Here is a 144,179-nt window from a genome sequence, read left to right as displayed (position 1 = left end):
GATAGGAATGATACATATAGATTATAAACAACTTTATAATCATACCCAGAAATAATAAACATAAAAGTGAAGATGTACAAATTAAAATAAAAATAAAAAGTAATAAGCTCTTGGAAGAATTATTTCTGCTAATATTTAAAATAACCCCTTTTTACTTTGAGGGGGTATAGAATTAAGAGAATAAAATTTCATAGTGTTTAAAATTTAGTTCATATTTTACAAATGAAATTACAATGTTTTAAAAATTGTGACTTTTTTTTAATTTTTTATTGGATTTTAGGTTTTGGGGTACATGAGCAGAGCATGCAAGACAGTTGCATAGGTACACACATGACAGTGTGCTTTGCTTTGCTTCTCCCCTTCACCCACATTTGGCATTTCTCCCCAGGCTATCCCTCCCCACCTCCCCCTCCCACTGGCCCTCCCCTTTTCCCCCCAATAGACCCCAGTGTTTAGTACTCCCCTTTCTGTGTCCATGTGTTCTCATTTTTCATTTTCTAATCCAGTCTATTATCAATGGGCATTTGGGTTGATTCCAGGTCTTTGCTATTGTAAACAGTGCTGCAATGAACATTCGTGTACATGTGTCCTTATAGTAGAACGATTTATAGTCTTTTGGATATATACCCAGTAATGGGATTGCTGGGTCAAATGGAATTTCTATTTCTAAGGCCTTGAGGAATCGCCACACTGTCTTCCACAGTGGTTGAACTAATTTACACTCCCACCAACAGTGTAAAAGTGTTCCTTTTTCTCCACATCCTCTCCAGCATCTGTTGTCTCCAGATTTTTTAATGATCACCATTCTAACTGGCGTGAGATGGTATCTCAGTGTGGTTTTGATTTGCATCTCTCTGATGACCAGTGACGATGAGCATTTTTTCATGATTGTTGGCCTCATATATGTCTTCTTTCGTAAAGTGTCTGTTCATATCCTTTTCCCACTTTTCTTTAAAAAAAATTAAGAGAAAAATAACTTCAAAAGCTGGATTTTTTTTTTTCTGATAATTCATGTGCCTTAGAGATGGTACAGGTAATGCACTCAGAACAGTTTTAAGGAAGTAGCTTATTTATATCCCAAGTTAATCCACAAAGGATTTAGAATGGCTTATAAAAACACAACCAACAATATAGTAAAACATAAATAAAATATCAGGACTAGGAAAAATATAAATCAGAAGAAGTGGAACAGACCAAAGGGGAAAAGAGAATACAGATAAGTGAACATACGGTCCAAAGAGGGTACTGTAATTGACACATAAATTTGTGTCTGATATTCCTAGAAGTCAAAGAAAAAAGGGAAATGTTGTTAGTTAACATACTTCTCATTATCTATGAGGAGTAAACATACCACGTCTTTAGAAAAGCAAAGGTATTCCTAGACTATGTTTTTAAGCCAATTCTTACAATAGTAAGTAATGTGATTTTTGATTGGCAACTTAAAATTGTAAATGGGAAACAAGTCATTTGTCACACACGCAGTTGTCTCCAATATTAGCTTAAAACTTTGTTGTTTCCTTTGTAACCATGACATGGTATATTACCTCGCACATTGCTCAGTCTTGATTCTTTCTTGTTTTTGTTTATCTCTCCCAGAGGGCTAGGTACTGCCCAGCTTTACAGAGCCATAGGCTAGTAAAGGACACAGAGACCCCAAGAGATAATTCAGGCCAGAGAGGTGCTTACAGGGAGCCTGGAGTTCAAACAGAACTGGAAAAATTTACTTGCTAAATGGGATTGTAACTGAACTTCAAAGAATTAGTAAAAATTATACTGGGTGAAAAAATGGACAAAGGTCATGTTTATGCTATAAGATTATAAAATGAAGGCAGCGTTATTACACAGTGAAAGCATCCTAATTCAAATGGTTTTGTTTTACTCTGGTAGTTAGAATTAGTATATTCTGTAAGTTTTCTAATAATCTCAAATAAATTGAATTAATAACACTAGAAAATTGCAGCATATAAATCTCTATTTTTATGAAAGTTTTCTATTTTGGTTGTTCTTCCACTGTGAGATTTAGAAACTAATGGTGAAGAGATTGATGCTCCAGATCTAGAAGACCACTCCACCAGCTCTTGGCCATATTGCCAATTTCATTTTTTTCATTGCGGCTGTGACTGAAGCTCTGTTGAATTGTTGTTTGTCTCCTACATAATGCACACTTAATGAGGGCAGAAATCTACAACAGTTCTCAACCTAGTTCAATATATATGTGTTGACCAAATACATGGATTCACAGGTCCAGGATAGAAACTTAAGTAAACAATTTTAAGGGCCAGGCGTGGTGGCTCAAGCCTTAATCCCAGCACTTTGGGAGGCTGAGGCGGGTGGATCATGAGGTCAAGAGATCGAGACCATCCTGGTCAACATGGTGAAACCCTGTCTCTACTAAAAATACAAAAAATTAGCTGGGCATGGTGGCGCGTGCCTGTAATCCCAGCTGCTCTGGAGGCTAAGGCAGGAGAATTGCCTGAACCCAGGAGGCAGAGGTTGCGGTGAGCCGAGATCGTGCCATTGCACTCTAGCCTGGGTAACAGGAGCGAAACTCTGTCTCAAAAACAACAACAACAACAACAACAAAAACAATTTTAAAAAGAGAAAAGAGACAATGTCAGAACTCAGCCTAGGAATGGGAGATGCCATGTGCCCTGTCAAGCACTTACCACTGAAGTGTTATTATTATCGCTGCTTTCTATAACTCCAGTGTAAGAGATTTAAAAGATGTGAATTCTTTTGCTACCTGTTTAGATTCACTGATTATGCCTATGACCTAAGACTTGAAAGTCAGAGAGCAGCAAATTATTTTTCTGTGCTGGAGGAAAAATCAACACTGGAATACTCTTTTCTCTGGCCTCTACAGTTTCTAGGAACAGATACCAGAAAATGAAGATAAAAATGTCTTAGTTTGAGAACAACCACATATAAAAGGTAGTATGTTAATCTGATGTTTGCCAGTAGGGGGAAAAGTGAAAAACAAAATCCAAACTTAGCACCTAGAAGTAAGTTAAGTATTGATTTCAATCAACTGTTTAATAATGTAAGGAAGTTTCTATGAAGTCATGATTCATAAGTATTCAAGTAGAAATGAGACATCTGGTGTGTGGACAAGGACTTTTCTCCATTCCGAGAGTCTGTGCTGCACCTGAGCTATAGTGTGCACAGATTGGGGGTAAGTGACGAAAAGCAGATTAGCTGATTAATCTATTTGCAAATTAATTGTGGCTTAGGGTCAACCAGGCCTGGTTAATACATAGCAGCTCAGAGCACAAATTAATTAAAAACCACATGTTGTTTTTCACAAATTCATTCTTTTTATATATTGCTTAATAGTATGAAAGACACACAAGTGTCATGATTAGAAACTCATTAACTTAGTACATGCTTATATCTTTGGCTTAAGAAATCATAGGTAAGGATCTTGTAGCATCTTGCTAATTGTAGTTTTCATGCTTAACATCTCATAAGTCAGTCTATGTGGGAACAGCTCCTGGAGTCCTGGTAATTTTGAACATGTCCACATATACTGTGTAGGAAAGGCTTGAAGGCAGTGAAACCCAGTCTTTGCAGATTGCCCTATAATTTCTCTTGAGTACAGAAAGACAAGACACCCAATGAGAAGTTGTAACAAGACCATGCTGCTTCTCCTATCTTGGGGAAACACCAGGAGGCTGTTTCTAATTCATTTCACTAGTTTCACTTGAGCAACAGACTTTCTACCTTACCCTCCTTTGGGATACAACAGCAGGCTTTAAACTATTTGGCTGTACGTTAACATTGACTCTCTAGTGTTGGAGCAACCCAGCCCTCATGCTACCTGTCATGCAAGCTCTTTAATTTAGTGTGTTCATGTGAGACTTGGGATGAAGGGAGTTGACAGCACGCTGATCTTGTTGTTGCTGTCTGTGAAAGTAATAAACTGTCTGAATTCATTTGGTCTTATTTTCCCCTTACTGGCTGGATTGATGGAAGTGTGGAAAGGCACTCTAGCAGCTGTAGTCCTTGAGCCCCTGGTAGCCATCATGCAGCTGCCTCATGGTTGCTTCATTGCTTGACATTTTACGCTCAGCAAGAGAATTACCTAGGTTCAACCCCTTTCCCTTCTGCCTGCTTGGACTTGGTAACCAGTGTAATTGTGAAAATTAAACTGGATGCTCCAATATGCAATACAGACCCCTGATGCACTCCCTTTCCACCTGGATATTACAAGAAGGCTCTCTAACCTTGTGCTATACATTAGAGAAAAGATAGAAAAGCTTGTGGCAAAAAACAATCTTTCTTTGTTATCAGAGCTACTGCCTGGAATAGTGGTGCATATATGCATGGAGATAATTTATATCATTTTCCATCAGTCCGTCTTGAATTTAATAAATTTGACTGCTATTGGGTTTTGTGTACATATAAATCATAGATAATTTAGTTTCTCTTACTTTGGTATCGTAATGAAATGTATTATAATTTTCAAAGGTCTGCCTTTTCAAATGGCATAGTAGTTCTTATATAGCTTCATAATTGTTACAAGTGAAACTTACAAATTTAACATAGAGTTTAAATTATATAAAGTATGTCATATATGTAAATGCTAGAGCTTTAGGATTCTGTATTTTGATAATATTCAAACACTAACAATCTTAATATTTTATTGTTCTTTTTAATTCACTGAGTATGAAAAAAGTATGTAAAATGGCAATTTTGCAATCACTACATTTGCAGTTCATAGCAAAAGAAAAGAAAGGGCAGCATATTATGCCAAATAGGCTGTCCTGGCAGCATCTTGACAGGTGTGAAAAAAGAACGTAACAAGTACCTAAGATTGTTTATAGCTATACCAAAATCACCATAGCAACCATTCTTCAAGAATATTGTCATGTACTTTGTTAGAAAATATTTATGTATCTTCTGATTAAAATAGTTATATATGAATATATAAATACAATAGAGATAATAATTATTATATCATTAAGTATGCAATATGGTTAAGTTACATTCATGAGCTATGTATGATATTTAATCATTATATAGTGGTATATTAATTATATAAAAATATTTATACATGATAAAGCAATGTGTACTAAATACAGTATAATTTAAATATGTATTTTATCTATACATAGGTGTACATACATATACTGTAAAGGCTATGGCTATAGAAGAATTTCTAGCTATTACTAGCTCTTTTTTTTTTGAGACGGAGTTTCACTGTTGTTACCCAGACTGGAGTGCAATGGCACGATCTCGGCTTACCGCAACCTCCGCCTTCTGGGTTCAAGCAATTCTCCTGCCTCAGCCTCCTGAGTAGCTGGGACTACAGGTGTGCACCACCATGCCCAGCTAATTTTTGTATTTTTAGTAGAGATGGGGTTTCACCTCGTTGACCAGGATGGTCTTGATCTCTTGACCTCCTGATCCACCTGCCTGGGCCTCCCAAAGTGCTGGGATTATAGGCATAAGCCACCGCACCCGGCCGCTATTACTAGCTCTTAATTGTATTATCTTGGGAAGAGAATACTAAGAAGTGAGAGAGTTTTTTCATTTTTGTTTGGTTTTCTTTTCCAACTTTCTCCCAATATGCATAGTTTATGCATATTGGTCACAATTGTTTAAAAAAATTTATGTACAGATAAATAATTATTTTCTCTTCTTTGCTCCCTTTTCCTCCTTCTCTTTCTTTTTTTCTTCTTCTTCTTTTTTTTTTTTTTTTTTTTGGTATAGCATTTTACGTTTTAACAATGCATAGAATCTGGTAACCACTGTCACCAAAAGAATATAGAACAATTCCAACATCCCCCCAAATTCCCTTATTTTAACTCTTGTAGTCACATCCACTTCCTCCCTCTAATTTCTGGTAGCCACAAATCTGTTCTCTGTCCCTGTAGTTTTGCTGGAAACATATTTTTATATTAAATGTTTTCTGATTGTTTTATATTAAATGTTTTCTTATTGTTTTATCTTAAACATTTTATTTTTCCACATTAAGAAATGAGGTTTCTGAAGAATTGTCTACTAAATGATTGTTTACAAAGAAGTAATTCTAGATTCAGAATTGCTTATTCAATGTGCATGCCCTTTAATTATTTCCTATATATTTCAAATTGCTTCTCAGGAATATTGTACCAACTTTGCCACTACAGTTAGTATATAAGGTTTTTCATCTAAAAAAATAGTTTGCTATCATAGATTGAAAATATGATAGGTGAAAAATGGCATTTGTTCATTACCAAGTTGTTGGATATTTTCTAAACACATTGTTAGTCATATACGTTGTTTTCTGTGCACATCCATAACCGTTGCTCATATTTTTGGGGACAGTAATGATTCTTTATTACTTTGCAAAAATTTTTAGAAAGTCAGCATATCAACTCTTTGCCTGGTTTATTTGTAGAAAAATGCTTACCAGTTTATTTCTCTTTCTATTTTTATTTTTATTTTATTTTATTTTTTTAGAGAAGGAAAGAAAAAAAAGGAGAGAAGGAGAGGAAGATAGTAATTTTTTAAACATACTGAAGAATCATACATTTTGTTGAGCCTGTTCTGGTACTTTGTAACTTCATCTACTAATTTTTTTTTTTTTTTTAGAGAGATCTCCACTACCTCAAAGTTAGTTGAATTCTATGAGAGATTAAAAGGTAGGTTGCTGGATTTCTTTCGTTTTGCTTTCGTTTTTATCCACTTGGTTGTTTGTAGATCTGTATTTGAAGGTAGGTTGAAGTGTCTGCTTCTTATTCCTCTCTAATTCACCCTCTATGCTGTTTTAATTCCTAGAACTGACAAGGAATACCACTCAGTAGCCTCGAATAGCCATGGTTAATTGCCTTCACTTTCTCACCTGTATCTTTTTCTTGCAAAAGCATTTTGTTTTGTTTGGCTTTTTTTATTTTGGTTTTTAAACAGGCCATGTGTTCTGGCCTAAATGATGGATGATGCTTGGCTTAAGATAGTCATGACATACTAGTCGCAGCATAGCTGTGTGACCCAGTCAAGATTGCCAGATGAAGTATGTGTCCAGTTAAAATTCAATCTCAGGTAAATGATGAACAATTCCAATGTCTCAAATATTGTACTGGACATATGTACAGTATAAAATTATTCATAGTTTACCTAAAATTCAAATTTGATTGGGATCCTAATATTTTTATTTGCAAAACTGATGCAATCCTAGCCATAGTTCTGGCCAATGATAGCTAGTAGTAAGCCTGTTGCAAGGATTTCTAGGAAGGCTTTTGCTTTCCTAAGAAAAATATCTGATAGAAATAGTCCTACCTTTTGCCCATTCCCATTGAATGTGGATGCAATCCATGAAGCTTCAACAGCCATCTCAGGATGAATGAATCAAAACTACAAATTGAGAGGGTAGATTGGCAAGCTACCTGAAGCCAGGTCTCTGACATTAGTGGCACTGCAGCCTAATGCTTAAAGTTTTTCTTTTACAAAATGAAAAACTCCTATTTAGTCAACCTACTGAAAGATGGTTATATTTTAACTTTTATGCAGTCCTAATAGCTACATGGTGCTTGGAGACTCTTTCTATACCAAGACTGCTTTACTTGTAATGATAATAAATACATTCATCATACATTCTTTCTTTCAGCAATTACATTTTAAGCACTGACTTTATACTCAGGAAGCACTGATTTGCATAGTATACAACACAACTACCTATCTGCCAATTTTTTTCCAAGGTGGGGCAAAGTGTAGAAAGTTGTTGGAGTTACTGACATACTTTAAGTTCTTCAAAAATAACATTATATATAGCAGAGATTAACGCAGTATTTTCTGTGCTTGGGTCAAGGATCAGAAAATAGATAATTTATAATGCATCTTCCTATCTTCATTCAGAGAGTTAGAATAGTTTGTTGACATAAAGTAATGCATATGTGGTCTCTGGTAATTTTTTCAATCCGGTATCTTAGCTATCATAAGCAATGAAAATTCTTCATTGGTTCTGCGAATAGGCCATCAGTGATGGTTTTTGGTATTGTGAATTTTTATTACTCAACATTTTTAATGTCATCTCTCAATGTTCACAGTAACTCACAATAAGCTGTCTCAGGGGCTAATAGATAATACTATTTAAAACCTGACATTCTTATTGTTGGAACAGTTGATGTAATTGTCTTCTAGTCATTAATTGGTTGATAAATTCTGCATCTATGTTTTAGTGAACAGAAACTCTTTCTAGAAATTGGAACATTTTTCTAGTGTTGCAGGCTTTGCATTCCATTGTGCCTTGAAAGAAGAAAAATAGAAAATTATAAATCTAGCATACCCAGTTAACTTTTATCCAAACCAGAAATTTTCTTTAAAAAATTATAATTTGCTTAATAGCTTAAAATACTGTAGTTAAAATAAATTTTAGATTTACATTAAAAGTATATGTTGTCTTAGTCCTTTCATCGGCTGTAACAAAATACCATAGGTTGGGTAGCTTATAAACAATGAAAAATTACTTCTCATCATTCTAGAGACTGGGAAATCCAAAATCAAGACACCAGCAGATTTGGTGCCTGCTGAAGGCTGCTCTCCTGGCTCATGAATAGTGCCTTCTCTGTGTCTCCTCACATGGTGAGAGAAGTGAGGGGTCTCTCAGGCCTCTTTTATAAAGACACTAGTATCACTCATGAGAACTCAATCCCCACAACCTAATCAACTCCCAAAGGTTCCTTCTCTTAACATTATCACCTTGGAGGTGAGGATATCAACATATGAATTTTAGGAGGAACATCAGTATTTAGACAATACCAACTGGAGTGCCAACTGTTCTAAAAACAGTCAATAAAATCTCCAGTAACTGAAAATTAGTGGCATAGCACTAATATTTCTGATATTGCTATCATGTTGGTTACCTGAAAAATTGGTTTCTGAAGAAATGAAATACTTGTGTCATTTTGTTGGTGATGGTAAAGCTGCATTAGGCTTTCAATGCCTACTCATTAATTTTTTGAAATGAGGTGACTCAGACGTTTATAGTACTATACACGGCATAAAAGCATAACTTAGGTTTGGTAGGCTGAATCATAGCCCCCAAGATATCCAGGTTCTAATTCCTGGGACCTGTGAATATTACCTTATACAGCAACAGAGACTTGCCAGATATAGTTAAAGATCTTAAGATAGGGATAGTAGCTTGGAATATCCAGGTGGACCTGATGTAATCACAGGGACCCTGATAAGAGGAAAGTAGGGAATCAAAGGAACAGAAGGTGATTTGAAGGCAGCAACAGAGGAGATTTGAGATACTACACAGCCGGCTTTGAAGAAGAAGGAAGGTTCCATAGTCCAAGGAATGCAAGGAATGCAGCTCTAAAAGCTGAAAAAGGCCTAATGGCTTATTCTCTTCTATGGCCTCCAGATGGAGACAGTGTGATTATGCTGACACCAGAGTTTTGTCTCTGTGAAACCCATTTCAGGTTCTTCCATAACTGTTAGACAATAAATTTGTGTTGCTTTAAGCCACTAAGTGTGTGGTAATTTGTTACAGCTGCAATAGGAAACTATTATGTTAGGTGAAAATTATTTATATTGTATTAGAATGTGTCAGGAAAAAAAATGAGTGCCAAGGAACAGAAAGTCTGTGTGATAAAAATGAATTACTAAGGTGGGATATAGAAAATACATTCTAAAGGGAATTAGGTCTAGATGTTCATTTAACAAATACTGTAGAACTTAGAAGAGATAAAAAGAATGGTAGTGAGTAAAAATAGGACATTATGCATAAAACTATCTGGTATAATGCTAGTAACATAAAGTCTTTCTTATCATCTTCTTTTTCCCCAATAAACATTCCATCACCATTTTTTAGTGCCACCCCTTCGTCTTTCAGAGTGCTTAGGTATTCACTACAATACAGGTATTCAGGAAATATTAGTCTCTTTCACTCTAGTTATAGATTCTGAATTTATTCTCCTGTTATAAGTAATTTCTCTTGGTCTCAAAGTAAAGCAAGTTGCTTAGGTCACCTTGGATATACTTTACACAAATCCATTGACATTTTGCTTATCACGGGTATGGATAGTTTGCACTAGCAATTATTCCCAAGAGAAATATTATCTGGAAATTGGTGTTGTCAGTTTACTTTGTCAGAGATATTCAGGTTGTTTGCTTTTCTGTTGGATTTAAGTTCAGTAGACAGTGGGCAATGGTGCATGCCTCTACTCTTCACAACAATAAATTCTAAAAGTTCCCTAGGGGTTTTCCAAAATCTTTTTATAAATAACTCTCAAATTATAACTTTCTGTCAGACATATCAAGACCAAACGGGTGATGCCAAATTTTAACTGCAAAAGTGTATCATGCTAACATTAGAGAAATGGAAGTGTCTTAAATACAAACACAATCAGCATTGACCATCCTGTGATTTTTCTATAGTTCTCTTGGTGCAGTATTTTATGCACTAGGATGGTTTTATGACAGTAAATTTTTTAATTTTTTTTTCTGCAGAAGAATACTTTGGTTATTTCTTTTTTAATGTATTTGCCCTTGCTTTTTATGAATATGTGAAAAATAAGGACATTTATTGTCTTTATCATTTATTTTTGTTAAAACTCTAATATTTATTTTTGGTTTTGGTCATAAATAAGACTGAATATCTTTATTTCACTGAAGAAAATGGGAAGATGTTTTCCAGTTGTTTCTATTACTAACATCTCAAGAAAGCAAGATTCTGTTAGCTATAATAGTCTTATGAAGCTACTTCAGTGACAGACTATGAAACCAAAGTGGTATTAAAAATGTGCTTGGATGGGAGGCTTCAGATTGCTAGGAATATTTGTAACAGGGAGATAATTTCCTGACGGGATGAGAGTGTCCACTGAGTCCATACAATCATAAATTGAGAAAACAAGTGAACTATCTTGAATTATTTTTGTTTTCTCATAGATTGTATTTCACGTTTATTTAACTTTGAAAAGAAGTTTGGCTATGAGAAGAAGATCAAGGTATTATAACACACAATTTGTAAGATGAAATCAACAAATATTAATCCTTTCTAACATCTTGGACTTGCAGAAGAGAAACTATCACCAATAAGGCATATTTTTCATTCCTTTCTGCAAGTGTTTCTCAAATCGATTAGTTTCTCAAGCACTCAACAGAAATTGGCAAAATTATGCTGTCTAATTCAGAACAAATTACAATAGACATGAGTTGTCTCCATTTTCCAATATCCTAATGTACTTCACAGGCGTTGCTATCATCTGCTCAGTACTCCTTTCAGCCCATTCCTTCCTAACTAACCCCTTCTACCCTGATCACATGGTCAGACCACCACTACTGCTTTCAGACTCTGCCCATCCTGTAGACACGGTGCTTATGTGAGGTACAGGGTTGGACCAGTAGGTCAATTTTCCCTAGGATTTCCACAGTACGTTTGGTGGAAGAGATACATACTTTTTGTTGTTGCAAAAATGTTTGCAATTATTGTTGTCTCGACTATTATTCCTGCTTCATAGAGAAACTAAAGAGAGCTAGAGCATGGAATGAAACTACGGAAAGGAACAGAGTAGAGATCAGGAAAATCCCAATTGCATTTGAGTCTCTGGTTTAAATTGCTCTTAATTGAATGTCCTAGGCAATATTTGAAGAATTATGATGAACCATTTCCATATCTGCTTTAAAGTAATGAACATGATAGGAAGACAGAGATCAGAGCAGGATTCATGAATGAATTCAATTTTTTCATGATATTCATTGGGAAAAGAGTGAATGTGTTTTGCTTTGAATGCATGACAAATATTAACCAGGATCATGTTTGTGGTCTGTATTTGAAAATATAGACATGAGTGTGTGTGTATGCTAGACATGAGTGTGTGTGTGTGTGTGTGTGTGTGTGTGCGTGTGTGTTGCTTCCCTGGGGTAACTGTAGTGGGTATCAATTGTTGATATCTAGGGCATACCCTTCTCTTTTTCTTTGGGTAGCTTACCCCTTCAGTCGAACCTCAGGGGAAGTCTTTGGAGACAACTTGAATCAGTCATATTGCCTCATACTCTTGTGTGCAGTGACTAGCCTAGTGTTGTGATCTGAGCAAAGCCAGAATACTTGCTTAGGGATTGGGAACTGACAGGGATAAAGACAGTTTTTCTTTTGAAAAACTATAATGTATAAATACAGTGATTGTGGGGACTATTTTCCCCACCATATGAAGAGATTGAAATACAAAATAGAAAAAGTCCTAATACTTGCGCAAGGTTCTTCTCATTAACCTTAAAAACACTTTTATGACTTGCCTATGCTTTATATCTAAGAGATGATACATTCTCCATTAAGACTTATCTCATGATTGAATTTCTATCACTGTTATTCAAGATTTCTGAAAATAAAGTTGCCAACACGTGTCTTTTTATCTACTCATTTTTACATTGTTTTAAGTCTACACAGATTAATTGCTTCATATTTCTAACATCTGAGACTTGCAGCATATCACTCCTTTCATCGAAGACTCACTTCTAAAAAATACCTTCCATTTGCCTTAAAACATTGAAATATCTTAAGATAAAATTTTAGTATCAAAACAGTAAGTCTTAAATGAAGTTTTTTTTTTCTGATTCTTCTAGATCCAAACTAACTTCTCCATGTTCTCATAGTTGCCCATTTGTTTCAAACTATAACAGGCAGAATGTATACCTCATTCTTCATTTTAATTTCTCATATTCTCCCCCAGAAACCATATATTTTTTTACTTTTATTCAATTCCCTCTCAAAAATGCTTCTCAACATTTTTAAAAATGCTAAGATATGAGAAAACAAGTGATTATCAGTTACGGTAAAGTTAGTAACGGTGGTGTTCTTAGAGTAAAAGTGATCCAGTGGGGTAGGAGAAGATGGAGGGAGGTCGGCCAACAGGTAGAAAGTTGCAATTAGATGAGAGGAATAAATTAGATATTCTCTTGCGTAGCAGGAACAGTAAGGAATTGTATATTACAAAATAGCTAAAAGGGAGGTTTTATAATGTTCTCACAAAAAAATGATAAATGCATGAGGTGATGGATAGGATAACTACTCTGATTTGAACTTTATATAATATATACACATACAACTTTATATAATATATACACATACAATTATAAGGTATCAATGTTAAAAATCTGTTTAATGTAAAAAAAATCCAGCTTATATAGAGTCTGTTAAGATCTATTAGTAGTTTATTACTAACAAAAAATGGAGATAATTACATGGGATTTTTTATTGTTATACTTTAAGTTCTGGGATACATGTGCAGAATGTGCAGGTTTGCTACATAGGTATATATTTCATATGATATGATTGTTTGCTGCACCTATCAGCCTGTCATCTACGTTAAGTAATTCTTCTAATGCTATCCCTCCTATTTTCCCCCATGCCCCAACATAGCTATATATTTCATATGATATGATTGTTTGCTGCACCTATCAGCCTGTCATCTACGTTAAGTAATTCTTCTAATGCTATCCCTCCTATTTTCCCCCATGCCCCAACATAGGTATATATTTCATATGATATGATTGTTTGCTGCACCTATCAGCCTGTCATCTACGTTAAGTAATTCTTCTAATGCTATCCCTCCTATTTTCCCCCATGCCCCAACAGGCTCCGGTGTGTGATGTTCACCTCCCCGTGCCCATATGTTCTTATTGTTCAACTCCCACTTATGAGTGAGAACATGCGCTGTTTGGTTTTCTGTTCCTGTGTTAGTTTGCTGAAAATGATGGTTTCCAGCTGTCTGAAACTTGGCTGACATTGCTTATCAGCTGAAGGAGTTTTTGGGCTGAGATGATGGGGTTTCCTAAACATACAATTACGTCACCTGGAAAGAGAGACAATTTGACTTCCTCTCTTCCTATTTGAATACTTTAATTTCTTTCTCTTGCCTCATTGCCCTGGCTAGAACTTTCAATACTATGTTGAATAGGAGTGGTGAGAGAGGGCATCCTTGTCTTGTGCTGGATTTCAAAATGAATGCTTCCAGATTTTGCCCATTAAGTGTGATAGTGGCTGTGGGTTTGTCATAAATAGCTCTTATTATTTTGAGATATGTTCCATCAATACCTAGCTTATTGAGTGTTTTTAGCATGAAGGGGTGTTGAATTTTATCAAAGGCTTTTTCTGCATCTATTGAGATAATCATGTAGTTTTTGTCATTCGTTCTGTTTAAGTGACGGATTATGTTTCTTGATTTGCATACGCTGAACCAGCCTTGCATCCCAGGGATGAAATCAACTTGATTATGGTGGATAAGCTTTTTAATGTGCTGCTGAATTCAGTTTGCCAGTATTTTATTGAGGATTTTCACATTGATGTTCATCAGGGATATCGGCCTGAAATTTTCTTTTTGGTTATGTCTCTGCAAGGTTTTTGTAATAGGATGATGTTGGCCTCATAAAATGAATTAGGGAGGAGTCCCTCTTTTTCTATCATTTGGAATAGTTTCAGAAGAAATGGTACCAGATCCTCTTTGTACCTCTGGTAGAATTTGGCTGTGAATTTGTCTGGTCCTGGGTTTTTTTTTTTCTTTTCTGATTGGTAGTCTTTTAATTACTGCCTCAATTTCAGAACTTGTTATTGGTCTATTCAGATATTCGACTTCTTCCTGGTTTAGTCCTGGGAGGGTGTATGTGTCCAGGAATTTATCCATTTCTTCTAGATTTTCTAGTGTTTTTGCATAGAGATGTTTATAATATTCCCTGATGGCTGTTTGTATTTCTGTGAGATCAGTGATGATCTCCCCTTTATTATTTTTTATTGAGTCTATCTGATTAGTCTCTCTTTTATTCTTTATTAGTCTGGCTAGTGGTGTATTTTATTAATCTTTTCAAAAAACCAGCTCCTGGATTTATTGATTTGTTGAAGGGTTTTGGTTTTTTTTTTTTTTTTTTTTTTTGCATCTTGATTGCCTTCAGTTCTGCTCTGTTCTTAGTTGTTTCTTGTCTTCTGCTGGCTTTTGATTTCATTTGCTCATGCTTCTCTAGTTCTTTTAATTGTGATGGTAGCATGTTGCTTTTAGATCTTTTCCACTTTCTTCTGTGGGCATTTAGTGCAATAAATTTCCCTCTGAACAATGCTTTAGCTGTTCCCTGAGATTCTGGTATGTTGTGTCTTTGTTCTCATTGGTTTCAAAGAACTTAATTATTTCTGCCTTAATTTCATTATTTACCCAGCAGTCATTTTGGAGCAGGTCGTTCAGTTTCCATGCAGTTATAAGGTTTTGAGTGAGTTTCTTTATCCTGAGTTCTAACTTGATTGCACTGTGGTATGAGAGACTGTTTGTTACTATTTCCATTCTTTTGCATTTGCTAAGGAGTGTTTTGCTTCCAATTATGTGGTGAATTTTAGAATAAGTGCTGTGTGGGGCTGAGAAGATTGTATATTCTGCTGATTTGGGGTGGAGAGTTCTGTAGATGTCTATTAGGTCTGCTTGGTCCAGACCTGAGTTTAAGTCCTGAATATTCTTGTTAATTTTCTGTCTTGTTGATCTAAAATTGACAGTGGGGTGTTAAAATCTCCCACTATTATTGTGTGGGAGTCTAAGTCTCTTTGTAGGTCTCTAAGAACTTGCTTTATGAATTTGGGTGTTCCTGTATTGGGTACATATGTACTTAGGAGAGTTAGCTCTTCCTGTTGCATTGATCTCTTTACCATTATGTAATGCCTTTCTTTGTTTTTTTTTTTTTTTTTTTTTTTTTTTTGAGACGGAGTTTCACTCTTGTTACCCAGGCTGGAGTGCAATGGCGCGATCTCGGCTCACCACAACCTCCGCCTCCTGGGTTCAGGCAATTCTCCTGCCTCAGCCTCCTGAGTAGCTGGGATTACAGGCACGCGCCACCATGCCCAGCTAATTTTTTGTATCTTTAGTAGAGACGGGCTTTCACCATGTTGACCAGGATGGTCTTGATATCTTGACCTCATGATCCACCCGCCTCGGCCTCCCAAAGTGCTGGGATTACAGGCTTGAGCCACCACGCCTGGCCTCTTTGTCTTTTTTGATCTTTTTTTTTTTTTTTTTTGGTCTGTTTATCAGAGACTAGGATTGGAAATCCTGATTTTTTTTTGAATTTGCTTGATAAATCTTCCTCCATACTTTTATTTTGAACCTATGTATGTCTTTACATGTGAGATGCATCTCTTGATTGCAGCACACCAATGGGTCTTGACTCTACCCAATTTGCCAGTCGGTGCCACTTAATTGGGGCATTTAGCTCATTTACATTTAAGATTAATATTGTTATGTATAATTTAGTCCTGTCATTATGTGCTAGTTGGTTATTTTTGCCCATTGGTTGATGCAGTTTCTTTATAGTGTTGATGGTCATTACATTTTGGGTTGCTTTTGCAGTGGCTGGTACCAGTTTTTCCTTTCCATATTTAGTGCTTCCTTCAGGAGCTCTTGTAAGGCAGGCCTGGTGGTGACAAAATTCCTCAGCATTTTCTTATCTGTAGAGAATTTTATTTCTCCTTCATTTATGAAGCTTAATTTCTCTGGATATGAAATTCTGGGTTTAAAATTCTTTTCTTTAAGAGTGTTGAATATTGGTTCCCACTCTTCAGGCTTAAAGGGTTTCTGCAGAGAGATCTGCTGTTAGCCTTATGGGCTTCCCTTTGAAGGTAACTAGACCTTTCTCTCTGACTGCCCTTAACATGTTTTTCTTCATTTCAACTTTGGTGAATCTGATGATTATGTGTCTTGGGATTGCTCTTCTTGAGGTGTATTTTTGTGGTGTTTTTTATATTTCCTGAATTTGAATGTTGACCTATTTTGCTAGGTTGTGGAATTTCTCCTGGATAATATCCTGAAGTGTATTTTCCACCTTGGTTCCATTCTCCCCATCACTTTCAGGTTCACCCATCAAGTGTAAGTTTGGTCTTTTCACATAGTCCCATATTTCTTGAAATCTTTATTTGTTTCTTTTTACTCTTTTTGCTCTAGTCTTATATTCATGCTTTATTTCATTAAGTTGATCTTCCATCTCTGATATCCTTTCTTCAGATTGATCAATTCGGCTATTGATACCTGTGCATGCTTCATGAAGTTCTTGTGCTGTGTTTTTCAGCTCTATCAGGTTGTTTATGTTCTTCTCTAAACTGGTTATTCTAGTTAGCAATTCCCCTAACTTTATGTCAAATTTCTTAGCTTCCTTGCATTGGGAAACAACATATTCCTTTAGCTCAGAGGAGTTTATTACCTTCTGAAGCCTACTTCTGTCAATTCATCAAACTTATTATCCTTCTAATTTTGTTTCTTTGCTGGTGAGGAGTTGTGATCTTTTGGAGACGAGGCATTCTGGTTTTTGAATTTTCAGCCTTTTTGCAGTGGTTTTCTCTCATCTTTGTGGATTTATCTACCTTTGGTCTTTGCTATTGGTGACTTTCGAATGGAGTTTTTGTGTGGTCATTCTGTTTGTTGATGTTAATGCTATTGCTTTTTGTGTGTTGGTTTTTCTTCTAACAGTTAGGCCTCACTTCTGCAGATCTGAAATTTGCTGAGGTCTACTCTAGACCCTATTTGTCTGGTTATCACAAGTAGAGGCTGCAGAGTAGCAAAGACCGCTGGCTGCTCCTTCTTCTGGAAGCTTTGTCCAGAGGGTCACACACCAGATGCCAGCCAGAGCTCTCCTGTATAAGGTGTCTGTCTACCTCTTCTGGTAGGTGTTTCCCTGTCAAGAGGTATGGGGGTCAGGTATCCACTTGAGGAGGCATTCTGTCTCTTAGCAAAGCTGGAATGCTGTGCTGGGAGATCTCATGCTGTCTTCAGAGCCACATGAGAATTTAAGTCTGCTGAAGGTGCACCCACAGCTGTCCCTTCCCCCAGGTGCTCTGTTCCAGGGAGATGGTAGTTTTATCTATAAACTCCTAACTTGGGCTGCTGCCTTTCTTTCAGAGATGCCCTGCCCAGAGAGGAGGAATATAGAAAGGCAGTCTGGTTACAGCAGCTTTGCCAAGCTGTAGAGGGTTTCACTCAATCTAAATTTCATGGAGGCTTTGTTTACATTGTGAGGGGAGAACCAACTACTTAAACCTCAATAATGGCAGATGGTTCTCCCTCCAGCAAGCTAGAGTTTCCCAGGTTGACTTTGGACTGCTGTGCAGGCAGCGAGAAATTCAAGCCCGTAGACGTAGCTTGCTGGGCTATGTGGGGGTGGGGTCTGCCAAGCAAAACTGCTTGGCTCCCTGGCTCCAGCTGTCCTTCCAGGGAAGTGAATGGTCTGTCTTGTTGACATTCCAGGTGCCGCTGGGTCATGTTAAAAACTCTTGCAATTAGCTTGGTGTCTGCCCAAATGGCTCCCCAGTTTTGTGCCTGAAACCCATGGCCCTTGTGGCATAGGCACCAGAGGGAATCTCCTTGTCTGTGGGTTGCTAATACTGTGAGAAAAGTGTAGTATCTGGGCTGGTAGCATCATCCCTCACAGGAAGGTCCCACAAGGCTTCTCTTGGCTAGAGGAGGGAATTTCCTGACTCCTTGGGCTTCCTGAATTAGGTAGTGCCCTACTGTGCTTCTGCTTACACTCTATGCACTGCACCTGCTGTTTAACCAGTCCCAGTGAGATGAACCAGGTACCTCAGTTGGAAATGCAGAGATCACCTGCCTTCTGTGCTGGTCTTGGTGGTAGTTGCAGATTGTTGCTGCTCCTTTATGGCCATCTTACCCAGGAATCAATTTTATGGGCTTTTAGACTCTCCTGCCATGCTTAGATTACTTAAATTACTTATTGTATAAAATGCACAAATTGTGGTTCATCAGGCATCTCACAACAGAATAGTCTTTAGATAAAGTCAGTGATATCCGAAATATTTGTAGATGTTTTAAAAATCACAACTGAATCAGTGTGTATGGCAATAGGTGTTTTGTTTATTTTTGAGAGGGGGTCTCACTCTGTCATACAAGCTGCAGTGCAGTAACACAATCTCAACTCGCTGTAGCTGCAACCTCCCAGGCTCGGGTGATCCTCCCACCTAAGCCTGCCCAGTCGCTGAGACCACAGGTGCACTACCATATCAGGCTATTTTTTATATTTTTTGTAGATACGAGGTTTTGCCATGTTGCTCATGCTGGTTGCAGACTCCTAAGCTTATGCAATCCACCCTCCTTAGCCTCCCAAAGTGCTAAGATTCCAGGAATGAGCCACTATTCATGGCGTATGGCAATGGTTTTATATACTTGCAGTTATTTTTCTATAATTCAATCATGATTGTGATAACCCTCAACCTTAAATTATTAAATGAATTTCTGGCTTTAAGATGGAATAAAGATACCTATTTCTTCTTTTTCCATCTGATTCTAATGAATGACAGAAGGAATGGGAAAGATAAATTGAAATCTATCTTGAAGGCAAGAAGTAAAAAACATGTGCAGACATAGATATACTTCACTTCTTAATAAAAATAAAGCAAGGATGAGATGAACATCTGCTGCTGCTGCTGATTTCAGGCAGAAATGTTGGGCTTCTCAAAGGCATAGGACCACCCTGAGGGGCAAAATCAAAGATTCCCTTACTTAGAAAGCAGGTTTATTTCAATGATGTTAACTACTGCTCTAATTTTCTGCAAGTTTATTTCACACAAAACATTGTAAAGGAAGCAGAAGTGACATAAAATTTTCCATCTTTGGAACTGCGTGACAGAGTGCAAGAAAATCTACAGATAAGATGTAGTTTTCACCTAAAAAAATGTGGGTATTGGGAAAAAGATGTGTTGTTTACATCTTGGAAAGCAAGCAAATAGTATGTCTGTGTATAAATATAAGAAGGTATCCTCAAAAAGAAACAAGAATTATGTAATCAACAACATAATGTGGAACAGTGGATATTACAAAAGTGGGAGACAATTGACATATAATATATTCAGTAATTCTTGCAGAGGGAAATGAATAAGCAATGGTAGAGAAATAGATTCATTTCACTAAATAAATCATAGTTATGAACCAACATAATGACTTTAAAAGTATAAACTTTTAAATTATCACAAGTAAACATACACAATAAAGGAAGCACAGACCTTATTGAGAAATAAATAAAACATGAATCCTAAAAAAAAATAACATAAATTAAGATGGAAAAATTAAAACCAAGCATTCATTTCATCTCCATAAATAAAAATTAGATTTGCTTATCTATTTTTTTAAGACAGGGCCTTGCTCTTACTCAGGCTGGAGTGCAGTGGTGTGATCATGGCTCACTGCAACCTCAACATCCTGGGCTCAAGTCATCCTCTAACATCAGACTCCATAATTGCTGGGACTATAGGTGCATGTCATCATGCCCAGCTAATTAAAAAAAAAAATCTTTTTTTGTACAGACAACATTTGCTATGTTGCTCAGGCTGGTCTTGAGCTCCTGGGTTCAAGTCATCCTCCTGCCTTGGCCTCCCAAAGTGCTAGAATTGCACACCTGAGTCACTGTGCCTGACCTCTTCACGTACTGAAAGCAAAAGACATGCTTACATGGGATAATCAAACAAGATCCAAGTATTTATTATGGACTGGAAACGAAGTCAAAAAAGTTGAAAGTAAAAGGGTAGACGAAGACATAGAAGAAAACTGAATATTATAAGTTTTTCTAGGGGATCAGTTATTCATACAAAATAATATACAATTTTGATTAAACACTAAAAAAAGACTTTATGTAAATGAAATATTTGATCTACACTGAACATTCTGTAGTCATGAGCTACATACAAAAATTTTGTTAAAATTATAAAGAACATCTTGTTAGGATGGGCTGCTCTAAGCCTAGTATTGGAAAAAGAAAAGTAAGAACTAAATTACCTTATTGCTTATTTTTATCTAATTGATACAGCTCAATTGAGCACAAAATTGACACTTTCCCAACACCCATAAAACAGTCACAGTATTTGACAAGAAGTGCTAAGCTAATTCAACAGTAAAAATAGTAAAAATACTATGTTTTGTTTATAATGTAATGAAACAACAAATCAATCAGAAAATTAGTAAGAGAAGCAGAAATGAATAATTCATATGCTTATATTACTTCTCACCTTCTCTCTCCATGTACTGTGGAACATGTGTTTTAATATCGAATACTTTTCAAGTTAAATTATTAAATTAAAAAGCAAAGTGTAGTGTAGCATTACATGTTGCAATGTTTATAATATGCTACGATAATATATCTTAAAAGGGGAGCATAATTCTATAAATATCCTTGTATATGCATAGGTTTTTCTGAGAGTATGAATCACATTTGTGATTTTTGGGTGGTGAAGTAGGGAAAATGGCAAAATAATACCTCAAGACTTATTTCTTTCTTCAATTGTTTTTCCATCATGTCTATAGAATCGGTTTTATCTTGAACAAGTTTTAAACAGGTTTATAAAAACTGTTTTATGGTATACAGATATTCTGTAAGTGGAAACATACATAAAGGTACTCACCAAATTATTGGCTGTTTTTACCTCTGACTAGTGAGGATATACATAACATTTATTTCTCATTTATGTTTTATGTTATTATTTTGCTTATTAGCCAAAAGTAAATATCATCATTGCAATTGGGAAAATCAACTATGATCTTTTTTTTCATTTTAGAAAAAATAATGAGACCATATGGAGATGGTTTCCCATAGTCTCTGGAAAAAAATTTCTGAGCACTTTCATGTAGCTTTTCAAGCTCTTTATAATGCTATCCCAGGTTGTATCCCCAGCACTAGTTCCTGCCTTCACAGCTTTAGCCAAAGATTTGTGGCTCCAAATTTTTATGGGTTAATTGATAAATCCATGCCATTATTTATGTTGTTTCTTCTGCACAGCATAAATGTACTTTCCCTGACTATCAAAAAGCCCCTCCTTTGTAAAAGTTAATTTATTAATCACTTGCTTTTCTGATTTCCTTCATAAAACTACAATTAAATTCACAGATTTTTTTATGCTACTGTGGTGTGTGTGTATGTGTATATATGTGTGTGTAGAAAAGAGCGAGAGAGAATGCAGGACAGAAAAAATGATAACATTAATAAATGATGATTCTATGGAGCCTTTGTCTCTAATATAATAAAAGAGTTTAGAGATGAGCATACTAAATTAAACATACCCAATTACTGAATAATTTTATTTGCTCTGGTAGTTTACTTGATATCAGTAATAACCTGACCTCATGAAGGCTTATCATTGAGTGTGTCATTTATGATTATTACTAGATTAAAATTTTTCTGTCATAAGCTAGTGTGGACAACTAGAGGTTGTAACCAGACCTCATATTTGCTAATACAGAGAAATTCAGTCTAAAAGTCCAATAGAAAACTTTTCAAATGTCACAATTAATTCTGAAAATTTTGATTTAAAAAATGGCCTAAGGACTCATTCACAATGTGTGATCTCATTAATTTCTTCATTTTCATCCAATATGATAAGCATTAAAATAGATGGCTTAAATTATAGACTGCTTTAGACGAATTTAGAAGAATAAAAGCTTTGCCCAGTGAGATAATTTATTTTTGGTCTTTCATTTTAATGCCAAATAATATTTCATATGATTTCCACAATATTTTAAATTAAAAAAACTCTATTGCTTCTTTTTTAGCCAATAAAAACTTTTTGTTGGAATTCCCATCAGATTTTAATTTTGTGGTATTCAGAAAAATGAATAGAGTCATATTTCTAAAAAAATGCCTGTTTTTTTAATAGTAAATTTAGCATATTTAAGTTACTCTGGATTTCTGAATTAATGGTTTTTGGGTAGGGTCCAGTATATCTGTGACCTTGGGCAAAGTACCAAACTCCTGACCCACAATTATTCATTATTGAAATAGTAATATCTCAGACAGTTTATGTTGATCTTTTAAAGCTAAATGCTGTAATAAATGACTCTTATTTGTGCTTCTCTGTTATGACTTTTGTGAAATGAAAGGGTTTAAACTCTATTTATAATTTAAATGCAGACAAAATGTTTTGCAAAATATTTACAGAGTCAGTATTCAATGTCTCAAATTGCAATACCCACACCAAATAAATTGAAAGCAGCTTCTACTAGTTAATAATATTTCAATTCACTTTTGAGAATGGTATATCAATTATCAAAAGCTTGTATGAGAATAATCCTCTTATAGATAGGAATTAACAACTCTGGAAAAAGTCTGAAAAAATCAGCTACTGGTTGAACCAGAATACTCTTAAAGTAGGCAGGACTGAAGGATAAATAATCCTTGAAAGAGAGATTATCATTGGTAATATTTGAGTTTTTGTGGCTTTTCTGTCCATACAGTACAGCGTAGCATGAACTCTAATGGAAAATCCAAGTCCAGCTATATTGTGAAGTGAGACCAGAGTTCAGAGATGTGAGAAGAATTACAATTTCAGGAGGAAATTAAGGAAAGGCAACAACAGAGAGAATAGCTCCCAAATCTACATATAAACTTTGTCTACATCCTCAGTTCTATCATGAACTGTGCACATACAAAGGATTATCTAAGTGCCTTGCAGATAGCAATTGATAGAAGGTTGAAAGAACTGAGCAGAGACTTTAACTGCTTTCTCACTGCAGTAGAGGCAGAGATTAAAGTCTAGTCAACTTGACTACTTGATACTACAAAACCCATTCTTCAAAGGAAGCTAACAGACCTCTCAGGGGCAATAGTGCCATATTCACAGTGCATAATATATCCACCTCACAAGAAAGTAAAACACAAACACATTAAATACATAAATAGAAGGACAATGTGATCCTTAGATAAGATAAAAAGTGGTCAATAATAATCAAACCTGAAATTACCTAAATATTCACATTAAAAATATTATTAAAATGTTTGAACTTAAATGTAAATATTATTATAAAGAATAAAAAAATTGGGATATCTCAGAAGAGAAATGTAAACCATGTTTTTAAAAAGTAAAACTAAAGAGTAAAGTATGTGAAATGAAAAGACAACTCCATCACCTTAAAAGCAGACTGGTAGTGTAAACACAAACTGATAAGTGAGTTTCTCAGACAGAGCAATAGAAATTATCCTACTTGAAAAACAGAGGGAAAAAAAGTTTTTAAAAAGTAAACAGAGCCTCAGTGACCTATGCAACATCAAGCCATCAAAAGTATCTGCTATTTTAGTCCCAAAAGATGAGAGGGGAAAAGAAAGTGTCATTTGGGATTTTCTTAATGTAATCTTACAATTTTTCCAAAAGCTTGAATTGACATACAAATAAAAAGCATCAAAAAAATTCATGATCCTTTTATTTTGTCTTTTAAACTAAAACATAGTTTAACCATCTGATTCATCTCTATAAAAGCCAACACCTTTGGGCTATTTAGTAAGACATTTTGTAGCTAATTAAATTAGAGTATTTACAGTAATAGTTAAAAATTCAATTAAGGAAGTGTTTAATATGTATATTATGCATGGCTAATTATTCATATTCATAACAATCTTTGCAAGAGGCTACTCTTTTCATCACTTTATTTCCAAAAACAGAGTAATACTGAAAATAAAGACAGACTAATTAAGTTTTAAAAATAGATTCTGAAAAATTAACTGCATTTGCTAATTAATTTGTAATGCAGAAAAACCATCTATTGAGTGATATTAAATAAATACATTTTCAGTGTGTCAGAGGCCTAAAGCCTTTATTTGTCCAGATTTAGATAAACCTGCTCCTGAGACATTGGCTAATTTTAAAGAGAGTTGAGAGTTTGAATTTGGGTCACGTTGCTCAAGGATATTATAGAAGAGGGTCCTTTTCTTGAGTTTTATTCTTTATGCACACAGAGTCATGCCTTCTTACACATACACATAAACACACAACTGCAGGGCTACTGAACAAAAAGGTAAAGTTGTTCTGATACAGAATGGTGATTTTCTTGAAGTTAGTAGATTTATTTTCTCTGAGAGCATATGAAATAAAATCAAGATGTTTAAAATGTTAAAAAAACACTTTTATCTAATTTAAGTAGCCATGTTTTCAAGAAGATATTTTTATATCAATATATAAAGCATATTTAAAACTATAAGTAATTAGTAAATTTAAGATAATGGCATGAAATCTACAATGGTAATACTGCATAGCATTAATTTTTATTTTTAATTGTACTTTAGGTTCTGGGGTACATGTGCAGATCATGCAGTATTGTTGCATAGGTACACACATGGCAATGTGGTTTGCTGCCTCAATCCCCTCGTCACCTACATCTGGCATTTCTCCCCATGTTATCCCTCCCTGACCTCCCCTCCACTCCCGCTGTCCCTCCCTTGGCCCCCAACCATCAGACCCCAGTGTGTGATGCTCTCCTCCCAGTGTCCATTTTTCAACACCTGCCTATGCGTGAGAACATGTGGTGTTTGGTTTTCTGTTCTTGTGTCATTTTGCTGAGAATGATGGTTTCCAGATTCATCCACGATGAACATACATGCAAAAATCTTCAGAAAAATACTGGCAAACTGATGGCAACAGCACATCAAAAAGCTTATCCATCACTATCAAGTAAACTTCATCCTGGGGAAGCAAAGCTTATAAACATAATTCACCACATAAACAGAACGAAAGACAAAAACCAAATGATTATCTCAATAGATGCAGAGAAGGCCTTCAATAAAATTCAGCAGTGCTTTATGCTAACAACTCTCAATAAACTAAGTATGGATGGAACATATCTCAAAAATATAAAACCTATTTATGACAAATCCACAGCTAACATCACACTGAATGGGCAAAAACTGGAAGCATTCCCTTTGAAATCTGTTAGACAAGGATGCCCTCCCTCACCACTCCTATTCAATATAGTATTGGAAGTTCTAGCTAGAGCAATCAGGCAAGAAAAAGAAATAAAGGATATTCAATTAGGAAAGGAGGAAGACAACATTTGCAGGCAACATGATTTTATATTTAGAAGACCCCATCATCTCAGCCCAAAATCTTCTGAAACTGATAAGCAACTTCAGTGAAGTCTCAGGATACAAAAACAATGTGCAGAAATCACAAGTATTCCTATACACCAATAACAGACTTAAAGAGAGCCAAATCAAGAATGAACTGCCACTCACAATTGCTACAGAAAGAATAAAATATCTAGGAATACTAACAAAGGATGTAAAGGACCTCTTCAAAGAGAACTACAAACTACTGCTCAAGGAAATAAGAGAGGACACAAACAGATGGAAAAACATTCCATGCTCATGGTTAGGAAGAATCAGTATTGTGAAAATGGCCATACTACCCAAAATAATTTATAGATTTATTGCTATCCTCATCAAGCTACCTATGGTCCTCTTCACAGAACTGGAAAAACTCACCTTAAACTTCATATGGAACCAAAAGAGAGCCCGCATAGCCAAGTCAATTCTAAGCAAAAAGAACAAAGCTGGAGGCATCATGCTACCTGACTTCAAATTATATGACAAGGCTACAATAATCAAAACAGCTTGGTACTAGTACCAAAACAGAGATATAGACCAATGAAACAGAACAGAGGCCGCGGAGGCAATGCCACAAATCTATAACCATCTGGTCTTTGAAAAACCTGACAAAAACAAGCAATGGGGAAAGGATTCCCTATTTAATCAATGGTGTTGGGATAACTGGCTAGCCATGTGCAGAAGGCAGAAACTGGACCCCTTCCTGACACCTTACGTTAAAATTAACTCCAGATGGATTAAAGACTTCAACATAATACCTAACACCATAAAAACCCTAGAAGAAAACCTAGGCAAAACCATTCAGAATATAGGCATAGGCAAGGACTTCATGACTGAAACATCAAAAGCATTGGCAATAAAAGCCAAAAATAGACAAATTGAATCTAATTAAACTCCAGAGCTTCTGCAAAGCAAAAGAAACAATCATTAGGGTCAACTGGCAACCAAAATAATGGGAAAAAATTTTTGCAATCTGTCCATCTGACAAGGGGCTAATATCCAGAATCTATAAAGAACTAAAACAGATTTATAAGAAAAAACAAACAAACCCATTCAAAAGTGGGTGAAGGATATGAACAGACACTTTTCAAAAGAAGACATATATGAGGCCAAGAAACATGAACAAATGCTCATCATCACTGGTCATTAGAAAAATGCAAATCAAAACCACATTGAGATACCATCTCATGCCAGTTAGAATGGCGATCATTAAAAAATCTGGAGACAACAGATGCTGGAGAGGATATGGAGAAATAGGAACATTTTTACACTGTTGGTGGGAGTGTAAATTAGTTCAACCATTGTGGAAGACAGTGTGGTGATTCCTCAAGGACCTAGAAATAGAAATTCCATTTGACCCAGCAATCCCATTACTGGGTATATATTCCAAAGAATTATAAATCATTCTGTTATAAAGACATATGCACACCGATGTTTGTTGTGGCACTGTTTGCAATAGCAAAGACCTGGAACCAACCCAAATGCCCATGGATGATAGACTGGACAAGAAAAATGTGGCCCATGGACACAATGGAATACTATGCAGCCATAAAAAATGATGAGTTTGTAGGGACATAGATGAATCTGGAAATCATCATTGTCAGAAAACTGACACAAGAACAGAAAATCAAAGACTGCACGTTCTCACTCATAGGCAGGTGTTGAATAAGCAGAACATATGGACACAGGGAAGGGAGCATCACTCTGGGGTCTGTTAGGGGGTACCAGGGGAGGGACAGTGTGGGTTAGGGAGTTGAGGAGGGTTAACATGGGGAGAAATGCCAGATATAGGTGACAGGGATGGAGGCAGCAAACCACATTGCCATGTATGTACCTATGCAACAATCTTGCATGGTCTTTACATGTACCCCAGAACCTAAAGGGCAATTATATATACATACATACATACATATATACATATATATATATATATGTATATATGTATGTATGTATATATGTATATATGAATAAGTTCATTAGCTTCAATTCATTTGTTTGTATGACTATATATTAGCCAAAGTAACAGTCTAAAGAAGAATACACTTGAACATTGCAAAAAATAATTTATAACCTAAAAAATGGTGTTTATTTTTAAACTTTTACTGTATTTTGGATTACACAAATTATAACTAAGTACATATTTGTTGAAAATGCCAAACTCTATAGAAGATATAAAACTAGGTAGCCTTCCATCTGCTTTTCTTTCTTTTGCATATATAATCTTTTGTTAACATGTTTGTTTCTATTATCAACTTTCAATTATGGATATATGTGTATGTTTATTTATATATTTTATATTGTTTTATATTCATATATTTACCTATAGTTAAAAATCACTACATATATTTGTAAAGTTTTTTCTTAATAATATATCTGTGTTGTACATATTCTAATATTTATGATATTTCCTGTCTGTATACCTGCCTTTAAAAAAATTGCCCAGTATTCCCTTGCATAGATGCTATATTTATGTTATTCCCTAATGAGAGAAATTTGACTTACATACAATTTTTACTATTAGAAATTTAGATGCAGTTAATCTGCTTGCTCATGCATCTTTGAGTACAGGTTACTTATGGGATTAAAGGCTTTGATGGATTTTTGAAAATTGACCTCAAACAATAATTGATTTATAATTTGTGGAATATGTGGTATTATTTGCAACAGAATTTACAACACTAAATATTATACCACTGTTCACTATCCCAAAAGATCAAAACAATAATGTTGTATGGAATTAATTGCCATTTTCCTATGATTAATTTTATTATCCATTTTTTTCTTTTCTGAACTTACTGTTTTTATATTTAGACCATTTTTATAACATGATGTTATTAGCTGCATTCTTATCCATTCTTAAGAATTGTCCTTAATTTCAGTTTAGTCTTCAGTTAGATTAATTTTTAAATCATTAGTGGATCTCATGATATGTAATGTTTATGTTGAATAAAAAGAAAAATTAAATATTTATTTGCTATCCAACATTAATAATAATGATGAGCTCTGGAAAATTTCGACTAGGAGTTTACTTCTATATCCTCAATTTAGCCACTTCTCTGGGAATATGATAGGTACCCACACTAGTGGTGGTAGTGTTTATTACTCAAATTTAACAGAGCCTTGTTTTTTTAAAGACACATCTATGTCTTAGAGTCTTATATTAGCAAAGGGAAAATATTTAGGAATCAGCTCATTGTATTTTTTTAATGAAGGAAGTAACAATTCTTAGAGATGAATTATCTTCCTGTTTATTTTAATTATTTTAGAAAATTTCCACCTGCTTTCTAAACAGTTCTGTCGTATTGACAGGCAAACTATGTTAAATGCAATTTAAAATTACAATTCTTAAGAAATTCTTAGCTTACATAATGACTGACTGCTCCTATCCCACAGCTTCTGTTGCTTGGAGTACAATATATAGATATTTGCTACAAAAAGTAATGTATATTTAGGACTTGATGGTACAACTGAATTACTAGACTGGTACTCAGTCACATCTCCTAAATCACAGCCAATGCGTCTTTCATAATTCAGTTATTTGCTGGTATTCAGATATAATATTTGTACAAAAATAATTCTTGAGACATTATTGGATTATTAATTTAACTGCCAGTGAAATGTCAGGTAGTTTCTCATTATGATTAAGCAAAAAGTGTTAGTTTATTTTAATTTACAGCTAATAACTGGGAATCAACTATTGCAACTGATTTTAGAGTAGCCAATAAATGACTCATTTTATTGTATTTAGATAATGATACCTTTTACTCTTGATTACCAAAACAGACAACAGAAGCAAAGCTTCTACTCCTTGCATTTCATCATAATGGATTTTCTTATTTTTATTCTGTGTTCTCTGTCAATTTCGTGATATCCCTTAGAAGGTTTCCAAGAGTCTCTTCTACCTTGTAGGTTGAGGGATAACAGTTTCACTAGGACAGACCAGATGAAATGGTAATCTGGACCATTAAAAATACTTTCTTCTTGGGAAATAATAATAATAATACAATGTTGAAAACTCTGATGTGCCATACAAGAGGAGCAAACATCTCTGGCTTATGGCTTCAGAGGTGCTTGTTGAAAATAAATTACCTGTGATAGAATAATCCACAATCTGCATAAAGAATTCATTGAAGTCATGAATCATTGCTAATTCTTCCATATCACTCTTAAAATTGTGGTTCTGGTGACCCCATTGCCTTTTTGACAACTGATATTTATCCTGTGCAGTCCACTGCTATAAAATCTGCTTGCTTATCCTTAGCCCACTGGTAGTAAATTGGACTGAATGTGTGGGAAATGATGCTACACTTTAGGGGCCTTGGAAGTAAGAAGTCTACTTTATAATGTCTGGTGAAAATATGTGAAACAATATAGGCCTTCTCAATACACAGCTTAAGAACCTCCACTCTTTGAAATCTCCACCAGGAACTTGCCTTCCTGGAAATTCTCTATCTAGAACAGAGCAGTGAAACCTCTTAACACTATCTTCTTAAGATAGATAATTGCTGATAATTCCCCCTGTAGAATGGGCAGAATTCTCTAGGGGAAAATGAGCACTTTACCATCATGCAGCTGGACTGAGCCAGGCGGAATTTCTGACTTTCCTCAGTAAAATACTATTTTCAGTGATTGCAAACTCTTTATGTATAAGATAATATTACATCAGAGATGACCGAGTATGACTTGCTACTAACTTCTGAGCAACATGGCTAAAAAGAATGAGAGGACACATTTTAGCTTGTTTCCGTCCTGACTGTTTTGCTTTAATGTTGATGCCCAGCAAAATGCTTGTAAGAAGGCTGTGGTTTCTGCCTTATGAGGACAGCAGGGATGAAAATGAAAACAGAGAAAGTGAACAAATTCCAAAGAAAATGAATTACTAGTGTCATCTCCTAAATGTCACGTGATTTCAGAGATCCTATTTACCACTATTTACCATAGGTTAACATTGAAGAGTATGTCTTATTAAAATATTACCCATTTAAACAGAAGTCTTGAGCAGTGACAAGGGATCATATTTAAACACCCAGCCTAGAGTACAGTGCATTTTACGTACTAGTTGATGCCCTCTCTTGGCAATAACAGTCAATCCTAGATTGCTTTAGGAAGAACTATAAAAATGTAAATTACCGAGACCTGATTTGATCTTATTGCCTTAGTTAACTTCTAACACTTAAACTTAAAATATATGGCTGCTGGAGCTAATTAATACTGGTTAATTTGCATATTTGAAAATCTTCCCATAGTACTCCTTCACTGTCTTAACTAATATGAGATGATTTTTTCAAAGCTCATGAGACCATTTAGTGAACTGGACTGAAATTTGTGCCTTCATTTAAGAATGTTTGAATTTTTTCTTTATAAGTTTCATATCTCAGTTTTAATTCTATCTTGCATTTCTTACTAGTTTTCCTCCCTAGTAAACAGAAGACAGAAGCTGTTTTGTATCAAATTACACAATTTAAATAAAAAGTAATGCCTTAAATTAGCTGAATAAAATGTTTTAGAAGTGATTGTCTACTCATGATTAGATCCTGAAATTAAATACAGCAGAAAGTAAGTCTAGAATATATTTTTGCCAATAGATTATAAAATTATCTGGCAGAATAGTTTCATAACACAGCAGAAAAAGGATCAAAATGGTTATATCATTGGAATAAAAATGTTTACTTGATATCAATATTAATGATTTTAATTTTAACAGTCTCTAATTTTGAGGCTATTTTAAGAATTAAGTATTGGTAATAATAATGTTTGTTACAAATTATTAAACAATATCAGCTATATATACAGTTATATAGTATTCACAAAAATTAAAGCATATTAAGTATATATGCTATCTATACAAAAAATAAAGTGCAAGCATGTGGATAACTGATATCGAATGCAGGATCTGGTAACCTAAATCTAATATTCTAGTATTTATTTAACTTTGTTTCATAAAGTCTATCAATATTCAGACTCTTATTCCTTTCTTTGGAAAACTACTTCATAATTTATTGTATTACAAAGTTAACATGAACTTTTACCACCTGACATTACACCCCTCCTAACAACACCTCTGAAATAGACACAAAGAATTTGAGGGCAATGTTTTTATTGAAGCATGTGCATGACAACACCTAGTGACTCATTTGCCAGAAAGAATACAGTATCTATAAAAGCTCTTGGCTATACATAATCAATAACATTAGAGATATGTGGCTGAATTTACCTTAACAGAGTTAATAGTCAAACCTCATTTTATAGTTCTAATTAATTTGTGTGCTAGGAACCATCCAAATTCCAGACAAATCTAGAGCTAAGAAGAGAAGAAGAAAAGCTAAGACAATTGGTCCTCATTCGGAGACTTTAAATGTAGTTGCAAGCTCCAGATTTAGAATATGTTATTTAATGCCCCTGGATCACCAAAGTGTAATTAATTTATATATTTACCATCCTCTTTCTTAAAGGACAAAATAGGTCTTTGGACGCTGTCCTTCAGCAAGTTATTTTCTTCAACCTTTATTATACTAGATTATTTCTTTAAACAGTGTTTTATATCTAAAACTAAACACCTGGATTTTTGTGAGTCTAAAATCTCTCATCTCTCCGTTTTTATTTTCAAGTGAATTTCCTAGCATGTTTTGTGGAGATGATATACAGTTTCAGTAGAAGTAATTTAAGAATGAGGTGCTTTTAAAGCTAGTAGAAGGTAAATCATCATTCAGGTTGTTCTGCCAGAATTGCATACTTCCTGTTCAAAGACATGGCTGGCAAATTCAGTTAATTAGACATTGTGGTTTCTTTCAAAGAAAAACCAAGTATAATTATTGGAGTGCATGAACTCATCATTGTTTTTGTAAGCTTTTATTGCCTTTGGGAGCATTCTCACTATTAGCAATGTGAAATTTGCTCCTGAAACATGACCACCTCTTGTACCTGGATTAGCATGAATCAACCCTGAAGGGCACACTTAGGATTGTGGAAATGACAACTAATGAGAGAACCCAGCAACTTTGAAAGCCAGACTTTCAGAAAACCCTAGAAAAAGAAGGTGGGGGTGATTGCTTGATAGCACTTCTCCATACTAAGTATGTGACATCAATTATAGTTAGAAATAAGAATAGTGTATCTTCTGAAATCTAGATATCTTGATTGGGTATTGCATAACATTGTATAAAATGGTCTTGCAAATAAGAAATGTGCAATGATGACTATTGATAAAACACTGATGGCTCATATATTCATTCATAATTTTTAAAACAAGTTATATGTTAGTTTGTTTGAACTTTATAACATTCCAGTAAATTAATTATGAACAAACTAAAGCCCAGAACATTTAGGTAATACGTTCAATTCACACACACAGTTAGAACGTACCAGAACCACTATAAAGGTCTCTCAATTAAAATAAGTCCTCACTTAATATCATCCATGGGTTCTTGGAAACTGCAGCTTTAAGTGAAACAACGTGTAATAAACCATTTTTTCTGATCTTTTTAATAATGAAATGATATTGAAAGAAACAGCATTATTTGGGCACCTACTGTAATTCATTTCACTTAAATTCATATTTTCTAAGAATATCCAGTAGATATTTGATTCCACTGAAAAGCAAATATTTTAAATTCTTAGAAAATTCTTCCTTTTATTGAGTGAAAATGTGTAAGTAAGTTTTTTTAGTTAAAGTATAAAGAACCTAACATTATTAATGATTTTCATTGCAGTTCTGAGATACACTTGTGTTGGTACTTAAGTTATGTTTCAACTAAAACTAGGGATTCTCTGCAGTAAAATACATGCTATTTAAAAGGTGCTGTGAAATATACAATAATTATTAAACTGAATGCTAAGAATAGAGAAAAAAAGTTTCCCCTAAAATACTGTCTTCTTTAAACAAACTTTGACAAAAATTAGAATAGTACTAAAAATTGTGACTGTGAAATTAACAAATGCCCATCTGTGCTGTGGTTAAGTTAGATATGTAACATAAAGATGTCAAAGTTGTCACTTTCCTGTCAAAAAGTAAGTGTTTTTACCTACCCCAAAAAGAAAGCCAAAATACTCCAGACTGGTGTCATTTGTAATAATATCCAATAGATTACAAACCACAGGATGGCTGTCCTCTAGGCTAACATAAATCTCTCTACATATCTTTTATCCTGTCTTTTTAAGAAATTCTATTCTATTGATTATCATTTCACTCTCCTGTATCTATAACTGTTACTCATTCCTTCCTGTCAAAGCAATATTTGTACCAATGAAATTAAATAAGTAAGGAAAACTTTACTGGAGCCTACAGCCATGGACAAGAGAGCCTGGAACACCATATTAACTCCACTGAAAGGAAGGCAAGGGAGTTCCTAGGAGGTTGAGTCAGGGGATCATAGGCCATCTGTATTAGCTAATTGGCCTTCAAAAAAAGTCAATTTTCTGATGTCTTTAAACAAAAGGTAGGTAGTTTTACAACTTGAAGCAAAACCCATCAAAGTTAGGTTTTCTTTCTTTTTAAATTGTACTTTAGGTTCTGAAGTCAGCCTACACTACAGTGCACAGATGAGGAGCCAGAGACTTCTTAAATCATTCTTAGAACCATGACCATAGCAGTATACATTTTTCCTCTTTGAACAAAAAGCCATTTTTGCTGTATTTTATCATATAAAGTATTTTTTAAAATGTGCAGATCATTCAGGATCGTTACATAGGTACACACATGGCAATGTGGTTTGCTGCATCCATTCCCCCGTCACCTACATCTGGCATTTCTCCCCATATTAAAGTTAGGTTTCTACCCTCCCAAGGAGACTGGGAGATAGAGACTCTATCTTCATTAATGATTACATTTCTTTTTTCTGTTTGTTTTCCATGAAGCTTCTTCATGATCCTCTCAGTTATCTTTTTTTTATTGCATTTTAGGTTTTGGGGTACATGTGAAGAACATGCAAGATTGTTGCATAGGTACACACATGGCAGCGTGATTTGCTGCCTTCCTCCCCTTCACCTATATCTGGCATTTCTCCCCATGCTATCTCTCCCCAACTCCCCACCCCCCACTGTCCCTCCCATATTTCCCCCCAACAGACCCCAGTGTGGGATGCTCTCCTCCCTGTGTCCATGTGTTCTCATTGTTCAACATCTGCCTATGAGTGAGAACATGCGGTGTTTGATTTTCTGTTCCTGTTTCAGTTTGCTGAGAATGATGGTTTCCAGGTTTATCCATGTCCCTACAAAGGACACAAATGATTATATTTCAAAGGAGTTGTTCCCATGTCCTTGAGATCTGTCACTAGACAAGGATGCCCCCTCTCACCTCTCCTATTGAATATTGTATTGGAAGTTCTAGCCAGAGCAGTCAGGCAAGAAAAAGAAATAAAATGTAATCAGTTAGGAAAGGAGGAAGTCAAATTGTCACTATTTGTAGATTACATGATTGTATATTTAGAAGATTCCATCATCTCAGCCCCAAATCTCCTGAAACTGATAAGCAACTTCAGCAAAGTCTCAGGATACAAAATCAATGTGCAGAAATCACAAGCATTCCTGTACACCAATAACAGACTAACAGAGAGCCAAATCAAGAGCGAACTCCCAATCACAATTGCTACAAGGAGAATAAAATATCTAGGAATACAACTAACAAATGATGTAAAGGACGTCTTCAAGGAGAACTGCAAACCACTGCTCAAGGAAATAAGAGAGGACACAAACAGATGGAAAAACATTCCATGCTCATGGTTAGGAATAATCAATATTATGAAAATAGCCATACTGCTCAAAGTAATTTATGATTCAATGCTATCCCCTTCAAGCTACCAATGAACCTCTTCACAGAACTGGAAAAAACCACCTTAAACTTCATATGGAACCAAAAGAGAGCCTGCATAGCCAAGACAGACCTAACCAAGAAGAACAAAGCTGGATGCATCACACTACCTGACTTCAAACTATATTACAAGGCTACACTAATCCTAATTGGTACCAGCATGGTACTGGTACCAAAAGAGAGATATAGACCAATGGAGAATAACAGAGGCCTTGGAGGCAACGCCACACACCTACAACCATATGATCTTTGACAACCCTGGCAAAAACAAGCAATGGGGAAAGGATTCCATTTAATAAATGGTGTTGGGATAACTGACTAGCCATGTGCAGAAAGCAGAAACTGGACCCCTTCCTGACACCTTACACTAAAATTAACTCCAGATGAATTTAAAAATTTAAATATAAGGCCTAACACCGTAAAAACCCTAGAAGAGAACCTAGGCAAAACCATTCAGGACATAGGCATAGGCAAGGATTTCATGACTAAAACACCAAAAGCATTGGCAACAAAAGCCAAAATAGACAAATGGGATGTAATCAAACTTCAGAGCTTCTGCGGAACAAAAGAAACAATCATTAGAGTGAAGTGGCAAACAACGGAATGGGAAAAAAATTTTTGCAATCTACCCATTTGACAATGGCCTAATATCCAGAATATACAAAGGACTACAACAGATATACAAGAAAAAAATAAGCAAATATTCAAAAGTGGGCAAAGGATGTGAACAGACACTTTTCAAAAGAAGACATATATGAGGCCAACAAACATGAAAAAATGAGATACTGTCTCACATCACTTAGAATGGCAAACATTAAAAATCTGGAGACAAGGATGCTGGAGAGGATGTGGAGAAATAGGAACACTTTTACACTGTTGGTGGGAGTGTAAATTAGTTCAACCATTGTGAAAGACAGTGTGGTGAGTCCTCAAGGACCTAGAAGTAGTAATTCCATTTGACCCAGCAATCCCATTACTGGATATATAACCAAAGGATTATAAATCATTCTGTTATTAAGACACTTGCAAACTTATGTTCATTGCAGCACTGTTTACAATAGCAAAGACCTGGAACCAACCCAAATGCCCATGGATGATAGACTGGAAAAAGAAAATGTGGCACATATATACCATGGAATATTATGCAGCCATAAAAAAACAATGAGTTCATGTCATTTGTAGGGACATGGATGAATCTGGAAACTATCATTCTCAGTAAACTGACACAAGAACAGAAAATAGAACACCACATGTTCTCACTCATAGGTGGGGGTTGAACAATTTGAACAAATGGAGTCAAGGAGGGGAGCATCCCACCCTGGGGACTTTTGAGTGGGGCTAGGGGAGGGACAGCAGGGGTTGGGGAGGTTGGGGACAGATAACATGGGGAGAAATACTAGATATACATGACAGGGGGATGGAGGCAGCAAATCACATAGCCATATATGTATCTATGCAACAATCCTGCGTGATCTGAACATGTACCCCAGAACCTAAAGTACAGTAATAAAAAAAAAAGAAAAGAAAAAGAAAACGAAGAATAAGGAAACAACCAGTTTTAGTGAAGTACCCAGGGTATGGCAATATTAGGAAGCATTATTACAAGAACTGAAGGGCCAACAGAAGACATTGTTTTAAATGAGTTTGCAGGGAGTTAAAAGTCATGGAATGGGACCCCCCCCCGCCAGTATCCCATAGACGCTACTCTTATTAATTAGTTCCCTGCTTTGTTCTGAGTCTTTAACCCCTCAAGTCTACTGGTTTCTTCTTATCATCAATTAATTCAGGTACAGGGAAGACATGGAGTATAGCACAGAAACTCCAAATTCTTTCTCCTCCTTCCACATTTGAATTTTTTTGTTGGTTCTTTCTGTTATGCAATGGACCATACCAGGAATGGGAGAGAATAGATTTGGAGGGGGCAAATAGAGACTAACCAGCCCTACTACAGACATGATTACTCAAACATTCTTGATATTAAAGGTTACCACAGCCTATGGCTTTATGTTATCTACTACATCTGACTCCTTTAGATATTTTTGAAACTATGCATCCAGCTGAGATTGCTAATTAGCTTTACATATGATTATTTAAACTTTTTAACCATTCAGACTCTGTAGAACTTATTCCTCCAGTTTTAACTTCTGGTCCTTAGCATCCACACCAGCCTTCTAGAGGGTCCCTAAAAGGCCTTACTTCCTGAACATTGGCATGGTCTTTGCTTAGTATCCATTTAAATTGTAATATCTAAGGATGAACTAGCTACAAAATGTGCCTGAAGGCAGAAGATGAACTGAAGTGTGTCTTGAGTTTATTCACATGTTGGAGAAATCCTTAGCATCAAGGTAATCATTCAATTTTGATAAAGTTAATAAAAGTGTCTTGTTTTTGAAAAAACATAATCTAAGAGTAGTCAGTGTTTTGTTTTTCCTCTAATATAGTAAAATCTGATACAATAAAGATAAAATGATATAATAAAAATTTGATATGTAAAACTTGGAGAAGAACACTTTACTATAGAAGGAGGAAATTCACTCAGTTCATTGTACACAAAAATAATTTTAGTATAATTAAAAGGAATATGACTTAAAGTGCCATTAGATACATTTTAATGCTGAATGGGTATATTACATGAAATTACACTCACTCAATTTTAGCAGTAGCAGTGTGTTAAACACTGTGAATTCTCTAATATATATCATGAATATATAATTTGAACCACAGATACTTTTTCTCAATTAATTCAAAGATTAGCTTATACTGCCTTTGGTTTTTTCAATTATTTTCCCATGAAAAACAAGTCAAAACTTATTTTAAATCTACTTATTCTTCATGCAAAATGTTGATTTGAAAGCTTAGTCCTACTGACATTAATTTAAATCTAAACATTATATTGAAAAACTTATTTACTATACTACTATGGAGTTGACAAGTTTTTTCCTTTCCTAAAGGCCTAATTGATTATGATCTGTGCCCCTTTCAAGAGAAGGGCCTCTAATGTATTTAAAGAAATTGGAATCCATCCTCAGAGTAATGGAGAACATATTTAACAATTATGATTCCAAGAGATCACCTACTCTGGGCTTTTTGAAATTTTGAAATAATTGATCAAGTATTTTAGACAGTGTGTGATTGTAAAATGTCTAGGAGGGTTGGTGAAACATGACAAATTACAGTGCAATTCTTGTAGATTTGTGATTCTATAGTCCATCTTAAAAAACCCATGTCTACAAGTAACAGAAGCCCAAGTGCATACCTATGACTAGATTTTCAAGGGAGTTACAGCTTCTCATTGGGATTCTAATTCAGTGTAGCAGGTTAAGAAAAATGCTACTTATGAATGTGATGGAATTTTTCTTACGATTGAGTATTTCTAATTTAACTTGCTAATTTAGCTTTCTGTAATTTTTGCATCCTGGCAGTATTATATATGTATCTGAAACAGAAGGTTAAAGGAGAACATCTCACGCTCTGTCAAGAGAGCTTCCTAAAAAGTATCTTGAAAACAGGAGAACTAACAGTGGAATTGAATATAATTTTATTTGATACATACAGTGCAAATGGGATATAACTTTATCTAGTCAATGATACCTAGCCATAGAATATTTTGATTCTTTGTGTTAGGAAAATATTTTCTTCTGTAAGTATCATGACATAGTTCTAACAAGAAGCAAGTCTCCATTTATCTGTATAGATAATGGCAGTGAATTGTCCAAAATATACTATGCCCTGATTTCCAAGTTGGATCCTTTCTGGGGAAAAAGAAGGGATAAGTGCTGCTCTGAATGATGTATGAGAGTTAAAGTGGTTGGTCCTCATCTAATGGAAAGAAGTGGGGGACATGAAGAAAGGTTTTAATCCCAGAAAATTCTGATCATCGGTAACAACCCATAAATTAGGACCACAATTTAGAAGCATATTTACCATGAAGCTGGTAAATTTCATGGTTTATAGCCCCTCATTTTCAAGGATTCTTTCTTAGTAGACATCTTATGAATGTGTTCAAACAAGTCATGTGTTTTTATAAAATTGCAAAAGTAACTCCTTGGTTAAAATAGTGCCTGTCTACACTTTTCTTAGGGTATTGGCTTAGCTACAAGCAATTTTGGGATCCAACAACAGGGATGTTGAGTTCATATATATTCAGTTACAGTTTAACAGGTGCAATTTTACAATTTGTGATCATTTCTATCTTTAAATTGTTGCTGGCTCTCTTAGTCCAAGAATGATCACAGTATTGCATAATGTAAATGTTCTGACACAGGGAATCCTGCCCAGCAGGAGAAAGAAATATAAACAAATCCTTTGTGTCCAAGCACAAGTAAGTAAGTACTGCAGGAGAAATAGGGTTTGAAATGCTTACAACTCCAAGCTGATCCCCAGAAAGTCTAAATATAAGAGCTCATATATCGACATAAATTGTAACAATTCTAAATATTTACCTGATATTACCAAAAATGAGCTATAAAGCTAAAAGTAGCAATAAGAAATAATTTTTGATAGTGCTTAAGAAAAAATATTTTTATTCTTTCAATTTATTGTTATGAAAGAGCTATCAAAGCCTGTAGCTGCAAAATATAAAAAAACAAGATACCATGGAGATAAATGAGGCAGTTCAATAATAAAAATGTGTTGTTTTTCTATATTTTGTGATGACTTTGGTATTTGTCAGCTTTTTAAAATTTAGAATTTCAAAAAATGTGAAATATTTTCTCCTTCAAAATAAATATGCAGTGTTGTGCTTAGTCTATGTTCTTCTGCTTATGTAGGATATTGGAAATTGTATGAGCATCCTGTTTCACAAAACCCAGATCTGCTGCTTCCTTACTGTCTTCCATGGTATTTCTTGCTCTAACCCTTCTGTGACTAAATCCTACCACCCCATTGCCAACACTCCCAGAAGCTCTGAGAATAAAATGAAGTTAATCTTAAAGTCAGAAAAAGCCATCAACTTTGTGGCAATCCATTAACAGGAAAATGTTCCGATTATAATTTGTTTTTCTCTTGGACCAGGGATGTATGATTGATGTGGTGGTCATTTGATGCTATCTTTATGTTCACTATCAAAACTTACCCCATCCAAAATACTAGTTCTTTCCATTGTAGATGCCTAGAATTGAGCTTACATTATTCAGATGCTAATAAATTTTTTTTATTAACTTCTTACACTTTTTCCTAATTTGAATCCTAGCTATTTTAAAAGTCATTTCAAAGTGAATTGTTAATGTTTACCTTCTCAAGTTATTAGTCTGTTCTCACACTGCTAATAAAGATATACCTGAGACTGGGTAATTAATAAAGAAAAAGAGGTTTAATGGACTCACAGTTTCATATGTCTGGGAGGCCACACAATAATATCACAGGTGAATGGAGGAGCAAAGTAATGTCTTACATGGCAGCAGGCAAGCAAGCTTGTGTAGGATAACTCCCCTTTATAAAACCATCAGATTTCATGAGACTTATTCACTATCAGAAAACAGCATGAGTAAGACTTGTCCCCATGATTCAATTACCTGCCACAGGGTCCTTCCCAGGACTAATGGGAATTATGAAAGCTGCATTTCAAGATGAGATTTTGGTGGAGACATAGCCAAACCATATCATCGAGTAAAAACAATTGAAAGCTTTATATTGGCATTCACTTAAAATTAAATTTTCAGAAAAAGACAAAATGAGAATGTTTTGAAATCCTTTTTGGAAAAATTCACCTGTTTCCTTTTTCATAGTTTGCCCTACTTCTTTCCAGTAAAAAAAAAAAAAAAATGAAGTCAGTGCTCATAGAAATTACTTGTGTGATTCTCATATCATATATGGCTTTCTGTCTTAGATTTAGTTATAAATAAAATAGATCAAATTTGCCAACAAGTGTGTAAACTAATTGAGTACAGAGAAGACATCTTAATTCTTTGCAAATAGTAAGAGTTCATAAGTATTTACTAAGATATGAGAATAGTTTCTTTGCTGTTCTTTATTATGTGGTCATATCCAGAATAATATAGTAATTAATTTTTTGGCTACCTACTGCTTATTACATATTTACATTTAATTGAGAATATACTGATTTATTTGTCTTATTTAATTCTCTAACTTTTATAACTTGAGTCTTTATTCTAGTTTGGAATCTGTCTTTTTAAAATTTTTTTATCATAATTTAAGTTCTGGGGTATATGTGCAGATCTTGCAGGACTGTTACATAGGTATACACATGCCATGGTGGTTTGCTGCATGCAACCCCCCATCACGCACGTTTAGTATTTCTCCTAGTGTTATCCCTCTCCAATCTCCCCACCCCCGCTATCTCTCCCTTAGTCCCCCACCCCCCAACAGACCCCACTGTGTGATGTTCCCCTCCCTTTGTCCATGTGTTCTCATTGTTCAGCACCCACCTATGAGTGAGATAATGTAGTGTTTGGTTTTCTGTTCTTGTGCCAGTTTGCTGAGAATGATGGTTTCCAGATTCATCCATGTCTCTGCAAAGAACATGAACTCATATTTTTTATGGATGCATAGTATTCCATGGTGTATATGTGCCACATTTTCTTTATCCAGTCTCTCATTTATGGGCATTTGGGTTGATTCCAGGTCTTTGCTATTGTAAACAGTACTGCAGTGAACATACGTGTACCTGTATCTTTATAAAAGAACTATTAATAATCCTTTGGTTATATGCCCAGTAATGGGATTGCTGGGTCAAATGGAATTTCTATTTCGAGATCCTTGAGGAATTGCCACTCTGTCTTCCACAATGGTTGAACTAATTTACACTCTTTCCAACAGTATAAAAGCTTCACATCCTCTTCAGCATCTCTTGATTCCTGACTTTTTAATAATCTCCATTCTAACTTGCATGAGATAGTATCTTAATGTGGTTTTGATTTGCATTTCTTTAATGACCAGTGATGATGAGCATTTTTTCATATGATTGTTGACTGCATAAATGTCTTCTTTTCAAAAGCGTCTTTCTGTCTTTCTCCTACTTTTTGATGAGGTTGTTTGCTTTTTTCTTGTAAATTTGTTTAAGGTCTTTGTAGATTCTAGATATTATCCCTTTGTCAGATAGGTAGCTTGCAAAAATTTTTTTCCTATTTTGTTGCTAGCTGGTTCACTCTAATGATTGTTTCTCTTGCTGTGCAGAAGCTCTTAAGTTTAATTAGGTCCCATTTGTCCATTTTGGCTTTTGTTGTCATTGCGTTTGGTGTTTTGTCATGAAGTCCTTACCTATGCCTATGTCTTGAATGGTATTGCCTATACTTTCTTCTTGGGTTTTTATGATGTTAGGTCTTATGTTTAATTCTTTAATCGATCTGGAGTTAATTTTTATATAAGGTGTAAGGAAAGGGTCCAGTTTCAGCTTTCTGTATATGGCTAGCCAGTTTTCCCAACACCATTTATTAAACAGGGAATCCTTTCCCTGTCAGAGATCAGATGGCTGTAGATGTGTGCATTACTTCCAAGGCCTCTGTTCTTTTCCATTGGTCCATATCTCTGTTTTGGTACCAGTATTATATTGTTTTGATTACTGTAGCCTGGTAGTATAGTTTGAAGTCAGGTAGTGTGATGCCTCGAGCTTTATTCTTTTTGCTTAGGATTGTTTTGGCTAGGCGGGCTCTCTTTTGGTTCCATATGACATTTAAGGTGTTTTTTTCCAGTTCTGTAAAGAAGGTCGATGGTAGCTTGATGAGGATAGCATTGAATCTATAAATCACTTTTGGCAGTATGGCCATTTTCATGATATTGATTCTTCCTAACCATTAGCATGGAATGTTTTTCCATCTGTTTGTGTCCTCTCTTATTTCCTTGAGTAGTGGTTTGTAGTTCTCCTTGAAGAGGCCCTTCACATCCTTTGTTAGTTGTATTCCTAGATGTTTTATTCTCTTTAAGGGAATTGTGAATGGGAGTTCATTCATGATTTGGCTCTCTGTTTATCTGTTATTTGTGTTTAGAAATGCTTGTAATTTTTGCACATTGATTTTGTATCCTGAGACTTTGCTGAAGTGGCTTATCAGTTTCAGGAGATTTGAGGCTGAGTTGATGGGGTCTTCTAAATATACAATCATGTCATCTGCAAATAGAGACAATTTGATTTCTTCCTTTCCTAATTGAATACCTTTTATTTCTTTCCTTGCCTGATAGTACTTCCAGTACTATCTTGAAGAGCAATGATGAGAGAGGGCACCCTTGTCTAGTCCCTGTTTTCAAAGGGAATGCTTCCAGTTTTTGCCCACTCAGTGTGATATTGGCTGTGAGTTTGTTATGAATAGCTTTTATTATTTTGAGATACATTCCATTGATACCTAGTTTATTGAGTGTTTTTAGCATAAAGGGCTGTTGAATTTTGTCAAAGGACTTCTCTCCATCTATTGAGATAATCATGTGGTTTTTGTCTTTGGTTCTGTTTATGTGATGTATTACATTTACAGATTTGCATATGTTGAACCAGCCTTGCATCCCCAGGATGTAGCCTACTTGATCATGATGGATAAGCTTTTTGATGTGCTGTTCCATTCATTTTGCCAGTATTTTATTGAAGATTTTTGCATATATGTTTGTCATAGATATTGGCCCTAAGCTTTCTTTTCTTGTTGAGTCTCTGCTGAGTTTTGGTATCAGAATGATGTTGGTCTCATAAAATGAATTAGGAAGGATTCCCTCTTTTTGTATTGTTTGGAATAGTTTCAGAAGGATTGGTACCAGGTCCTCTTTGTACATCTGGTATACTTTGGCTTTGAACCTGTCTGGGCCTGGATTTTTTTTTTTGGTTGGCAGGCTATTAATTGCTGCCTCAACTTCAGACCCTGTTATTGGTCTATTCAGGGATTCAACTTCTTCCTGGTTTAGTGTTGGGAGGATATAAGTGCCCAGAAAGTTGTCCATTTCTTCTAGATTTACTGGTTTATGTGCATAGAGTTTTTTGTAGTAATCTCTGATGGTAGTTTAGTGTGTATTTCTGTGAAATCAGTGGTGATATCCCCTTTATCATTGTTTATTGCATCTATTTGATTCTTCTCTCTTTTGCTTTGTATTAGTCTGGCTACCTGCCTATCTATTTTGTTGATCTTTTTCAAAAAAACCAGCTCCTGGATTTATTGATTTTTTTGAAGGTGTGTGTGTGTGTGTGTGTGTGTGTGTGTGTGTGTCTCTATCTCCTTCAGTTTTGCTTTGATCTTAGTTATTTCTTGTCTTCTGTTAGCTTTTGAATTTGTTTTATCTTGCTCCTCTAGTTTTTTAAATTATGACGATAGGTCATTGATTTTAGATCTTTCCTCACTTCTCATGTGGGAATTTAGTCCTATATATTTCCCTATAGACATTGCTTTAAATGTGTCCCAGAGATCCTGGTACATTGTGTCTTCATTCTCATTGTTTACAGAATACATCCTCATTTCTGCCTCATTTCATTATTTACCCAGTAATCATTCAGGAGCAGGTTGTTCAGTTTCCATGTATTTGTGTGGTTTTGAGTCAGTTTCTTAATCCTGAGTTCTAATCTGATTGCACTATGGTCTAAGAGACTGGTTGTTATGATTTCCATTCTTTTGCATTTGCTGAGGAGTGATTCACTTCCAATTATGTGGTCGATTTTAGAGAAATGTGAAGTGGTGCTGAAAAGAATGTATATTCTGTGAATTTGGGGTACAGAGTTTTGCAGATGTCTATTAGGTTTGTTTGGTCCATATCTGTGTTCAAGTCCCGGATATCCTCATTAATTTTCTGTCTCATTGATATGTCTAATATTAACAGTGGAGTGTTGAAGTCTCCCACCATTATTGTATGCGAATCTAAGTCTTTTTGTAGGTCTGAGAACTTGCTTTATGTATCTTGGTGCTCCTGTATTGGGTGCATAGATATTTAGGATAGTTAGCTCTTCTCGTTGCATTGATCGTTTACCATTATGTAATGCCCTTCTTTGTCTCTTTTGATCTTTGTTGGTTTGAAGTCCATTTTAACAGAGGCTAGGGTTGCAAATCCTCCTTTTTTTCTCTCTCTCTCTAATTGCTTGGCAAGTCTTCTTCCATCCCTTTATTTTAAGTCTATGTGTATCTTTTCACATGAGATGAGTCTCCTGAATACAACACACCAATGGGTCTTGACTTTTTATCTAATTTGCCTGTCTGTGTCTTTTGATTGGGACATTAACTCATTCACATTTAAGGTTAATATTGTTATGTGTGAATTTGATCCTGCCATTTTGATGCTAGCTGGTTGTTTTGCCCATGAGTTGACACAGTTTCTTCATTGTGTCAATGGTCTTTATCATTTGTTATGTTTTTGCAGTGGTTATTATTGGCTTTTCCTTTCCATGTTTATTGCTTCCTTCAGGAGCTCTTATAAGGCAGACCTAGTGGTGACAAAATCTCTCAGCAATCGCTTGTCTGCAAAGGATTTTATGTCTCTTTCACTTATGAAGCTTAGTTTGGTTGGATATGAAATTCTGGGTTGAAAGTTCTTTTCTTTAAGGATGTTGAATATTGGCCCCCACTCTTTTCTGGCTTGTAGGGTTTCTGCTGAGAGATCCACTGTGAGTCTGATGAACTTCCCTTTGTGGGTAACTCAACCTTTCTCTCTGGCTACCCTTAGCATTTTTTCTTTCATTTCAACCCTGGTGAATCTGATGATTATGTGCCTTTGGGTTGCTCTTCTTGAGGAATATCTTTGTGGTGTTCTCTGTATTTCCTGGAGTTGAATGTTGGCCTGCCTTATTAGGTTGGGAAAGTTCCCTTGTATGATATCTTGAAGAGTGTTCTCCAGCTTTGATTCAGTGTCTTTGTCACATTCAGGTACAGTAATGAAATGTAGATTAGGTCTCTTTACATAATCTCATATTTGTGGAGGCTCCATTGATTTCTTTTCAGTCTCTTCTCTCTAATCTTGTCTTCTTGTTTTATTTCATTGAGTTGATCTTTAATCTCTGATATCCTTTCTTCTGCTTCATCAATTTGGCTTTAGAAACTTGTGTATGCTTTGCAAAGTTCTCGTGCTTTTGATGGAGTTTTTCAGCTCCATCAAGTCTTTTATGTTCTTCTCTAAGCTGGTTATTCTAGTTAGTATGTTGTCTAATCTTTTTTCTAGTTTCTTAGTTTCTTTGCATTGGGTTGGAACTTGTTCCTTTAGCTCAGAGAAATTTGTATTACCCACTTTCTGAAGCTTGCTTCTATCAATTAGTCAAACTTACTCTCTGTCCACTTTTGTTCCCTAGCTTGTGAAGAGTTGTGATCTGTTGGAGGAGAGGCACTCTGGTTTTTCATGATTTTATCCTTTTGTGCTGGTTTCTTCCTATCTTTGTGGATTTGTTTACCTTTGGTCTTTGAAGTTGGTGACTTTTGGATGGAGTCTGTGAGTGGATGTCTTCTCTGTTGACGTTGAAGCTATTGCTTTCTGTTTTTTAGTTTTCCTTCTAACAGTGAGGCCCCTCTGCTGCAAGACTGGTGGAGGTCCACTCCAGAACCTGCTTGCCTGGGAAGCACCCGTGGGGGCTGCAGAACTGCAAGGATTTCTATCTGTTCTTTTCTCTGCTAGCTTCATCCCAGAAGGGTACCCCCAGATGTCAGCCAGAGCTCTCCCGTATGAGGTGTCTTTTGGATATATGGGGTTCAGGGAGCTGCTTGAGGAGGCAATCTGTTTCTTATCAGAGCTCAGGTGTTGTTCTGGGAGATCTGTTGCTCCCTCTAGGGCTGCTCGGCAGGGACATTTAAGTCTGCTGTAAAAGAGTTCACAACCACCCCTTTTCCCAGGGGCTCTGTCTCCAGAAGGTGCGGTTTTATTTATAAGTCCCTGACATGCTGCTACCTTTTTTCAGAGATGGCCTGCCTAGCAAGGAGGGAGTCTAGTCACAGTCTCCCTGCAGAGGCACTGCTGAGCTGCCTTGACCTCTGTTCAGCTGCTGTGTAAACTTCCTCGCACTCTTATTTACACAGTTAAGGTTAGAACTGCATCAGCAGTGGCAGGTGCCCTGCCCCCCACAGAGCTGCACTATCTTGGGTCAAGCTCAAACTGCTGTGTTGGATGTGAAACCCTCATGCCAGAGGGTTTCAGTTTGCTGGTCTTTGTCAGGGTGGGGCCCCTGAGCCAGATCACTTGGCTCCCTAACTTCAGCCCCTCTTATTTCAGGGTAGTGGGAGGTTCTGTCTCTCAGGCATTTTAGGTGACAGTCAAATGGCCACCCAGATTTGTGCTGAGAACCTGTGGTACCAGCTGAAATGGCTGCTCAGATCTATGCTGGATTCCCACAGTGCTTGTCGACTAGGTAGAATCTCCTGGTCTGTGTGCTATAAAGATCATGGGAGAAGTGCAGGATCTGAGCTAACGTGCCAGAGTAGCTGGAGAAATCCCCAGTGGCCTCCATTGGGTAGGAGGGTGGTCCTCTGGCCAGTTGCACTTCCCGGGTGAGGCAGCACCCCCCTCTGCCTCTGTTTGCCCTCCTTGGGCTACACCCACCATCCAGCCAGTCCCATTTAGATAAACCTGGTACCTCAGTTGGAAATGCAGAGATCACTTGCCTTCTGTGTGGCTCTCGCTGGGAACTGTGTTCCAGAGCTGCTTCTATTTGGCCATCTTGGCAGACTCTGGAATCTCTCTTTTATTATTAAGGATTTGACATTTTTATTTTTTACTTATTTGGTGATTTAAACATCATAAAATATATGGGGGATTTTAAAAAAAGGTAAGATAGGGAACATTATAATATATAATCCACTATCTTTCTGCCACAATTTTACCATGAGAAATTATGTTTTTGTAATATTTAACTTTTTAAGTACAATTTACACAATCTTAACAAATTTAGTTAGATGTAGTCTTGACAAAATATTGAAAAAAGCAGTATAACATATATAATAAAAAATTTAAAATATTTAACTTTAAAACAATTATATTAGATACTGAAAGTATAATGTGATATTTCTATAGCATATTACTACTTTAGTGGCACATTTGCCAAGTAAATAATCAATAAGTAATGTCTTAAGAAAATCTCCCAATTGAAATGACATAATGAACATAAATTTCTATTTGTACTAACAATCAATTGGCCCTTAACCACCTTCATTCTGAGACCATTATAAATAGCACAAAGGAGTTCAGTTGAAATTGACCCAGATGATGCCTTGAATTGATAATTCTATTGTATATTTTTAGAAATTATCTGGAATTGAATAAAGGACAGAAAATGTGTTTGAACACTTTTTGTTAACCATTTTATTAATCAGTTTAAATATTTGTGGCTGAACAGTTAGCACTGTCTAAACAACGAAGTCCAAATCCTTTTCCTGATTATCAAATTCCCTTCTCCTTTCCCCTTCCCTTCCCTTTTCCTTCCTTCCTTCCTTGCTTGCTTCCTTTCTCTTCTTTCTTTCTTTTTCTTTCTCTCTTTCTTTTTCTCTCTCTTTCCCTCCTTACCTCCCTCTCTCTCCTTTTTCTTTCTTTCTTTCTTTCTTTCTTTCTTTCTTTCTTTCTTTCTTTCTTTCTTTCTTTCTTTTTCTTTCTCTTTCTCTCTTTCCTTCTCTCCTTCCCTTCCTTCCTTCTTTCATTCTTTCCCTTCCTTCCTTCCTTCCTTTCTTTTCTCTTTCTTTCCTTCCTTCCTTTTTTCTTTCCCTCCCTCCCTCCCTCTTTCTCTCTTTTCACTTTCCGAACTTCTGAAACTTTTTAAGCACTCATTACAAATTAATCTTTAAAATTTCTTATGGCTTCACATGTCTCCATGTCTGAAAGAGTACACTCAAATATTTTGCACTCTAATCGCCATTTCCCCTATTTCAGCTTTCCTGTATTATCTCTAGTCTATGATGTCATCTAGATTTCTAGGACTTACTTATTTTTCCCAGGTTATCCACCTTATTCACTTTACACCCTTATCGACCATATCATTTTCAGAACACATTTTCATGCCCCAACTCATACAAATACCTTGCTGCCCTGATCTGATAAAAACTCCTTTGACTAACACCAATAATTGCCTTAAGTATATCTTCCCCTATACTACTTCATTTTATCATTCTTAACATCCTACATGCTTTTGTAATACCTAAAATCTAATCATGTCAGCATTTGCAGTTTCTATTCATCAAGTACATATAAAAATATTTTTAAAAATACAAATAAGAAAAATACATTATAACAACTATGTATATAGTGTTCACATTGCATTAAGTGTTATTAAGTAATCTACATATTTTAAAGTATAAGGAACATGCAAATATTGTTTCATTTTATATAAGGTACTTGAGCATCTTGTGGTTGGTCTTCCCAAAAGGTGCTAGAATCAATCCCCCACAAACACCAAGAGGCAACTGTATATATAGATTTGATACATGATTCTTTGCTCAGAATTCTTAATATCTTATCTTTAGTTTTGTTAATAACTCAAATTGCTTAGCCACACTAATCAGGCCTAGCATGAGTCTAGCTCACCATTCAGCTGCCCTCAAGCCACATACCTCACATTTCTTTTATACCACATATTATCTTTTATTTTTTATCTTAGTACATGTTGCTTCTTCTTTTTGGAATGCCTTCTCCCAATCTTTCCTGTAAAAATTCCCATATGTAATTTAAAGTTTGCCTGTTCTATAACATTGAACCAGACAATTCATTTTCCAATGCTCTTTTCCACCAGTCTGGGTTTCACACTCTTCTTTGTGCTCTGTGGCACTGTTCTTGATTTCTGCCTTTTGTAGTTATCTCTGAAGGGGAGCTGCAGATAGCTTCATTTACCCAAGATCACGTTCACTTTGATACAAAGGGCTTCCCCACACTGCCAAATTAGCTTGTTGCAAATCGTTAAATGATCTCATTTACTTTCTTCTGGTTTTGCTTTAACATCTCATATTTAAAATGCTAAATTTGTATACTCTGTCTTTAATATTGTGGACAAAATGAATAGCACTGTTTATATAGCATATATTACAATGTCACATTTACTTTGCATGATTTGTATATTTTATTAAGCAGTAGGCATTATTGAACAAAGTACTTAGTACTGTCAGTCTAATTCTGGACTTAAAGAACTGGATTCAAGTGTCTACGATTTATTGGTATATAGTGGGCAGTGAGAGCCTCCCTACAGGAAGGTCGGAAGAGTATGTTTAGATATTTGAATATAAACACAGAAAAATCTTCATCATTCATATTGTTCTTTATTCATTTATATTCTTTTATTTCTCCAATATATATTTGTTCAATATCCAATAGGTTCTAGGCACTATGTTAGTTCATGGTTATATGCTGGTTAAACACTATAGTTAAATCTAGCTGTTTGACACAGTCTCTAATCTTATTTCAATTTCAGATACAAAGTGGCAACAATATCATATATCAGATAAAGAGAAAAACACTTCTGATCTAATATAACTATTTGCACATGTATGATAGACAAAGACAAATTTATGTCCAGCCTTGAATGATACTAGAAGAAAAATTTACATTAAATTTTTGCATAAGCTTTCATTTAGTCTCTATATAGATAGTTAGCAGATTAGAGTCTTTATTAGGCAATGCAAATCCACCTTATAGCTGAGGAGCACTTTTCAGTTATTAGTAGTCTACTGGGTCAGAAAAACGTAGCCATTTTCTGTTTGGAAATGAAGGAAGAAAATAAGCATGTTGAATACTTCTCATGATTCTGTCACTGTGCTAGCCATTCTTATATGCTGTTCCATTTGATATAACAGACCTACTATTTATATTCTTACTCTCATTCCGTGGTCATTGATTCAAATATTTAGGACAAAAAGGCATTCTCAAGGGCAAATATGTAATACATGTCAGAGTTATTAATAGGATTTTAATTCAGCTTAGTACTCTTCCTATTACCTACTTGCTATGTGATCAAAAGTACTGGTTTGAGTGAGCCTTCATCTGACCAAAGATACAGAAAGTCAAATAATTTTTGCTAGCGAAGTGGCTGTAGAGTAGTGAACCAATGAAACCAGGAATTAGCACAAGAAAGTTCATTTGTTTTCAAGGAAACCATAATCTATAGTTAGAAAAAAATAAAATGTGAGGAATAGTCAGTATGACTATCTCAGGCTCCAGTAGATAGTACAACTGAAAAAGAATTACACTTTTGAACAGAATTAATAATATCACTTAATCGAGATGTCAGCAGAAAAAAATTCAATAGACGAAGAAACTTGTCCATCTGATAGATTTTCATGACAAGTTGCCAAGGAGGAGGATTTCAGGAAAATAATACCACACTAGATGAATTAGTGTCAAGACTTAGCTCCTCATACTTTGAGAACTATTTTGTAGGAATTTAAGCTCTCAAACCTGTCTATGAAGGTCTTATTTTCTGCCTCAGAGCAGAGATAAACTAGCACAAGATCACCTTACATCATTTTCTATCCTCCTAAAATGTTTCATGGGAATCTTAGACTGAACATAATCCAGAAGTGACACAGATATTTTCCTTTTGAAACTCTAGATTTGGCTTTGTTGGTTTTCCTTATGAGAACTAAAAAGAAGTTAAGGCTGAAATTATTTTAAGATATTTTTATATGCAAATTTTAAGTATTTGTAGCTAACTTGTATTTCAAATTTGTGTAAAAAATATCTTAAAATAATTTCAGTCTTACCTTGTTTTTAGTTCCCATAAGGGAAAGAGATCAAATAGGACTGCATCCAGTTAGAAGCCTCTGTAGTCCTTCCTTGATTTATTCATTTGATAATATTTAAGTGCATATATTGTGCCAGGCTCTGAGCATGTACTAGGAATATAGAGGTACAATAAACAGACATGGTCCCTGCCTTCATGGAGTAGCAATGTAAGGGGAAAATACTTCATAATATTTAAAAAATACTTTAGGGATATGAGCCATCTTGGTATACAGTCCAGATAATCCTTCCAACAAATCTGTTGGCACAAATATTTTAACGTAAGATGAATTAACTTGCTGTTGGTTATTCTGCGGGGAAACTGACTTACAAGAAACAGATACCTTTTTCGTGTATCTTCTGATACTGCTATTGAAGAACTTATTGGAACTATAGAATCATTTGTTTCTTCTCTGTAATGAGCGTCTCTTAGTATTGCTTTCCTGGTATCCATCACTGCTATGGTCTGGTAACAACACCTGGATTTTCTGTGAGGAATTACTATTCTTTCACTGTACACAGTTTGTGTGTCTATCAGTTCAGGTGCCCTGTGTTATTCTTGCCAAGAAGCAGGCAAGGGACTCAGGCCAGAACAATTTGAGCCATTTTTTTCCCTGGGTATTTAGAGCCAAAGAGCATAAAAACACAGATGAGGAAAAGTTGATTTGTCCCCTGACAGGACCCTGAAGAGTTAGACCAATATTTCTGCAGCCAATATTTCTCTTTGTAACTCTGTTATTTGAATTTTCTTCAGCTAAATCCTGCCCTAATTGTTAGGGTACAACGGTGAACAAAAGAAAAGTGACCTTTGCTCTGGCATTCTTAAAACACAGCGGGGAGGATAGACATTTATCAGATAATCACAGAAATAAATTAGTTACAAATTAAAATTAAATAAAGGCCAGAAAAAGATTGAGATAGAGTATTAATGAGGTGTTCCTTTTAGTTAGCATCATGGAAGGTGTAGGCACCTCCTTGTCTCGCTTACTTGGAGAGACTTTTAAGGTTCATTGAGAATTATAGTTTAATTTGATTTATACAGGTAGATACACATGAACTCACACAGAAAACTCAAAGAAAGCAGAGAAAGCCAGCAGCTTGCATCAATAATGTTTGTTTGTTCTACCTGAGGAATATGTGGTATAAACAAAAGGGTTTTTTTTTAATTCAGTAGAATACTAACACCATCAAAACTGAAATGATAGGAATCAAAAAGGTGAAGCAATTATAACACTGTTAAGCCTGTATGAAATAAATATTAGGTACTCAACTCAACATTATATACTTAACGTATAGGTAGCTAAGAGATAATTGAATATTATATGAAGGTAAACCATCTGCCTTAATGATTATGGTAGATATTGCCTCACAGTTGAAAGTTTTTTATGTAAGTGTTATCTTTCTTCTGGAAGAAAGATAGTCATGTTGTATTTCTCTTTAGAAATCATTCTCCATAATTCAAAAAGCAAAATCAAAACAGCAACAACAAAAAAGTCATTATCAAAAATAAATTTAAGTAAACAAAGGTGAAATTCAAGGTTGAATAGTTATTTATTTGCAAGATTAACTCTTCTTCCTGTATAACATTCACACAACTACAAACAACAAATGTTATAACTATAAATTAATTCTGTAAATTTTTAAATTTCTTATTTGGGTAAAAATATTTATAGGTGAACCCATTATCTAATTTATGGATTTAAAATATTTCTTATTAATTAAAAAATGTAATTCTGAGAAAATATTACAGCTATTAGCAATACTCTTATTCATCAACACTAACCCAAATCTAAGGAAGAAATTGAAATAATGATTTGCAGTATAAAAACAAGTGTTAGACTGGACGTGGTGGCTCATACCTGTAATCCCAGCACTTTGGGAGGCCGAGGTGGATGGATCACAAGGTCAGAAGTTCGAAACCAGTCTTGCCAACATATTGAAAGTCGTCTCTATTAAAATAAAAATACAAAAAATTATCTGGTTGTGGTGGTGTGTGCATGTAATCCCAGCTACTGGGGAGGCTGAGGCAGGAGAATCGTGTAAACCCCAAGGTGGAGGTTTCAGTGAGCTGAGATAGTGCCGTTGCACTCCAGCCTGGGCGACAGTGCCAGACTCTGTCTCAAAAACAGAAAAACAAAAAAAACCATAAGAGTTAGAATTTTGCGTGTTTCTTGGCTGTGCATCCTGGTGTTGTGACCCAGCTCAGAGGTGTTCACTGGTGTTGTTATAATTCATCTGTTAAGCTGCCCTGTCGCTGTTTCCCAGAAGATGGGCATCGACAGGAATGGAGACATGCCCTGACCCCGGCTCAGAAATAAATTCAATTCCAAAAAATGACCACAACCTCTTCAGTAGAAGATAAACAGAATCTAGTATTTATGAGTAGGAAGACCTGGTTTTCAATTACTGAAAATAATTGATCTTTAAAGTACAGAATTAATTTAGTTCTCAGTAGAGAACTCAAGAAACCACCACAAGAGCTAATTTTCTTGCCTAAAGTCTGGGTGATGTCTTAAAACTTACTGGGCAACGAGAATTAACAAACAAACTGGACATGGTTTTCAAAGGGGGAGGCAGTTCTGTTTGGAAGAAAGCCATGAATTAAGACACCATTTTAAACTATTTGAGACATGGATCATGCAGGACTTTGAAAGTGGCACTTTTTCCCCCGGAAGTTGATTTAGAGAAATAGAAACTTCTCCCAGAATACCCACAACATATTGTCTCTGATGTGAAAGAGGAGAAAAGCGTTAAGTACAAATTTGAAGTATATTAAAAGAATGATTATAATATAAAAGTGTTTTCTGATTTATTTCAAGTTGTTCTCCTTTTCTCTAAAATCTTATGTATTGTTACATTAGAAAAAAAAAGATTTTCTTTTTAAATTTATTTTTATTTTATTTTATTTTTTACTTTAGGTGCATACTATACCTGGCATTTCTCCCCAAGGTATCCCTCCCCATACTCCCCACCCTCCCCATCCCCTGCTGTCTCTCCCCTACCCCCACTAAATAACCCCAGTGTGTGATGCTCCTCTCCCTAAGTCCATGTGTTCTCATTGTCCAATACTTTTAGAGCTATGGATAATTATATCTAAGCAGCATGTTTTTATTTCCCATTAATTTTAATTAGTCTATATCAAATACCATTTATAAAATATTCTTGCTAAAACTGTCTAAGTGCCTCTCCAAGGCCAGACTGACTCCAGCACCTGCTACAGAGAGATGCCATTTCACACCCATCACATTTGACACTTTTGCCAGTCCTTGACATTGTAAGATTTCTAAATGTTGGCAGCATTTATTAAAGATGAGGATGCACATACCCTTAAAAAAAGGAGTTAGATTACATAAGCTTGTTTTCTGACTCCAGCTATATGTAATTGAACCTATTTGTAATGATTACTTTTTCACCCCCTTTGGAAAAACAGTATGTTTTAAAATTTTTAAGAAAAATCTTATTTATTAATTAGATTTTTATAATTTATAAAAATTTCTCAGATTATTCATCAAAAGACACTTAGGAGTTCTATATGACGTCTGCCAGTTACTGAAACATGAGATATCTCAGATGACTTCCTTATTTTAATTTTTCATCTAAAGATGTACAAATAAGGATCTTTCTGTGGCTTAGATTTCCAGCTCATTTTATATTAATATTATAAGCATACTTTTCTGGGTTTCATTTTGTTTTTTTAATAATGAACATCATTGAAATTAATAGATATGGCATTTTAGCCCCCAAGCTTTTCTACGTATTCAAATTTGATCTTACCCATTTAAACTCTAAACATACTTCAGGCAAATCAAAATGGCTAAAGCAATTTATAAAAAAATTAACTTTTTAAATAAAAACTTATTACAATGTATTATACAATGATTTGAAATAATTGTAGTACTCACTATTGTAACCTGTCTTCATCATTAAACACATATTTTGAATATGTTCACATTTCATTAAATATCTTGATGAAACAAAAGTTTCAGAATAGGAAGAGCCTTTTGTTTTTAAGGATACATCACAATTTATTTATCCAATCCTACTTAATGGAGCATTTTGTTTGTTTTCCATTTCCTTATTATGTAGATTTGCAAGAAATGCTTTAATAATTTTTTGCATCTCAGTCTTCAGCTATTTTTAAATAATTAGTAACTGGAATTGATGCTATTGGATTTGTGTTTGTTTAATTTGGGATTTTAGAACAAATTTTATTGCTTACTTTCATTTTTTCCTATCTGTCTTTACTTTCAAACAGAATTGCTTTCATAAAATGTGTAACCATTTTTTCAACAATTATTTAAACAATGCATTACCTGTCCTTTCAGACCACAGATGTTCATTCTTGAGTTTTGTGGTGATTTTTTTAAGTTCATTATTTTATTGAATGAAGTGGATGATATTCATCCTAAGCCCTCTTGGCATTACAAGGTAGTTGGGGAGAGGTCAGTTTGGCTGGTTTCCCCCCAACCTCTCCATTATCTTCTCATGTTTAACAAAGCAGAAAGGAAAACTAAGAAGCAACAGTTTTCTTTAATGAAAAGAAAAAAAATGTTTGCTCTTTGGGCTTGCACAGTATATAATTTTAAACTTATAGTTAAATCATTTTAATGGAATTTACTTGAGAATTTATCTTTTCTGAATTTTGTAATATGTGAAGGACTCTTTTAGATATATAGAATTTTCTCTTTAGCAGAAAATATTAGCTTGCTACCAAACATACTTTTAATTTTTATTCTATTTGTTTATACATTGTCCTCAAGAATATGTATGAAAACTTTATTAGAGGCTGGGCATGGTGGCTCACGCCTGTAATCGCAGCACTTTGGGAGGCCGAGGTGGGTGAATCACAAAGTCAGGAGTTTGAGACCAGCCAGGCCAACATGGTGAAACCCCGTCTCTACCAAAAATATGAAAAATTAGCTTGGTGTAGTGTCAGGTGCCTGTAACCCCAGCTACTGAGGAGACTGAAGCAGGATAATTGTTTGAATCTGGGAGGCGGAGACAGAAGTGAGCTGAGATTGTGCCCCTGCACTCCAGCCCTAGTGACAGAGTGAGACTCCATCTCAAAAAAAAAAAAAAAAAAAAAAAAAAAACTCTATTAGATTTTTGTCTTTGTCTTCATAACTATCATCTTTAACTTTTTCATCTATTTGATATTTTCTCTAAATTCCTTGTCTATATTTATTCCCATACAAATTATGTGGCTTTCCATAGTTCATTTCTACCTTTATTAATAGAAAAAGAGTTTTGTGTTATGTCATTATAATTTGTGGTTCCTTGTAATATTTCTAATTTTATTTACCTTTTAAAAAAATCTTCTTACATCTTTATAATTTGTGGTTCCTTATAATATTTCTAATTTCATTTACCTTTCTTAAAATTTTATCTCAGTAAAACATTTATTATACTATCTTTTTATGTGTTCTTCATAAAATTATTTTTTTCTCAATAACCATTATTTTCTGTTGCCCATGATATGAATGATGACATGTCTATTTATCCTGATTATTCCCTCAAACACCATACCCCCAACTATGATATTAGTGTTTTTTTTTGAATTCAGACACTCCCTGTGCATGCATTTAGGATCCCCTTTTTACACCTTAAGCCGTTTTGGTGACTAAGGTGACTGACATCAGCAGTCCAGGAATTTAGCATTTTGAGATAAGTAGGGCCTAAAACCAGCAGTTTTCTCGCTTTTCTTTCTAACAGTAGCTTAATTGTTGTTCTGAAATCTGTTTGTTCTTTGTATGTCATCCAAGAGCATATTTGTGCTCTAGAAGAGAAAGGTAGTTAAGAGGTACAATATGAAAAAAAAAAACAACCCCATCAAAAAGTGGGTGAAGGGTATGAATAGAAACTTCTCAAAACAAGACATTTATGTGGCACACAAACATATGAAAAAAAGCTCATCATCACTGGTCATTAGAGAAATGTAAATCAAAGCCACAATGAGATGCCATGTCAAACCAGTTAGAGTGGTGATCATTAAAAAGTCTGGAAACAACAGATGCTGGCAGGGAGGCAGAGAAACAGGAATGCTTTTACACTGTTGGTGGGTTTGTAAAATTGGTTCAACCATTGTGGAAACAGTGTGACAATCTCTCAAAAATCTAGAGCTAGAAAAAGTACCATTTGACCAAACAATCCCTTTGCTGGGTATCTACCCAAAAGATTATAAATCATTCTATTATAAGACACATGCACATGTATATTTATTGCAGCACTATTTACAAATAGCAAAGACTTGGAACCAACCCAAATGCCCAACAATGATAGGCTGGATAAAGAAAATGTGGCATATATACACCATGGAATACAATGCAGCCCTAAAAAAAGATGAGTTCGTGTTCTTTGCAGGGACATGGATGAAGCTAGAAACCATCATCTTCAGCAAACTAACATGGGAACAGAAAACCAAACACCACATGTTCTCACTCATAAGTGGGAGCTGAACAATGAGAACTGAGGGACCAAGGGAAGGGAACATCACACACCAGGGCCTGTCAGCAGGTGGAGGGGATGGAGAACATTAGGAGAAATACCTAATGCGTGAGGAGCATAAAACCTAGATGATGCAGCAAACCACCATGGCACATGTATACCTATGTAACAAACCTACATGTCCAGCACATGTATCCCAGAACTTAAAATAAAATTTAAAAATCCCCTCCAAAAAAAAGAGGTACAATATAATAAGAATATTCAAATATATTCAAGTAATACATTTAGACACAAGATACTGAGTCAGAGACTAGGAATGAAAGCCCTGAACACACCAGACACTACACTACACCTTCATGGAGGTCACAGTTTAGTGGAATGAAGTAGATTTTAAATAATGTTAATTTTAAACAAATGCAATGTATATATGACACACACATATATATATGTATACATATATATATGACATATATATATTTAACTACAACTCTGATAAATGATATAAAGGAAAAGTATATAATGACTTCTATTTACACAGGAAAAAGAATTGGCCTTGTGTGGGAGATCAGAAAGCTTTGCTGAATGATTGCCTTTTAATGAATGTGTAGGAGTAACTAAGTGAAGGCAATTGAATATAGGATTTCAGAAAGAGGAAAATATACATATGAAGGAACTGATGTAGGCTTTTTGCATGGTTAGTGAGGTCAGATTGCCCAGAGCATAATGAAAAGAACAGAGAGTGGCAAGAAATGAGGCTTGAAAGGTATTCAGGGACTAGAGAGATGGTACATGAAAGGACTGCCTAGCCATGCCAAAAGTTAGGACCTCATCTGTCGGTGGGATTTGGGGATATATATAGGCTTTGCAAATCAACAAATTTATTCAAAAGTACAATACATATATACCTCTCCATTCTAAAACTGTGACACTGTTAATCATACTGTCCTTTGAAGATTTTTTCACATGCATTTACTGATATTTCTTTATAATTTTCCAAAAAATGTCTGTAAGACATAACCATTGTAATTTTACAGGTTAAAAAAAAAAGGTAGCAAAGTAAGTAGAAGTGACTATCCTAAATTTTCATAAAAGTTAGTTGACATGTGATTCCTAAATTAATTTTCTTTTAGAGTGCACTGAGGGCTATTATGCAAAAAGATCATAAAATCCTTAAAGTGCTTATAGATTCTCCCTTGTGTTTTATTGTGTTTGAGACCCTATTTTCCTATCCCTCATAAGTATTCCCTTTATCAGTTCAGGAAAGTGGCTTAATCATCCTGTTTCTGTTTTTCTTATAAAGTGGAGATAATAGCCTTCAAGAGTTACATTAAAACTAACTAGATGATATTTATTAAAAGCTCTGATGTTGGAAAGAAGAACTAAGCATTAAGCTTATCTCATATGAGATTATGAGATAATCAATTATTTCAACATGCTTAGAAATTCAAAGCACAATGCAAATACTAATAGAGTGTACCATGCATAAATACAAATTTATTAGTAGAGAATATAGAGGATGTAAAACCTATGAGTATGGTAGCAAATATCCAAAGGTGTTATATATTTTATGTACCTCATGAAAATAAATATGAAAAAGGCATGGACTGTTGCATTCTTGTGCTTTGAGTACTCAGCATTATATAAATGGATGATAGCAATTAAACCTTCAAATTATTTTTCAAGTGACAGTGCCTCTCCTTGACCAAACTGCAGATGAGCTTCTCTGAGCCCTCTTTTCAACTAGGCCTCGTCCTTGGGCCTTGTCCCCAAGCTCATCCCAATTGTAACAAGAATCCTGTTCACTGTACTATTTACAACAGCAAAGATATGGAAGAACACAAATGCTCATCAATGGTAGAATGGATAAAGAAAATGGGGCACAGACACCATGGAATACTACACAGCCATTAAAAAGAATAAACTTGTGTCCTGTGCAGCAAGGATAGAGCTGGAGGCCAGTATACTGTGCAGACTAAGAGAGGAACAGAAAAACAAATACCACATGTTCTCACTTTAAATGGGAGCTTAACATTGAGTACATATGGACGCAAAGGAAGGAACAAAAGATGGAGGATCTACTTGAGGGTAGAGGATGGGAATGGAGTGTGTATCAGAAACCTTTTTGTCAGGTACTATACTTATTACCTGGCTGATGAAACAGTTCCTACACCATACCATCGCAACATGCATTTACCTATGTAACAAACCTGCATGTGCACCCCTGAACCCAATAACATTAAGAAAACAAACACTTAAGAAACCCCCCCCAAAACAAAGGTAGAATGTTAGAATCGATAAAAAAAGCAAGACCCATCTAAATGCTGCCTGCAAGGAATGTACTTTAAATTAAAAAGACATACATTGCTTAAAGGATAGAACAAGATATACCACACTAATACTTGACAAAAGAAGGCTGAAGTGGAGTGACATTTAATACTAAAGTATATTTCATAGTAAAAATATTACCAGCAATAAGCAAGGTCATTTCATAATTATAAAAATTTTAATAAGATATGACAGTCCTATATATTTATATAAAATAACAAAATTTCCAAATACATGGTACAAAAAAATGGATAGAACTGCAAAAGAAATAGAAAAATTCACCCTTTACTCAAGTGATGGAATAAGAAGATAGAAAATGAGCAAGAAAAGAGGAGACTTGAATACATTCTCCTGAAGTCCCCATGGAACACTTACCAAAACAGACCATATTCTAGACTATATATCTTAATAAAAGCATTAAGTCAAAGGATTTAAGTCATATAAAACATATTCCCTGACTAAAATGCAGTCAAATTAGAAATCAATAAGAAAAATATGTCTGGAAAAACAACCATTTGTAAACTCAATAACAAACATCCAAATAACCCTGACTCAGAAGTAATTAAAAGAGAAATTAGAAAGTATTTTGAGCTCAGTGAAAATGAAAATACAGCATATCATAAATTGTGGAATGCAGCTACAATAGTATTTATTTTATTTTATTTTATTTTTTATTGTTCTTTAACAATTTTTATTTAAAAAATTTTAATTATTATACTTTAAGTTCTGGGGTACATGCACAGATGGTGCAGGTTTGTTACACAGGTGTACATGTGTCATGGTGGTGGTTTTCTGTATCCATCACCCCATCATCTACATTAGGTATCACTCCTAATACTACATCTCCTGAATCCCCCACCCCCTGCTATGCCTCCCCAAGTCCCCCATCCCCAAGCCACGGTGTGTGATGTTCCCCTCCCTGTGTCCATGTGTTCTCATTGTTCAACACCCACTTATAAGTGAGAACATGTGGTGTTTGGTTCTCTGTTCTTGTGTCAGTTTGCTGAGAATGATGGTTTCCAGTTTCATCCATGTCCCTGAAAAAGACTTGAACTCATCTTTTTTTTATGGCTGCATAACAGTATTTTTTAAAAATTTTCAACACTGACTTCTATAAAAGAGTCTCAAATCAATGGCTTTGACTTCTGCCATAAGAAATTAGAAAAAAAAAGAAGAAGAGGAAATTAAACCTAAAGAAAGCAGAGGAAAGGAAATGGTAAATACCTGTTACGGTCTGAGTGTTTGTGTCCCCCCAAAATTTGTATGATAAAGCCAGATCACAGAGGTGATATTATTAGGAGATGAGGCTTTTGGGACATGATTAGGTCATGGGGGCCAAGACCTCATATATCTATCAATATTCTTAAACAGGTGACCCGAGAGATCCCCTTAAACCTCTTCTAAGTAAGGTCATGGGGAGAAATAATGCATATAAGAACCATGAAGTGGTCTCTCACCAGACATCAAATCTGACAGCACCTTGATCTTGGACTTTGCAGTTTCCAGAACTGTGATAAATCAGTTTATTTTGTTTATAAGTTACTCAGTCTATGGTATTTTGTTATAGCAAGATGAAAAGACTAAGATGTCAAAGCTGAAACCAATGAAACAGAAAAACTGTAGGAAATCTTAATACCACCAAACAATTTCAGGAGTTCAATAAAAATAATAAACCTTTATCTAGCCAGACTGCTCGGGAAAACAAGAAGATACAAATTAATAGTTTTGAAACTGAGTAATGTGACAATATTATAGATTCTATAGATACTTATAAAAACAAGGCAATATTATAAAATTTATGTGAATATGACAATTTAGACGAAACTGAAAAATCCCTTGAAAAATAAAAATTACTAAATCTTAATCAAGAAAGAATACTCTCTTTTGTCTAATATCTATAAAAGAAAATTTAGTCATAGTTGAAAACCTTCCTACAAAGAAAATTCCAGACCCAGATAGCTATACTGGTAAGTTCTACCAAGTATTTTAGGAAGAAATAATATAATTCTATACAAACTCTCCTTCAGAAATAAAATGGAGTACATACTAACCTATTTAATAATATTAGCATTACCCTTAACTAAAACCAGAAAATGATACTACAGATAAGAAAACTCCCTCATGAGCAAGGATATAAAAATTCAACCAATTTTGGAAGCAAGCAAATATCCTCCAATATGTGAATGAGTAAAATGTGGTATAGCCATGTAATAGCATATTGCTCAGTGATAGAAATAAATGGTCAAGCTATGAAAAGACATGGAGGAACTTAACTGCTTATTATGAAGTAAAAGAAGTCAATCTAAAAAGGCTTCTTCCTGCATGATTCCAACTATGGGACATTCTGGAAAAAGGCAAAATTATGAATACGGTAAAAAGACCAGTGGTTGCCAAAGGGTTAACAAGAGAAGAAAAGGATACATAGGCAGAACAGAGGGTTTCTAGGGAAGTGAAAATACTTTATATGTTACCTTAATGATAAACACATGTTATTATACCTTTGTCTAAAGCCATGCAACGTGCAACACCAAGTGTGAACCCAAATGTAAACTATGGACTTTGAGCAATTATGTGTCAATGTAGGATCATCCATCGTAGCAACTGTACCACTGTGGTGAGAGGCATTCATAATGAAGGATGCCATACATGTGTAGAGGCAGGGTCTATACAGAAAATCTCTGTATCTTTCTCTCAATTTTGCTGTGAACATTCAACTGCTCTAAAAAGTAGTCTTTATAAAAAATCCCCCCCAAAAAAAGAATTCAGCTAACTAGTATACAGCCTCTATGAAGAACAGTATAGAGCTTTCTCAATAAACTAAAAATACAACTACCATATAATAGAGTAATTCTGCTTGGTATATACTCAAAATACAATCAATATATTGAAGCGATATCTATACTCCAGTGTTTATCACAGCACAATTCACAATGATGAGGATATGGAATCAACCTAAGGATCAACTTAAGGGAATCAACTCATCAATGGGTAGTTTTTTTTAATGTTGTATATACAGTGTGTGTGTGTGTGTGTGTACCACATTTAAAAAACCTATTTATCAACTGATGAACACTTAGGTTGATTCCATATCTTCATTATATATATATATATATATATATATATATATATATATATATATATATTTCCATCTATATATAATGGAGTACTATTCAGACATAAAAATAATGAGATCCTTCATTTGCAACATGCATGGGACTGAAGGACAAGGTTAAGTGAAATAAGTCAGACACAGAAAAACAAATATCGTATTTTCTCACTAATATGTGGGAACTAAAAAAAAAAAGAGGGAAAAAGAGAGAACTCGGGATAGTAAGTAGAATGATGGTTACTGGGCAAAGTAATGGGAAGGAATTTTGTTAATGGGAACAAAAATACAGTCAGAAGGAATAATATTCAGTGTTTTGTAGCACAATAAGATGACCATAGTTAATCAATTTATTCTATATTTCTAAATAACTAAAAGGGTAGAATTGGAATATTTCTAGCACAAATAAATGATAAATGCCCAAACTAATGGATTCCTGGCTTACCTGATTTGATTATTACACATCATATGGTTGTATCAAAATATTACATGTATCTCTTAAATATGTACAACTATTATGTATCCATAAAAATAAAAAATTAAAAGAATCTTGCTAAGTCAGTTTGGCAAGAATCCTCCATCCTTGACATTTGATCATCTGGCTTGCCTTCAACAAGAATCTCATTAAGTCAGTTTAGCAAGAAGCCTCCTCTGAGTAATTTTCCATCCACTGATGCCTTCCCTTTGCTTAGGGTCTGTAAATCCCTACCAGTTGTTCCTGTATTTGGAGTTGAGCCTGATCTTTTTACCCAATTGCAAAAATCATGACATTCACTGCCAATAATTCTGAATAAAGTCTTCTTCATTTTTAGCTAGTGTCAGAATAATATTTCTTTATTATGAGTGATTGCCTTTATGTAATCTTTTTACCATTTTTACTGCTTCTTTCCCACTCTCTCTTGAAAGGAAGAATCTAATAATCTAAATCATGAAATTTGACATTATTAAATTTTTGACTTTGTTTTAAGTAACATAGTTCCTATCTGCTATGAAAAAATTTAATATGAGGTAAATACCTTGTAGAGATGATTTTGAAATATGTCATGATTTCTGTGTGCATATTTTATCTAAATTCAACAATTTGAAGCAGAAAAAGCATGTACTATTGAGGCAAGCCAATTGCATATATTTAAGAGTGTGGAAAGCAAACTGAGCATTATTTATTTATTTTTAAAACATATTCTGACTAGTTTTACATGTCTGTGATCATATGTAGGCAGGGGTTACATAAATATTGTTGATAATAATTAACATTATTACTGAGCTTGATAAAGATACATTCATTTCAACCTTTTACCCCCTTAACTATTTATTTGCATGTTGGGAACTATATGGAAAGAATTTCACAGTATGTATTTTTCTCTTATTATTTAAAAAGATACCTCAGAAGCTGTTTAGTCATGGACTCATTTCAAGGTGTATCTCATCAGAACTGTGTTTTGATATGTCAGATGAGGACTCTTTGATTCAGTGGTTTCAGTGCTTAGTATTAGAAATATTGTTTTATCCTTTGACTTGTGCATGTGTGCCCACGTGTGTGTGTGTGTGTGTGTGTGTGTGTGTGAGAGAGAGAGAGAGAGAGAGAGAGAGAGAGAGAGAGTAGATACTACTAATGAAAAATATTATGGTTTAAAAATTTTTTAAACTTTTATTTTGTATTTAAATCTATGGTTAGGAAATAAGATTGTTTACAATAAAATACTGTCTAATTTTTTCTGATATTCTGTAGAGCTCTTTCTTCACCTATTTTAAAAATCTGTATGTTATTTGTGAGGTAAAGTACAACTTTAAGGCATATTTCTGTGAAGACAACAGATAAGCTTATCTAAACATCATTTTATTTGCCCAGTTTTCAGCTTTTATTTTATCACCAAATGTATTTTATTACCAAATGGCAAGAATGACATTTTAACTCTCAGCTGATAAATTATTTAAAACATTTTCAACAATTATTATCTTTCAGAAAGTTTGAAGTCAATCAGTGGTAAAATGAAAGAAAACATTTGCAAGTTAACCAAAGTATCCTCTATACAGACAAACATATGATTTAATAGATATATGTAAATTTGTATAAGAATATCAATTTTTCACTGAATTTTTATTCACATGTTCCTGTATCTATTTTTTTCTATTTAATGTATTTTAAGTTTACTATATCTTCTCCCTCATCTATTTCTTGAGCAATTTATATTACCCCCGCACCACCACTTCTTCCTCATTTTTCAATGATCACACATCTTGTAAAATAAAATTTTTGGTAAATAATTTGAGGCATTCCATAGATGGTGTCCCTTCAATTGACTTTTTCTCTTCTAAATTTGAGGACTCTACCTCAGCCAGATAAAATTACAGGCAACAAATTGATTGAACTTCAGAAATATAAAGCTATTCATCTGCCCTCATTTATCATTCAAGTCAATATTGGTCTCAAATATTTTTCAGACTGGTCTAAGGTCTTTAACTCCTTAACCTTTATAATTCATCACCTCCTTGATCAGTTGGCACTTTCATGTATCTCAAGTGTTATTACCCAAAATGTGAAGCATTTAAAAAGAAGTAAATTAACAGGATGAATTCACTAATTTTAGATTTAATTATGTACAATGTAAGAATAATAGATATAAGTGAAATATTAGTATTTGAGTATAGACTGTCTTTTCAAGAATATCTGGTGTCATGTACTATGATTTATTTTACTACAAGGTGTCTTTGCACTTAAACAGAATGGCCACTAGAGTGCTGCAAGTATCCATTCAAGTCAGTCACTGTTCTGGGCAGACATTCTATTAATGATAAAAACAATAAGGCTGATATATCTTTAGAGCTTATGGGCCACAATCAGTAAAGAAACACCAAGATTCATTTAAATTATGCATAGTTTTATTTGTTGTACATTTCTGCTGATATCCCTTCATTAGGTTAGATACAGCAAGTATATAGCTATAATTGAAGTAAAATCAATCTCTCAGTTAATAAAAATTAGTTTTCTTTTTATCATTTTGCTATCAGCACTTTTATAACTTGCCTCATTTTAAATATATATATATATTTATAGATAGACAGACAAGTATCTATATAAGTATTATTTATGTAACATTTCTTAATTTTTATTTACAAAAAGTATAGGTCATGCTGGAGATGAACTTTGATTAAATGTCTAAGATATATTATTTGGCTTATATATCTGTTTACTCTATCAGTGAAAATATTTTTGAAAAAATTGCTCCTTTTTAATGTTTTACTGGTTTAAATTTTAAAGTTCAACCTAACACCTGTAATGCATATTTTTTAACTTAGAGATGAAGTTTTTTTTTAATATCAGGCAATATTTCATTTTTCTTTATAGCTGCAGTGTATACTATGTATTTTAGCAAACAAAATGTGAAATTCATCATTTAAGAATAGATAGGCGAGTACAATGCATTTACTAGCAAGCATCAAAAAAAGCATTTGCTCTAGCATGTATGTATTTTATTGTCTGTATTGTTTACTGTTATTTACCTTTAGTAAAAGTTTACGTGAAATATTTTATTTCTTCTGTTAGGATTAGAAGTATAAGGTAGTGATGTTTTCATTTTAAATATAAATTGAGGAACAGTTTGTTCCATTTATTATCGATAGATACTACACTGGAATTCAGATCTCCTTAGAACAACTATTTTAATGATTTTTAAAATATAATACAATCTTGAATTTTCCAGAATCTCCATGTCTGATCAGTTTATAGCTCAGGAAACTATGCTATATTTTAATTGCAAACATGCCACTACACACTAACAAAGTAGAAACAGTTAACTTCAAGTTAATTAACATAAGCCTTTCTCAAATAAGACCAAGAAATATTATTTTCACCAAAGTCAAATATAAACAAGAGATTAGAGTCATTAAGTTCCTACTTCTGTTGATTTGTCTTGAGGATTAATGGATGCACTTATGTTTATATGACTGCATGTGAGTGATTGTTTGTTGTTGCCAGATAGAGCCAGTTGGTGAAACAGGTGTATTTATTTCTTCAGTAAAACTTCACGGCTTTCTAATATATGCAAGTATTCAGTTGGTTTTGTATGACATTGGAGGTAATACTGTAATTTTAGTCTTACTTCCCACAAAAATCCTTCATAAATGCTATCACTTAGATCATTTTCTGCCCTACCTCTGTATGCATTCTGCTGTCTTTTTCTGAAATACTTATTTCCCAAGACAGATCAAATTTCAGTTCATTTGTAATACCTTTTACAAATCCCAGATTGGAAATAATTGCTTTCTTATTTGGAAACACACAGGATTTTTTTTTACAGATCTAATATTAATATTATTAACATATGTATTTCTCTCTGTTTTACAATTAGTCTATTTTTACAAATGTATTTCTCTCTGAAAATTGGCTGATTGAATCACTTATTCATTTGATTAATACCTGCAAGTATTTATTAATGATTACCTACTATAAGTGTTCAACGAGCACCTACTGTGAGCTCAGAATTTTTGTAGGCCCTGAGAATAAAATCATGAACAAGACAAAAATTCCTGCCCTATGGAGTTTTCTGGAATGTAGTTAAGTCAGGTTATAAGTAAACAAACAAGTATACAAACACGATTATGTACTATAATTGTAGGATATAAATACTATGGGAAAAGCGGGCTAAGAAAATCAAGAGTGATTGTAAGTTTCCTCTCTGGGGAGAAAGAAAAGGTGAGATCTGACTGCCTAGAGGAGGCAAGGCATTCTTTGTCTAAGGAAGGAGTGATTAATTGAAAGAGAGGAAGTAGCAAGAGCAAAAAGTAGAGATAAACTTGGCAAGGTGAAGAACTTAGAGATTAGCAAGGGGAAAGTGAAAGAAGGAAAGCTGAGAGAGTGGAAAAATTGTATCTTATCACCATGCTTTATTTTCTCTTGGTTCTTATATTGCATACCATAGTTAGTACAAGATTGTACACCAAGTATGTACTCAAAAGTAATACAATGTTGTGATTTTAAAGTAAGCAAAATCTGGGTTCAAAATGAAGTTTATCCCTTTATTTGTTTAGTGTCCTTGACCTATTTGTTTAATGACAAGCTCTTTGACTTAATAGAACTGGTAACACTCCTGAGGGAATGGAAGGTCTGTCTGCATTGAAAATCATTGTCACGGAGCTTTGTTTTGCTCCAAAGAACAAAGTTCCTGAACTAGGCTCATCTACCTAAACTTCAGGCTTCTCCATTTAAATTGTTCTGCATTAAGTTCTGAGGTTGACTTTTTACACTTTCTTTCTAGATAAGACAACTGAAAAAAAAGAAAACCTCTCATTCAAATGATATAAACAACTAGCTGATGACCTTCAGATTTTACTAATCAGTTTATGACTGTGATGAAAAGCATCTTGAGATAAGAAATAGTCGTAGTGATTCTCTTCTATTTTCAGTGTGTAGGTTAAAATCAGGGTCTATAGTGAAAATGCTTTTTCTCAAAATCTGAAAGACTATACAAATGCTACCAGTCCTGCCAGAATTATCTATTGTTCTCTTTGAGATAGAATAACCTTCAGATTGTATTTATGTCCTGCAGTTACATGACTTCCTGCCAGTCTTCTCACATATATGGGAAGAAAATATTGATTTTTTTAAGTGTGAACTGAAGAAGTGTCTTCATTTACTTCTTTGACAAGAACTTCAGACCTAGCAGCATACTTAATATGGTTGAGAGGCTTGGGATTGCTTTAATAGAAAATAATTAAATAAACAAATAGAATAATTTTGCTTTCTAATATATTTACTTTCAGCATATGCCCTGAAAAAGTAATATTGACTAATTAATTATAAGTTTAGAAATGAATTTTTTATCCATCTTATTTCTACTAACATCCTCCTTTGTGCTTCTGCTCTCCTTTATGCCTTTATACTCTGGAAAACATAACGTATTCTTTTATATCTCTGTGAATTGGCATATTTTGCTATTTTCGGTATCCTAGTCTCCCTTTACTAGTTCTCATCTTTCAAAAACTTGTGTTTTGCACTCACCTACAGCCACTCCCCCCACTGTTTTGCACCCCACCACAACACTGCTGATCAAGTGAGCACATCCTTGTGTACCCTGGTCAAGCAGACATTGCTGGTGTGAATGTGCACAGATGCCAGAGCCCTGCTCCCGACCCTGCACTTTCACTGCTGTGGGAGCAAATGTGTACATGGAGTACAGCAGCCCTGCAGCCTACCAGTGCCCAATCACCATGCTGACACTGCTGCCAGTGCCAACAAGAACACAAATGCCAGCAGCCCTGCCCCTGTCCCCATGCTGCCACCACTCCCACTGCAAACACACACAGGGAGGCTGAAAACCCCACATCAGCTCTGCATACTATACCAGTGTGTACCCTGCCATGCTGTTGCTTCTGCTGGAATGTACAAATAAGCAGAGATCTCATGCCATTGCCCAAACAAAGCACATTGGTTGGCATCACACATTGGAATGTTGTGACCAGTGGTCTAGAAATACCATATCCCTTCCAGCACAATAGGTTTCTAACTGTAAGGGACCAGAGGACAAAACTGGTGGCCCAATATCAGCCACAAAATGTTAGAGCATGCAACTCAGGAGTGTTAACTGAGCTTTGGACCCCTAAAATCTTCCATAAACAAAGTCAACTGACTGAACCCACTTTATACTACAATCAAATCTCCAATAGCAACAAAGAATATAATAATAATAATAAACTATCCAACGAACAGCAACTTCAAAGATTAAAGAAACATCAGCCTACACAGATGATAAAGAACCAGAAGAAGAAAACTCTGGCAACTCAAAAAACCAAAGTATCTTCTTACCTCCAAACACCCATACTACTTCCCTAGTAATGTTTCTTAGCCTGGCTGAAATGTCTAAAATGACAGATATGAAATTAGGAATATGGATAGGAACGAAGATCATCAAGATTCTGGAGAAAGAATACAATAAAGTGACACAGGAAATAAAAGGTGAAATGGTCATCATAAGAAAGAACCAAACTGATACAGCTGCAAAACTCACTCCAAGAATTTCAGAATGCAATCACAAGTATTAAAAGCAGAATTAAACAAGCTGAGAAAAAATTTTGGATCTCAAAAATTAGTTCTCTGAAATAACTCAGACAAAGATTAAGAAAAAATTTAAAGAAAAATGAACAAATCTCTGAGAAATATGGAATTGTGTAAAGAGATCAAATATATGATTCATTGGCATCCCTGAAGAGGAGTGAAAGCTAGCAATTTGAAAAACATATTTGAGAATATCATCCATGAAAATATCCCTATTCTCATTAAAGAGGCTGACATTCAAATTCAGGAAATGCAGAGAAGCCCAGAAGATATTAAATAAGAAGACTGTAGCTAAGACATTTAGTCATCAGATTCTCCAAGGTCAAAATGAAAGAAAAAAATGTTAAAGGCAGCTAGACAGAAGAGGCATGACACATGCAAATTGACCCCCCATTAGGCTAAAAGAAGACCATTCAGAAGAAATGCTACAAGTCAGAAGAGATTGGTGGCCTACGTTCGGCATTCTTAAAGAAAACAAATGTCAACATTTCATATCCAGCCAAATTAACCTTTATAAGCTAAGGAGAAATAAATTTCAGGCAAGTAAATCCTAAGGGAATTCATTACCACTAGACTTGCCTTTCAACAGATCCTTAAGAGAATGCTGTATATAAAAATAGAATAAAATTACCAGCCACTACAAAAACACTAATGTACATAGAATATTCATACTGTTAAGCAATCATACAAACATGTCTACAAAATAAAAACCAAAGAACATGACAAGATTACTAAATCCACACATATTAATATTAGCCTTTAATGTAAACAAGCTAAATTCTCCAATTAAAGGACACAGAGTAGGAAGTTGGATAAAGAATTAAGACCCAACTGTGTGCTGTCTTCCAGATATGCATCTCAAATGCAATAATGCCCATAGGCTAAAAGTAAAAGGATGGAAAAAAATCTACCAGTAAAATGGAAAACAGAAGAAAGGAGGGGATAATAATCCTCTTTCAGACAAAACAAACTTTCAATAAGAAGGATTAAAAAAGATAAAGAACGGCATTGCATAATGCTAAACAGTTCAATTCAACAAGAATTATCCTAATTATCCTAAATATGTGCTCCCAACACAGGAGCACCAAGCTTCATAAAGCAAGTCCTTAGAGACCTACAAAAATCTTACATTACCATACAAAAATAAAGGGAGGCTTCAATACCCAAATGACAGTATCAGACAGATCATCAAGGCAGAAAACTAGCAAAGATATTCAGGACCTGAACTCAGCACTGTATCAAATAGACCTGACAGATATATACAGAAGTGCCTACTCAAAAAATGACAGGTTATACAGCCCTTTCATCAGCCCATGGCACATACTCTAAATTGACCACAAAATTGATCATTAAAACAACAGGACTTCTGCCAAGACGGCTGAAAGAAAATGCCTCTGGAGAAAAGTTCCCAGCCAGAGGCAAATCATCTCCACATTTCCAACTGAGGTACCAGTTTCATCTCAATGGTGCTGGTTGGACAGTGGGTGTAGCCCAAGGAGGGCAAACTGAGGTAAGGTGGGGTGCTGCCTCACCCAGGAAGTGCAATAGGCTGGAGGAACACCCCCCCAACCCAGTGGAGGTCACTGGGGACTTTTCCAGCCAATCAAACACTCCAGCTCAGATACTGAGCTTCTCCCATGGTCTTCTCAGCCCACAGATCAGGAGATTCCCACTGAGCCAACAAGCGCCATGGGTTTCCAGCACAAAACTGGGCAGCTGTTTCAGCCAGCACAATGGGTTTCCAGCACAAATCTGGGCAGCTTGTTTAATTGGTGCCTGGAATATCTGAGATAGAGCCACCCACTCCACTGAAAAAAAGGGGGCAGAAGGCAGGGAACCAAGTGATCTGCCTTGGCAAGTCCCACCCCCACAAAGACCAGCAATCTGAAACCCACTGGCTTGACAGTTTCACAGGCAGTATGGCAGTTTGAGCATGACTCAGAATGGTTGAGCTCCCTGGGGTGAAAGGCATTCAGTATTACCAAGGCAGTTGGCCATTACCAAATCAGTCCACCATTACCAAGGCAGTTATAACCTTACCTGTATAAACAGAACTGCAAGGAAGTTTACACAGCCATTGGGAGGAGCCTACACAGCCATTGGGAGGAGCCCGTGGCAGCTCAGCAAAGCCTCTGCAGGCAGACTATGACTAGGCTCCCTCCTTGCTGGGCAGGACACCTCTGAAAAAAAGGCAGCAACGCATCAGGGACTATAAGCTCCACCTTCCTGGGATGGAGCACTTCAGAAAAGGGGTGGTTGTGAGTTCCCCTGCAACAGAGCTCCCAGCACAGCAATTGAGCCCTGATAACAGACAGACTGCCTCCTCAAGTGGCTTCCTGATCCCTGCATTTCCAAACAGACACCTCATACAGGAGCACTCTGACTGACATCTGGCAAGTACACTTCTGCGATGAAGCTACCAGAGGAAGGAACAGGCAGCAATCCTTGCTATTATGCAACCCCCACACATGATTCCCAGGCAAGCAGGATCTGGAGTGGACCTCCAGCAGTCCATCAGCACAGGGGCCTATTAGAAGGAAAACTAAAAAATAGAAGGAAATAGCTTCAACATCAATAGAAAGGATGTCCACTCAGAGATCCCATCAGAAAGTCACCAACTTCAAAGATCTAAAGTAGACAAAGTCACAAAGAAGGGAAGAAACTAGTGCAAAAAGGATGAAATCACCAAAAACCAGAATGTCTCTCCTCCTCCAAGGGATCACAACTCCTCACCAGCAAGTGAACAAAACTGGATGGAGAATGAGTTTGACAAAGTGACAAAAGCAGGCTTAAGGTGGGTAATGACAAAATTCTCTGAGCTAAAGGAATATGTTCTAACTAAATGCAAAGAAATCAAGAACCTTGAAAAAACCTAGATGAAATGCTAACTAGAATAACCAGCTTATAGAAGAACATAAATGACTTGATGGAGCTGAAAAACACAGCATGAGAGCTTGACAAAGCATACACAAGTTTCAATAGTTGAATCAATCAAGCAGATGAAAGGATATCAGAGATTGAAGATCAACTCAATGAAATAAAATTAGAAGGCAAGATTAGAGAAAAAAGAATGAAAAGAAATGAGCAAAGCCTCCAAAAATATGGGATTATGTGAAAAGACCTAATTTATGTTTGATCAGTGTACATGAATGTGATGGGGGGAATGCATTCAAGCTGGAAAACACTCTTCAGGATATTATCTCCCAACCTAGCAAAGCAGGAAATATAGAGAACACCACAAAGATATTCTTCAAGAAGAGCAACCCCCAAGGCACATAATCGTCCGATTCACCAGGGTTGAAATTAAGGGAAAAATGCTAATAGCAACCAGAGAGAAAGGTCGGGTTAGCCAGAAAGGGAAGCCCATTAGACTCACAGCAGATCTCTTGGCAGAAACTCTACAAGCCAGGAGAGTGGGGAGCCTATATTCAATATCCTTAAGAAAAGAACTTTCAACCCAGAATTTCATATCCAGCCAAACTAAGCTTCATAAGTGAAGGAGAAATAAAATCCTTTATGAACAAGCAATTGTTGAGAGATTTTGTCACCACCAGGCCTGCCTTACAAGAGCTCCTGAAGAAGGACTAAACATAAAATGTAACAACCAGTACCAGACACTGCAAAAATATACCAAATTGTAAAAACCATTGACACAATGAAGAAATAGCATTAATTAACAGTCAAAACAACCAACTAGTATCAAAATGGCATGATCAAATTCAGACATAAAAATATTAACGTTGAATGTGAATGTGCTAAATGCCCCAATGAAAAGACACAGACTGGCAAACTGGATAAAAATTCAAGACCCATTGGTGTGCTGTGTTCATGAGCGCCATCTCACATGCAAAGACACACATAGACTCAAAATAAAGGGATGGAGGAAGCAAATGGAGAACAACAACAACAACAAAAAGCAAGGGTTGCAATCCTAGTCTGATAAAATGGACTTTGAACCAACAAAGATCAAAAGAGAAAAGTAGGGTATTACATTTTGATAAAGGTATAAATTTAACAAGAAGAGATAACTCTACTAAATATTTATGCACCCAGTGCAGGGACACCCAGATACATAAAACAAGTTCTTAACAACCTAAAAAGACACTTAGACTCCCACACAATAATAGTGGGAGACTTAACACTCCACCATCAATATTAGATCAACGAGAAAGAAAATTAACTAGGATATCCAGGACTTCAACACAGCTCTGGACAAAGCAGATCTAATAGACCATCTACAGAACCCTTCACCCAAATCCACAGAATATACATTCTTCTCAGCACCACATCACACCTCCTCTAAAATTGACCACATAATTGGAAGTAAATCACTCCTCAGCAAATGCAAAAGAACAGAAATCGTAACAACCAGTTTCTCAGACAACAGTGTAATCCAATTAGAACTCAGGATTAAGAAACTGACTCAAAGCTGCACAACTCCATGGAAACTGAACAACCTGCTCCTGAATGACTACTGGATAAATAATGAAGTGAAGGCAGAAATAAAGATGTTCTTCAAAACCAACGTGAGCAAAATCAAAATGTACCAGAATCTCTGGGACAGATTTAAAGCAGTGTCTAAAAGAAAATTTCTATTGAGAAAGAAGTTTATAGCACTAAATATCCACATCAGAAAGCTACAGAGATCTCAAAATAGCAACCTAATATCACTCCCAAAAGTAACTAGAGAATAAAGAACAAACAAAATCCAAAGGTAGCAGAAGACAAGAAATAACAAAAATTATCGCTAAACTAAAGGATGTTGAGACACACAAAAAAAATAGAAATCTTGAGTTCGAGTTACTTTCTTGAAAAAAATAAATAAGACAGATATACCACTAGCTAGAATAATAAAGAAAAAAAGATCAAAATAAACACAATAAAAATGACAGAGGACATTATCACTGATGCCATAGAGATACAAAAATTATCAGAGACTAGTACAAACACCTCTATTCACATACGTTAGAAAACCTAGACAATACCAATAACCTGGAAGCATATAACCTCCCAAGACTGAACCAGAAACAGATTGAATTTCTGAACAGACAGATAATGAGTTCCAAAATTAAGTCAGTAATAAATAGCTTACCAACCAGAAAATACCCAGGACTGGATGAATTCACTGCAGAATTCCACCAGATGTATAAAAAAGAACCAGTATGACTTCTACAGAAACTATTCCAAAAAATTGAGAAGGAGAAACTCCTCCCTAACTCATTCCATCATCCTAATACCAAAACCTGGCAGACACACACATGCACCTACACACAAACACACAGCCCACCACCACCACTACCAGCACTACCACCACCACCATCAACCTTCAGGCCAATATCCATTATGAATATAATGAAAAATTTTCAACAAAATATTAGCACATCAAATCCACCAGCACATCAAAAAGCTAATCCAACATAATTAAGTAGGCTTTATCCCTGGGATACAAGGTTAGTTCAACATATGAAAATAAATAAATGTGATTCAACACATAAACATAACTAAATTCAAAAAACACAGGATCATCTCAGTAGATGGAATAAAGGCTTTTGATAAAATTTAACATATCTTTGTGTTAAAAACCATCAACAAACTGGGTATTAAAGGAACATATCTCAAAATGTTAAAAGCTATGCATAAAGAATACACAGCCAACATCCTACTGAATGGGCCAAATGAAAGGAAATAGAGCATTTCTCTTGAAAACTGGCACAAGACAAAGATGTTCTCTATCACCATTTCTATTCAACCTATTCAATCTATTGCTGTGGCCAGTGCTGGAAGTCCTGGCCACAGCAATCAGGCAAGAGAAAGAAATAAAGGGCATCCAAATAGGAATGGAGGAAGCCAAACTATCCTTGTTTACAGATATTATTCTATACCTAAAATTCCCCACACTTTCTGCTCAAAAAGCACCTAAAATTGATAACTTCAGCAAAGTTTTATAATATAAGATCAATGTCCAAAAATCAATAGCATTTCTATACCCAACATCATTTTTTGCTGAGTGCAAAATCAAGAAGACAATCCAATTCACAATAACCACAAAAGGATAAAATGCCTAGGAATACAGCTAACCAGGTAGGTGAATGATCTCTACAACAAGAATTACAAAACACTGCTCAAAGAAATCAGAGATGAAATAGAGGATAGAAAATGGCAGATAAGAGGGAGGACTAACCTGCAGCTTCCAGTCAAACAGAGAGGGTAGTATATGTAGACTCACATTGTGAACTTTTTCTTGAAGAACTACTGCAGGAACATATCAGGAAAGTCTAGAGAATCCACAGACCCTTTGTAGGAGTTGTATTGCCCCTTCAGGCTTCGTGTGACAGCCAAGGAACTGTGAGTCTGCTTGCTTTCTCAGCTGCCAGATAATAAACTCGGTGCTGTTGGAAGGGCACAGTGAGAGTGAGACCCAACTTTTGGGCTGTGGGTAGCATGGGAGCTGGGTGAGGCTTGTGTCTGCCAGTTTTCTCCCCCTTCCCTGGCAATCTGTGTGATGCAGCAGAGGCAGCCATAGTCCCTCTAGGAACATAACTCCATTGGCCTGAAAATTACAACCTATCCCCTGCAGCAGCCACAGAATGCCTCACTTAAGGAGAAGCTGAGCTCAGACACATCTAACCATGTTCCCAACTGATGATCGTTCTCTACCTGCCTTGGTAGCTGAAGATGAAGAATATATATCTTAGGTGCTCTATGACCTTGCCCACTACCTGAAAGCACCACCTGCTGGCTGGAGGAACTCTTGAAAGCACCATATTTTGGCTGGAGAACAAACAACAACAACAACAAAACCACACCACACTTAAAAATACAACCAAGGACTCTCACAGAGTCCACTTCACTCCTCTGCTACCTGTACCAGAGCAGATGCCAGTATCTACAGCTGAGAAACCTGAAGATGAATCCCACCACAGGACTTTTTGCAGACACTCCCCAGTACCAGCCCAGAGCCTGGTAGCTAGACCCACTGGGTGGCTAGACCCAGAAGAGAAATACCAATTGATGCAGTTTGGCTCTCAGGAAACTCCATCCTTAGGGGACAGGGGAGACCATCACAACAGGGGAGCACCCTGTGGGACAGTAGAATCTCAACAGCAGCCCTTGAGCCCATGTTCTTCCCTTTGAAGTAAATGTCCTTCCCTCTATGTAAATGAGAATAAACCAAAGAAACCATTCTGATAATATAACAAAACAAGCTTCTTTAACACCCCAAAAGATCACACTAGTTCACCAGCAATGGATCCAAACAAAGATGAAATATCCAAATTTCCAGAAAAATAATTCAGAAGTTTGACTATTAAGCCAATCAAGAAGGCACTAGAGAAAGGTAAAGTCCAATATAAAGAAATTAAAAAAAAAAACTATAACACAGGATATGAGAGGAAAATTCTTCAGTGAAATAAATAGTGTAAATAAAAAACAATCACAACTTCTAGAAATGAAGGACACACTTAGAAACTTGCAAAATGCACTGGAAAGTCTTGTCAACAGAATTAAAGAAGTAGAATAAAGAACTTCAGAGCTTGAAGACAGGACTTTCAAATTAACCCAATACAACAAGACAAATAAAAAATAATTTTTAAAAAATGAACAAAGCCTCCAAGAAGTTTGGATTATGTTAAATGACCGAACCTAAGAATAATTAGTGTTCCAAAGGAAAAAGAGAAATCTAAAAGTTTGGAAAACATATTTGAGGGAAAAATCAAGGAAAACTTTTCTGGCCTTGCTAGCGATCCAGACATCCAAATACAAGAAGCTCAAAGAACACCTGGGAAATTCATCACAAAAAGATAATCATAGGAACATAGTCATCAGGTTATCTAAAGACAAGAGGAGGAAAAGAATATTAAGACCTGTGAGGCATTAATATTCATAGGTATTGCGTGTTAAAGGAATTGGGTAACCTGTAAAGGAAAACCTATCAACAGATTCCTCAGCAGAAATCCTACAAGCTAGAAAGGATCAGGGTCATATTTTTAGCCTCTTTAAACAAAACAGCCATCAGCCAAGAATTTTGTGTCCAGTGAAACTAAGCTTCATAAGTGAAGGAAAGATAAAGATTTTTTTCCCGACAAATGAATGCTGAGAGAATTTACCACTAGGAAGTCAGCAAAACAAGAATTGCTAAAAGAAGCTCTGAATCTTCAATTTTCAAAATACACCAAAATGGATCTCCTTAAAGCATAAATCTCACAGGACCTATAAAACAACAATACAATGAAAAAAAAAAAAAAGATGTTCAGTAAACAAATAGCATGATGAATAAAGTAGTACCTCCATCTCAATACTAACATTTAATGAAAATGGTCTAAAATCTCCACTTAAGCGATACAGAAAGGAAAAATGGCATTTACTTACCAAACATTTGCCTCTTCCCAAGACCTGCCTGACACATAAGCATTCACATAAACTTAAGGTAAAGGGGTGGAAAAAGATAATCTGTGCAAATAGATGCCAAAAATGAGCATTGTAGCTGTTATTATATCAGACAAAACAAACTTTAAAGCAACAGTAGTTAAAAAGGCAGAGATTCATTATATAATGATAAAAGGACTGGTCCAGCAAAAAAATATTACCATAATAAATATATAGACACCTAACACTGGAGCTCCCACATTTATAAAACAATTACTATAGACCTGAGAAATGAGATAGACAGCCATATAATAGTGGAGGACTTTAATACTCTGCTGACAGACAGCACTAGATAGCTCATCAAGGCAAAAAGTTAACAAAGAAAAAATTGACTTAATCTATATCCCAGGACAAATGGACTGAACAGATATTTACAGAACATGCTCAACAAGTGGAGGTTATACATTTTATTTATCACTATATGGAACATTCTCCAAGATAGACCATGTGATAGGCCACAAAACAAGTCTCAACAAATTTTAAAAAATCAAAATTATAGCAAATAGTTTCTCAGACCACAGTGGAATACAATTGGAAACCAACTCCAAGAAGAACCCTCAAAACCATGCAAATACATAAAAATTAAATAACCTGCTCCTAATGGTCATTGGGTCAACAATAAAATCAAGATGAAAATTAAAAAAAAATATTTGAATTGACCAATAATAGTGACACAACCTATCAAAACCTCTGAAATACATCAAAGGTAGTGTTAATAGGAAAGTTCATAGCATTATATGCCTACATCATAAAGTCTGAAAGAGCGCAAATAGGCAATCTAAGGGCATACCTGAAGGAGTTAGAAAAACAAGAACAAACCAGACTCAAACCCAGCAGCAGGAAAGAAATAACCAAAATCAGACCAGAACTAAATAAATTTGAAACAAACAAGCAAAAAATAATGCAAAAGAAAAATGAAACAAAAATCTGGTTCTTTGAAAAGATAAATAAAATGGATGGACCATTAGCAAGATTAACCAAGAAAAGAAGAGAGAAGATTCAAATAAGCTCAATTAGAAATAAAACAGGAGATATCACAACTGGTACCATAGAAATACAAAAGATATTTTAAGGATACTCTGAACACCTACATGCATGAAATAGAAAACCTAGAGATATGGATAAATGTCTGGAAATATGCAACTATCCTAAATTAAACCAAGAAAAAAATAGAAACTGAGCATTCCAATAGCAAGCAGTGAGAGATTGTAATGGTGACTAAAAAGTGACCCCCCCCCAAAAAAAAAGTCCAGGATCAGGTGGATTCACAGCTGATTCTATCAGAGGCTCAAATAAGAATTGTTTCCAATCATATTTACACTATTCCAAAAAATAGAGAAACAGGCAATCCTCCCTAAATTATTTTATGAAGCCAGTATCACCATCTGGTTTTCACCAAAACCAGAGAAGGACATAACAAAAAAGCCAAACTACAGACCAATATCTCTAATGAACATAGATGCTAAAATAATCAACAAAATACTAGCTAACTCAGCACAACAGCATATTAGAAAGCTAATGTTAAAGTTAGTTTAATACCAGGAATGCAAGCATGGTTTAACATCTGCAAATCAATAAACATTATACATCAAGTTAACAGAATTTAAAACAAAAATTACATGATCATCTCAATAGATGCAGAAAAAGATGCACAAAATTCAGCATCCTTTTATGATTAAAATTCTCAGCCAAATTGGCATATGAGGGACATAACTCAATGTAATAAGAGCTTTCTATGACAAACCCACAGCCAACATAATACTGAGTGGGAATAAGTTGAAATCATTCCCTCTGAGAACTGGAACAAGTGAAAGATGCCCACTTTCACCACTTCTATTTTACATAGTACTGATAGTCCTAGACAAAACAATCAGACAAGAAAAAGAAATATATGTCATCCAAGACAGTAAAGAAGAAGTTAAACTGTCACTGTTTGCTGAGTACATGATTGTATACCTAGAAAACCCTAATGACTCATCCAAAAGTCTTCTAACTGAAAAAACCACAAATAGACAATCTAAGGGCACACCCGAAGGAGTTAGAGAAACAAGAACAGACCAACCTACAAAGTTTTAGTATACAAAATTAATGTATACAAATTAGTGGCTATTCTATACACCATCAGCAACCAATCTGAGAATCAAATCAAGAACTCTACTGCCAAAAAGAAAGAGAACTCAACTGCTTTTACAATTATTGCAAAGATAAATAGATAGATGGATGGATGGATAGATAGATAGATTGATAGATGATAGATAGATAGATAGATAGATAGATAGATAGATAGATAGATAGACAGATACTTAGGAATATACTTAGCCAAGGAGGTGAAAGGCCTATATAAGAAACACTACAAAACATTGCTAAATGAAATCATAGATGATACAAACAAATGGAAACACATCCCATGATTATGGATGGGTAGAATTAATATTGTGAAAATGATCATACTGTCAGGAGCAATCTACAGATTTAATGAAATTCCCATCAAAACACCACCATTATTGTTCAGAACTAGAAAAAAAAGCAATTCTAAAATTCATGTGGAACCAAAAAAGAGCCCACATACCCAAAACCAGACTAAACAAAAAGAACAAATCTGGAGGCCTTACATTACTGACTTAAAACTATACTTTAAGGCCATAGTCACCCAAACAGGATGGTACTGGTATAAAAACAGGCATATAGACTAATGAAACAGAACAGAGAACCCAGAAATGAGGCCAAATACTTACAGCCAACTAATCTTTCACAAAACAAGCAAAAACATAAACTGGGGAAAGGACACTCTATTCAACAAATGATGCTGATATAATTGGCAAGCCACATGTAGAAGAATGCAACTGGATTCACATCTCTCATCCTATACAAAAGTCAACTCAAGATGGATCAAAGACTTAAATCTAAGACCGGAAACCATAAAAATTGTAGGAGATAACATTCCAGACTTCGGCTTATGCAAAGAATTCATGACCAAGAACCCAAAAGTGAATGCAACAAAACAAGTATAGATGTGACTTAATTAAACTAAAAAACTTCATCACAGCAAAAGAAATGATCAACAGAGTAAACAGACAACCCACAGAGTGGGAGAAAATCTTCATAATCTATACATCTGACAAAAGACTAATATCCAGGATCTACAAGGAAATCAAGTGAATCAACAACAACAACAACAAAAAAAAAAAATCCCATAAAAAACTGGGCTAAGAATGTAAATATACAATACTCAAAGAAAGATATACAAAATGGCTAGCAAACATATGAAACACATGAAAAAAATGCTCAACATCACTAATCATCAGGGAAATACAAATCAAAACTACAATGTGATACTATATTACTCCTGCAAGTATGGCCATAATCAAAAAATTAAAAAAAAAAAGATGTTGACATGTACGTGATGAAAAGGGACACTTTCATACTGTTGGTGGAAATGTAAGCCAGTGTCACTACTATGGAACAGTGTGGAGATTCCTTAAATAGCTAAAAGGGATATGCCATTTGATCCAGCAATCCCTCTCCTGGATATCTACCCGGAAGGAAAATAAGTCATTATATGCAAAAGATACTTGCACATGCATGTATATGGCAGCTCAATTAGCAATTGCAAAAATATGGAACCAGCCCAAATGCCAATCAATCCATGAATTTTTAAATAAAATTATATATTTATATGTATATATAAGTTGTATATATATGTATATATAAATTGTATATATAATTATATATAATACACACACACACACCATGGAATACCACTCAGCTGTGAAAAGGAATAAAATAGTGACATTTGCAGCAACTGGTTGGAATTGTAGACCATTATTCTAAGTGAAATAACTCAGGAATAGAAAACCAAAGATCATATGTTTCACTCATAAGTGGGAGCTAAGCTGTGAGGGCAAAAAGACCTAAGAATACCACAATGAACTTGGGCAACTTGGGGGAAAGTTTGGAAGGGGGCTGAGGGATAAAAGACTACACATTGGATACAATATATATTAGTCAGGTGATGAGTGCACTAAAATCTCAGAACTCACCACTAAAGGACTGATTTATGTAAACAACAACCACCTGTTCCCCAAAAACCTATTGAAGTTTAAAAAAAACAGACATAACATAAACAAATGTAAAAATATTCCATGCTATGGATAGGAAAATTCAATATTGTTTAAATGGCCATACAGCAATTTACAGATTCAATGCTATTCCTATTAAACTGTCGAGGACATTCTTCCCAGATTCAGAAAAAAAAAAACTGTCTTAAAATTCACGTGGAACAACAACAAAAAGCCTGGAAAGCCAAGGCAATCCTAAGCAAAGAGAACAAAGTTGAGGCATCATCTTAAGTGACTTCAAATGCCACTACAAAGCTACAATAATGAGAACAGCATAGCGTTGATACAAAAATAGACACATAGAACAATGCAACAGAATACAGAGCCCCAAAATATTGCTGCATATCTACAACCAAATTATCTTTGACAAAGTCAATAAAAGCAAGCAATGAGGAAATAATTCTCTGTTCAGTAAACAGTGCTGTGATAACTATCTATATGCAGAAGACCCCTTCCTTATACCATCTACAAAACTCAACTCAAGATGGATTAAAGGCCTAAAGTTCAAACCTAAAACTATAAAATCCCTGAAAAATAACCTAGGGGAAATCATTCTGGAGATAGGATGGATCAAAGATTTCATGATAAAGATACCAAAAGCAATTGCAACAAAAACACAAATTCTCAAGTAAGACCTAGTTAAACTGAAGACCTTCTCCACAGAAAAGAAATTCCCAAGAGTATACAGAGAACTCACAGAATGGGAGAGAATATTTGCAACCCATGCATCTAACAAAGGTCTAAGATCCAGAATCTTTAAGTCATAAACAAATTAATGATCAAAAAACAACCCCATAAAAAAGAGAGCAAAGGACATGGACAGAGACTTGCAAAAGAAAATATACATGTAGCCAACAAGCATAGGAAAAAAATGCTCAGCATCATTAATCATTAGAGAAATGCAAATCAGAATGGAAAGGAGATACCATCTCATATCAGTCAGAATGGCTATTATTAAAATGTCGGAAAACAATGGATGCTGGTGAGGCTGCAGAGAAAAGGAAACTATTACACAGTGTTTGTGGCAATGTAAATTAGTTCCAGTTCTCAAAAGGAATGGTTTGAGCTTTTGCTAATTCAGCATAATGTTGGCTGTGGGTTTGTCAAATATGGTTCTTATTGTTTTGAGGTATATTCCTTTGATGTCTTGTCCATTGAGGATTTTTGTCTTGAAAGGATGTTGGATTCTATTGGAAGCTTTCTCAATGTCTATTGAGATGTTCATATGCTTTTGATTCTATTTATGTGATAAATCACAAGTATTGATTTGTGCATTTTGAAGTACCTTGCCTACAAGGAATAAAGCCTTTCTGATCATGCTGTATTAACTTTTTAATGTGCTGCTGGATTCAATTGGCTAGTATTTTCTTGAGAATTTTTGTGCCTATGTTCATGAAGAATATTGGTCTGAAATTTTCTTTTGTCATTGTGTCTCTGCAAGATTTTGCTGTCAGGCTGGTGCTGACTTCATAGAATGAGATAGGCTGGAGGTTCTCCTCCTTGATTTTCTTTTTTTTTTATTGCATTTTAGGTTTTGGGGTACATGTGCAGAGCATGCAATACAGTTGCATAGGTACACACATTTTCTTGAAATAATTCTTTAGGATTGATACTAGTTCTTCTTTGTACATCTGGTAGAATTCAGCTGTGAATCCATCTGGTCCAGGACTCTTTTTGGTTGGTAGGTTGTTTATTAGAGATTCAATTTCCGAAGTTGCTATTGGTCTATTCAGTGTTTTGTATCTTCCTGATTCAATCTTGGGAAACTGCTTCCAGAAATTTATCAGTTTTCTCTCGATTTTCCAATTTGCATGTACAGAGTTGTGCATAATAATCTCTAAGGGTATTTTGTATTTCTGTGGGACTGGTTGTTAATATCACCTTTGTCATTTCTTCTAGTACTTGCTTGGATATTTCCTTTCTTTTTCTTTGTTAATCTAGCTACAGTCTATCAGTTTTATTTATTTATTTTTAAAAAGTGGCTCTTGGTTTCATTGATCTTTTGTATGAAATTTTGCATCTCAATTTTATTAAGTTCTCAAATTTTAGTTACTTATTCTCTTCAGCTAACTTTGTGGTTAATTTTATTTTCTAGTCTCTTTAGATGCAAAATTTGATTGTTAATTTGAGATGTTTCTAACTTCTTAATGAAGGTTTTTAGCTCTACAAACTTTCCTCCAAGCACTCCTTTGGCAGCATCTTAGAGATTTTGGTATGTGTGTTCTCATTTTAAATTAATTTCAAATAATTTCTTGATTCATGCCTTAACTTTGATGTTTATCCAGGAGTTATTCAGAAGTAAGTTGTTTAATTTTTATGTATTTGTGTAGTTTTGAGACTTCTTCTTGTTACTGATTTCTATTCTTATTGTACTGTGTTCCAAGAGTATACTTGGTATGATTTCAATCTTTTTTGAATTTATTGAGGCTTGCTTAATGACTAAGTATGTGGTCAATTATAATATATGTTCCATGTATATATGAGAAAGATTATATTCTGTGGTTTTTAGGTGGAGTGTTCTGTAGGTGTCTATTAGGCTCAATTGGTCACATGTCAAGCTTAAGTCCAGAATTTCTTTTTGTTTTATGCTTCAATGATCTGTCTAACACTATTAGTGAGGTGTTGAAATCTCTCATTGTTATTTTGTGGTTGTCAAAGTTATTTTGTAGGCCAAGAAGAACTTGTTTTATGAATCTGGGTGCTCCATTCTTGGGTACATCCATATTTAGGATCATTAAATCTTCTTTGTGCATTGTACCTTTTATTATTGTATAAAGTCCTTTATGATCCTTTTAAATTCTTATTGTTATAAAGTCTGTTTTATCTGATATAATAAGAGTAACTCCTGCTCTTCTTTGTTTCCCATTTGCATGACAGATTTTATGCCACCCATTTACTTTAAGTCAGGTGGGTGTAAAGATACAGGGACTATGTCAGATAGGTCCCTTGAAGAAGAGAGATGATTGGGTCTTGTACTTTAACCATGCTGCCACTCTGTGTCTTCTAAGTGAGGTGTTTAGTCTGTTTATATTCTAGGTTTGTATTGGTATGTGTGATTTTAATATGTCATCATGTTGTTAGCTGGTTGTTATGCAGACTTGATTGTGTAGTTGCTTTATAGTGGCTGTGAGCTTTATATGAGCTTTGTGGTAGTGTGTCATTCTTTCAAATCTGTGTTTAGCACCCCCTTAAAAAGATCTCCTGTAACACTTGTCTAGTTGAAATGTGTTCTTTTTAGCATTTCCTTGTCAGAAAATTTCTTTATTTCTCCTTCACCTATGAAACTTTGTTTGGCTGGATATGATAGTCTTAGTTTGAATTTATTTTATTTAAGAATGCTAAAAACACGTCCCCAATCTCTTCTGGCTTGTAAGGTTTCTGCTGAAAGATCTGCTGCTACCCAGATGGAGTTCCCTCTGTGAGTAACTTGTCCTTTCTCTCTAGCTGACTTTACGACATAAAATTTTTTTATTCATTTTATTGTATTTGTGCACTGGCCTTGGTGAATCTGATGACTCTGTGCCTTGGGGATGATCATCTTGTATAGTATCTGCCTGGGATTCTATATGCTTCTTGAATTAGCACATTGACCTCTCTGGCAAGATTAGGGAAATTTTCATTGATTATTTCCTCAAATATATTTAATAGGTTGACTATTTTCTTTTTCTTTCTCAGGAATGCAAATGAGTCATGTAAATCTGCTCTTTCTGCATGGCCCCACATTTCTTGGAGATTTTGTTCAATTTTCTTTTTCTTTTCTTTCTTACTTTTTTTTTTTTTTTGGATGGAATCTTGGTCTGTCACCCGAGCTGGAGTACAGTGGCATGATCTTGACTCACTGCAACCTCCACACTCGGGTTCAAGCAATTATCTTGCCTCAGCCTCCCAAGTATCTGGGATTACAGATGCCCACCACATCTGGTTAATTTTTGTATTTTAGTAGAGACAGGGTTTCAGCATGTTGGCCAGGCTGGTCTCAAACATCTGACATCATGATCTGCCTTCCTTAGCCTCCCAAAGTGCTTGGATTACAGGCATGAGCCATCACACCTGGCCTTGTTTACTTTTCTTAATTTTGTCTTTCTTTATTTTTAACTGACTCAGTTAATTTGGATAAGTGGTCTTTGAGTTCTTAGATTCTTTTCTCAGCTTACTCTATTCTAAACTTAACTCCATTTGTAGTAAATTTTTCAGCTCACGAAGTTCAGTTTGACATCACAAGTAAATGGGAAAATCACTTCAAGCTCATGGTTTGGAAAAAGTAATATTGTTAAAGAGGCCGTACTACCCAAAGCAATTTGTAAATTCAATGCTATTCCTACAAAACTATCAATATCATTATCCACGAAAGTATTATAAAATTCATATGTAACCAAAAGCAAGCTCAACTAGCTATGGCAATCATAAGCCAAAAGAACAAAGCGGCAGACATCATACTACCCAACCTCAAACTATACTATAAAACTACAGTAACCAAAACAGCTTTGTTCTGATACAAAAACAGATACATAGACAAATCAAACAAAATAATAAATTCAGAAACAAAGCTGCACACCTAAAATTACCTGCCTTTCAACAAGGATGGCTGGGCATGGTGGCTCACGCCTATAATCCCAGCACTTTGGGAGGCCGAGGCGGGTGGATCACGAGGTCAAGAGATCGAAATCATCCTGGTCAACCAGGTGAAACCCCATCTCTACTAAAAATACAAAAATTAGCTGGGCATGGTGGTGCATGCCTGTAGTCCCAGCTACTCAGGAGGCTGAGGCAGGAGAATTGCTTGAACCCAGGAGGTGGAGGTTGTGGTGAGCCGAGATCATGCCATTGCCTTCCAGTCTGGGTAACAACAGCAAAACTCCATCTCAAAAAAAAAAACAAGGATGACAAAAACAAGCAATGAGGAAAGGACTCTCTATTCAATAAGTGGGCTAGCCATAATTAAGAGATTGAGGCTATATCTCTAACTTTCACCATATACAAAAATTAACTCAAAATGGATTAAACATTTAAATGGAAGACTTCAAACTATAAAATTCCCAGAACAAAACCTAGGAGATACTCTTCTCAACATCTTGCCAAATAAATTTTGGCTAATTCCCCAGAAGCTATGACAACAAAAACAAGTTATTCAGATAGAACCTAACTAAACTAAAGAGCCTCTGCACAGCAAATGAACTATCAACAGAGTAATTAGACAACCTGTAGAATGGGAGAAGATATTCACAAACTATACATCTGACAAAGATCTAGTTTTCAGAATCTTTAGGCAGTTTAAACAAATCAACAAGATAAAAACAAATCCATTAAGAAAAAGAACACAAAATGGCACTTTGCGTAGAATGGGAGAAGATATTCACAAACTATACATCTGACAAAGATCTAGTTTTCAGAATCTTTAGGCAGTTTAAACAAATCAACAAGATAAAAACAAATCCATTAAGAAAAAGAACACAAAATGGCACTTTGCGTAGGAGAAGACTTACAAGTGGCCTAAAAACTCATGAAAAAATGCTCAGTATCATTAGTCATTTGAGAAATGCAATAGACCTACCATTTGACCCAGCAATCCCATTACTAGGTATATATCTAAAAGACAGCAAATCGTTCTACCAAAGGATACATGCATTCCTATGTTCTTTGCTGCAGAATTCACAGTAACAGACATAGAATCAACCTAGATGTCCTTGATGGTAGGGTGAAAAATGGAAATGTAGTATACCATAGAATACTGTGCAGCCATAAAAATCTATAAAATTATGTCCTTATGACAATATTGATGGAACTAGAGACCATAATCCTAAGCAAATTAATGCCAGAACAGAAAACAAAATGCCTCGTGTTCTCACAAGGGGAAGCTCTACAGTGAGCACACATAAACGTAAATATGGGAACAATAGACACTGTGGACTACTAGAGAGTGGTGAGGGTAGGGTAAAAGAAAACTTCCTGTCAAGTACTATGATTACTACCTGTGTGACAGGATCTGTAATTCACACTTCAGCATCACATATTATGTGTTAAATCTGTACATGAATCCCCTGTATATAAAGCAAATGTTGGGGTTATTTAGACATGTAAGAAAAATGACTAATCATCAGTATCAGAAGCTAAATGTCTTTTTAAAGCTTTATTTATTTCATGTTACTCTGATTAAAAGGTAGTATTATCAAGGAAATGTCTGGGATATTACAGAAACCAGTCAAATTTTATTTCTAAAATTAATGTCAAGTGTGACACACTGAACATGCACGTCTTTCCCAATAAATAAGCAAACACACACACTATGTACAGAATGTCTGTGCTCCCTGAAAACTTATGTTGAAATCATAATTTCCAATGTAATGGTATTTGGAGATGAAGCCTTTGGGAAGTAATTAGAGCTTGAGATGGAGTCGTCATGCTGGCATTAGTGCTTATAAAAAGAGACATGAGAGAGTTTTCACACTCTCTCTTTAACATGTGATGATACACAAGAAGGTATCCCTGTACAAACCAGGAAGAAGGAAGGCCCTGTACAGAAAGCAGATCAGCCAGTGCCTTGGACTTCACATCCTTCAGAACTGTAAGAAATAATTGTTTGTTGTCTTAGCCACCAAGTCTATGGCCTTTTTTTATAGCAGCCCAAATTAACTAAGACACCATGAAAATAAAAATTAACCAATGAAAATAAAACAAACAAAACTAAGTCTCTATAGGAAGAAAACCGAATGAGGAGGAAGAGGAGATACTGATAACAGCTTGACAGACTGATAGACACTGCTCCTCATATTCTCTCAAAGATGTTTTAGGACTGTGAACCTAACAGACTGGCGGCTGACACAGAAATGTAAATGACAGCATCTGAGATGAAAAGAATTGTTCATCTAAGCCCATTCCAAATTGCTAATGAACAGAATCATGAGTTAAATAAACAGTGTTACTTTAAACAAATAGGTTTCTGGAGCAGTTTGTTCCATAGCAAAGGCACAGCTGTGACACAAACCCAGATCACACTCCTTCTATCTGTCCTAATTTCCAAGCAGAACAAGAAAGGCAATATGAATACAGGAACATTTAGCTTATTTACATTGAATTCAGCTAAATTATGGAGCAATAAAATATGTCTGCCTTAACCAATAAGTCCTAAAGATTTCCTGTTCATTTCAGCTGTTTGTTTAGATTCCACTTGCGCCTCTTCATCATTTCATTTATATTTTACTGCATAATTGTTTTTCAAAATCCTCCTTAGTTCTGCCTACATTTCATTTCCTCCTTCATTTTCAACCTAATACTTTTCTCTATGACTGTATTAATCTCATGGGGGGCAGAGTCTAATCACCTAGACAGCTTTCAGAGGTGGTTGTATACTTTAGTGTTAATTTGAATATCATGTCAGAATTTTTTTAACTTTCTTTACTTTACCCTTTAATTCTCCAAAACTGGAAGCATCTTTTTTAGTCACTAATTATTTATCATCCTAGATTTTTCCTCCAACCATTCCCTGAATTTACTGAAAAAATTCACATTGTTTTCAAAGAATTAGCATGAAAATATTAATTATATAAAAATATTAACAATTAGTATAAGTATTATTAAATGTACATTACCAAATAATTATACTCTTCTAAACATTTTACCAGTTGCCCCAACATTATTTTGACATTGTTTTAAATTTGTCTTTTGTTAACTGATAAAATACTGACTTTATTGTATAGCAAATTCAAAAATGGAATCAAATTTGTTTTTGTACATTCACTTTCAATTCCCTTGACTTATAATAAGAAATCTCTTAAATTATGCTATCTTTTAATCTATTTCAACATATTTTAGGGCCTATTTGTTTCACTTTATTATTATTCTTTTGTAGCATCTATTTATGCTTTTTGTAAGGTACTTTTGTTTATATAACTTTATATTATTGGTCATTTCATAATAATCTTAGTGCTTCAATTAAAATAATTTTGAATTTAGAAAACTAGGGGAACTAAATCATATGATTATCCTTATGAATGTCAGAAACACCATCTGACAAAATTCAATTCTCCTTTATGTTACACCATGCATAGAAGAGGAATTTATAGATAGTCCTTTAATATAATAAAATTAACATAATTTAATGTAGTTGCCAGCATGTTACTTAGGGAAGTAACAGAGATGTTTCTGATAAAGTCAAGAAAATGATAAAGATACAGACTCTTGTCATAATATTTAATATTTAGCTGAACATGTTAGCCAGTATGATTAAACAAGAAGAAACAAATATAGGTTACAGATTAAAAATTACAAATTAAAAGTATTTGAGACAGATAAATTTATATCAACCATCACAATTTAGAGTCCATTGTGTGTGGTCACCACTAAATCCTCTCCCTAATGCATCCTCAATTGATTTCTCAAAGTTTCTGCATATATTGGTTACATAAAGACAGCAGGAAAGGAATAAGGTTGGATGAGGGTAGGTTAACAGAATGAGACAAGTCGCAAATCAGAGGGGCATAAAATACAGTGATAAGTAAATATCTACACAAATCTCTGGTTGGAATAGATCCTATGACTCAAGATTCCACCTTTTTCACAAATGGTAATAATTTGAATTCTGAGGGTGACATGATAATGAAACTTGAGAATAGAGACCCTTAAAATGTTTACTTTGCATAACCTGCATATCATTAATCTTGTCTCATAGAGATCTGGTTAAACTGGGCCTAAATCTCAGTTACATTACCTAAGGGAATATCAAGTTCTGCTCACACTTTTTATAATTTTACATAATTTTTCCAATTTAACTTTCTCATGATCTCTCTCTGCTTCTGCATCTACATGGGATTCTCTTGATTTTACTATCTTTCTGCTTAGGAAGTTAGCCCATTTTCTGGATTTCATAAAAATATCCTCTCACTAAATTTACTCTTATTACATTTTCTGAAGATTTTGAAATCATGAAAATTAAGTGATCTTCTACCATATTACTGACTTCATACTCCACATCTTATACCTTACCCCACCTCTCGTATCTTTGCCGTTTATTTTTTTCTATTCTGTAATATGTTTTTCTGCATTTAGTCCCGGGGGACTTACATGCTATCCAAGGGGACTTGCAAATACTTACTGATAACAAATCTGATATCCTCCCTAATAGAATTTGTGGTTAATATAGTTTTCTTTATCTTGCCTTTTATTTCGAGTTTATAATGAAAATCATGTAACTCTGTTTTTTTGTACGTGGCTGTTGGAAGTATGACTTCAGAACCTTTGTCTAAATTCTTCTGATTATAAAAGGGTTAGGTATCTGATTACTCTAACCTACTATTTATAAAATAACAATTCTTGGTTAGTTTCACCAAAAGTTACATCAGAATTATTTCGGACAAAATTTGCTGATGCAAATTAACAATAACACCAAAAGCAATGGCAACAAAAGCCAAAATAGGCAAATGAGACCTAACTAATTTTAAGAGCTTCTGCCCAGCAAAAGAAACAATTAGAGTAAACCGGCAACCAACAAAATGGGAAAACATTTTTGCAATCTACCAATCAGACAAAGGGCTGATATCCAGAATCTACAAAGAACTAAAGCAGATTTATGAGAAAAAAACAAACCCATTCAAAAGTGGGTGAAGGATACAAACAGACACTTTTCAAAAGAAGACAAATATGTGGCCAGCAAACATGAAAAAAGTGCTCATCATCATTGGTCATTAGAGGAATGCAAATCAAAACCAAATTGAGATATCCAGTTAGAATGGCAATCATTAAAAAATCTGGAGACAACAGATGCTGGAGAGAATGTGGAGAAAAAGAAACACTTTTACACTGTTAGTAGGAGTGTAAATTAGTTCAATCATTGTGGAAGACAGGGTGGCAATTCCTCGAGGATCTAAAAATAGAAATTCCATTTGACCCAGCAATTCCATTACTGGGTATATACCCAAAGGATTATAAATAGTTCTATCACAAAGACACATACACACATATGTTCACTGTGGCACTGTTTACAATAGCAAAGACCTGGAACCAATCCAAATGCTCAATGATGATAGACTGGACAAAAAAATATGTGACACATAAATGGCATGGAATACTATGCAGCCATAAAAAATGATGAGTTCATATCCTGTGCAGGGACAGGGATGAACCTAGAAACCATCATTCTCAGCAAACTGACACAAGAACAGAAAAGCAAACACCACATGTTTTCACTCATAGGTGGGTGATGAACAATGAGAACACTTGGGCACAGGGAAGGGAACAACACTCACAGGGATAAGTGGGGAGGTGGAGGGGAGGGGAAGGGGGACAGAGGTGGGGGGGGGTGCGGGGAGGATGGGGAGGGATATCACCAGGAGAAATGCCTGATTTGGGCAACTGAGGGTGGGGGTGAAAACAGCAAACCACCATGACATGTATGTACCTATGCAACAGTCCTGCAGGATGCAGGATGTACACATATACCCCAGAGCCCAAATACAATTAAAAAAAAAAAAAAAAGGAAGAAAGAAAGAATGAAAAAACAGACACTTTGGTCCTGGCATGCATGACCAAATGTTTAAATTCATAGAGCCAATGGAATTGAAGACAGCATTTAATTTCTTTATCATCATTTGTATGAGGACAACAAAGGACAAAAAAACTTCCCTGTGGCCAAAGTTGCTGACAACACCAGAGCTAGAATGCAGATCTTTGAATCTGTTTTTCAAAATGCTTTCTACTGTGTAGCGTCTAATCCCAAAAGGCATATTTTTCTTTGTTCGTGAAAATGCCGGAGTTAAAAAAAGAGCAGAATATCTTCTAACTGAGGTACGAAGAGATTAACTTTCCTTGAAGTATGAATTGAATCACTGTTGAGAAATATGACAAGTTCCCACTTCAATCCCAGATTATAATCCCTCTTCTTTTCAGACGAGATAGACAATTAGTCTAACAAGTTCTATCGATAGTGAAACTTAACAAAAGGTAGAAGGAAAGATTTGAAAGTTGTAATTGAAACTGCAGGGTTTGTTTTAGAAATAAAGTACAAATATTCTGTGTATGTGTGTGACAGAGCAGAATTATTTATTGATTCCGATTTACAGTGTGTTGGTGAGAATTTATGCCAGATAATAAATGAAAATCATGGTAAAAACAACAGGCATTTTAACCACATTGTAAATCAATACACATGAAAATATAATTAATGGTTGAAAATCAAGCTATTTTAAAACAGATGTAGCAATTAGAAAGAAACAATCTATTTTTACATTTTTTTAAAGGTGAACACAGGTAATTCTCAGTCAACAAACAGACAATACCCTTAAGTCAGATATTCTTAAATTGCAATGCACATCAAAATTACCTGGGAAGGTTTTTAAAGAACATATACATTGCTTCCATCCTAGACCTCTTGCCTCCAAATACCTATGGAGTGAAGTTCAAGAATTTCTGTTGTGAAAACGTTCGCCAGGTGGTCTTAATGCCCCACACTTGTTAGAATTTTGTCCCTAAATACTGCATTATTGATATGCTATGTTGATCTACTGAATGAGAAAGAGATTTCAGGCACCATTCACTCATCAGTCACTTCACAACTGCTGGTGGCTGTACATTGGTATCTCCAGGTGGTGAGTGATACAGGGCATGATTACTCACAAGCAGAAGGACAGAGGATTTTTCTGTTGAATGAATTTTTATCCTTACCTCTATATTCTGCATTTTAAAGAATCTGGTTAGTTCTTTGTGTTCATTTATGGTAAATTGACCACTTCAAAAAAGTTTAAATAGAATTTATTGATTCAAGATGCTAGGAAAATACTACAGACTGAGAATGTGAAGCAAATTGACCAAAAACTCTAATATTAAATCTGACTTAGATAATAAAATAAAGCTTACACAAATTAGTTTAAAAACAACTAATAATTTTATAGTGTTTTCTTTATTGTCATTACCTACCAAAATGCTAATTACTATATTTAAAGTAGTAGAATAAGTAGGTAAATTATAGTGCAATTAAATGTACTCATTTGGATCTTTCTAAAGACTAGAAGATTTTTCCAATCTAAAGATTGTGAAGAATGAGACGTTTTTAACTTTTTCATCTGTAAAATTATAAAAATAGAAGTACAAGTAATAGCACTCATCTTTATTTTTCTTACCTAGCTTCAATAATCTGTCGTTTTTGTATTTTCTGTAGTTCTGTACACACCACATCCTTCCCCTAGATTTTATGTTTCTACATTACTTTTTCAGCTAAGTTTTAGATATATTTTGCAAGTTTTGAAGGGGTGAAGTGCCAAAACCACTCTCAAGCTCAAAAATTTGTCAGAAGATATGCAAGAACTCACCTGAACAATTATATTCAGAGTTATGGTTTATTACAAGAACAGAATACACTAAAATCAGCCAAGTGAGGAGTCTGGAAAGATTCCAAATGCAAAACTTCCATTGTTCTCAGGGAAACATTACAGTCTGGCTTTGACATGTGATGTTGGGAAAAAGTATTGCCAACCTAGTGAACTCACCCAAGCTACAAAGTCTGAACATTTAATTGGCCCTTCATTATAGAGACATGACTGAGTAATTTTTCACATGGTTGAACTCAGTCTCTAGACTTCACCTCCATCCTTGGTGGTGTGGCTGATAAGGTGTGACCCCAAGTGTCCACAATGAATAACCTAATTAGCATAAACTATCAGGCGTGGTGGAAGAGGCTCATCATGAATATCAAAACATTTCTATAATTTGAAAAATGCCAAGAGTTTAGAGATGGCCTCCTAGGAGATAATGACAAAGATCAGATCTCTCTTTAAGAAAAGATAAATTCTGCATGCATGTACTATGATGTATAACTCTTAGCTATTCAATTTGAAAATTATTTAGAAACCTGTATAACTCATATCTATCACAATAAAAAAATTTTCATCTTTCTAGGAAATTTTCTTAATTTCTTTTCTACTCAGATCAATTTCTATTTTGGCTACTATTATTATTATTATTATTATTATACTTTAAGTTCTAGAATACATGTACAGAACGTGCAGGTTTGTTACATAGGTATACACATGCCATGGTGATTTGCTGCACCCATCAACCCATCATCTACATTAGGCATTTCTCCTAATGCTATCCCTCCCCTAGCTCACACCCTCTGACAGACCCTGGTGTGTGATGTTCTCCTGCCTGAGTCCATGTGTTCTTATTGTTCAACTCCCACTTATGAATGAGAACATGCAGTGTTCGGTTTTTTTTTTCTTCCTGTGTTAGTTTTCTGAGAATGATGGTTTCCAGCTTCACCCATATTCCTGCAAAGCATATGAACTCATCCTTTTATATGGCTGCATAGTATTCCATGGCATATATGTGCCACATTTTTTTTTATCCAGGCTATCATTGATGGGCATTTGGGTTGGCTACAAGGCTTTGCTCTTGTGAACAGTGCTGCAATAAACAGATGTGTCCATGTGTCCTTATAGTAGAACAATTTATAATCCTTTGGATATATACCCAGTAATGGAATTGCTGGGTCAAATGGAATTTCTATTTCTAGGTCCTTGAGGAATCACCACACTGTCTTCCACAATGGTTGAACTAATTTACACTCCCACCAACAGTGTAAAAGTGTTCCTATTTCTCCCCATCCTCTCCCAGCATCTGTTGTCTCCAGATTTTTTAATAATTTCCATTCTAACTTGGGTGAGATGGTATCTCATTGTGGTTTTGATTTGCATTTCTCTAATGACCAGTGGTTTGTTGTTGCATAAATGTTGTCTTTTAAGAAGTCTTTTTTCATATCCTTTGCCCACTTTTTGAAGGGTTTTTTTTTTAAGTTGGAAAAGGAGGAGTGTTTTTATTCATTCATTCATTCATTTTAATATTTGTGGACAAATAGGTGCATATATTTGTGGAGTACTGAGATGTTTTGATACAGGCATGTAATGTGAAATTAGTCCATTATGGAGAATGGGATATCTAGGCCCTGAAGCATGTCTTTATTCTTTGAGTTACAGAAAATTTGATTACATTCTTTATCTAAAAATGTACAATTAAGTTACTATTGACTATAGTCACCCTATCATGCTATCAAATATAGATCTTATTCATTCTTTCTAACTACTTCTTTTTGTACTCATTAACCATCCCACCCCTACACTGTACCCACCCCCTCACTCCCCTTCCCAGCCTTGGTACCCATCCTTCTACTCTCTATGTCCATGAGTTTAATTCTTTTGATTTTTAGATTCCACAAATCAGTGAGAACATGCAATATTTGTCTTTCTGTGCCTGGCTTATTTCACTTAACATAATGATTCAGTTCAATCCATGCTGTGGCAAATGACTGGATCTCATTCTTTTTTATGGCTCACTAGTACTCCACTGATCATATGTACCTCATTTTTTTTTAGATGAATTAGGAGTTTTATTTTTCTCTTGGTACCCAAATTTCAGAGATAGCCATATGAAAATGTAATTCAAAGACTCACAGACATCAGGGTCAGATCCGGTTAGTTCTTGGCATTTTGTTTCTTTTTCTTTTAATATTATTATACTTTAAGTTCTGGGGTACATGGGCAGAATGTGTAGGTTTGTCACATAAGTATAAACATACTATGGTGGTTTGCTACATCCATCACCCAGTCATCTACATAAGGTGTTTATTCTAATGCTCTCCCTACCCTAGACCCACAACCCCTTACTATACTTCCCTGGGCCCACCACCCTTCAACAGACCCTGGTGTATGATGTTCCCCTTCCTGTGTCTGTGTGTTCTCATTGTTCAACACCCACTTATGAGTGAGAACATGCAACGTTTTGTTTTCTGTTCTGTTAATTTGCTGAGAATGATGGTTTTCAGCTTCATCCATGTTTCTGCAAAGGATATGAACTCATTCTATTTTATGGCTGCAAAGTATTCCACAGTGTATATGTGCCATATTTGCTTTATCCAGTTTATTATTGATGGACATTTGGGTCGGTTCTGGGTCTTTGCTATTGTGAACAGTGCCACAATAAACATATATGTGCATATATCTTTATAATAGAATGGTTTATAATTCTTTGGGTAGATACCCAGTAGTGGGATTTCTGGGTCAAATGGTATTTATATTTCTAGATCCTGGAGGAATTGCAACACTGTCTTCCAAATGGTTGAACTAATTTATACTTCAACCAATGATGTAAGTGTTCCTATTTCTCTCCATCCTCTACAGCATCTGTTGTCTCCAGATTTTTTAATGGTCACTATCTAAATGGCATGAGATGGTACCTCAATATAGTTTTGATTTGCATTTCTCTAATGACTAGTGATGATGAGTTTTCTTATGTTTTTTGGCTGCATAAATGTCTTCTTTTGAGAAGTGTATGTTCATATCTTTCACCTACTTTTTGAAGGGGTAGTTTGTTTTTTTCTTGTAAATTTGTTTAAGTTCCTTGTAGATTCTGGATATTAGCCCTTTGTCTGATGGATAGATTGCAAAATTTTTCTCAAATTCTGTTAGATTCCTGTTTAATGATAGTTTCTTTTGTTGTGCAGAAGCTCTCAAGTTTAATTAGATCCCATTTGTCTATTTTGCCTTTTGTTACTGTTGCTTTTGGTGTTTTAGTCATGAAGTCTTTGCCCATTCCTATGACCTGAATGGTATGTTCTAGGGTTTCTTGTAGGGTTTTTATTGTTTTAGGTCTTATGTTTAAGTCTTTAATCCATCTGGAGTTAATTTTTTTATAATGTCTACAGAAGTGGTCCAATTTCAGTTTTCTGCATATGGCTAAGCCAGTTTTCCCAACACCATTAAATGTTGAATCCTTTCCCTGTTGCTTGTTTTTGTCAAAGATCAGATGGCTGTAGATATGTGGCATTATTTCTGAGGCCTCTATTCTGTTCCATTGGCCTATATATCTGTTTTGGTACCAGTGCCATGCTGTTTTGATTACTGTAGCCTTGTAGTATAGTTTGAAATCAGATAGCATGATACCTCCAGGTTTGTTCTTTTTGCTTAGGATTGTCTTGTCTATGTGGGCTCTTTTATGGTTTCATAGTTCCATATGAAATTTAAAGTGGTTTTTTTCTAATTCTGTGAAGAAAGTCAGTGGTAGCTTGATGGGGATAGCATTGAATCTATAAATTACTTTGAGCAGCATGGCCATTTTCACAATATTGATTCTTCCTATCCATGAGCATAGAATGTTTTTTCATTTGTTTGTGTCCTCTCTTATTTCCTCAAGCAGTGGTTTGTAATTCTCCTTGAAGAGGTCCTTCATGTCCCTTGTAAGTTTTATTCCTAGGTATTTTATTCTTTTTGTAGCAATTGTGAATGGGAATTCACTCATGATTTCACTTTCTATGATTGTGAAATTACGACTCTTGCACATTAATTTTGTATCCTGAGACTCTATATTTTTATTTCTTTCACATTGTATTAGCTTAATTGAACTTCATAAATGCAATCTGGGTAACATATTTTTGCTAATGGCATCCTGAGAAAGTTGAGAAATTTCTTTCTGTAGAAGAAATGTATAAAAATAGACAACAATGTCAAAAACAAAACAAAACAATTTCAGGACATGAAGCAGAATACAATGACAAAAACCTGAGAGGAGTATACTTTTACAAATTGGTTCACTATCAGGTAATAATGGCTGTAAGTCTCCAGCCATCTTGCTTTCTATTCCCCTCTAATTCAGCATGCAAAAACAGCTTTTTCAGAGGCATGTGGTGTCCTGGTAGGTTTGGCAATATCTGTGGAAACCAGCAGCTTTACTACACTAGATGGTTTATTTGGCTCCGAGTGAGAGTTACGATTTACAGTGTTACTAGTGGTGGACTCAAAACAGGTAGAAAGCACACACACACACACACACATATGCACAAAATAAATAATAAATAAATAAATTCCAGGATTATAGGTATAAACTTTGCTTTCAATTTAGACAAATGGCCGATCAGGCATAATTTAACAGAGAGATGCTGGAATTGAAGGAGAGGTAGAAGCACTGACATAATAAACTCTCCACCAAAACCCTGGTTTGCAGCTAAACTACATGTATAAGAAAAAGATCTGAAAGCACTAGACAAAAAAATTCAAATCAAATTAGACTTTAGAATTTGCTACATCTTTGATGCTGCATTATATAATTCACATACAACTCAAGTGTCAGAAAGTGGAAGGTTTACAGGTTCCAAATATGTGATTATAGATTCTTATCTCTAGCTCAAATTATTGGCTGACTAGTAAACTAAACTACACAGAGGAGAGACCTAAATGAGGATGCATACATAGATACACACACACACACACACACACACACACACACAAAATTGTATACTGTAAAGAAGATAGTTCTGCAGTTTAAGTTCAGGAAAGTAAGTAAAACAAAAGCCCTTGGAAAAATAACACAAAATTTAGAAATACTGAAATGTCTTATCTACAATGAACAGTTTTCAACCAAATATTATTTCAACCATATAATTACTAAAAAAGTGTGAAGAAAATTCAGGAAAAATAAAAGCCATTAAATATAAACCAACTCTGATTGGGCTTTGACATTGGTAAAAAAAACCACAAAAAACAAAAACAGTCTATTAAGGCAGGTATTATAAATGTGCTTAAAGAATTAAATAACAATATATTGAAAGTAAGATACAAAAATATACAAAAACATTCACAGACAGATGAAAGGTGTAGTAACACTAACTGGAAATTATAGAGCTGAAAGGTACAATCACTTAAATGTTACAGACATGAGCCTACAAGTAATGACACATGAATGAATGGATGGGACATAGGTCCTGTTCTAACAAGTGAATTTACTGTTTCTCTGCTTGCAGCGATATTCCTTGTGAGAAAACCTTGTTATCATTCTTTATTCTGACTTTCCTTATAATCTTCTTTAATGCATTTAACATATCTGTCCCTGTTTCCTTATGTCTTTGAAACTAAAACAATAAAAGTATAAAACTATGTTGCTATTTATTTGCTATGAATCATGAGTTAATTCATACAAAATTAGCATATGATGCATACTATAAGTACTATGGTCAACACATAATTATGTTCAGAGGCTTTATGAATAAGCTAGTAGAAATTTCTAGCTCTCTGGAAAAATTTTATTGAGAAAACTTCCCAGTGGCACATCTTAGTTTATCAGAGAAAAAGTTATTTCCATTTATAATTATGTCATGGTATCATTAATGTACAAAATTTCGAGTTTTAAAATAGTTCAATATTTCTATTCTAAGATTCCAGATGTAACTGAAGATAAAATAAATTTTAGTCATAGAAAAACTTTAACAATAGCACATCATCTGGTCAAAATCACCTTCCAGAATTTTGTGACCTCCCAACCCTTTCAGCTCTTCCCCATTCATATACACTAAGGCACACACACAAGTGTGTGCAAACAATGTTGCCTTTTACTATAATGAACTTATAAAGATGCCAATATTAACACAACAGTTTCATTTCATTCATTGTTACTACTTCATTTGAAAAATACAGATTAAATAATTTCTCATAAAATGAGATTTAAGGAAGAATTCTATTTACAAATGACAGTTACTAATTTAAGCTTAAAGACAATGAATATGTTTTTTCCTTCCTTATAATGATAATCCAATATAATGACAAGAGGGTGTACTTTTTAAAGCTATACTAATAATGAGAAAATGAAAGACATACTGTTATTGAGTGATAGTTCTACAAACTTTTGGAAGAAGAAAATTTGATGAAAGAGTGTTGAGCAATGAACTAGCAGAAAATAAACCTTACTTAGAATAATATGCAAAAGATGATATACCTTAGGAAAAAAACTATCTGTGCAGAGGCTGGTAATTTCCCTCAGTATCTCTCTGCTTTTCTTCCTTTTTGATAATTAAATCACTTCACCATCAAGCCTCTCATTTTTAACAAGAAATATGGCTCAGTTAGAAATATTTTAGCCATCCTGTGGCTAAATGCAACCATGTGCCTGAGTTCAGATTAAATAAATGTCTCAACTACAATCTTAAAGTCAAAGTGTATTGTTTTCTATCCTTTTTCTGCTTTACTTTGTTAAGGAAATAGAATAGCAACAACCAGAGGAGTTACCTTGGTCACCAAGACAGAATTTTTATGCCAAGTATAGCAAAATTAATCCACCAATGCTTGGGTCTATGAATGTCATGGAGTGGAGTCACCTATCAGCCGTGAACTGTACACAAACTTCTTATCTTCTATGTTAGAAAGAAATTCTGTTAATTGTAAATTGTATTTTGGAGTGTCTTTGTTAAAGAAGTTTAGACTTTATCTTAGCCAATGTAATATTTTTCCTAATAAAAATCACAGAGAGGCTTCAAACCAGAAGAAGGAGATTATAGTTAAGAATGAGAATAGGAGATTTAGCTAAAAGAAAGTACTAGTTTGAAATTTGTAACTAGAACAGCCCCCCAAGACTTCACCCCAATAATGTCACTTTTTCCAACATTTTGTTCTGCGGTCTACTACCTTGAAAGGAAAAGAAAGTGCTATTGTCTTTGAAAACTGAACTGATTCTTTGGAAGAAGTAGGACAGTTAAGTTTAGATTTACTCAGGGCAGGAATTAGCATGAGTTGCATGGAAGTGAGTATAGTCAAGTGAGGCAAGTAGATATTTAGATTCTATCTTTATTTAAAGTAGTGATACTTTTCCATCATGGATTTTGCATTAATTTCAATTTTTTTAAATGTGTTTTCCATTTATCTTGATTACTGAGTTTTTTGTCACCATCCTAAATTCTGTGCCAGAGGTAAGAGTTTCACTTACCTCACTGTAGTCCATCCTAGGTTTTATCAACTCACTCTTCACTATTGACCATTTAAAACTTTTACAAGCTTGAAGTTATGTTATTGACATATCATCTCATGCCAGTTAGAATGGCGATCATTAAAAAATCTGGAGACAACAAATACTGGAGAGGATGTGGAGAAATAGGAACACTTTTACACTGTTGGTGGGAGTGTAAATTAGTTCAGCCATTGTGGAAGACAGTGTGGCGATTCCTCAAGGACCTAGAAATAGAAATTCCATTTGACCCAGCAATCCCATTACTGGGTATATATATCCAAAGGACTATAAATCGTTCTACTATAAGGACACATGCACACGAATGTTCATTGCAGCACTGTTTACAATGGCAAAGACCTGGAACCAACCCAAATGCCCATTGATGAGACTGGATTGGGAAAATGTGGCACATATACACCGTGAAATATCATGTAGCAATCACAAATGATGAGTTTGTGTCATTTGTAGGGACATGGATGAATCTGGAGAACATCATTCTCAGCAAACTGACACAAGAACAGAAAATGAAATACCGCATATTCTCACTCATAGGCGGGTGATGAAAAATGAGAACATATGGACACAGGGAGGGGAGTACTAAACACTGGGGTCTATTGGGGGGAAAAGGGGAGGGCCAGCGGGGAGGGGAGCTGGGGAGGGATAGCCTGGAGAGAAATGCCAAATGTGGGTGAAGGGGAGAAAGGAAGCAAAACACACTGCCATGTGTGTACCTATGCAACTGTCTTGCATGTTCTGCACATGTACCCCAAAACCTAAAATGCAATAAAAAATTTTTTAAAAAAAGAAAATTTTAATAGCTGAGAAGCTCAATACAAATGCATAATGGTACTAATTTTGTCATTCTTCTATATTTAAATTATTTCTCAATTTCATCCAAATTATAGAAATAGTTTTAGAGCCAATTACTACTAAGAAGTTTATCTAAGCCAGGCACAGTGGCTCATGCCTGTAATCTTAGCATTTTGGGAGGCTGAAGTGGGTGGGTTGCCTGAACTCAGTTCGAGACCAGCCTGGTTAACATGGTGAAACCTTGTCTCTACTAAAAATTTAATAAATTAGCTGGACGTGGTGGCACATGCCTGTAATCCCAGCTCCTCAGAAGGCTGAGGCAGAAGAATCACTTGAAGCTGGGAGGTGGAGGCTGCAGTAAGCTGAGATTTTATTACTGCCCTTCAGCCTGGGCAACAGAGCTCAACTCTGTCTCCAGAAGAAAAAAAAAGTTTATCTAAATAACTTGAATAACAATAGTTCCTACTATTCACCTTTAGATGAAATCTATAGATGTTGTTATTTAATAATTATTGAGATTTTAGCTGTCATACACCACTCCTCTTTACTTCCCAATACACCATATATATTTATATTATATTTTTTGTTTAAATAGTCAGTGTTCATTTTATTTTGACTTTATAGATCTTTCATTGTTAAGTTGAATAGTCTAACAAATTTTTTCATTTTTTTTCTTTTCAACTTTTTTTTAATCATTTGCATGCTTCTCTGTCTCTAGTAAACAGTAAATGGAAAGTTTGTTTACTGAGTCCTTGAATCTGAGAAATATCTTAATTCTACACGAATAATATTTGAATGATGATCTGACAAGCTATAGATTTCTAGGCTGAAAATTATTTTCTTCAATTTTTTTGAAGGCATGTATATCTTGACTTTTCAGCTGTAGTAAATGTTGACCATTTAGGTACTATTCTTATTCCCACTTCTTTTCACATTACTTCAACTTTTTTCCTATTGGAAGTGTTTCAGTTTTCCTTTACTCCTGGTGCTGTACGTGTCATAATGATGTGACTTTGGTATAAGTTATTTTTATTTACTTCATAATTATTTCATAGGCACTTTCAGTTGTAAATATGTTCTTGTGATTTTATTTTCTAACTTTGACCACTTTCTTATGTGTCTTTTTAAAAACTATTTTAGTATTGAACCTCTTTTTTATTGGTTACTAATTTTGTTTCTTTTCATTTCTACTACTAAAATATTTCTCTTGGGGATACTTTTGGAGAGGCATTCTGAAATTTGTCTTCAAAGTCTTTAATTGATATTTAATTTTAAATATCTGAAGAATAACATTCAAAGGTGTATCATTATCCTCTTATTTTATAGAATGTTTTTATTATAGTATGATATTTTCTAGTATGTTTTTAAAATGTCTTTTTTTTAACTTTTATTTTAGATTTGGTGGTACATGTTCAGGTTTGTTATATAAACTCCTGTCACAGGTGTTTTCTCTACAGATTATTTCATCACCCAAGTACTGTGCCAAGTATCCAATAGTTATTTTCTCTGAATCTCTCCCTCCTCCTACTCTCTATCCTTTGATAGACCCCAGTGTCTTTGTTCCCCTCTATTTAGTCATGTGTTCTCATCATTTAGCTTCTACTCATAAGTGAAAACATGTTGTATTTGGTTTTTGGTTCCTGCATGAATTTGCTAAGGATGATGCCTATAGGTCTGTCCATGTTCCTGCAAAGAACACAATCTTATTTTTTATGACTGCATAGTATTCCACCATGTACAGTATCACATTTTCATTATTCAGTCTACTAATGAAGGGTATTTAGGTTGATTGCATGTCTTTGTTATTTTGAGTAGTGCTGCAATGAACACATGTGTGCATGTGTCTTTATAATATAACAATTTGTATTCCTTTGTGTACATGCCCAATAATGGGATTTTTGGGTCAAGTGGTATTTCTTTTTTAGTTCTTTGAGGAATTGCCACACTGCTTTTCACAATGGTTGAGCTAATTTATACTCCTACCAACAATGTATAAATATTCAATTTTCTCTGCAACCTCACCAGCATCATTTTTTGATATTTTAATAATAGCCATTTTGTTTCTTATAGATGCAGAATATTAGACTATTTGTCTAATATATTAGAATATTTTTGAGATGCATAGTGTGAAAATAATTTCTATCATTTTGTAAGTTGTCTGTTTACTTTGTTGGTAGCCTCTCTCTTTGTCTCTCTCTCTCTCTCTCTCTCTCTCTCTCTTTGATGTGTTGACGTTCTGAAGTTTAATTAGATCTCATCTGTCAATTATTGCTTTCTTTGCAATTGCATTTGGAGTCTTTGTCATGAAATTTTTGCCCAGTCTTATGTCCATAGTTGTTTTGCCTATGTTGTCTTCCAGGGGTTTATAGTTTCGAGTTTTACATAGAAGTCTTCAATCTATCGATAGAGTTATTTTTTTGTATATGGTGTAAAGAAGTTGTCCAGCTGTAGTCTTTTTCATTTTGCTAGACCGTTATCTGAGCACCATCTATTAAATGAAGAATCTTCCCCCATTGTTTATTTTTGTCAGTTTTGTGGAAAATCAGATGGTTGTAAGTTTGCCATCTTATTTCTGCGCTCTGCATTCTGTTCTATTGGTCTATGTGTTTGTTTTTGTACCAGTACCATGCTGTTTTTGTTATTGTAGCCATGTGGTATAGTTTGAAGTCAGTTAGCATGATATCTCTAGCTTTGTTCCTATTGCTTAGAATTGTTGTTGATATTTGGGCTCTTTTTTGGTTCCATGTAAATTTTTAATAGGTTTTCTGTTTTTTAGTTCTGTAATGAATGTCACTGGACATTTGATAGAAATACCATTGAGTCTACAATTTGCTTTAGGCAGTATGACCATTTTAATGACATTGATTCTTCCTGTCTATGACCATGAGATCTTTTTCTATTTGTTTGCTTCATCCCTAATATCTTTGAGCAGTATTTTGTAATTCTCATTGTGGAGAACTTCCTAGGTATTTTATTCTGTATTCCTAGGTATTTTATTCTTTTTGTGGCTACTGTGAATGAAATTATGTTCCTTATTTGGCTCTTAGCTTGGTTGTTGTTAGAATGCATAAGAAAGCTAGCGATTTTTGTATGTTGATTTTGTGTATCTTGAAACTTTGCTGAAGTTGTTTATCAGCTGAAGCAGCTTTTGAACCATTACTATGGTATTTTCTAGATCTAGAATCATGCTGGCTTTAAACAGGGATCATTTCTTTCTCTATTCTTGTTTGGATGCCCTTTATTTCTTTCTCATGCCTGATTGCTCTAAGACTTCTGATACTATGTTGAATAGGAGTGGTGAGAGAGGGCATCCTTGTCTTGTGCCATTTTTCAAGAGGAATGCTTCCAGGTTTTGCCCATTTAGTATAATATTGGCTTACAGTTTGTCATAGATATCTCTCATTACTTTGTGGTATGTTCCTTCAATACCTAGTTTGTTAAGAGTTTTTAATATAAAACATGTTGAATTATATCAAAAGTTTTTCTGAATCTATTGAGATGATCATGTGGTTTTTGTCTTTAGTTCTGTTTTTGTGAGGAATCACCTTTATTTACTCAAATATGTCAAATTAAGCTTGCATCCCAGGAATAAAGTCTACTTGATCATGTTGGATTAGTTTTTTGATGTCTTACTGGATATGGTTTACTAGTATTTTATGGAGTATTTTTTCCATCAATGTTCATCAAGGTTATTGGCCTGAAAGTTTCTTTTTTTTTGGTTGGGTCTCTGGCAGATTTTGGTATCAGGATGATGCTGGCCTCATAGAATGAGGTTGAGAGGAGACCCTCCTCAATTTTTTGGGTAGTTTCAGTAGGAATGGTACCAGCTCTTCTTAGTACCTCTGATAATATCTGGCTATGAATCCATCTGGCCCTGGGATTTTTCTTTGGTTGGTAAGCTGGTTATCACTGAATCAATTTTGGAGCTCATTATTCACTTGATCAGGAATTCAATTTTTTTTCTGGTTCAATCTTGGGAGAGAGTATCTCTCCGGAAATTTATCCATTTCTTCTAATTTTCTAGTTTGTTTTCATAGAGGTGTTTATAGTAGTCTGTTATGGCTATTTGTATTTTTATGGGGTCAGTGATAATATCCCCTTTGTTGTTTCTAATTGTGTCTATTTGTCTCTTCTCTTTTCTTTTTTATTAGTCTAGTTAGTGGTCTATTATTTTTTTCCAAAAAATTCGTTCCTGGATTTATTGATCTTTTGAATGGTTTTAAGTTTTAGTTCAGCTCTGATTTTGGTTATTTCTTGTTCTTCTAGCTTTGAGGTTGGGTTGTTCTTGTTTCTTAATTCCTCTGCATTTGATGTTGTTATTAATTTGACATACTTGCAGCTTTTTGATATAGGCATTTAGTGCTATAAACTTCCTGTTTAACACTTCTTTATCTGTATTCTTAAAGATTCTGATATGTTGTATCCTTGTTCCCATTAGTTTCATGGAATTTCTTGATTTCTGTCTTGATTTCGTTGTTTACCCAAAAGTTATTTAGGAGTAGGATTGTTTAATTTCCATGTGGTTCTATGGTTTCAGAAACTCTTCTTAGCATTGGCTTATATTGTAATTCTGTTGTGGTTTGAGAGAGTGGTTGGTGTGGTTTTATTTTATTGTATTTCTTTGCATTTACTGAGGATTGTTTTATGTTCAATTCTGTTATTAATATTAGAGTACATGCTATATGGCAATGAGAAGAATGTATTTTGTGGTTGGTGGAGAGTTTTGTAAATGTCTACGTAGTTCACTTGATACAGTATTGAGTTCAGGTCCTGAATATCTTTGTTAAGTATTTGCCTTGATAATCTTTCTAATTCTGCCAGTGAGGCATTAGTTTGCCACTATTATTGTGTGAGAGTGTAAGTCTCTTTGAAGGTCTCCAACAGCTTGCTTTGTAAATCTGTGGTCACAAACTCCATTGGGTGGTGCCAGCCAAACAGTGCCTCTCTGTTGGGTGCATATTTATTTAATATAGTTAGGTCTTCTTTTTTTTTTTAATTTTTTATTGGATTTTAGGTTTGGGGGTACATGAGCAGAGCATGCAAGGCAGTTGCGTAGGAACACACATGGCAGTGTGCTTTGCTTTCCTTCTCCCCTTCACCCACATTTGGCATTTCTCCTCAGGCTATCCCTCCCCATCACCCCCTCCCACTGGCCCTCACCTTTTCCCCCCAATAGACCCCAGTGTTTAGTACTCCCCTTTCTGTATCCATGTGTTCTCATTTTTCATCACCGCCTATGAGTGAGAATATGCGGTGTTTCATTTTCTGTTCTTGTGTCAGTTTGCTGAGGATGACGTTCTCCAGATTCATCCATGTCCCTACAAACGACACAAACTCATCATTTCTGATTGCTGCATAATATTCCATGGTGTATATGTGCCACATTTTTCCAATCCAGTCTATGATCAATGGGCATTTGGGTTGATTCCAGGTCTTTGCTATTGTAAACAGTGCTGCAATGAACATTCGTGTACATGTGTCCTTATAGTAGAACGATTTATAGTCTTTTGGATATATACCCAGTAATGGGATTGCTGGGTCAAATGGAATTTCTATTTCTAAGGCCTTGAGGAATCGCCACACTGTCTTCCACAATGGTTGAACTAATTTACGCTCCCACCAACAGTGTAAAAGTGTTCCTTTTTCTCCACATCCTCTCCAGCATCTGTTGTCTCCAGATTTTTTAATGATCGCCATTCTAACTGGCGTGAGATGGTATCTCAATGTGGTTTTGATTTGCATCTCTCTGATGACCAGTGACGATGAGCATTTTTTCATACGATTGTTGGCCTCATATATGTCTTCTTTCGTAAAGTGTCTGTTCATATCCTTTGCCCACTTTTGAATGGGCTTGTTTGTTTTTTTCCTGTAAAGCCATTTGGGTTCTTTGTAAATTCTGGATATCAGTCCTTTGTCAGATGGGTAAACTGCAAAAATTTTTTCCCATTCTGTTGGTTGCCGATCCACTCTAGTGACTGTTTCTTTTGCCGTGCAGAAGCTGTGGAGTTTCATTAGGTCCCATTTGTCTATTTTGGCTTTTGTTGCCAATGCTTTTGGTGTTTTGTTCATGAAGTCCTTGCCTACTACTATGTCCTGGATAGTTTTGCCTAGATTTCCTTCTAGGGTTTTTATTGTGCCAGGTCTTATGTTTAAGTCTTTAATCCATCTGGAGTTAATTTTAGTGTAAGGTGTCAGGAAGGGGTCCAGTTTCTGCTTTCTGCACATGGCTAGACAGTTTTCCCAACACCATTTGTTAAACAGGGAATCCTTTCCCCCTTGCTTGTTTTTGTCAGGTTTATCAAAGATTGTATGGTTGTAGATATGTTGTGTTGCCTCCGGTGCCTCTGTTTTGTTCCATTGGTCTATATCTCTGTTTTGGTACCAGTACCATGCTGTTTTGATTACTGTAGCCTTGTAGTATAGTTTGAAATCTGGTAGTGTGATGCCCCCCGCTGTGTTCTTTTTGCTTAGAATTGAATTGGCTATGCGGGCTCTCTTTTGGTTCCATATGAAGTTCATGGTGGTTTTTTCCAGTTCTGTGAAGAAAGTCAATGGTAGCTTGATGGGGATAGCGTTGATTCTGTAAATTACTTTGGTCAGTATAGCCATTTTCACGATGTTAATTCTCCCTAACCATGAACATGGAATGTTTCTCCATCTGTTTGTGTCCTCTCTGATTTCATTGAGCAGTGGTTTGTAGTTCTCCTTGAAGAGGTCCCTTACGTTCCTTGTGAGTTGTGTTCCAAGGTATTTTATTCTTTTTGTAGCAATTGTGAATGGCAGTTCGTTCTTGATTTGGCTTTCCTTAAGTCTGTTATTGGTGTAGACGAATGCTTGTGATTTTTGCACATTGATTTTATATCCTGAGACTTTGCTGAAGTTGCTTATCAGTTTCAGGAGTTTTTGGGCTGAGGCAATGGGGTCTTCTAGGTATACTATCATGTCGTCTGCAAATAGAGACAATTTGGCTTCCTCCTTTCCTATTTGAATACCCTTTATTTCTTTTTCTTGCCTGATTTCTCTGGCTAGAACTTCCAGAACTATGTTGAATAGGAGTGGTGAAAGAGGGCATCCTTGTCTAGTGCCAGATTTCAAAGGGAATGCTTCCAGTTTTTGCCCATTCAGTATGATATTGGTTGCTGGTTTGTCATAAATAGCTTTTATTACTTTGAGATACGTTCCATCGATACCGAGTTTATTGAGGGTTTTTAGCATAAAGGGCTGTTGAATTTTGTCAAATGCCTTCTCTGCGTCAATTGAGATAATCATGTGGTTTTTGTTTTTGGTTCTGTTTATGTCGTGAATTACGTTTATAGACTTGAGTGTGTTGAACCAGCCTTGCATCCCCAGGATGAATCCTACTTGATCATGGTGAATAAGTTTTTTAATTTGCTGTTGCATTCAGCTTGCCAATATTTTATTGAAGATTTTTGCATCTATGTTCATCATGGATATTGGCCTGAAGTTTTCTTTTCTTGTTGGGTCTCTGCCGGGTTTTGGTATCAGAATGATGTTGGTCTCGTAAAATGATTTGGGAAGTATTCCCTCTGTTTGGATTGTTTGAAATAGTTTTAGAAGGAATGGTACCAGCTCCTCTTTGTGTGTTTGGTAGAATTCGGCTGTGAACCAATCTGGACCTGGGCTTTTATTGTGTGGTAGGCTCTTAATTGCTGCCTCGACTTCTGCCCTTGTTATTGGTCTATTCGTAGTTTCAGCTTCCTCCTGGTTTAGGCTTGGGAGGACACAGGAGTCCAGGAATTTATCCATTTCTTCCAGGTTTACTAGTTTATGTGCATAGAGTTGTTTGTAATATTCTCTGATGATGGTTTGAATTTCTGTGGAATCTGTGGTGATTTCCCCTTTATCATTTTTTATTGCATCTATTTGGTTGTTCTCTCTTTTATTTTTAATCAATCTGGCTAGTGGTCTGTCTATTTTGTTGATCTTTTCAAAAAACCAGCTCTTGGATTTATTGATTTTTTGGAGGGTTTTTCGTGTCTCAATCTCCTTCAGTTCAGCTCCGATCTTAGTTATTTCTTGTCTTCTGCTGGGTTTTGAGTTTTTTTGATCTTGCTCCTCTAGCTCTTTCAATTTTGACGATAGGGTGTCAATTTTGGATCTCTCCATTCTCCTCATATGGGCACTTATTGCTATATACTTTCCTCTAGAGACTGCTTTAAATGTGTCCCAGAGGTTCTGGCATGTTGTGTCTTTGTTCTCATTGGTTTTGAAGAACTTCTTTATTTCTGACTTCATTTCATTGTTTACCCAGTCAACATTCAGGAGCCAGTTGTTCAGTTTCCATGAAGCTGTGCGGTTCTGGGTTGGTTTCTGTATTCTGAGTTCTAACTTGATTGCACTGTGGTCTGAAAGGCTGTTTGTTATGATTTCAGTTGTTTTGCATTTGTTGAGCAGTGCTTTACTTCCAATTATGTGGTCAATTTTAGAGTAGGTGTGATGTGATGCTGAGAAGAATGTGTATTCTGTGGATTTGGGGTGGAGAGTTCTGTAAATGTCTATCAGGTTTTCTTGCTCCAGGTCTGAGTTCAAGCCCTGGGTATCCTTGTTGATTTTCTGTCTGGTTGATCTGTCTAATATTGACAGTGGAGTGTTAAAGTCTCCCACTATTATTGTGTGGGAGTCTAAGTCCTTTTGTAAGTCATTAAGAACTTGCCTTATGTATCTGGGTGCTCCTGCATTGGGTCCATATATGTTTAGGATCGTTAGCTCTTCTTGTTGTATTGATCCTTTTACCATTATGTAATGGCCTTCTTTGTCTCTTTTGATCTTTGTTGCTTTAAAGTCCATTTTATCAGAGATGAGAATTGCAACTCCTGCTTTTTTTTGCTTTCCATTAGCTTGGTAAATCTTCCTCCATCCCTTTATTTTGAGCCTTTGTGTATCCTTGCATGTGAGATGGGTTTCCTGGATACAGCACACTGATGGGTTTTGGATTTTTATCCAATTTGCCAGTCTGTGTCTTTTGATTGGTGCATTTAGTCCATTTACATTTAGGGTTAATATTGTTATGTGTGAATTTGATACTGCCATTTTGATGCTAAGTGGCTGTTTTGCCTGTTAGTTGTTGTAGATTCTTCATTATGTTGATGCTCTTTAGCATTTAGTGTGATTTTGGAATGGCTGGTACTGGTTGTTCCTTTCCATGTGTAGTGCCTCTTTTAGGAGCTCTTGTAAAGCAGGCCTGGTGGTGACAAAATCTCTGAGTACTTGCTTGTTCGCAAAGGATTTTATTTTTCCTTCACTTCTGAAGCTCAGTTTGGCTGGATATGAAATTCTGGGTTGAAAGTTCTTTTCGTTAAGAATGTTGAATATCGGCCCCCACTCTCTTCTGGCTTGTAGTGTTTCTGCCGAGAGATCTGCTGTGAGTCTGATGGGCTTCCCTTTGTAGGTAACTTGACCTTTCTCTCTGGCTGCCCTTAGTATTTTCTCCTTTATTTCAACCTTGTTGAATCTCACGATTATGTGCCTTGGGGTTGCTCTTCTTGCAGAATATCTTTGTGGAGTTCTCTGTATTTCCTGCATTTGAGTGTTGGCCTGTCTTGCTTGGTGGGGGAAGTTTTCCTGGATGATGTCCTGAAGAGTATTTTCCAGCTTGGATTCATTCTCTTCGTCCCCTTCTGGTACACCTATCAAACGTAGGTTAGGTCTTTTCACATAGTCCCACATTTCTTGGAGACTTTGTTTATTCCTTTTTGCGCTTTTTTCTCTAATCTTGGTTTCTCGTTTAATTTCATTGAGTTGGTCTTCGACTTCAGATATTCTTTCCTCTGCTTGGTCAATTCGGCTATTGAAATTTGTGCATGCATCGCGATGTTCTCGTATTGTGTTTTTCAGCTCCTTTAATTCATTCATATTCCTCTCTAAGTTATCCATTCTTGTTATCATTTCCTCATATCTTTTTTTAAGTTCCTTAGTTTCTTTGCTATGATTGAATACATGTTCTTTTAGCTCACAAAAGTTTCTCATTATCCACCTTCTGAAGTCTAATTCCGTCATTTCGTCACAGTCGTTCTCCATCCAGCTTTGTTCCCTTGCTGGTGAGGAGTTTTGGTCCTTTCTAGGAGGCGAGGTGTTCTGGTTTCAGGTGTTTTCCTCCTTTTTTCACTGGTTTCTTCCCATCTTTGTGGGTTTATCCACTTGTCGTCTGCATAGTTGCTGACTTTTCGATTGGGTCTCTGAGTGGACACCCAGATTGTTGATGATGAAGTATATCTGTTACTTGGTTTTCCTTCTACCAGCCTAGTCCCTTCGCTGTACGACTGCTGAGGTCCACTCCGGGCCCTGCTTGTCTGGGGTGCACCTCTAGCAGCTGTGGCACAGTGAGGGATGCTACCCGTTTCTTTTTCTGCTATCTTTGTCCCAGGATGATGCCTGCCAAATGTCAGGCTTTTGGATATAGAGGGGTCAGGGAGCTGCTTGAGGAGACAGTCTGTTCTTTTTAGGAGCTGAATTGCTGAGCTGTGAGCTCTGTTGTTCATTCAGTGCTGTTAGGCTGCTATGTTTGATTCTGCTGCAACAGCGCTCATTAAAAAAACCCTTTTTTTCTCAAATGCTCTGTGTTGGGGGGTTCGGGCTTTATTTTTCGATGTCTGTTGTGGTGTCCTGCCCAGCTAGGAGGCAGACTACCCACTGTTTGCATGCCGAGTCTCCGCCCTGCTGTTGTGTGATTCGCCCTGTTCCTGCAGGCTCTGCTGTGGTCTCCGCCACTCCCTGCGGCGGAGTCTCTCTGTTTTAGCAGGTTGCCTCAGCAATGGCAGGCTGCGTCAGCAGTGGACGTGTATCTCAGTAGGGACGGGTTGCCTCGGCAACGGGAGGCTGCGTCCGCAGTGGGCGTGTATCTCAGTAGGGACGGGTTGCCTCGGCAACGGCTGGCTGCCTCAGCAGTGGGCGTGTATCTCAGTTGGGGCGGGTTGCCTCAGTAGTGGTGGACGCCCCTCCCCCACATAGCATCTCGGACCGTCTGCTCGGGATAGTTTGAAATCGCGGTTTTGTTCGTCCCACTGGGTACCCTGAACGCTCTGTCCCTGCAATCCCCTGGGCTGGCCTACTGTCCAAGTCTCGTTCAGTCTCAAGTCCAGCCCTCTCAAGTCTCAGGTTGCCGGTTCAACAGGGCACCCGGACAAGCGCGCCCTGTGGGGATTGCTGGGTAGGGCCGGCCGCCGCTGCCCCGGCTGCCGGCTTCACCAGGCAGACTTACTGCCTGGCGTCCCATGTCTTTTTTATACTTGGGAGTTTCCCCGTTCTGTGGGCAACAAAGATCAGTCGGGAAATGTAACTCCGACTCACCTCTTTGCAGATTCAATGAGAGCTCCAATCCTGGGTTGTTCTCACAGCGCCATCTTGAGTCCTCCTCCAGTTAGGTCTTCTTTTTGAATCAAATCCTTTACCATTATGCGATGCCCTTCTTTGTCTTTTTTTTTAAATCTTTGTTTGTTTAAAGCCTGTTTTGTCTTTAGGTAGATTATTAACTCCATCCTTTCTTGGTTTTCATTTGTTTCATAGATTTTTCTCCATCCTTTTATTTTGAGCCAATAGATGTCATTTCATGTGAGATGGGTTCCTGAAGACAGCATGCCACTGGGTCTTCTTTCTTTATCCAGCTTGCCAATCTGTGCCTTTTAATTGGGCATTTAGTGCAGAAGCATTCAAGTTTACTATTGATATGTGGGCATTTGATCTTGTCATCATGTTATTAGCTGTTTATTATGCAGACTTGTTTGTTTGGTTGCTTTTTAATGTCACTGGTCTGTGTACTTAAGTGTGTTTTTGTAGTGGTTAGTAACTGTCTTTTCTTTCCATACTTAGTGTTTCTTTCAGAAGCTCTTATAAGGCTGGTCTGGTGGTAACAAATTCTCTCATTATTTGTCTGAAAAAGGTCTTATTTCTACTTCCCTCATCAAGCTTTGTTTGGCTAGATATAAAATCATTGGTCAGAATGTTTTTTCTTTAAGCCTGTTGAATATTGGTCAGCAATCTCTCCTGGCTTATAGAGTTTCTGCTGAAAGGTCTGCTATTAATCTGATTGGCTTCCTTTTTTAGGTTACCAGTCCTTTCTCCCTAGCTAACTTTAATATTTTTTCTTTCATTTTAACCTTGGAGAATCTGATGATTATGTCTTGGATATGAATATTTTATGTAGTATTTGGTAGGAGATTTCTACATTTCCTGGATTTGAATGTTGGCCTCTTTTGGTACCTTGGGGAAAGTTATCATGGATGATATTCTGAAGTACTTTTCCCAAGTTGCTTCCATTCTCCCCATCTCTTTCAAGGATGCCAAAGAATTATAGATTCAGTCTCTTTACATAATCCATTATTTTTCAAAGGTTTTATTTATCCCTTTTTATTCTTTTTTCTTTATTCTTGTCAGACTGTCTTATTTCAGAAAGCCAGTCTTCAAGCTTTGAGATTCTTTCCTCATCTTGTTCCATTCTGCTGTTAATATTTGGGATTACATTATGGAATTTATTGTAGTTTGTTTATCATATCAGTTACATACTTTTCTATACAGCTCCTGTATTCTTTCATTGTGATTCCTAACTTCCTTAGATTGTATTTAAAATTATCCTTTCTATCAATATTCTGAATTCTATTTCTGTCATTTCAGCCATCTCAATGCAGTTAAAAACACTTGCTGGAGAGCTAGTGTGATCTTGTAGAGGAAAGAAGACACTCTGGCTTTTTAAGTTGTCAGAGTTCTTGTGCTGGTTCTTTCTGATTTTTTTGTGGGCTGATGTTCCTTCAGTATTTGAAGTTGCTATACTTTGGGTTTTTTTTTTATTCTATCCTGTTTGATGACCTTGGGGTTTGACTGTAATATAAGGTGGGTTCCGTGTTGGTGTGTGGCAGCCCTATGCAGGGTTTCCAAGTTCTTTCCCCTTCAGCAGCATCTGTGCCTTACCTACCTCTGCTCTCAATACCTTCCATCTTAAAATTTGCTAGGAGTGCACCAGTCCTCCTAATGGCCCAGTTTCTCATTGAGAGATTTTTTTTTCCTGGCTACATCTAGTGAATTGTCTTGGAGAATGAATCTAAAAGTTTTTAAAACTTTTATTTGTTTAAATTGATGGGATACATGTGTAATTTTGTTAGATTCATAGATTGCATGGTAACAAAGTTTGGGCTTTTAGGGTATTAATTACCTGAATAGTGTACATTGTACCAATTAAGTAATTTCCCATCAACCACCCTCCACCAACCACCCACCCTCTGAGTCTCCATTTTCTATCATTTCACACTAAATAATGTGTGATAAGTGAAAACACATGATATTTGTCTTTCTGTGTCTGAGTTGGTTCACCCTAGATGATGGCCTCCAGTAACACCCATCTTGCTGTAAAATATATGATTTTATTATTTTTTATGGCTGACATGTATTCCACTGTGTATACACCATATTTTCCTCATGCAGGCATCCACCGATGAACAATTCGATTGATTTCATATATTTGCTGTTGTGAATAGTGCTTCAATAAACATAAGCGATGCTACATTTTTGGGATAATGACTTCTTTTCCTTTGGATAGATATTCAGTAATGAGATTGCTGGATCAAATGATAGTTTTATTTTTAGTTACTTGAGAAATCTGTTACCCATAAAGGTCATTTTTCATAGAGGTAGTAATAATTTATATTCCCACCAATACTATTAGCATTCTCTTTTTCCTGTATCCTTTCTGACATATTATGTTATGTCTTTAACAATACTTATTCTGACTTGTATAAGGTAATATCTCATTGTGGTTTTAATGTGAATTCCTCTGATCATTAGTGATGTTGAACATTTTATCATATTCCTGTTGGAAATTTGTATGTCTTCTTTTGAAAAATATCTATTCGTGTCTTTTGCCCACTTTTTAATGAAATTGTTTGTTGTTGTTGTTGTTGAGTTGTTTGAGATTTTTGAAAATTCTGAATGTTAGTCCCCTGCAAGGTACATACTTTTCAAATATGTTCTCCCATCCTTCAGACTCTCTGTTCACTCTGTTATTTCTTTTTCTGTACAAGAGTTTCATAGTTTAATTAAGTGCCATTTGTCTCTCCATATTTTTTGAGACAGGTTCTCACTCTGTCATCCAAGCTGGAGAGCAGTGATGTGATCATGGCTCACAGCAGCCTTGACCCCCAGGAATCAAACAATCCTCCCACTTCAGTCTCCTGAGTAGCTGAACTACAAGTACACACTGCCATGTCTGGCTAATATTTTTATAGAGTTTGAGATTTTTCATGCTGTCAAGGCTTGTCTTGAACTCCTGGGATCAAGTGATCCTTTCAATTTGACCTCCCAAAGGGCTGGAACTACAGGCATGAGCCACCATGTCCAGCTCCATTTGTCTATTTTTCTTTTGTTGCTTGGGTTTTTGAGGTGTTATTCATGATTTAATTGCCTAGACTAACATCCATAAGAGTTTCTGTTGGTTTTCTTCTAGTGTTATTATAGCTTCAGGTCTTATGTGTTTTTCTTTTTTAGCAGTATATTTTATTTTACACTATGTTTTAGAGAATGTTTTTCTTTTGTAGGATTGTAATATTTCTTGAGATTTTCATAATAGTATTTCTGAAGTTTTCTTCTGTTTTGTGCATTGGATTTATATTTTCTAAAATTATTTTTCTTACTGTTTGTTTTGTTCTTTTCTGCATATTTTCTCAAATGTCTGATTGACTCATACTTTCATTTTAGTGAAGAAACTAAAAATTGATGAGTGTTGGTATATACAGAGTATGTATAAATACAGGGAGCACTTTGTGACTGAAAAATATTACTGTTCCTTAGAGAGTAATCAGAGCTTTTTTCATGGGGAAATATTTTTTCCTCTAAAACATGTTCTCACCCACAGGGGATTTTTTCCCCCACATTTGGAGGGAGACTGTGAATGACATAGTGATATCTGTCTAGTTGTCTTTTGTCATAAGAGGGCTGGACAAAGGTCTTGTGAGTCTCATAGTTATGCATGTGAGAAAAATAAATAAATAAATAAATATGAATTTCACACACAATGTGTGTGTGTGATATTTATATTTATTTATTTACTTATTGCTTAATCTGAACCTCACCTCTATGCTTCTTTATACCTGATATTTCCAAATACAGATCCATTATCTTATGTTTTACAAGAAAATAAACTTCCTGTAACAATTAAAAAGATAAAAATTTAAAGTCAGCTTACTGGATAAAAAGCAAATTTAACAGTGTAGGCAAAGACAATAATTGTAAAGAGTATGATACATTCATTAAATAGTAAAAATTTTAGTAAATCAGGGCATTTGTGCCCAAATAATATTTCTGATAAATGAAGGTCCTTAGTGTTGAGAAAATAGATAAATTAAGGAAAAAAGGAATGTAGCAGAAAAAAGGAAGGAAAGGAGGAAGGAAAAGAAAAAACAGCCTTGAGAGGAAAAAAAAGATTTTTTTTTGCATCTTGAAGGGAAAGAACAGGTATTCACAGTATCAAAATAAGTAAGCCTGCAACTGAGAGGAAAAACGTAAAGATAGATTAAGACCAAATACATTTTCTTTTTCTATAATTCATTTGGTGGTTAAAAATTACATTTATAGAAAGTTTATTTCAATGGTGCAGTAAGAATGTATAAAAACTGTAATAAGTTTTGAATAATTTGAACATAGCTTTGAAAGCCTTATAGACTCTTTTTCAGGTTTATTGAGGTATATTTGACAAATAAGAATTGCATGTAACTAAGGTGCACAACTTGTTGTTTTGATATTATATACATCAAGAAATGGTCAGCACTAAATCAAGCTAATTAACAATTTATTACCACATTATTATTATTATTATTATTATTTCTTCTCTTCTTCTTCTTTTTTCTCCCCTCCCCCCTTTCTTCTTCTTTCTTTTCCTCTTCCTCTTGTTCCTCCTCTTCCTCTTCTTATGACTTCTTTTCCTCCCCTTTCTCCTTCTTCTTCAGCTTCTGCTGCTTCCTCTTCCTCTTGTTGCCCCTCTTCTTCTTCTTCCTCCTCCTTCTCCTTTGGTAAGAGCACTTAAGCTCTACTCTCTTAACAAACTGCAGGAATAAAATACAATGTTATTGAGTATGATCACTATAAGGCACATTCGATCTCCAGAACTTATTTATGTTACATAACTGAAACTTTGTACCCTTTGACCAATATCTCCCCATTTTCTGCTCTCCTTAGCCCATGGCAAGTACCATTCTATTTTCTACTTCTATGAGTGTGGTTATTTTGGGTCCAAATATAAATGAAATTGTGCAGTATTTGTCATTCTGTGTCTGGCATTTTTGTTTACCATAATGCCTCCAAGTTTCATCTATATTGACACAAATGACAGGATCTGTTTCTGGTTTACATTTTCTTTATTCATTCACCTGTCAACAAACATTTAGATTGCTTGCATGTTTAGGATATTGTGAACAATGCTGCAATGGAGTACAGATATAAATTAAAAATACTGATTATATCTCCTGTGGATACAGATCAAGCAGTGAAATTGCTAGGTTATATGGTAATTCTATTTTTAATTTTTTGAGGAAACTCCATGCTGTTTTTCATAATAGCTGTATTAATATATATTATCAACAACAATATACCAGTGCTCCCTTTTTCCATGTTCTTTCTTTTGTCTTTTTGATACTGGCCATTCTAACAAACATGAGTTAGTATTGTGGTTGGTATTTGCATTTCTCTGGAGATAAGTGACATAGAGCATGATTGTATATACCTGATGGTCATTTTTTAAAATATATTTTTTATTGTATTTTAGATTCTGGGGTACATGTGCAGATCATGCAGAATTGTTGCATAAGTACATACATGGCAATGTGGTTTAGTGCCTCCATCCCCCTGTCACCTATATCTGGCATTTCTCCATATTATCCCTTCCCAACCTCCCCACCCACTGCTGTACCTTTCCTAGTGCCCTCCAACAGACCCCATTTTGTGATACTTCCCTCCCTGTGTCCATGTGATCTCATTGTTTGACACCCACCCTGAGTAAGAATATGCGGTATTTGATTTTCTGATCTTGTGCCAGTTTGCTGAGAATAATGGTTTCCAGATTCATCCATGTCCCTACAAAGGATATGAACTCATCATTTTTTTATGGCTGAATAGTATTCCATGGTGTATATGTGCCAAATTTTCCTTTTCCAGTCTATCATCTATGGACATTTGGGTTGGTTCCAGGTCTTTGCTATTGTAAACAGTGCCACAGTGAACATAACACGTACCTGATGGTCATTTTTATAGCTTCTTCTGAGAAATGTCTACTGTGATTCTTTGATGGTTTTTAATTTTTTTTTTCTGTTGAGTCATGTGGGTTCCTCATTTGTTTTAAATATTGGCCTCCTATCTAATATATATTTTGTAAATATTTTCTCCTATTCTTTTGGTTAATTTTTTACTGTTAATTGTTTCCTTTGCTGTGAATAAGCTCTTTAATTTGATGCAATTCAGTGTATCCATATTTGCTTGTGTTGCCTGAGCTTTTGGTATCCTACCTAAAAATCATGGTGTAGACCTATGTCAATAAGCTTTTTTATTTTTTCTGTTTCCTGCTAGTAGTTTTATGGTTTGGGATCTTACATTCACATCTTTAAGCCATTTCAAGTTGAATTTTTGTAATTCTTTCAATCCATGTACATGGGATGTTTTTTCATTTATCTGTGTCCACTTTACTTTTATTTGTAAATGTTTTGTAATTTTCAGTGTGAAAAACTTACCTTTTTTATTAAGTTTATTGCTAAATATTAGTTTTTGTTGCTTTTGCAAATGTAATTCTTTTAAATTTTATTTTTGCATAATTTTTGATTTGTGTAGAAAAATTCCACTGAACATTGTATGGTGATTTTATATTCTGCAATATACTAATTTATTTATTGGTTCTAATAGATTTTTCTGTTCATTATTTTGGTCTTGTACATATATGATTATGCCTTTCGCAAACAGAGGCAATCTTACTTCTTCTTTTTTTTAATTTCAATTAATTGCATTTATTTTTCTTGTTGAATAAATCTGGCCAGGAATTATTAGACTACATCGAGTAGAAGTGTCAAAAGTGAACATCCTTGACTTTTACTGGTTTTTACAGGAAAAGCTCAGTTTTGTTTATAATGTTTCCTGTGGGACTTGTTTATATGGTCTTTATTGTGCTGACAGCTGTTCTATTTTTACCTATTTTTTTCAAATTATTTTTATGCATCTGTTGAGATGATCATGTGATTTGCGTCTTTCATTTTGTTAAAATGGCATTTCCATATAAAAATACTCAAAGATAAGGAGAATTCTCTTGACACTGAGCTAGTCTGACCTTTATCATTGGGTTAAACAAGTAAAATGCTTCCTATTCTTTTCCATATGACCATCCTCAGTTTTTGTGCTCCATTGGATTGCTACAGCTTCTCGATAGTAATCTAGAGCTTTCATAAGGTTATTTTTATCTATGGTTAATTGTTAAATCATTATTTATGTGAGAGAATAAGAAGTGAAACCTCATGGTCCTCCATCTTGTTAGATTAGCAACAATCATTTTGGCTCTGAAATTGCAGAAGTCTCATCAAGTAATTGCTTAGTAGAAGTGAAATTGAGTGCTTTCAGTTTAATGAAACAAAATGAAATTATGAACTAAGAATATAAGCCTTTTGACTCCAACTTTTCTAGAGTAAGTTTGTGTGTGTATCACCAATGTGATAGTTAACGTTAGTTATCAATTTGACTAAAGAGAAGAATGCCTAGATGGCCAGTGAAACATTTTTTCTGGGTATGTCTCTGAGTCTGTTTTTAGAGAAAATTAGCATCCGAGTCAGTGACTCAGTGGGGAAGAGACACGATCAATGTAGTTTAGCGCCATCCAAATCATTAAGAGTTCAGGTAAAACAAAAATGTAAAGAAAGGTGAGTTCTCTCTCTCTCTCTCTCTCTCTCTCTCCTCTCTCTCTCTCTCTGTCTCCCCCTCTCTCTCCCTCTCTGTCTCTCTCCCCACCCCTTCGATTTTGGAGCAGTATCTTACTCTTCTCTTGTCCTTGGACATCAGAACTCCAGGTCCTTCAGCCTTTGAACTCTGAGATTTACACAAGTGGCCTCATGGAGCTTTTCTGAGGCCTTCAGCCTTGGACTTAAAGTGACATCATCAGCTTCCTGAGTTCTTGGGTCTTTTAACTTTGAACAGTGAGCCCTCCTCTGGCTTCTCTAATGCTCCAGGTCATAAACAGCTTTTTGTGGGACTCCTTAGCCTTTATAATCATGTGAACCAATTTCCTTGATAAATACCTTCTCATGTATCTATATCTACATATGTATACAGGTATATTTTATTTTACTTTATTACACTTCACAGACAGTACTTTTTTAATACAAATTTTAGTTTTCTAGCAATCTTGCATCTAGCAAGTCTGTTGGTGTCATTTTTCCAGTGGCATGTGCTTATTCTGAGTCTTTGTTTCACACTTCATTGATTCTCACAATATTACAAACTTTTTTATTTTATTACATTGGTTATGGTGATGCTACCTTTGATCATTAACCAAAGACCTTTGAATTGGTAATCTTTGATGTTAATATTTTAGTTATTTTTTGGCACCCTTGGTCCTCATTTATATTAGACAGCAAACTAAATGCGTAGTTGTCATAAAAATATTCATGATTTATGGGAAGATGTCAAATTATCAACATTAATTTCAGTGTAGAAGAAGTTAATTCTTGTCTTCTTGGATGACTTTGAGTAGGTCAAGATATCAGTGGAGGAAGAAACAGGAGATATGATGGAAACAGCAAGAGAACTAGAATTAAATATGGAGCTTGAAGGTGTGACTGAATTGGTGCACGCTCCTGATGAAACTTGAAAAGATGACGAGTTACTTATGAATAAGCAAATAAATTGGTTTCCTGAGATAGAATATACTCCCATGGAGCTGCTAGAAGATTATTGAAATGAAAACAAAGAATTTAAAATGTTATGTGGATTTAATTGATAAAGTAGCAGCAGGGTTTGAAAAAATTGACTCCAATTTTGAAAAAAGTTCTACTGTGGGTAATGTGCTATCAAATAACATTGCACACTACAGAGGAATCTTTTGTGAATGGAGGAATTAACTAATGTACCAAACTTCATTGTTGTCTTTTTTAAGAAATTACTACAGCCATCCCATCCTTCAGCAACCACGACTCTCATCAGACAGCAGCCATCATTTTTGATGCAAGATCTTCCACCAGCAAAAAGGTTATCCCCTTACTGATTATTAGCATTATTTTGTAGTAAAATATTTTCTGAAAGCACACAAATTTTTGTGGACAATGCTAATATAACATAATACACAGCAGTATAGAATTGTTTGTACATAACAGAAAATTTAAAGCATTGAGTTTGTACTGCAAAGTCAAAACATATACACCACCAATTTTTAGGTTTTCTTACATGATCGTAAGCACTGATAAAAGAAAGTCAATGAAAGATATGCCAACTTCTAGAACATTAAGATTTCAGACAGGTAGAAAATTTATCTTAAGTGAGATGGAACCAAACTTAAAACTTAACTTGGGACCAGAGTTTGTCATGAGCATCAAGGAATAATCGTTCCTGTAATAAGAGTTATAAACTTAAATTACTACTCAATCTGGTCCCCAGTAAACATGTTTTAATTCCTGGAAAGGCCAGCCTTCCATTTGTGAATCTCGAAAACAGGTAATACAAAGGGAGTAAATACTCCTACACATTTGGAACACCAGTAAAAGAGGTAGTCAGAAAGGTAAGAGAAAAAAGTACAGCAGGCTGGGTGTGGTGGCTCATGCCTGTAATCTCAGCATTTTGGAAGGGTGAGGTGGGTGGATCACCTGAGATCAGGAGTTCAAGATCAGCCTGGCCAACATGGTGAAACCGTGTTTCTACTAAAAATACAAAAATTAGCAAGGTGTGGTGGTGGGTGCCTGTAATCCCAACTACTCGGAAGGCTGAGGCAGTAGAATGTCTTGAACCTGGGAGGCAGAGGTTGCAGTGAGGTGAGATTGCACAATTGTACTGCAGCCTGAGCAACAGAGCAAGACTCCATCTCAAAAGAAAAAAAAAATCTACAGCAGATCTGCTTTGTACACAGGAGAAATAATAATATTGTATGTCACTGGTGTGCACTGAGGAGGATCTAGGAGGTCTTCATTCCCAGCCTATGGTCCCAATCATTAATTAGTGGCAAATGCAGCTGGGAAACAAGTGAAAATATCAGGTCTGTGGTTTCCAAATGAATAAGCTCTTTACATAACAAGTTACTAATGTTTTCAAGATTTGGGTCAGTTTAGTTATACCCATATGAAAATATTTAAAAGATAAGTAAGTTCGTTAATTGTTAAGAAAGTTTTGACCTCTTCTTGTTTTACTAATAATAGGTCATTAAACTGAACTAATAATTTATTTAACTATAAATAAATTTTTATTAAAAGCAAATTTTGAGCATATACATATGTAACACAAAGACAGCTTTTTTTTTATCTGAGACAAGATCTCACTCTGTCATTCAAGCTGGCACAATCTTGGCTCACTGCAACCTCCAATTCCCAGGTTCAAAGAGATTCATGTACCTCAGCCTCCCAAGTAGCTGGGACTGCAAGCATGCACCAGTACACACAGCTAATCTTTGTATTTTTAGTAGAGATGGGTTTTGACCCATGTTGGCCAGGCTGGTCTTGAATTCCTGGTCTCAAGTGACCCACCCACCTGGGCCTCCCAAAGTGCTGGGACTATGGGCTGGGACTACAGGACTATGCCTGCCCTTGATGTCACAAATTTTATTGTTAGTGATGACAGTAAACACTTAGTGTTCCTTTTTATAAATTTTGTTTATGAATTTGGCTTAAATCTTTTTTAGTTTTTTTTGACAGTTATAAAAACATGAATAATTATAAACTTTATGTTTAAGCAGAGAAAATAAGCTCAAATCTCACCCTGCCACCAAATCTACACAACTTGTTAGATGAGAAAATGAAAACAGTGTACATAAATTACTGCAATTTTATTTCTCCTTTCAGAGTCGTATTTTCACTACCAAAAATAATGAATATTCAGTAAAAAAATGGCCTTAGGGAAAAAAATCCATATGGTTGTCCTAATTCTATTTCCAGAGGATGAATTATAGACCTTCCAAAATATATATTGCTCATGATTATCATGACTTTGGTTCAATATAAATATTAAAAGTTGAACTTTTTTTAACTTTTATTTTAAGTTTAGGGCCACAAGTGCAGGTTTGTTACATAGGCAAATGTGTCATGGGGGTTCGTTGTACAGATTATTTCATCAACTGGGATTAAGCCTACTATTAAATAACAGTAGAATCCTCTCCCTCCTCCTACCCTCCATCCTTTGAAAGTCCCCACTGTGTGTTGGTTCTTTCTGTGTGATCGTGTGTTCTCATCTTTCAGCTCTCACTGTGTGAGAACATGCAGTATTTAGTTTTGTGTTCCTGTGTTAGTTTGCTAAGGATAATGGCCTTAAGCTCCATCCATGTCCCTACAAAGGATGTGAATTCATTCTTTTTGTTTTGTTTTGTTTTTTCTTTGAGGTGGAGTTTCACTCTTGTTACCCAGGCTGGAGTGCAATGGCGTGATCTCGGCTCACTGCAACTTCCGCCTCCTGGGTTCAGGCAATTCTCCTGCCTCAGCCTCCTGAGTAGCTGGGATTAAAGGCACGCACCACCATGCCCAGCTAATTTTTTGCATTTTTAGTAGAGACGGGCTTTCACCAGGTTGACCAGGATGGTCTGGATCTCTTGACCTCATGAACCACACGCCTCCGCCTCCCAAAGTGCTGGGATTACAGGCTTGAGCCACCGCACCCAGCCGAATTCATTCTTTTTTTATGGTCGCATAGTATTCAATAGTGTATATGCTGAACTTTTTGAATTTTAAGGTATTTTATAAAATATTTTACAAAGAATAAACACAATTAAAAGTGAGAGAGTATTTAAACAATTTTGATTTATTTGGACTATTTTTCTTTTTTAGAAGGAAATCTACATTTTTATTTTTATAATACTGTATTATTCTGTAATAAGTAATTATTTATTACAAAGGCTTTTTAATTTGTTCATATAAGATACAATTATATGTAGTAGTAAGTTAAAATTATGTATTCTGACATGTTCTGTTTATAACTGTGATCTGAAATTTTTATAATAAAAAAGAAAGAGGCAGAACTCTGACTTCCTTGTTGGAGCAGTTTCATTATGGTTATATCCAAAGTAATCCATTGACCTTTTCTAAAACATCCGTTCTCCATGTGAACAAAGAGAAAGTAGACATTTACTCCTATTGGCAAGGCTCTTCTTAGTAGCAATCACTTAAATAAAGTGATGTTATTTCTTATATCAGAGCTTCTATAATGTACCTCCACAATGGTTCAATCAAGACTTTTTAATTTGCATGAAACAAGCAACTATTCACTACACAGCTTTTCTAAATATAAATCATATAAAATGATTTATATCTGCTGCATTTTAACTTTAGAATAATTTCTTTTTATTTAATTATATGTTTTCATTTTATTTTCAGTTGACATGTACTAATTATACATATTTATAGGATACAGAGTGATATTTCAATGCATGTATTCCATGTGTAATGATCAAATCAGAATAATTAGTATATTCATCAACTCATACATTTATCATTACTTTGTGTTGTAAACATTCAAAATCTTCCCTTCCCATTTTTCAAAATATAAAATAAAGTATAGTTAATCATATTCACCCTACAATGATGCAGAATACCAGGGCTTTAGAACAATTTCTAGTCAGTGTTTGAAATATTTTTTTCTAAAGGGCTATTTGTTTCAGAATCACTTTTTATGTCTCCTTTTAATAAATCAGTGGATATTACAGTTGTACATTCCAAATAAGTAGCACATTTACTTAAATACAAACTATATTTATTTGAAACTTCATTGAAAATGAATTAATTGGATCTTATTATTTTACTGTTCCTTTGCATTTTAAGTTGATTTTGGCCAATGGTGATATTTCAAATTCTTTTGATAGGGAAATAAACACATATGATTAAACAAATATTCTTTGCTATCATAAGTTTTCAAGAATAGCTTTGTATGGAAAACTAGAGAATTGAATGATGCATTTTTCCTTCTTTTAATTCCCTTTATGTGATTTTATTAAATATTAAGCTGCATGATCCAAACATCATGACATGTGCATGCACAAAAGACTGAGAGAGAGAGAAAGAAAGAACATCAGACAGAATGTCAAAGAAAGAAAGAAAAGAAGGAAAAAAAAAAAAGAAAAGATACTCAGGAAAAGATGCAAAAACAGCTAAATAGACCAAAAAGCACACACATAAAGACACAGAAACAAGGAAATAAGAAAAATGAGAAGATCACTAATTTTATAATTGGTTCTCACAATGTCCATCTATGAAGTACATTATATTCCCTTCCTCGTCTGGGCATAAGTTCTTGGTAAGTTGCAGTTGCAGCATGCACTAATGCATGATACTTTAGAGTACAGGTTCTAGAGTCAGGCAGAACCAAATAGTGATTGAAATTCTGCCATTTATTAACCATATGACCTTGGGCAAGTTACTCAACCATTCAAAATTTCAGTTTCATCATATGTAATACAGGAAAAAATAATATTGACACATTCTTTGTGATAATAAATATATAGCTTTAAAAATGCATAGCAGAGTATCTAATATACTACCAAACTTTTCTATATTCTAAAGTTTGAAAGAGGACAATAGATTGCTCACAATCTTTGTCACCCTTCAAATGACAAAAAAGATTGAGGAAAGAGATTTAAAAAGGAATAAACAAGTCAGAAATCCACTTGTTCATCTTGTGTAATATTGGATTGCAAAGCCTATACTTGTAATTTATTAATGAGATAAAATAAAGGTCATTAAGTAAGCCCTACCACAAAATAGCAGAACAAAAACACCCAACAGATCTTTAAAATGACATTGCCTATACATTTTGTGCCTCTCAGTTGAGATTGTATCTTGGAATTAATTTGAATGAGAAGAGATTTGGAGAATAAAAATCAACACCTGGGAGTTTGGGGTGGTTTTATGAACAAAAGTTTACAATTTTTTCATTAATTTGAATTTATAAATCAATAAATAAAAATTACTAGATGTAAGTTAAGAGTATGGATTTTAAATATTTTTATCTCAGGACTGAGTAGCTGACAACTCACAGGCAAAACACTGCTTTGCTCATTTTACTTCATTACCTATATTTTAGACTACTTTTAAAATTTGAGTTTTTCCCCATATTATATTTTTTGAGACCTATGGTGAAATTTCTAACACACATACAATTTTTTTTCTTTCCCTCAACTTTATCCCACCCCATGTCTGGACTCTACACACCAATATTCTCTTCCATGATAGATATTTAGGAAAATAATTTTCAAAAAGAATGTAGAATAAATACTTAGCTTATGAATGTCCTTGTGGAAATGTTTTATAATATATTTTCCTTTCACTAATACACAGTCTGAAAAAAATTATTCTCCTCTGTTCTCACTATACATTTCTCTGATGTTAGTAGTTTTTACTTTTTGTTGCAAGAATTGATTTTCTTGTCTGTTTTTCTCCACTAGTTTATAAATGTATTGAAAGAAGCTATTGTTACTTATTCATCACTGAATAGTCAGAACAGAGAATTCTATATATCTTTTTTTACTAAGAATTAAATCCATATTTGAAATAGTGAATAAATGAAGGGGTGAGTAAATGACAGGACTAAAAAGGGAGAAAATAATGGAAAGCACATTTCTTACAGGAAGCATTTAGAAAGACCATTTTTAAGCACTACTTGTGTCTATAATTTTTGCAAAGACAAAAATAGATAAATTTATGGTTATTCTTACCTCATAAGGTTTTTTTCTTCCTTCACAAAATCTCTTAGAACATGCCATATATTATGACTTTGTATAATGAAAGGGTTCCAATAATTGGATTGGCTAGAAAAATGGGGAATAAATATATTCCCCCATCAATACTCCTTGTTAAGATGAATGCATTGCAATATTTTTTGTCATGTCAGTCTTTTCAAGTTTCTTTCTCATCATCATACACAATAGAGAACTTATTCAGTCAATGCCATGTTTTTACGGTTCAAGTCAATGGAGAAGCATAAGAAAATCAATTTGTAAATTTATAATTCATGATTCAGGCTGGAATATTGTTCTTGTTTACAGCTATTTCTTTATGATACTAACTAATTGGAACTATCAGAAGGCATGTAACAATTATTTTAGGTTTCTGTATTTTGATCCAGATAAAATAGAAGTTGAACACAGTCAGGTTTCACTATTTGGTTTTAAAAACATGGAATAATGTTATTAAAGAAGCTAAGGTTAATTATATATTATTTTAAATCAAATGCTAAGAGTGGCTCGAGTTTAGCTCATGACACAGCCATAAATATTGTTTAATATGAAAGCACTAAATCATCAGGTGAGTCACCTCAAGCTTTATTTGCTTGTGTGCTTTTAGGGGAATGCAGGAAAAATAACATTTGTGAGATGTTAAAAATATTAATTAAAATTTGAACTCATCATATGTTAACATTTTCTTATTTATTTTGTCATTGAGAAATTATAGAAAAGTAGAAACCAGGGTTGAAATTAGCCTTATTAAATAATTGATCTAAATCTTTGAGGGAATAATCAATTCTATAGTTAGCTTATTTTTTTCAAAATTGTTGTAATAAATTATAAAACTCTGTATAGGTATATATTTAGTTTAGCATTTTTGTATACCTTCAAGAATGTTTTGTAAGTCCAAATCAATAATCATATTTTTTTAAAAATCATGCTATCACTAGATTGCAGGATAGCTGAAGTAGGATTTCCAAAAAAGACAAGATATTCATTTCAATTTGATTTTTTGATACACAATTGACAATTTTTATTTTATTTTATTTTATTTTTTATTGAGACGGAGTTTCACTCTTGTTACGCAGGCTGGAGTGCAATGGTATGATCTCGGCTCACTGTAACCTCCACCTCTTGGGTTCAGGCAATTCTCCTGCCTCAGCCTCCTGAGTAGCTGGGATTACAGGCATGTGCCACCATGCCCAGCTAATTGTTTGTATTTTTAGTAGAGGGGTTTCACCATGTTGACCAGGATGGTCTCAATCTATTGACCTCATGATCCACCTGCCTCGGCCTCCCAAAGTGCTGGGATTACAGGCGTGAGCCACTGCGCCTGGCCAACAATTTTTATAATATATATGTATGTAATAATTCAGACAGTCCTAGCCTAAAAAAATATTGGTTGTTTATCTGAATTTCAAATTTAAATATTTTCTTGTATTTTTAATGGACAAACTTGGCAACCCTAACTATAAAAGTTCTCCTAGAGTAGATTACAGTAATTAAATATTTTAACCTCTTGAAGAAACAGACTCCACACAATCATTTTCAAATGCAGGTTTAGAGAACTCTCAAAGCCTCCATCAGTTTTGATGCTTTACTCTTTTGAAACTATGAGCTAAGTGCTTTAAGTGCTTTACTCTTTTGAAACTATGAGCATTAAGCACAACAATTCTGTTACTATTTCCTGAGATTCACTCTATGATGTGCTGTCTCATGGCCTTCAGAATATTTGGAAATGATTAAGTCCTATTGGGCAAAAGGAGAAAAGAAAGAAGAAAACTGATCATTGGAGTTAGGTTTATGCAAAGATAGTGCAGTTTGCTTTTGTCTGTGGCAGCATTTTAATGAAACATGGTGAAAAAATGCTAAAATGATAAAGTTAAAATACCATTTAAAGAATAATTAGTAGAATGCAATTAGTGAAGCCCAAATGAGGTCTGGCTTTTGTCCTTTACTGCTGGGAGATTATGTATGAGCCATTAGAATGTCATGCCTAATGGCATTATCTTCGTTCAAGGGCCCTGGGCCAGCTAGATAGTAATACTCTGATCTGGGGGAGAGCTTTGAGCCACACCAACAATGTGATGTAGCATCTGGGCTTTGGGTCACCTCAACCTCCTGAGAGGGTAGAGACTGAGGTCAACCACTGGGGAAGTCAACCAGGCTCATGTGATAGAAACCCAATAAAAACTGGACACCAAGAGCTTAACTGGTTCTAAATATTCTATGTGTAGTCACACATCACTTCCAAAATCCATTACCACTGTCTACCACTCAATAGGAAGTTTGGAACCCTCCTGAACTCTGCCTTATGCATTTCATCTTTTGGATTATTTTTGTCTGTACCCTGCTTTCCTTGTTATAAATTGTAACCATGATTATAATGGTTCTCAGTAAATTCTGTGAGTCCTAGCAAGTTATCAAAACTGATGGAGGCTTTGAGAGTTCTCTAACCCTGCATTTGAAAACGATTGTGTGGAGTCTGTTTCTTCAAACTTTGCAGTTCATTAACTCTTACCCACCTCAATCCTGTTTTACCTATAATGGAATGTCAATTAGATTAGTTAAAAAAATACTTTTCAAAAGCAAATAAACACAAAGAGGTAATGGATTGATTTTATACTGATTATTTGTTTCTCATAATAAACCAGCTCAAAAATCTGTGGCATAAAACAATGTGTTATCATCTGTGAGAGTTTGGTTAGTTGATTGTACTCAAATAGAAATCCCTTTCTGTCTCCATAAGGCTGGTTTAGGCTTATTCACAGCACAGTAAGTTCAATTGATGGAGACACTTTACATAGGCCTGACGTTACCCTGGAGTAAACATTCTAAGACCACAGGAGAAGTTGCAAGGCTTCTTAAGACATAGACTTAAGTGTCACCCAGCATCAATTGTTCTGCATTTTGTTAGTAAAAAGCTAGTCATACTGCCATTTGCAGTTCAATGAAAATTGTCTACAAAAAGGTATATATATTAGAAGGCATCATTTAATAGGTGACCATTTTAGAGACCAGAACAAAATATTCAATGTGATATCAGGAAAATAATTACCCACAAGAAAGTAAAAAAAGAAACACCAAGATTTTTGAAAATACATTTAATTATATTTTTTAAAAAACAAAAACTGAGAAAGTATATAACTAGCTGATTTCCAATAAAAGAAATTTAAAATGAGTTCTATGGCCAGAAAGAAAATAATCCCAGAAGGAAGCTTGTGATACAAGTAATAAGATAAGCAAAATGATTGTACATTTGTTGTCAAATCAAATAACTATTGACTGAATAAAACAAAGATAATAATGTTTTATAGGCCTATGAGATTTAAACAATAAAAAATAAGATAGATATAAATATTTGTAAACATTACCATGAAATTTTGAATAGAATATTTAGAATTAAATATACAGTGATTATATTTTTCTGGAGAAGAAAAATATATTTATTAACTTTAGAGTTTAATAAGTTATGTGTGTTTAGAATATGATAAATTTAGAAAGTCAGAATATTATTTCTAGCACTGAGAAAGAGAAATAGAATGTGAAATTCTGTTGAACTGATTTCAAAGTTGTCAAGAAAAGGAGGAATATAATTTCAAAAGAAAGCATACAGAAAAATACAGACATTATTTTCATTCCAAATCAAAGATTATCAGCAAAAAATATTTCAAAAGATTCCTATTAAAACAATCCAAAATTAAGATTTAGCAGGTAAATACAAATAAAAAATAAGTTGTATAACTGTAATTCCTAATATAACTGACTTTAACAAAAGTTATTATTAGAGATAAAGTGATCACCAAAAACAGATTTGTTTAAATTTTAATTTAGCAGAAAATTCTATTAAATCAATCACATATGATTCATTAGAATAGCACCAAGTTGTATAACACATACATTAAAAACTAATATAATTATGGTATGAAATAGATATGCAGTATGAAATTTTAACATGTTTGTAAGTGGTAGAGTAAGTGTACAAAAAATAGATAAATTTAAGGAATTATCTAACACTACAAGCTTGATCTAATGGACCGTATGTAAAATTCCACTAAAAAAGTTAACAAAAGCAAAATTTTCAAGAACATACAATACATTAAGAAAAGTAATTTTTTAATATAAACTGTGATTTTTGAAATAATTATAAGATAATCTTCAAAGCCAGAAAAAGAAAGTGTAAACATATAACTGTGAGAATTCAGTGCTAGAATCTCAATTTTTATGACATTAAAAAATGTAAATCTTATTGTTTCTGTATCAAGAGTGAAAAAATATGACATAAATCATATTCTGAAAAAAATCTTACTAAGAATTAAACAATTAGAAATTTGTAAAAAATCAGATAAATCAGCAGCCACTGAAGACATTGAAAAAGTTATTAGGGAATCACCTACTAAAATAGCTCTGGAATGAACATTTTCAAAAAGTTACCATAAACTTTCTGGAATTAGAAAATTAACATCATGATGTTTGTTGTCAAAGATAAAGTGAAAGGATGTCCTGCAATTTTGTGCTAAAATCAACAATGAACATTAAAAAAAAAAGGATATGTTAATGACAGTAAATTTTAGGTCATTTTTGAACTTTGATTCATTAGTACTAGCTACTGAGAAGTATCACATAAAGAATAAAATGTTAGCCTCATTTGCTCTTACTAAATATGATATCTATCACTAACACATGTGGCTCTACAAATTACAGCAATTTCTATTCTTGCTATAAAAAATATATTTTGAAATAACATAAATATAAACTCCTGTATAACATCATCAGAATCAATTTCAAAACTACATTAAAGAGAAAACAAATTATCCAGAATCAGCAAGATGTCTTCACCCTAGGAATCAGAGAATGGTATTATCTTGAGAAATCTATTAATGTAATTTATCACATATATGGAAAACCATATATGACTCTAAAAGGGTAGTATAAATTTAACAAGTATTCCTGATAAAGAACTTTTAAATTAGTAATAAAATTTTTCTTAAGTTGGTGAATAAATTTTTTCTTAATTTGATCAAAAGATTTTGTCATAAACCAATGGCTAACATCATGTTTGATGGCAAAGCTCTTGTAGCGCTACCATTGCCAGCACAGTTTCTTGTTTATAGGTTATTTTGTTTTGTTTCACTTTAGAAATTCTACTCAATGTAAAAGAACAGAAAAAAATAAGTGGTTTAACTTTTGGAATAAGAGAAGTAGAAAAATTAATATTATATTCATTGAAACTTGTGATGCACAAGTGATTATTGTTGCAAGATAAAACATGAAATAACTACAAATAGCTCTGACTGTAAAAATGTAGAATTCTCCTTTCAGTCATGGTATAGAAAAATCTTAAAGACATTTTTCTCATGATTTAAACAAATAAGTAAATAATAACTATACTATTTTATGTGACTAACAAGAAGCAGTGGACACAAGAGGACCTTGAAAAACTTAATTTCAGAGAACGACAAACTATTCTTAGGTGAGTACCAGGGGCAGTAACTTTTAAACTTGGAGTAGACATTAGTGCTGAGACAGGTAAATTGAGAATTGGCCTTGCCATAGAGAATTATTGCAGGAAAAAACATAAATCAACTTTATCTTGGATGAGGGTAGAGGCAGTCAAAATGGAATAGCATTAAGGGCCCAAAGGCAAAAGCAAATCAATTGACTAAACAATTCTCCCCCTGCCCCCAACACACACACACAAACTCAGATGTCACCAAGAAAGAGCCACGGTGGGGGCCTAGACAGAAAAATAGTGTAGCCTTGTGCATTCTTATAGTAATCTCATGCCAGAGTTGAAATGTATGGTAAAGAAGAAAATATCTTAAATTGCTGCCCAACACCATCCAGCTGAAATGCTAGTAAGAGTAATACCATATATTGACAAGGGGTTGGAAGTTTGGTGTTGAGCACAGGTGAACTCACTCTAACTTCAACTCAATCTGAATTGGGGAAGAATAAGAATGATCATCTGTTACCCTAACTTCCAGGGGAGAGGGCTTGCATTAGTTTGGAAAATAAAACAGACAAAAAATGTTATTATGCAGTATTTCTAAATTGTAAACTACAACTGAGTTTCATGGATTAAAATACAGTTATGTTATAATTTCAGTATATTAATACAAAGCTTTTATGTAAACTTGGCTTCTCAAAAATGTCTTGTGGAGCTGAATGAAGAGCTGTTGGACCTTGAATGAATGTCAGTAATAGCCAGCCAGTGCAAGCCACAGGCCTGAGGTAGCAGTGGCCATGGGGAGAAACTCCTCTGCTTGGGGAGGAGAGAGAGAGAGAAGGAATTTGTCTTGTGGGTTTGGTTCCAGCTCAGCCACATCAATAAGTAGATTCTTAAGGTTTCCAACTCAAGGCTCTGACTCCAAGATGGCATCTCTGAAACTGTCTGGAACCAGGCAGAACTTGTCACCTTGAAGGAAAGGACATAAGCCTAGCTGGCTTTGCTTCCTACTGACTGTAGAGCCCTGGAGCCTTGAGTGAACATAGATGATAGCCAGGCATTGGTTACTGCAGGCCTTAGGTGAGACCAAGTACCATGCTGGCTTCAGGTCTGACCCAGCACAATCCTAGTGATGGTGCCCACAGTGGTTTGTATCATCTCTGCCCCAGCTCCAGTCAGCTCAGCATAGAGAGACAGACTCCATTTGTCTGGGAGAAATTAAAAGAGAGCAAGACTCTCTGTCTGGTCATTCAGAGAATTCTTCCAGATTTTGTCCGAGACCATGAAGGTTGTATCTCTACCAGTCTGGAAGAGCCACAGTGTTAACAAGGCATGGGCTGCTCCCTAATGTAGACATAGCTGCAGAGACCAAAAACAGATTACAACACTCAGTACTTTTCGAATACCTGGAAATCTTTCCTGAGGAAGATGGATACGAACAAGCTGAAACTGCAAAGACTACAATTAATACTTAACTCTTCAATGCTAAGACACTGACAACCATCCACAAGCATTCAGACCATCCAGGAAAACATGACTTCATCAAACAAACCAAATAAGGCACCAGGGACCAATCCTGGAGAGACACATATATGTGACCTTTTTTAAGAAAACGAATTCAAAATAGCTGTTTTGAGGAAACTCTACAACATCCAAAGAACTTGATATAATTTAAAAGAAGCAGAAATTCTGGAGGTGAAAATGCAACTGAAATACTAAAGATTGCATCAGAATCTCTTATCAGCAGAATTGATCAAGCAGAAGAAATATTTGGTAATCTTGAAGACAGGCTATTTGAAAATACACAACCAGAGAAGCCAAACATAAAATAATTTAAAAATTGAAACATGTCTGCAAGTTTTAGAAAATAGCCTCAAAGGGGCAAATTTAGGAGTTTTGGGCATTAAATGGAAGAGAAAGAGAGAGAGATGGAAGTGAAAACTTTATTCAAAGGGATAGTTAACAGAGAAAACTTCTCAAATCTAGAAACATTTCAGTATTCAAGTAAAAGAAGGTTATAAAATACTAAGCAGATTTAACCCAAAGAAAAGTATCTCAAGAGATTTAATAATCAAACTCCCAAAGGTCAAGGATAAAGAAAGGATCCTAAAAGCAGCAAGAGAAAGAAACAAACCAAATACCATGGAGATTCATTACATTTGGTAGCAGATTTCTCAGTGGAAACCTTGTAGCCCAGGAGAGACTGGCATAACATATTTTAATAGCTGAAGGAAAAAAAAAATCATTTATTCTAGAATAGTATATCCGGTGAAAATAACCTTCAAACATGAGGGAGAAATAAAGACTTTTCCAGACAAACAAAAGCAGAGGGATTCCATTAACACCAGATCTTCTTATAAGAAATGTTAAAGAGAGTTATTGAATCTGAAAGAAAAGGATGTTAATGAGCAGTAAGACATCAGCTGAAGGTACAAAACTTACTGGGAATAGTAAGTACACAGAAAAAGAGAATATTGTAATAATCTAAATTTTAGTATATAAACTACTCATATCTTAAGTAGAAAGATTAAAAGATAAACAAAAATAATATGTACAACTTTTCAAGATATAGAGAGTACAATTAGATATAAACAGAAACAACAAAAAGTTATAAAGTGGAGGACAAAGTTAAAGTGTAGAAATTTTATTAGTGTTCTCATTAATAGTTCGTGTATGCAATCAGTGTTAAGTTGGTATCAGTTTAAAATAATGGGTTATAAGATATTATATGCAAGCCTCACAGTAACAAGAAAGAAGAGAAGACCAAAAAATCATAAAACAAGTAACAAAATGGCAGGAGTAAGTCCTTACTTATCAATAATAACATTAATATAAATAGAATAAGCTCTCCAATTAAAAGATATAGAGTGGTTAAACAAATTTATTTTTAAAAAAGACCCAATGATTTGTTAGCTAAAAGAAACATACTGCTTCAAAAGACACTCATAAACTGAAAATAAAGGAATGAGAAAAGCTGTTTCAATAAATAGAAAACAAAGAAGAGCAGGAATAGCTAAGAAAAAAATTCTATAAAGAGAGACAAAGAAGGTTTTTATATAATGATAAAAGGATCAACACAGCAAGAAGATACAACAATTGTAAACACATATGTACCCAACACTGGAGCATGCAGATATATAAAGCAAATATTGTTAGAACTAAAGAAAGATATAGACCACAATACAGTAACAGCTGGAGAATTCAACACTCCCAATTTCAGCATTGGAGAGATCTCTCAGACATAAAATCAACAAAGAAATATTAGGCTTACTCTGGACTATAAACCAAATGGACCTAATAGATATTTACAGAACATTTTATCCAATGCCTGCCCACATTGTGTCCTTAAGCTTATGAATCACTGTCAAAAATAGACATTTTAGGCCACAAAACAAGTCTCAAAACATTCAAACATTTAAATTATATTAAGTGTATCTTCTCTGACTACAATGGAATAAACTAGAAATCAATAAGAAAAATTTTGGAAGCTATGCAAACACATGGAAATTAAACCATATGCTTCTTGATGATCAGTGGGTCAATGAAGAAATGAAAAAGAGAAAGAAAAAATATTGAAAGTAATGATAATGAAAATACAACATACCAATAACCATGGGATACAGCAAAATCAGTACAAAAAGGAATAAGTACCTACATCAAAAAATTAGAAAAATATCAAAAAACAACTTAGCAATGTATCTTATAGATCTAGAAAAAAAAGAGCAAACCAAAACCAAAATTGGTAGTAGAAAAGAAATAATAAATATTAGGACATAAATAAATTTGAAATGAGGAAAACAATATTAAAAACAAAATGAAAAGTTGGGTTTTTTAAAAGATAAATAAAATTGGCAAATCTTTTGCCAGACTAAATAAGAAAAAAAGAGAAGACATAGACAAATAAAATCAGAGATGGAAAAGAAGACATTAAAACCAATTCCACAGAAATTCAAAGGTTCATTAAAGGCTGCTATGAGCATTGGAAAATCTAGAAAAAAAAAAACGGATAAATTCCTAGACACATATAAACTACTAAGCTTGAACCACAAAGAAATCCAAAACCTGAACAGACAGACCAATAACAAGCAATGAGATCGAAGCCATAATAACAATCTTTCAGGAAAGGAAAGCCCATTACCCTATTATTTCACTGCTAAGTTCCACCAAACATATAAATAACTGAAATCAGTCATACTCAAATGATTCCAAAAAATAGAGAAGGAGGAAATACTTTCAAACTCATCCTAGGAAACCAGTGAGTGAGGTTAGCATTACCCTGATACCAAAACCAGACAAAGCCATGTCAAATGAAGACTTCTACAGGCCAATATCCCTGATGAAAATTGATGCAAAAATACTCAATAAAATACTACAAAACCAAATTCAACAGCATATTAAAAAATCATTCATCATGACTAAGTGGAATTTATGCCAGGGATGCAAGGTTGGTTCAAAATATACAAGTCAGTCAATGTGATAAATTATTTCAACAGACATGGACAAAAATCATATGATCAATTCAATTTCACTGAAAAAACATTTGACAAAATTCAACATTTATTCATGATCAAAAATTGTGTATAGAAGGTACATATCTCCACACAATAAAAGCTATATATGACAGACCCACTTTCTTGCTGAAAGTGGAAAATCTGAAAGTCTTTTTTCTAAGGTCTAGAACACAACAAGGATACCCACTTTTATCACTGTTATTCAACATAGTTCTGGAAGTCCTAGCTAGAGCAATCAGAAAAGAGAAAGAAATAAAGAGCTTCAAAATTGGAATGGAAGAAGTCAAATGATCTTTGTTTGCATATGATATGAGCTTATATTTTGAAAAACCCAAAGACTCCAGCAAAAATTATTAAAATTATTAAACAAATTCAGTAAAGTTGGAGGATACAAAATCAACGTACAAAGATGGTAGCATTCCTACATGCGAACAGCAAACAATCTGAAAAAAACAATCATAAAATAATCCCATTTACAATAGCTACAAATAAAGTAAGTACCTAGGAATTAATTTAACCAAACAACCAAAAAATCTCTATGGTGAAAACTGTAAACATTGGTGTAAGAAATTAAAGAAGTCACAAAAATCTGAAAAACCATTCCATGTTCATAAATTGAAATAATGAATATTGTTAAAATGCTCATACTACCTAAAGCAATCTGCAGATTCTATGTGATCCCTATCAAAATAATAATAGCACTATTCACAGAAATATAAAAAATAATATTAGAATTTATATGGAACCACAAAAGATCCAGAATAGTCAAAGCTATCCTGAGCAAAAGGAACAAAACTAGAGGAATCGCATTACTTGATTTCAAATTATACCCCAGAATTACAGTAACCAAAACAGCAGAGTACCTGCATAAAAATGGACACGCAGATCAAAAAAGCATAATGATGTGCCTAGAAGCAAATTCATACATCTACAGTGAACTCATTTTTGACAAAGGTGCCAAGAACATACACCAGAGAAAAGACAGTCTCTTCACTGAATGGTGCTGGAACAAAATGGATATCCATATGCACAAGAGTGAAACTGGACCTTTATTTTTTGCCATGTACAGAAATCAAATGAAAGTGAATTAAAGACTTAAATCTAAGACCCAAAACTATAAAACTACTCAAAGAAAACACTGGGAAAATTCTCCAGGACATTGGTCTGGGCAAGAATTTCTTGAGCATACCCCACAAGCACAAGCAACCAAAGCAAAAATGAACAAATGAGATCATATCAAGTTAAAAACTTCTGCACAGCAAAGGATACAATCAACAAAGTGAGGAGACAATTCATAGAATGGGAAAAAAAGTATTTGCAAACTACACAACTGACAAGGAATAAATAACATATATAAGAAGTTTAAACAGCTGAGTAGGGAAAAATCTAATAATCCAATTTAAAATGAGCAAAATATCTGAATGGACATTTCTTGAAAGAAGACATACAAAAGGCAAACAGGTATATGAAAAGGTGCTCAACATCATTATGAAAGAAATACAAGTTAAAACTACAATGAAATATCTTGTCACCCCAGTTTAAATGGCTTTTCTTCAATAGGCAATAATAAATGCTGGCAAAAATATGGAGAAAGGAGAACATTCATACACTGTTGGTAGGAATGAAAATTAGTACAGCCACTCTGGAGAACGGTTTGGAGGTTCCTCAAAAACTAAAAACTGAGCTGCTATATGATCCAGCAATCCCACTGCTAGCTATATACTCAGAAGAAAGGAGCACAGTATATCAAAGAGATATGTGCACTCTGGTGTTTATTGCAGCTCTATTTACAATAGACAAGATGGAAGCAAACCAAGTGTCAATCAAAAGATGTATAAAGAAAATGTAGTACATATACACAACAGAGTACTATTCAGCCGTAAAAAGTAATGAGATCCTGTCATTTGCAAAAACATGAATGGAACTAGAGGTCTTTATGTTAAGTGAAATAAACCAGGCACAGAAAGACAAATTACATATGTTCTCATCTATTTATGCATGCTTAAAAAAAAAAAGAACTCACAAAGATAGAAAGTAGCAGAATGGTTACCAGAGGCTGGGAAGGGTAGAAGGGTGTAGATAAGGGAATTGTTAATTGGTGCAAAAATATAATTAGAATAAACCAGATCTAGTATTTGATGGCACAACAGTGTGACTATATTCAACAATTTATTGTGCCTTTAAAAATAACTGAAAGAATATAATTAGATTGTTTGTAACACAAAGAATGGATAAATGCTTGAGGTGATGGATACCTAATTGACTCTATTGTGATTTTTATGCATTTACGCCTGTTTCAATCGATCTCATGTGCCCCATACACTTAATATGTACCCAAAAAACTTAAAAATTTAAAAAAGTCTTGAGGGCAGAAATGTTAAAAAAAAAAAAAAGACATTTAATTCTAAAGTTCTAGGTTTATGCACAAAGACACATTGATAATTTTGTTTTTGTAAAATTTCTAACTGGAGTATTAAAATTCTAAACCAGATTAATTTAGTAATCTTAACTTACTGATGAAAAAATTATGTTTTATTTTTTTTTCTAGAAACTGCTATTACCGAGTTTTTTGTAAGTACCCCTTTCCTGTCTGACATATCCTTTGACAATATCTTTGCCTGAGCCCATAAAGTTTTTATTGTTTTGGTTATTCAAAATGTGTTATTTCAGTAATTAAAGCTTGGTCTTGTTTATTTAAATACTTCAATTTTACATTTTATTCAAAACATTCATTTTCTCTGTCCCAGAGATGTTAGGCTAAGAGCTTCAGCTGTGGGGGTTAGAGAGGGCGGTGGTCTCTCCTTTCACAGGAGGCTCTTTCCAACATTCTTACTCTCATCTTGGTGCAGCATGTAGAGAGAGCAAAGACATTTCTTTATGCACTTAGCTTTGTGGGCTAGAAAAATGTGAGTAGCCCCAAAGTCTACATATCAATGATTGTGAGGATGCTCTACTGTTGCTAGTTTTCATTGGTTCTTTGCCTTGCACTGTTTAGGTCTTCGTTTCTTCTGGATTCTGTGTGTCCTAATGTCATCCCGCTCTTGGTGGTGCATTTTCTGGTTTGTTAATGAACTGGGTTCTCTCCCAGTATGATCTCCTGCAGAGAACAACCATCTGAAGTGCAACTTCTTTGCTTCCTCATGCCAAACCTTGCCTCTAGCTCTACACTTTACAGCCTTGTGCAGTTAGGATATTCTCCCAGTTGGTAGCCCATTTAGAGGAATTGGCAAGAATGCTTAAGCCCCAGGAACCATCCAAAGCGTGAATGAGACCCATGAGGGGGGACTTAGCATTGCTATGTTAATTAGAGAGTATCTAGGCTTTAATTTCCACTCTACCTCCTCTTCTTTGCCTCCTTTGTGCCTTTTTTAAAAATTGCATTTTAGGTTTGGGGGTACATGTGAAGAACATGCAAGATTGTTGCATAGGTACACACATGGCAATGTGACTTGCTGCCTTCCTCCTCATCACCTATATCTGGCATTTCTCCCCATGCTATCTCTCCCCACCTCCCCACCTCCTGCTGTGCCCCCCCGCATTTCCCCCTGACAGACCCCAATGTGTGATGCTCCCCTCCCTGTGTCCACGTATTCTCTTTGTTCAACACCCACCTATGAATAAGAACATGTGGTGTTTGATTTTCTGTTTTTGTGTCAGTTTGCTGAGAATGATGGGTTCCAGGTTCATCTATGTCCCAACAAAGGACATGAACTCATCGTTTTTTATGGCTGCACAGTATTCCATGGTGTGTATGTGCCACATTTTCCCCGTCCAGTCTATCATCGATGAGCATTTGGGTTGGTTCCAGGTCTTTGCTATTGTAAACAGTGTTGAAATGAACATTCGTGTGCATGTGTCCTTATAGTAGAACAATATATGGCCAGGCACGGCAGCTCATGCCTATAATCCCAACACTTTGGGAGGACGAGGCAGGTGGAACACGAGGTCAATAGATCGAGACCATCCTGGTCAGCAAGGTGAAACCCCGTCTCTACTAAAAATACAAAAATTAGCTGGGCATGGTGGTGCAACCTGTAGTCCCAGCTACTCGGGAAGCTGAGGCAGGAGAATTGCTTGAACCCAGAAGGTGGAGGTTGCGGTGAGCCGAGATC

The 144,179-nt window shown here is 35.0% G+C and overlaps 1 pseudogene; it reads left to right on the top strand.

Moving 5' to 3' along the window:
• Positions 1-54,588: 54,588 nt before the first annotated feature.
• On the top strand, positions 54,589-124,071 carry LOC144582403 (dihydrofolate reductase pseudogene; annotated as a pseudogene).
• Positions 124,072-144,179: the final 20,108 nt, after the last annotated feature.

The sequence above is a fragment of the Callithrix jacchus genome, chromosome 4 (assembly GCF_049354715.1).
Source record: "Callithrix jacchus isolate 240 chromosome 4, calJac240_pri, whole genome shotgun sequence".
Classification (NCBI taxonomy): domain Eukaryota; kingdom Metazoa; phylum Chordata; class Mammalia; order Primates; family Cebidae; genus Callithrix; species Callithrix jacchus.
This window is presented reverse-complemented; position numbering and strand designations above follow the sequence as displayed.